The sequence below is a fragment of the Eleutherodactylus coqui genome, chromosome 5 (genome assembly GCF_035609145.1).
Source record: "Eleutherodactylus coqui strain aEleCoq1 chromosome 5, aEleCoq1.hap1, whole genome shotgun sequence".
NCBI classification, from domain to species: domain Eukaryota; kingdom Metazoa; phylum Chordata; class Amphibia; order Anura; family Eleutherodactylidae; genus Eleutherodactylus; species Eleutherodactylus coqui.
Window position 1 is genome coordinate 198,967,208 of NC_089841.1, and position 144,179 is coordinate 199,111,386.

Here is a 144,179-nt window from a genome sequence, read left to right on the forward strand (position 1 = left end):
AAATCATTACAATATTAAAGCAAAAGGAAAATTTATTGGGGAAAACTGAACACTCAAAGGGAGGCTCCAATAACCTGTTGTACTGTCTCTAGCTTGGATACAAGATGTGATACAGGCGGGCATGGAGGCTCTAGTACCCTGTTGTACTGCCTCTAGCTTGGATACAAGATGTGATACAGGTGGGCATGGAGGCTCTAGTACCCTGTTGTACTGCCTCTAGCTTGGATACAAGATGTGATACAGGCTGGCATGGAGGCTCTAGTACAATGTTGTACCTCCTCTAGCTTATATACAAGATGTGATACAGGCAGGCATGGAGGATCTAGGACTCTGTTGTACCGCCTCTAGCTTGGATACAAGATGTGATACAGGCGGGCATGGAGGCTCTAGTACCCTGTTGTACTGTCTCTAGCTTGGATACAAGATGTGATACAGTGGGCATGGAGGCTCTAGTACCCTGTTGTACCGCCTCTAGCTTGGATACAAGATGTGATATGGCAGGCATGGAGGCTCTAGTACCCTGCTGTACTGTCTCTAGCTTGGATACAAGATGTGATACAGGCGGGCATGGAGGCTCTAGTACCCTGTTGTACTGTCTCTAGCTTGGATACAAGATGTGATACAGGCGGGCATGGAGGCTCTAGTACCCTGTTGTACTGTCTCTAGCTTGGATACAAGATGTGATACAGGCGGGCATGGAGGCTCTAGTACCCTGTTGTACTGCCTCTAGCTTGGATACAAGATGTGATACAGGTGGGCATGGAGGCTCTAGTACCCTGTTGTACTGCCTCTAGCTTGGATACAAGATGTGATACAGGCTGGCATGGAGGCTCTAGTACAATGTTGTACCTCCTCTAGCTTATATACAAGATGTAATACAGGTAGGCATGGAGGATCTAGGACTCTGTTGTACCGCCTCTAGCTTGGATACAAGATGTGATACAGGCGGGCATGGAGGCTCTAGTACCCTGTTGTACTGTCTCTAGCTTGGATACAAGATGTGATACAGGCGGGCATGGAGGCTCTAGTACCCTGTTGTACTGCCTCTAGCTTGGATACAAGATGTGATACAGGCGGGCATGGAGGCTCTAGTACCCTGTTGTACTGCCTCTAGCTTGGATACAAGATGTGATACGGGCGGGTATGGAGGCTCTAGTACCCTGTTGTACTGCCTCTAGCTTGGATACAATATGTGATACAGGCAGGCATAGAGGCTCTAGTGCCCTGTTGTACCGCCTCTTGCTTGGATACAAGATGTGATACAAGCGGGTATGGAGGCTCTAGTACCCTGTTGTACCACCTCTAGCTTATATACAAGATGTGATATGAGCAGGCATGGAGGCTCTAGTACCCTGTTGTACTGTCTCTAGCTTGGATATAAGATGTGATATGAGCAGGCATGGAGGCTCTAGTACCCTGTTGTACCACCTCTAGCTTGGATACAAGATGTGATGCGGGCAGACATGAAGGCTCTAGTACCCTGTTGTACTGCCTCTAGCTTGGATACAAGATATGATATGGGTGGGCATGATTGCTCTAGTACCCTGATGTACCACCTCTAGCTTGGATACAAGATGTGATACGGGCAGGCATGAAGGCTCTAGTACCCTGTTGTACTGCCTCTAGCTTAGATACAAGATGTTATGTGGGTAGTCATGGAGGCATACAGGGCCCGTATGGTATCCTGCAGCATATCGGTTCACATTTGCTGTAACTAAGCCTCTAGATCATGCAAACACATAGGCTGTCAAACTTGATGTCCAATACATGTTCTAGCATTTCTGTGACCCCCTTGCTGTCTGCGGCCGAGCATTATCTTGCTGGAAAATGCCTCTTGGAAGCCGCCATGAGAAGAACACATGTGGTGCAGGATGTCCTGAACATATCGCTGAGCTGTCATTGTCCCTCGTACCACTACTAGGGGTGACCGACTGTTTTATGCCCTAGGTCTCCAGACATAAACACAGTGTCATCAGTACCCAAACTAAACCTGGATTTGTCACTGAAGATAACCCGGTTGCACTCTGCAGCAGTCCAGTTTTGTCATTCACAACACCACTGCAAACGAGGGATGATGGTTGGTGGGTGTCAAAAGCAGTACATGTAATGGGCGCCATGAGACCAACTGTCCTTCAGCCAAGCACCTAGAAATGGTTTCAACAGACACAGGGGGCTGTAATGATGGTACCACCTGTCTCTGGATTCTGCTCTTACTTGTTAGGCATTCAGACAATCCTCTCTACTGGTGGTTGGTCAAGGATATCTCAAGCCCAGTCGCCTTGTGTGCATTCTCTCACACATCCACTGGTCCCAACACCTCCAAACAGTCTGGTGGGCAATTCGTCGATACGACATTCTAGCTTCTCACATTCCAATAATGCGCCTCAGGTGGCAAGACTGTTCATCTAATCACACTACGACTTTAACATTTTCATATCAGCCTGAGATGTAACTACATGCCAAATTTTGCAGCAAAACAGCAACAACTTCTAGGTGCTTAATTTTTTTTGACAAAGGATCTATTTTGGAGACTGATCTGCTCTATAACTGGGCCTATGGGATACCTAGAAAAAAGGATATAGACAGATAGTAACTCTCCAGGATTGCTGGTTCAATTCCTCGGTCCTCTTGGGCTGTTGATCCTTATGTAGGCCTTACAGATTTTTATGTATTCTTTTTATAAATTTTGTAAATGTAATTAAATGTTACAAAGTAATTACTACAAAAATGTGACAGTACTTATTATATCTCCACAATAATATTTGTGATTTGTGCCATACATCTGTTTAGAATTCCTTCATAGGTTCCATCATGACAGCTGAAGTGGATCAGTCAAACGGATAACAGCAAATACATTAAGGCTCTTCTATGAAAAGTAGAATGGAAATTAAAATTACAATGTAATGTAATTAAACTCACTTATGATTAGTTGGGTCACAATGTTATTGTTAATTTGGTCCTATACCAGTGTGTAGGTATACCAGACATGGTTTGCAGCAAAAAAAACAAAAACATTTTATACTTCTAGAAAGCCTTGTGACTATAGGGCAAGGATATTTCATTGTACCCTATAGACGGTTCATAAAATAAAAATAATCCAACAGACAGTTTGTGTGTTAATGTATTTTTATCCCAGCATGCGGAACTTGGGTTGACAAGTGACAGTTAAGTCGTTTAATATATATCACTTATATTAAAGTCCTCCAAATATCCTATATTTAGGAGTAACAGGTGTTGAGGTCCCAACACTTGCGTGCCGCAAGAATGAATGCTAACTGACCCCCACTTCTGTGTTCTTACAGAAATAGGATGGCTAGCCTCAGGTTCTCTAATTTGTACAATATCCACTTAATATGGAAACATAAGGGATGATATCAGCTCAAACATGCAATGCTTTTTTAACCAGACCTGTAGAGCCATCCTTGGTTGTGGCTTCAATAACCAGTAGAGTGCGGACAGCTGAGATGAGAGTTGACTCCCACAAAGAAGGACCTGTTTCCGGCAGATGTCCCAGATACCAGGCCTTGAGATCCCACCACAAAGAAAAAAAAAGTTGCGTAAAATATATGTCTATTTTTTTCTAACAAGACAAAGCCTATATGACTATGTTGACTTCTTTAACTGTGTTTTATGATCATTTTTTGACAAGGCTGATATATTTAGTAACCCTTAATAGATTTTAGTTCTCTAATTCTACAATCCGAATTTTTTAGAACAGGCAAGGCACACAATTTGCAATGAAATAACTTTTTGTCTAGAAGAATGTAGAGTAACATGTAATAATTTATAATTTTACCATATAATAAAGTTGTCAAAATCATATAACGCATATAAACCCTAAAGTGCTTTACCACAGTGCCGCTGTACAGCCTTACAGATGCTTTTTTTTTTTAGGATTAATACAGTATAATTTATTTATAACTATAAGGTTACAAAGGCCGTGCTACAATGATATTATACATGACATAAGGATATACAGTACATGTTCGTATCAAACAGAGGCTTGGAAACACAAAGATATTGAATTATTGCAGTCACATTGTGACCGGTTTTAAAAGTTAAATCTATAATGAAAGTTAAGCAGTTTTTAACAATCATTGTTTCTGTATTACATCCTTTAGAAATAGTTTAGTAGTAATTTAGTATCTTGTTTTAGTAAATCAATGGCCGTCATCAACACCAGGCAAACCTGGGCAGATGCCAGGGTCCATTGGGATTGGGAGCCCATTACAACATAACATAGTATGTTAGGCTGAAAGATGACAATGTCCATCTTGTTCAGCCTGTTTCCACCCCTACTGGTTGATCCAGAAGAAGGCAAAAAAAACAATAAGGCAAAAGCCAATTTAGCCCAATTTTTTTGGGAAAAAAATCCTTCCCAACTCCATAATGGCAGCCAAAATAATCCCTGCTTCTGGCTAAATATGATCAAGCAGGGGGTAAGATAGGGAACTTAGTGTGACTCTGCCATGACCAAATAGGTATCAAATATGAAGAGATAAACAGATGCTACCAGTCCAGAGGATAGCTCCCATCTAAGACAATACTAATGGAAGTGAATGTTTTATTATTTGAGGTGAAACAAACCACTATTTCCTTATCTTAAATTATTTCATTATCTTAAATACTACATAACATACTAATGTGTAGAGCATTATGCTTGGTATTGTTGTAGTACTACAAATTAGTAGCCATTAGTTAACAATATGCAAGATATACACACCCAAATTGGTAACATGTCAAGAGTTAAAAACTGGATGAATTTAATATGGCATAACCCAATACATAACTAGTCATCCTGCAACTAGTTGATCCAACCTGCTGTTGAGAAGAAGTGAGCTTCCACATAACGCTAGTATAGATTTCTTCCCACACTATACTGTACAGCTTTCTTTTCATATACAGAATTGGCACCATCAAAGGAGTCTCTTATAGCCTGACATCCACTGTTTCTTGCACATTTGCAAAAACAGCCATAGACACTTCGATAGATTGACCTGACATAGGCTGCATCGTTGTTTTTTGTGTGTTACTTTTATCATTTTACTTGGTCCATGTGGACCATATCTCTTGTACCTCTTACCACACTTGAGACCTTGTTATGAATCTTATTTGGATTTCATTGTTTGAAGCCTAGCTTATACTGTGCACTGCTTTGTGGACAGTGGTGTCTGGAGGATCATAAATCATAAAATGGTAGAGTTGGAACGGACTTTCAGGGTCATCGAATCCAGCCCCCTGCTCAATTCGGGATTCACTAAGTCATCCTAGACAGATGTCTGTGCTGCCTCTGTTTGAAGACTTCCATTGAAAGAGAACTCACCACCTCCCATGGCAACCTGTTCCATTCAAACTTGATTATACATAGTTTTAAAAAAAATTCCCATTTTCATTGAGCAATTGGAACATTTTGAAAACGAGGAACATTATAAAGTACCTATACTTGTACCTTTAAAGCACTTCTGCTCCAACAGCCATTTTTAGCTCCTTACAATAGCATTATGTAAGTGCTTTATGGGGCTATATATGGGCATCTTCAGCTACTGGAAGGAGCCAAAAATCCCTGATGGAGCAAACTCTGTGATTCAGCCAGCCAATCACGAAGAAACTAGAAAGCCATCAGCAGATATCCGATAGTCTTCTTGCATATCTCACCATACACAAAAACAATGTTCACATTAAAAACTTGTGGTTTGATTAATAGGACCAGTTTCAGTATATATTTTGACTCCTTTTTATAATAACTTCAGTGATGAACAGATGCTATTTTACTCATTCATTGGATGAAGTCATCGACTTTCAAATTGGTTGAGTTTATTAATAGCGCTTGATTAGGTTTTCTTCTCAGAGTGATTCAGGCAACATTTCTTCATTAATGCAGACTTTAGGGAAGCAAGATGAAGATGCGGCATGGAAATAAAGCAGCTCATTCTTATTTATTCTGATTGGTTTACAATATTTAATCAAATGCTTGTTTTTATGTAATATGCATTAATTGCAACAATTTGTCGTATCAGAACAGTGAAAAGGGCAATTACATGATCAACAGCTGCATCAATGTCTTGTGGTTAATTTTTTAATGTGTGAAAATGCCAAAAGAGCCATATAGAATGTAGATTACTTCTCTGGAGCAGATGTTAAATCTATAAATTTCTGCACCATATAACCAAATTCTTCCTGCTGAAGGTCGTATAGGAATAAATATCTGTAGTAAGCGCCCTACACAAGGGCAAAAAGAAGAAGAATGTCTTAAATGAATAGGGAGATATCACAAGTATTCCATGCTTGTTAAAAAGGGATGTTCATTCAATGAAAATTATCCAACTGTTCATTTTAAGAGAATGCGATGCAAGCCATAGCCCACCTCTGTGATGGCTCTCCAGAAAAAGGATAGGGTTCAGTATAGCCCCTTCAGCATTATACAGGCCAAGTACTTATTATGTGTACATGATCTATGCAAAAATATCACCCTAGAACTAAGTATAATGCAAACCATATTAGTGACCTTTTCCAAACAAAGAGATATCTTTCAAATACATCGCCACATTATCACACCAGTATATTGCCCTGAAATATATATTTTTGGAGTGTGAAGTTAGTTATTCTCATTGTGTTGATGACGAAGAATAGCCATAATCCAGCATCTATAAATATGTAAAAAGAAATTACTTTATTGAGAAATCTCATTAAAATAATAGGCTTTAAAATAATGCTTACGTGTTTCAAGCACTGCCATGCATTACGAGCCTGGCATGAAACATGTATTCTCACAGTTAGTATTTCCGTCCACTTTCAATGGCAATACCTTATTTGTGATTAATGATGAGTGATCAGTAGAATAATCGTCTGTGTCCGTATTGGGGCAATTTTATCCAAAACATTGTGAATCGAGATGGCCAATTTTATCTCCCAATAAAGTCAATGGGAGCAAAAACTGAGTTCACTAATTTCCTCTCCAGAGGATCCCCAATGCAGCCAAAGCCCCCAAAATTGCATGAGACACAGCAATACATCTGGGGAACCTTGTTCTCCTCCCTAGGGGCTCATTCGCATGAGTGCAGTGATTTTCGATCAGCTGTGTCGCGGCCACAACGCAACCAAAAATCACATGAACAGGCGCACAAATCTGCCAGCACTAGCAGTTGCACCACCACCAGCAACACCTTGAGAGCATAGTATGGTCTTTGATATAAATCTATGCTCAGTCATATAAAATTTATGAGTGTGCTAACTAATCAGTGGGATCTGCAATGGGGTGCAGAAGTCAGGTGAAATCCATGTCTTGTTCATCTTTCTATCAAGCGATACCCATTGTCTGTTGACAGGCTGATGCATCTGTCAGTTATCACACCCCAGCTGTTCTGAACACCCTTTCCATTATCGCCACAGAGAACTGCAATATTCCGCATGCCAAAGCGATGTCTGTCTGTCTGCTTTGCTAATATACACTATATGGACAAAAGTATTTGGACACTGCAGAAAATCAGCAAATATGCAAATACTGAGTTTGCCGAATGGTATGCTGGGAAGGGCATGGGTAAAATAAAAAGCTGCTCCTTTTGTAATAACTGTTCATTCATCTGATCGAGCCCTTGTGGGACAAACTGGAGCGACGGGTACGACACCGCCACCCATGCCCATCTTCACAATAATCTCTATAGACCACATTTTCTATATGCATATAAATGTGATGCAGCTTCTTTGTCCTGTGCTCAGCTGTAAAATAGCCACTGGTTACATTGTGCCAATGTTATATATGGCCAGGTCATGTGATGCAGACATCCAAGAACTTGCTTCTCATTTGCAAGATGGAGGACACATTTGGTGACATAAAGGCACCCTGGCTGCCGATTGCCTGCACTCTAACCTCTGTAGCAGGCATTCTGGGAATTTCAATTTTCACCAAAAATCAGGTTGGACAATTTTTCTGCCCAGTCAATCAAGACAAGCAACACTATTTGTGATCAATTTCTACGTTTGGAAATATTTTCATTTTTATCTAAAATTATACACTCTGTAAAAAAAAAGCAAGCACCCAGAAGGAGTTGTTGTATTGCTGCAAAACTCGACACGCAGTAACATTTCGGGCAGATATGCAAATGATTAGAGTTGTGGCATGCTTTGAACAGTCTTGCCACCGGAGGCGCTAAAAGTGGTTCTCTTGGCCTATAAAAGGTTCTAAGTGGCTCCTTGTGTGTAGTGATCTCTTATTCCGCTTGTGTAGAGCTGGTTGACCACTAGATGCATGAGGCCACATAAGGCCACCAGGCTCAGGAGATCCTCAACAGATCACCAGCAGGGAGGATCATCTGATCGTCTGAGAAGCACGAGCAGCTCCAACTGTTTCATTGTCCTTCATCTCCTGTGTCATTCAGAACCATTTCTAAGCATTTGGCTGAAGGACATTTGCACCCATTATGTGTACTGCTTTTGACGCCCACCCATCATTACCTCCATTTGCAGTAGTGTCGTGTATGACGAAACTGGGCTGCTATGGAGGGGAACTAGTCTTAAGCAATGAATCCAGGTTTAGTTTAGGCAGTGATGATGGCCTATTCATGTCCGGAGACCTAGGGATGAGCGCATCAATCCTATTTTTGCTGTGGATCAGCACACTGCCCCCACTGCTGGTGGGATGGTCTGGGGGACATCGCATACAACAGTCGGTCACCCCTAGTAGTGGTACGAGGGACAATGACAGCTCAGCGATATGTTCAGGACATCCTGCAGCCACATGTGCTCCTCTCATGGCGGCTTCCAAGAGGTATTTTCTAGCAGGATAATGTTTAGCCGCACACAACCAGGTTGTCCCAGAAAAGCTTCCACAACATTGCGACACTTCAGTGGCTGCCCAGTTGTCAGATTTATCACCTGTATGGGAACATCTGAGACGCGAACTTTGACAGCCTACGGGTTTGCATGATCTAGAAACTTAGTTATAGCAAATGTGATATGCCACAGAATACCATACAGAACCTGTAGCTCCATGCCCGCTTGTATCACATCTTGCCTCCAAGCTAGAGGTGGCACAATAGGGTACTAGAACCTCCATGCCCGCCCGTATCACATCTTGTATCCAAGCTAGAGACGGTACAACAGGGTACTAGAACCTCCATGCCCGCTCGTATCACATCTTGTATCCAAGCTAGAGGCGGTACAACAGGGTACTAGAGCCTCCATGCCCTCCGTATCACATCTTATATCCAAGCTAGAGGCAGTACAACAGGGTATTAGAGCCTCCTTCAAGTGTTCAGTGTTCTGCAATAAATCATCCTTTTGCTTTTATATTGTAATCACTTATGTCAATGTTAAAATCACACATAGAAAGTTCATTTGATTCCAACAACTCCTTCTAGGTGTTTGATTCTTTTATGATAATAAGTGTAATACACTTTGCCCCACAAATAACTTAAACCACACTGTGCTCCCATAAATAAATTATAATACACTATGCACCTAGAAACTTAATATACTGTACCCGCCGTAATACATTATACTACACTTTGTGACCAGAAATAAATTACCATAGAATCATAGAGTTGGAAGGGACCTCCAGGGTCATCGGGCCCAACCCCCCTGCTCAGTGCAGGATCACTAAATCATCCCAGACAGATATTTGTCCAGCCTTTGTTTGAACACTTCCACTGAAGGAGAACTCACCAACTCCTGTGGTAACCTGTCTAATATCTAATTTGTGTGTCCTCCCTTTCAGTTTCATCCCATTGTCCCATAATAGTGTCCCCTTTGTGGCCCCTATAGTAGTTACAGTCCCCTTTTTTTATTCACCCATGGTAGTTATCCTTCTGTTTTTTGCCCCCAATGGTTGTTAGGTTCCCCTCTTTTTTTGTTCCTCATGGTTGTTAGGTTCCCACTTTTTTTTACCCTCGTGGTAGTAAGGTTCTCGCTTTATTACTCCACACAGCACTTAGGCTCCCCTTTTTCTGCTTCCACTGTAGTTAAGTTCCCCATTTTAACCCCCCCCCCCCACAGTAGTTAATCTCCCTTTTTTTGCACCCCACACTAGTTAATCTCCCCTTTTTTGCCCCCCACTGTAGTTTGACCCACCATTTTTGCCCCCCACAGTAGTTAATCTCCCCTTTTTTGCCCCCCACAGTAGTTAAACTCCACCTTTTTGCCCTCCATGGTAGTTAGGTCCCTTCAGTAATAATATTTCCCCTTTTTTAGCCCCAGTGCAGTAAACTAGAAAGAAAAAAATAAGATACTCACCTCTTGGCTCATCTTCTTTGCTGCTCCTTTCAGTGTCCCCAGTTTCTACAGTCCTCCCAACAGCTGGTCATATGATCTTGACCATGAGACCACAGTAGCCAATCAGCAGCAGTCACATTAACAGATCATGTGACCACACCAGGAAGGGAAAGAAGGACCAAGAACCCAAGGGACAGTGAGTGAAGTAGCCAGCATGGGAGAAAGAGGTGAGCATAGAACTTTTTAAACATCTTTCTGACAGCTGACCAGGAAATAGTGTAGAAAATCGAGTGACCGGGTACCATGGAGCTTGATTGGCCTTCACCAGAGAACACCAGGATTGGCAAATTATCCATTAGCACCCTGTTGTCATTGCAGATGAGCGCAGGCTCACACTGAACACGTGTGACAGACATAAAAGAGTCTGGAGACAATAGAGATCATTGAGATCCGAGGTGCTAAAAAGCGTCTCCTAGAACTGTATGACAAGCCGACAGCTGGAACTACACTAAACTCTTGAAGATGCGAAAAATTATCCCAAATGTGAAGCTTTATCTTTATTCACTCAAAGCGCTAATTAAAACGCATATACTGAATAGCCACTCTATTAAAGACACCCATTTAGTACCATGTTGGACTTCCTTTCACCTTGAGAACTGCAGCAATTTTTCATGGTATACTATAATGTTGAGATCGTTTACAAGAATATGGTTGTTGTGGAAAGGATTGCATCTTGCAGTTGCTGCAAATTAGATTGAAGTCTTACATGCTCTGAACAGCTGACAGGCAGGGTTCATCTATTCATGCTGCTGTAAGGGACTCACTCTAAAGGTTGCGATGATGATACATAGTAACATAGTATGCTAGGCTGAATGAAGACAATGTCCATCTAGTTCAGCCTGTTTCTACCCCCCCCTTGTTGATCCAGAGGAAGGCAAAAAAAAACCCAACAAACCAATTTAGCCCATTAGAAGGAAAAAAAATACTTCCAGATTCCATAATGGCAGTCAGAATAATCCTTGGATCAACGTTTGATTTCCTACCTAACTCCAAGACCCAGATCAAGAGCCCCGCTGGTCACCTAATGTCTATATTCTGTAATATCATAACGCTCTAGAAAGACGTCTAGTCCCCTCTTAAACTCCTCTATAGATTTTTCCATCACCACGTCCTCAGGCAAAGGGTTCCACAGTCTAACTGCTTCTTACAGTAAAGAACCCCATTCTGTGTTGGTGATGAAACCTGCTTTCTTCTAGACGTAGAGGATGCCCTCTTGTTACCGTCGTAGTCCTGTGTATAAACAGATCCTGGGAGGGATCCTTGTATCGTCCCCTCATGTATTTATATATAGTTATTTGGTCGCCCCTAAAACTTTTTTTTCCATGGTGAATAATCCCAATTTTGGTAGCCTCTCTGGGTATTCCAGTCCCGTCATTCCATGTATTAGTTTAGTTGCCCTATTTTGAACCCCCTCCAGTACTGTAACATCTTTCCTGAGCACCGGTGACCAGAACTGTGCGCAATATTCCATGTGAGGCCTGACAAGTGCCTTATAGTGGGAGAATAATGTTCTCGTCCCTCGCCCCTATACCTCTTTTAATAAACCCCAAGACTTTATTTGCCTTTGCAGTAGCTGACTGGGATTGATTGCTCCAGTTAAGTCTACAGTCAACTAGTACCCCCAGTTCTTTTTCCATATCCCTAGTAGTACCCCTTTTATTGTATATTGGTGACATCCGTTTCTCCTGCCCATGTGCATAACTTTACATTTATCAACATTGAAGTTAATTTGCCATTTTCCTGCCCAAGCCCCCAGCTTATCCAGGTCCGTTTGTAGCCGCACATTGTCCTCCATTGCATTAATTACCTTGTATAATTTTGTATCATCTACAAATATTGCTATTTTGCTGTGCAGCCCCTCTATCAGGTCGCTGATAAATATATTGAACAGAATGGGGCCCAATACTGAACCCTGTGGCACCCCACTAGTGACGGAGGCCCAATCAGAGTACGAACCATTTATTACCACCCTCTGCTTTCTATCTCTGAGCCAATTCATTACCCAGATACACACGTTTTCGCCCAGTCCGAGCTGTCTCATTTTGTATATTAGCCTATTATGTGGCACGGTGTTAAATGCTTTACAGAAATCCAGATATACGAGATCAATAGATTCTCCCTGGTCCAGCTTAGAGCCTACTTCATTGTAGAAGCTGATCGGATTCGTCTGACATGATCGACCCTTCATGAACCCATGCTGATGAGGGGTTATACTGTTGTTCTCCCTGAGGTATTCTAGGATGGCGTCTCTCTGAAATCCCTCGAATATTTTTCCAGTTATTGTACTGGGACTTACCGGCCTGTAGTTACCAGGCTAACTTTTAGACCCCTTTTTGTATATTGGAACCACATTGGCAATGCTCCAATCCAGTGGTACAACCCTGGTCTCAATAGTGTCCATAAATATAAGAAATAGCAGTCTAGCTATCACATCACTTAGTTCCCTTAGAATCCTTGGCTGTATTCCATCTGGGCCCGGTGATTTATCGATTTTAATCCTTCTTAACCGGTTCTGTACTCCCTCCTGTGTTAGGCATGCAATATAGACTGGGAAATGCACCAAAAATTGCACCAAAATTACAATGTGTGCCACATGATGGTAGAGCAGAACTGAATATGCTCCCTGGACTTCGTGTGATTGGAGACATTTTTTACTGTGTAGTGAGCTGAAGAGGGACAAGCTGCCGGCTGTGCTGTACCAGGACTCTAAGGAAGCCTGGGGGTCTGCAGCTCGAGGAAAAGAGGGAGAACCACTTGGTACCTATGAATAACCTGAGGAAGGAGTGAAGAGTTGTGCTCCTGACCCTGTATAATGCTGCAGATTTACTTTTGCCGCGTCCTGCGGACTCAAGAGGTGATGGTCAATCCAGCTTATCAGCCCACTATTCAAAAGCCTGCATCTCTGATGGTATAGGGTTGCAGTAGTGCCTAGGGCAGTGATGGAGAACCTTTTAGAGACCGAGTGCCCAAACTGCAACCCAAAACCCACTTATTTATTGTAAAGTGCCAATATGTCAGGGGGCGGGGCTTATCATGACGTATGATTTTTACCCCCGTCGTTCTTAAAAGGACAAGGCTGTTTCAAAATAGACTTCGTGCAGATTTTGACTTCTTTTGGATGCATAAATGCTGTGGAATTTGCAACGGAAATTTCCGCTGAGGACATTCTGCAGCATTTCCACCTCATGTAAACATATCCCAGCAGTGATACTGACCCCCCCAGAGCGTCCCCAGCAGTAAGGGTGACCCCTCCCAGAGCAGCCCCAGCGCTAATAGTGACCCCCCAGAGCGGCTTTAGTGGTTATAGTGACCCCGCACAGCGGCCCCAGCGGTAATAGTGGCCCCAGTTGTAATAGTGACATCCCACAGTGGCCCCCCAGTAGTAATACTGACACCACACAGTGGTCTCAGTGATAATAGTGACATCCCACAGTGGCCCCAGCAGTAATAGTGACATCCCACAGTAGCTAGTAGTAATAGTGACATCCCACAGTAGCCCCCAGTAGTAATAGCGACATCCCATAGTGGGCCCTGTAGTAATAGCGCCCCCCTCTGAGACCCAAGTTTCCCCCCCCCCCACCTCCTCTGCTTGGTGCTGTTGCTGCCACTGATCCAAGGAGCACAATGTGACGTGCTGCCGGACACCTTCTCCCCTCCCCTGCTCTCGCGGAACCAAGTAGGAGATGTCAGAGGAGCCGGAAAGAGAATCCTGGCTGCACACTGACATCACAGTGTGCGCCGGGATCAGCGCCTCTAGCAGCGCTGCTGAGTGTATACCGGCATACTAATATGGTGAGCGGCCGACGGCGGCGAGTGCCAGCTGGGAAGGCTCTGAGTGCTGCCTCTGGCACCTGTGCCATAGGTTCGCCACCACTGGCCTCGGGCATGGGCAGCTTACACATCTTGAAAGGCACTGTCAATACTGAGCAGTATATAGAGGTTTTAGAACAACATCCAGACAATATCTCTTTCAGCGAAGTCCTTGCATATTTCAGCAAGACAATGCTTAAACTACATACTTCCAGCACTCACAATGGGGAAGGTAGGTATAACATTTATATCCCCGGACTCAGCGGGTCACCTACTATTAGCCCATAAAGCACAGTCTCTTTAAATCTTTTCCAATTAAACATAAAATGATAGGTCCAAAGGTTTAATTAAAGAAGTTGTCCCATCAAAGACAACCCATTTTAGTATGCGGTGTCCAGGACAAACAGCTGATCACCCGGAGTCTTGTCCCAGCAGGTGATTTTGTCAAGGAGACCCCACGGCCAATCAGGCATTTCCTCTACAGAGACCACTGCAGGGGAAATGTAGTAATGCATAGCAGCCATTCAGATGAATGAGCGACCTGCAATACAGGGAATGACTCAAAGTACAGCAGAATGGAAGCCCCTCTTATAAATCCTGCTCTAATAGGGTATATGAACAGAAGTTGTGTTTTCAGCAGAACCTCTATAAGAACTAGGAAGTTTTCTAATAAGCTACAATTTCTAATAATAATTAGTCTACGGCAGAAAACTTCTTAAAAGAAAGTGAGGACAGAGCTGCAGAATTGTTATTTATGTCATGGATTTCACAAATTTCAAAAATTTTGAATTAGGATTTAACAGAATCTGTATTTTACACCCAAAGTGTATGACTTCATATTATTAGTTAAATGAATCAAGTATACATTATATACAATGTTATATCATAAGCATTCAAGTAGAAAAAGTGAGTGCACAGTTCCATCAATGTACTAGCGGGAAGTTTATAAAGTTATCAAAAGAGCTTTTGCGCCATCTAGTGTCCATATTGTTTATGGCATTTGTAGTAAATTTTACTATTATTATTGTGATATTTTAGCTATAAAAACAAGGTGATTTTGTTACCAGCATTTTTTTAACCCTTGCCTTTTGAAGCATGATTCCTATAGTCTAGTTCAGGATATTTCTACAAAGAGAAGTCACATGTATATTTAATGTACGTCTGCAGTATCACTGTCAGGAAATATAAACTGTGGATATGAATTAGTTAAGATCCAATTCAAAACTGTCTTCCCAAAGGTCCTATACTCCCAAATGATAATAACTGTATATTGCTGGTGCCATATAAACACATTGCAAACCCAAGTGCACAAGTATAATTGAATCCTGAACTTTCTCATTAGAGGCTACATGTGAAAATGTAAAAGAGCCACAGCCAGCCCTCCACCCGGATATGTGCCTATCTCAGCCTCAAATGCTCCTGAGCTAGACCAGGCTTCTCTACTGTGGCTAATACTGCAGGAAGCCCAATGCAGATGTATTAGTATGAATTAAGTAAGTATACTTCGGTAATGATGTATCTTGTCTCCACCACAAGTATGGGTGGAGACCTAGTGATGGGCTGTATCCGCCTAATGTAGGTCCACAAGCTGCTGATTGGCTGGCTGGTGCAAAGTCCTAGCAGCGTGGGGAGTGAGTTTTGCCTTGGAGGCTTAGGGTTTGTTTCAGTGTTAGGCTTACATTATTAGCTGTTAATGGTTCCATATGAGAGTGGCAGGGGAGCATTAACATGGAAGCATTGACAGCTATTAATGTAAGCCTAACACTGAAATGAACCTTAACCCTCCCCTCCTGTTATGTTGCTGCTGTGTTATTGTGGACGCTGCTGTGCCATCTCCCCTGCTGCTCCGCCACTCTCCATTCCCCTCTGTCAATGTCACCGGCACTGCTGCTAACAGCTTCGGTCTGGAGCCACTGCTGTGCCTTTCCCCTGCCGCTCCAGCGGTCACCGCCCCCTCTCTGTCAATCTCCTTGGCGCCGCTGCTAGCAGCTTCTGTCTGGAGCTGCTGCTGTGCCTTCTCCCCTGCTGTTCTGGCAGTCTCTGTTCTCAGCTGTCAATCGCCCACGGCTAACAGCTTCTGTCCGGAGACGACGCCACTGCTGTGCCTTCTCCCCTGCTGCTCTGACGCTCTCTGTACCCCGCTGTCAATCTCCACGATCCCGCTGCTAACAGCCAATCAGGAAGTAGGGGCGTCACCTGGCTGTCAAGGAGCCTAATCCTAGTGTACACCCACCACTTCCGGTGTCGACAAGGTACAACAGTACCGTATACTTCTACTGCAGTATTTCAACCATGTTTAATAGAGGTTCCAGCACTCCTTGGATTAAAGGCTCTCAATGTCTTCAATAAAAAGAGTGTTCAATCCAAGGAGTGCTGTAAACTCTATTAGGCCTGGTTTATATTCAAGTCCCCATGGCTGGCATAGTATGCAGGTGCGGATTGGGGGGCAGTACAGTGATTGGTGGAGCAGCAGACTGACAGCTATTCTACTATTCAATAAGGCCACTGGTTCTGGAGGACAGAGAGGGAGAAGAAGGAGACTGCTGCTCTTCCTCTGCTTTGCACTTCTTCCTTCCTCCGGTGGTAGCTGATGGCGGTAACTCATCGGAACCTGCTGACGGCTGGAGGCCACTGCACTTCATAACACACAGGGACATTCACCTCTATTCTACTAGAGGTCTACTGGTCAGAAACAGCGGCCAGCCCTGTGTATGATGAATCCCAACGGTATGCACTCACAAGGGTTGCCGGCCCACTGGAACAATTCCCAGAGGAATACATTGTCAATCCTCCCTGGTGGTATGTGTTTCCTTGCACCTGACCTGAATGGATCCTTACCATATTTTTGCTGATGAACTGAAGTACCTAAACGTATTTTTGTATTCTACTTCTAGTGTAACTAAGTGGTTGTCCATGTCTACTACAGGCTTGGAGCTGGCAGATGAGTCCAATTCAGGATAGGCAAATCTGGTCATAATCATTGGAAGAGAAGGTTTGTCCTGAATTCGGTGCTGCAGTTTGCTGGTTCCTTTCTCCATCTCATCTTGTTCTAGAGAGCAAGAGTGCTCAAAAAAGAGGAGGCAGCTTGTTACGTGAGGTGTCTTCAAGCTCTGTGATGAGAGGCTACAGTAGACCACTCATTGTGATTAATACGGCAGGTTTCAAGGGACTTCTTCAGAGAGTCCTCATACCTCTTCTTGGGTGTCCCTCTGTTTTGGTGACCAGTTCTGAGTTGTCCATGCAGCACTGTCTTGAGTAGATGGTGATTCTTCATCCTTGATATATGTCCTGCCCAGCGTAATTGTGTCTTCAACAGCATGGCTTCAATACTGGTGATTTCTGCTTGTTTGAAGACTTCAATGTTGGTAGTGAAGTTGCACCAATGAATTAGCAATGGTGCGGAGACAGCGCTGATGGAAGCGCTTGAGGAGTTGTAAGTGGAGGGATAAATTACTAAATACTTTAATTGATTGGGTCGTTACAAGTGTGGCAATACCTATTATATGTATTTTTTATTTTGTTTTGTTTGGGGAATTTTCTTTTTTTTAATTTTGCAGTGTTTTTTTTACTAAACTTTATAGAACATTTTTGGACACCATTTTGGAGTTCCACAAGGGGACTTAAAGATGCGGTTATTTGATTGCTACATAGTACACTGTAATACTTCTGTAATGCAGTATACTATGTATATGACAACAGCCTATTAGACTCTGCTGGAGGCACGGTATGATAGGCTGAGATACACGGTAGACACAGAAACCTTTGTCAGGGATTGGAAGCAGGAAATAGAAATAGCGAGCATCCAAAAATAGTAATCCAAAAAATTAAATGTTTTATTGTGTAACTCCAGAAAATGCAATGCTTCAGGTCAGTAACCCTTTTTCAAGCAGGGGTATATGTCATAGGGACCTCTAGCATCTACTATTTGTGGGTGCTTGCTTTTTATTAAGCAATATAAAGCCATTGACAGTGTGACTTTCAGCTGAGCACCACTTTCACACTTTATCTGGGGTTGTGCTATTTTACTTTTTACTGCCATGGAAGCAGGTGGCCCGACAAAGCCTCCTGCTTCCATGGCATGGAAGGGATTAAACAATTGGGAGGGGTAGTTTCTCCTCTACTGGTCATTACATTTAGATACCAGGACCAGGCACTTTAAACCTGCACCATAAATTTAAAGCCACCCCCCCCAACCAAGTGTTTGATCACCAAAAGGCCAAATGAAGCTGAACGTCACGTAGTGCCTCTCAGCTGAATCTGTCACTTACACAGAATGTGTGCTTATCTGATAGTATGGAACTAAAAGGAAGTCCAATGTGGAATAGTAGACACGTTTTACTTCCTCTTACATAGAGTCCTCTCATATAACAGCCCTACATTATAATGTAAAGTCTATGGAAGTGTGTATTCTATCTATAATCATACCGCTGGATGTTGTCCTAGAGGTACATTTCCTATATAGACCTTAAGTGAATAGAATAGTTTCTGGGGTTCCTTTTCCAGGATGAAGTACAAGCCAAGTTTTACGGACAGCGAGTGTGGACCCACTGTGCTAACCAACCGGCTTTACTTTGGGATAATCCTAAGGGCGTTATCCTGGCGTTTCCCCAGTATTCACCATTTAGCCCCTGTACAGGGAGGGATCTGTCCTCCGCTGTAGGGAACCGACCAGGCCGCTACCTCCTGGAGAAGTCTCGGTGTAGTTGGCATCTGAACCCCGAGAGGCAGAAGCACTGGTGCAAGGCACCGTGAAACACGCCAGACTGCAAACAGGATCAAGAGCCGACAGCAAAGTCAGAGATGGGAAAGCTATGCTGAATGATAGAGAAAACAAAAAAAGGTGTGGGGGGGTTGGTACCATGTTAGCCAGTAGATCAAAGTTTGATTGTCCTCAGTGAAAGAAATCAAGTAATCTTGTAGGTATGATACCTTTTAATGACTAACAAAAATACATGATATTATAGCGAGCTTTCGGGTCTTCTGATGGAGACAAACGCATAAACAGGAACTTATGCAAAGTCAGGAAGGCAGCAAACATCAAGGATATACAGATACAAGTACAAGATCAAGCGGACAATAAAGTCACACACAGTGGGAAGGAGCCACAGCTCAGCCAAATAGGCAGGTAATAGCCATTTACCTTGCAGCTGGGCTGAGGGCACTGAGGAGGGTTAACTCCTGCACTGATGATAGAAAGTAGAAGCAAAGAGCCTATTCATACAGGAGGAGCAGAGCTACACCCTCGTCTGACCTGAATAGCAAGAGGGCAGCAGACACGGGTAGCTGACCTAACACCAAGTGTGTCTAAACAAGGGATTGAGGGTCTGGCTCCACTTCTCAGATTTATAATGTAGTGAACTGTTTGTTTTGCGGCCATAATATGATGCGCTTCGAGGCTGTCTTAACCTCCTTAATAAGTAAAATCACCTATCACAAACCATGGCCTTAGAGCCAAACTTAACTGAAAGAATGATGAAAATTGAATTACATGCAGGGTTTCCATTCAATTAAATAGGTACTGAACCTTAAACAAAAATGCTGATTATTGTACTTACCTAAAATGAGATATTTGTGCTATAAAAAAAACAATTGCTCAAAAGTTCTGGTCACTAGGGATCTGACTTCCCCCTAATTTGCTGCCTATTGTCATGCAAAGTCTGTCTCTAGTAGCAGAACACCAATAAGGATTCTAGGAAGTGTGTATGTATGTGTACAGTATGTGTGTGTAGCAACTTACTGCTGTCGTATGCTGCTCATAGAAATCTATGGAGAGGAGAGGGGGAGCTGCAAGATGAAGACAGAGGCCAAGAGATTCACAGAGATGTGGAGACAGTTTCTAGTAAGTGTTTTATCCCACCTCAGTGCAGGATTTACATCTACACTGCTCATTAATTGTCTATCATATCCTCCATGATGCTGTTACTTATGAGAGTGTACTTCAGAGAGATAGAGAAAAAGAGATACTGCTCTCCTATGTGTGTTGTGCGTGGAGCCATCATAGCAGCTAGTTTCCACCTGCCAGCTCAGTGACAACTAAAAGTTAGACATACAGCCTAGAGAGGTTAAAATGGTGATCAATGCCATATGCAGGTCACATAATGGCCAGAAATAATGTTATTCCTCATGTACACACGCTCGCTTATTCTGAAAAGTCACCAACTATGGCAGAACATATATGAAAAGCTTGCAGTCAGGAAAAAGTGAACTACAGTGTATGTTGAGAAAGATGGCACTTACCCCTAATAACATATGTTACAAAAAACTCCATGTAGTCATATATATACGACAGACTTATTATATTAGAATAGGCAAAAGAAGCTGATTTTGGAGGTTCCCCAGAATGGGATTGCTCAAAATCAACTTGGGGGCATGCTATATGCAAGGGGGTTGCCCATAGTAGACAAATCCTTTAACTCTTAACTGCCAAAGAATAAACATATTACACACAAAAGCACAAATGTAACTCAGTTCAATGAGTTCTTCACAAAACATGCTGGAAAACCACCAGTCTGCTTCCAGATTCTGGTTAATTATGAAATGAGAAGCGCAGTAGATACAGGCTTAATTGCAATCAGACAATTTCAGCACGAACGTGGAAGGTTCTGTAATGTTTTGCGTATAAATGTTAATTGCCGCAGTTATTAAAGTCAAACTCCTGACTCAAATGTTTTACAGAATAATCACTGAGATACAGCAGCGGCATAAAACATAAAGAGGCTCTTCATATGTAAATGTTTCCACATCTGCTAGCAAATTATGTAATAAAGACACCAAAATCACTGAAAGCAAGAAGTCTATAAATACAGTATATAGCTTATAGCTCCAGCCAATGGTCATGAAATATGGTGAATATATATATAGATATAGTCTCTATATAGCCTATAATGAACCGCTTAACATATTTCAAAAATGCAGCATTTTCTGTCTTTTTGTCTTCATATTTGTATTCTTTTCTATTGGGCAAATACAGATCAGGACCCCCGCTTTCATCCAATGGAATGGAAATTTGTTGTTTTCGTGGTACAACAGCCATATGTGACATGCCAGAAATTTGCAATAAATGGAAATCCACAGCCATATATAAGGAATTGTCGTCTACATCTCTATCAATGTAATATGTACACCAAGCAGCAGCAAATCCACAGTATGTGCATGTGTCACATTCAGATTTTGCTATGAATTCACCTTGGACCACTGGCGTAACGATAGAGGGTGCAGGGGATGCGGTTGCACCCGGGCCCAGGAGTCTTGGGGGGCCCATAAGGTCTCTCTTCTCCATATAGGGAGCCCAGTACTATGAATAAAGCAATATAGTTGTGGGCCCTGTTACAGGTTTTGCATTGGGGCCCAGGAGCTTCAAGTTACGCCTCTGCCTTGGATTTCATCCTTGCTGTATTGGAAGGGATAAAATCCACAGGAAAAGAGAAATGAACTTTGTGAGGATTTTAAAATCCGCATCACAAATATTCCATGTAGAAAAATACTGCTGCATGTGGATGTGATTTCCCTGCAGGTCGGTGGAGCCCCTTCCTGTGATACCCTGGAGAACTGTAGTGATAGCAGAAGGGTGGGCTCATTGGAGGATACCTGCTAGTCTGATGCGGACTACAGGCTGTGCGCCTGCTTCTCTCTCTTCCAGATAGGCACCATGTGTGCCAGGATGCCCTCCTGTGCTTTGGGCTCCGCTATGGCTGCTATAGTGGTAAATCCGCCACTGACACAAAGTTTACCAATAATGATAGAAAAAAAAGCATTGTTACTGCTTAGTTAGCTGAAGAAGTTTATTATGCGCCTTCTGTAAGTATGGTACTTTTCCTTGCAAAGAAAGATTTTCCTGACGCAATTACTTACACTTTGGTGGATTTTCTTGCTGCCAACAAATCCCATAGCGCTGTGTGCTGCACTCTGAGACAATCCGCTGTCTACTGAATTCACCCTACAAGTAGAATTAGCCTGGGTTCTCACAGGGCGGAATCCCACCGGAAATCTCGCAGTTTTGCCGCAGTGAAAAACTGCAAGATTTCCTCTGGGCAAGCGCAGCTTCAAAAACCCATGGCACTTTGCTGCGGGTTTTGGAGCACATGCTTTTCCATTGCGGCCGGCGCTCCCATAGAGAGCAGCGTGGCCGCAACGGAAAAAACAAAAGAAAAATAGACATGCTACAGCCGGGGAATCCGCGCCGCAGCCCTGGCTTCTGCCGGCTTTGCCGCAACGGATTGGCCGTCCCGTGTGGATGAGATATTTGACAAATCTTGTTCACATGGCTGGCCAATCCTGGGATTAGTGGCCGCAGGCGGATTCGCCGCAGTGACATTCCGGACAGAATTTCCACGGCAAATCCGCCCTGTGTGACCCCAGCCTAAAAGTAACAGAGCAGCATCTGATACCGCTTTCCTGCTTACTATTTAAAGGGCTTGCACCAGGATCTAAAGTTGACTTTTAATCATAGGATAGGGCATATTATTAGGATGGGTGAGGATTGTGGACAGGGGATAACTTTATGATTTGTGGAAGTCCAACCACTGAGACCCCAACTGAACCTGAGAATGGGAGTCTCAACAGATTCCACATGAACTGAGCAGAGGTTGTAGATGTGTTCCGTCGCTCTATTTACTTCAATGACAGTGCCTGAAATTGCGAAGTAGGAGCGCTTGGCAATCTGTGACGCTGTCATTGAAATGAATGGAATCAATGAAATGAATGGAAATGAAGACCATACTCCGAATCGGTGGGAGTCCAGGCAGTCGGACCCCCACAGATGATAAAGTTATCCTCTATACTGTGGAGAGGGATGCATTTAAATCCTGGTACAACCCCTTTAATATATTACTTGGGACTAATGAGTTTTGTGAACAGCTAGAAGTTAAACATAGCCCATTTTTCCTGCTTAGGTTGGCTTCACATGGACGTAAGCATATTTATGTACGCATTTACACGATGGGCATGGTGTTTTTGCTGATTCTGTGTGTATTTTACTGTTATTTTTGCGCGTGCATACCCTGTGTATTTGGGCACGCAAAAAAGCACACTAGCAAGCTCCCATTGATTTCAATGGGCAATTAAGTTTAATTAGTGTAATATGTGCTATTGTTGTGCACAATATGCATGACAAAAGCACATGCTGCATTCTTTTTTTAAGTGACCAAAATAAGCGCACAAAAAAAATGTACATTTCACCAAACCAATGGCTTTTACTCACTATGTATTGTGCAAGCAAATTTTACACGCATAATACGAGAATAAGCCCCAAGATGTACAACAAAGTTTCATACATCCACATGTACTACTGAAATGAATATATTCATGATCATGTGTATGCTTTAAAGGATTTGTCAACCTTCCTAATCATTTATTTTCTCAGTGCCTCTAAAGGCCCATTTACATGGAGTGATGATAGCTCAAAAATTGCTAAAAAGCGATCGTTTGAGCGATCATCGTTGCATCTAAACGCACGCCCATCGTGCACTTTTTGTGCACTGCTAGGTGATCGTTAAATTTAGTCCAACCTAAAAATCGTCCTTCAGCCTTATCAGCAGTTCTCCACGGGTAGTGCTGATAGCATTGTTTCACATTGGAGAACAAAGGAGCTGAATGGAGATAAGAGCCTTCGGGCTATTAACTGCTTTCAGCTAAGGCTTCATTTGCACACTTAATTACTATTAAGTAGCTAAACAGCTACTTAATAGTGTATGCAAAATGATCGCTCAAAGCTGTCACTCAAACTGTTGTTTGAGCGATCATCGGCCCGTGTAAATGGGTCTTAATGCAGTGGGTTTTAATTTAATATTAATTACCTTTATTTATATCGCAGCACTTTACATCAGTTGATATTATGGATTCTGTCCCCATTGGGACTCACAATTTTTAAATTCACCTATCAACATGTTTGGGAGGAAACCCATGCAAACATGGGAAGAACATACAACCTCCATGCAGATGTTGTCCTCAGATTTGAATCTAGGACCCCAACGCTGTAAGACAACAGTGCTAAAGACCGAGCCTCTTGTTTTGTGCCTGCAACCCCTATACACATAGTCTAATCCTGAAGGTAGATTTCCTCCTATTTGTTTCCTACTTTACGCTAACATACTTTTGGCAGGTTAGCGAGAGACATAAGATGCACGAAGGCAAAAGACTACAAAATGGTCAAACCTCTCAAGGAACTCTGTAGTAGGAAGATTAATTTGGCCAGTAAATAAATATTTCATCCAGAAACCATTTTTGGATCATTTTATTGTGTCATTTATAATAAAAAAAGCTAAATAAAACAGCAGGTAAATAGTCCGTAAAATGTAAAAACTCAACTACTTGGTCCATTACATATGAATTCCCATTGCTTTTAGTCTCTTCTAGAGTAACAGTATATAGCGACTGTCAATTGAGTAATACAGCATAGTTTGGTTTCTAAAACTCAAGGTTTATACAGAAAGCAATGTCTGTAAATAAAACTGACAGTTTGTACACTTTTCTTGGTTCCAGGGAAGCAAATATGAGGCATAAACCATTTCCAGGAGATTTATTAAAGAGCTTACTGGGCGATATCATAGTAGTAATTCCGAAGTTTAAGCTCAACATTGACAAAAGAAGGACGATCTTCAACTCTGTAAAACAAAATCTGAGATATCAAAAACTCATACAGGCCGATTTATAAAATTGCCTAAAAGAAAAGAAACTGTCTTAGTTGCCCATAACAACCAATCACAGCGCAACTTTTCTTTTGTATTCTGGTAAAAAGAAAGTTGAGCGCTGATTGATTCTATGGGCAACTTAGGCTAACTTCACATGGGGGAGTGCAATATGGGGCCGTGAATCCCGCCCCCATATCGCGCTCCCCACCATGGGAAATCCTCGAGGTTGCAAGGCATTTTTATGTGAAAGCAACCTTGCGGCAGAGGTTCGCACAGTTTCTCCCATTATTTTCAATGGGAGACCTCACATTGCATGGACTTTGCACATGGTGTGATGCTGCCGCTGGCCCCATTAAAAACAATGGGTGCTGCGATGTGAGAGCACGCAGAAGATAGAACATGCCGCGATTTGTTTACCGCATCGCGGTGCCATGGGGTTCATATTTGTGCGGCACCAGTGCGATCGAGTGAGCAGTAACGTCACTCAGTAACGAAAATCGGCTAGTCTAAAAGGACTCGAACTACAAAGTGCTCGGTGCTAACTAACTGCTAATGCTTTATTGCTGATGCTGCCTCATTACTGTGCTGGATGACCCGCCTCGATACATAATTCATGTCCTCTTGGTATGAAGAATACATTATTTTAATAGATTGGTCCAAATACATTTAATTTTTTTTTCATTCTGATTGTTTAAAATTACTACTAAATATGAAAAAATTGTCATTTTAAAACTTTTTATATGTATTTTGTGCAAAAAAACAAACAACTTTTTTCACTTATTTTTCTAGTTCCCTAATCGGATTTGAACTTCTATTTGTTTTAATCGCTTATACAGTATACGGTAATGCTATAATAAACTTAGATCGTGGCTGGGTATCAGCTATCAATGACAGCCAACACTCACCGTTTATGGCTTGGCTTTTGAGCCAGCTCCATACAAACCCCACGCACATCCAACATACATGTACATTGGATGTTGCCAGGGGGTTAAAGCGCTGTTAATTTCATGGTGCTGTATATATAATTGTAATATTATTATATACATGTGTGAAAAACTAACATGTGCCCACAACAAAGGACTGGTGGGACCATAAGCCTGGAAATGAAGCTGTAAAAATACTTTAGGATTTCCACATTAATATGCAAACGAAGCCTTGGCTAATAAGACACCTGATTTAACCATCATTGAAAAGAGAAGGGTGTAGCTTGTCGACATTGCTATACCCGGTGATCGCAGGGTCGATGAGGAATAGAAAATGGCCAAATATGAAGATTTGAAGATTGAAATACCATGTCTCTGCCACAAGCCGGCAGTGGTGGTCCCAGCGGTTCAGCAAAAAGGGTTTATAGATGATGGAATATAAATTGGACAAGGGTTGTTTGCTGTATGCCTGAATATATAGATATCATAAAGAGGATCCCCCACTTGGGATTCACACCCAACAAACCATAGAGTAGTTCTCCCTCTGAAGGACCTATCTGTGCATTATGTTGATGGTTTATAGACCCCCTACCGAATGTGTCTTGTATTCTGTTTCATCTGTTTGTATCAAACTATCTCTTGTAATTGTTACAATGCTAGCCCATTGTTGTCCTATGCAGAGCTGGAGAAGTTGGGGAGGTATTTACATAAATACTTATATTTGAATAGTTCCAATATTTTGTAATGCCGGTCTCTGTTTAGTGCATACTCACTTGTAGGTCCAGCACAATTTCATTAGGTCATAAAGTTCTGGTGGGCACCTGGGTGGGCTCTCCATTCGATTTCCGCTTTCAATCATCTGGGACACGTCTGCACCTTTCATTCCCTATATGAAATATGAAAAAGGAATATATGGAGAGAACTCACTGCAGGTGCTGTATTTCTATTGATCCCAGTCACATAACACGGTATATAGATGGACTGGTATTCTCGAAACTTCAGCCTGTCATGTTACCGAGATCCTCACATAGCTGATGACAACCCCGAGGAAAGGGATGGCAGGCTGAATATCAATGGATGCTATTTCTGACGGCTGAACATCTGAATGTGATGTTCTTCAAGGGATGGGGATACTTACCTGGGATTCTGTAAGTACACTGGAAAGTGTTTATTCATAATATAAAATGCTATGCATAACACTAGAGTAATACGGATAGTTTACGTATGGCCAGGGGATGTTCCAAGTGCCTAGAAAACTCTAAGCAGTTCATGGAAAAATAGCCAGATAGTGGCTGGACTTCTGAATATGAACTGATTAATGATTCAATGAGAGCTTTAAACTGTGCTCCCCCTGGTGGCAACTGAAGGGATACATTGTTTTATCATGTCATGCTATAGCTAACTTAATACGGACGAGTATCCTGGCCCAACCGTGGGTCTAGCGACCCAAAGTCGGAAAATTATAGATCCTTGTGATCCTTTGAGTTCTGTCAGTAGACCCACAGTTGGGCCAGGACATGTGTCCACAACACGTATGCATAAATGCGCCAGTAAAATGGTCACGTGAAACTAGTCTAAGACTAAATATTCAGGATTCCTTCACCAAAGGGATTCGACATGCAATATGCTCTCTCCTGCGCCAAACATGAGTGAACGAGTGTATTTTGCGCTCATACCTGCACAGGCACCGCTCATTCACATGGGCGGGGGAGTCATCCCACCCTGATTTAAATAGCTAATTAGCCTAACACATTGCCTGTGATCGCGGGCATGAGAAATGTTTAGCGCATACCCGCTTGTGCAACTCACATTCACCTCTATGGGGCTTTTTGGGGTGCAAACACAAACAAGATAGAGCAGGTCCTATTTTCATGGGTGCAAAAAAAAAAGTTCTGTACTCCGCTTTATGCTCACACGAGAAATCACACGCACAAATACAAGCAAAAACAAGCCAGTCACTATGAGGGCTTAAACACATGAACGTATTTTAGTCCCGCGGCCGCATAACGGGACAAAACGAAGCCATTGATTTCAATGGTTTAATTTTTACTATCGGGATTCTCGCCCGCTAATTGTACAGTGCGAGAAAGATAGGACTTGCCGTATCCTTCCTGCACATAGTTAATACTACATGCGGAAAAGATAGGGTAGGACTTATCTTCCCTATTTTTCCCAAACTCCAGCGCTATGATGCAGAGTTTGAACGACAGCCGAAAAAAAAAAGATGGTAATGCGCAACTACGCTACAAAGCGTAGTTGAGCATACGTCCATCTGAACCCACCCTAAATGTAGAGACAACCGCTTTCATATTAAAGCAGCAACAGAGATCAGCTCATCTGGCTTCCGCCGCAAACAATAAACAGAGAACTTTGGAAAGACTTTCCCTTGCAGACATTTCCCTCTATTGCCTCCATAGAGGGAAAGGGTAATAGGTATATGTTAGGTAATTGCACATAATACTATATTTTCATATATGAAGTGGTTGCAAAGGCTAAGCTTTATGTAAAAAATGGGTTGTCCACTATTAGAAAAACATAGCTGCTTCCATCCAGAAACAGCGCCACACTTGTCTATGGGTTGTGTTTGGCATTGCAGCTCTGATTCCTTGAAGTAAATGGGGCTGAAGTGCAGCACTACACAAACCTATGAGCCGGCGTGGCAGTGCTTACTGAAGCAACAGACACATTCTTTCTTCATTTCCAACCAGTTTAAACTGCTGCGACAAAGTAACCACTCCAATTATTGTGTAATTATGTAAATGTTTTGGTACAAAATCTGACTATACATGTGTAAACTTACTTTATATGGTTTTTGTCCGTACGAATACGCCTCCCACATAAGAACACCAAAACTCCATACATCACTTTTGCTTGAAAATTTATAGAAGTTAATGCATTCTGGTGCGTACCACTTCACCGGCCACTTCCCACAACTCTTCGCCTTTAAGACAAAAATATAAGCAATTAAATGCGTTCTTACTGTAGTGGCCAGGCTTGGTATTGCAGGCCAAGTTCTCATTCATTTCAATGCGAGCTTGCAATATTAAGACTGACCACTGCAGTAAGAACGGAGCTGTCTGCTTTCTGCAGCTCAGTGCATGAGCTTGCTGGCTTTGGAGGACTGTTGATCAGTGAGACTTCTGGGTGATTGAACCCACCAATCTACTATTGAATACTTGTCCTAAGGATAGGCCACCAATAATTTAGACCTGGACAACCCCTTTAATTTGACTAATGTAAAGTCTTATTATCATAAATACTATTAGGATACATTCAATTTGCATTCAAAACTTACTTTATAGTAGTTTTCATCAGAGCCAATTGCTTTAGAAAGTCCAAAATCACTAATTTTGGCATAATGTTGAGTTACCAAAAGCACATTTCTTGCAGCTAAATCCCTATGGACAAAATTTTTTTCTTCCAAGTACTTCATCCCCATGGAAACTTGATGGACGAGTTCTGTTACATTTTTTTCTGAAATATTCCTAAATACCAAAATAAAAATACATATTAATTGAAACATAGCACATATAACAAAAAGCATAAAGACTGTTTGCATTAATACTGCCTGCCAGCATTGTATATAGAGGAGGACAGATAAATGTATAGAGCAAGATCTTAGGATGGACAGACTGTGATCTGCATGAAATATGGAGCCTGCAGTGTGACGGAGGGAGTAGGGAAGCAGCAATGCACCAGGATGATACATACACAGGCTCAGGGCTTCTTCACACGGGTGTAGGTTCTTGATACACGAGTTTGAAACAAAAAAGTCCTATTAACTACGTACAGGAAAGATAGGGCAAGTCCGGCCTAAGGTTTAACCCTTTCCAATCCAATTTGCATTCTGATTTTCCTAGGGGGCTTACTCTTTTTCTGCCATTATACAACAGCGCTATCTGCTGGCTAAAGCCAGTACTGCATGAGGTGACAGGTTGGATAGGCTCCGACAGCAGAGAGGCTGGCAATATACAATAAGAGAACCCCGACGGACGTCTTCCAACATCGGAGCTGAACAGTCTTAAATCAAAATGTCTTGAGACGTCAGACAGTGGATTGGAAAGGGTTAAGTTCACACTACATAGGTAGCGTATGTTCAATGGATGTGCAATGCATATGCCGAACGTATTCATAAGGTCCAACTGACCTGACAAATGCAGAGTATCTGATTGGTATCTATTGGGTCTTTTTGGCATCCACTGGACCGGCTACCATTTTTTTGTTACCATATAGAATATCGTAGACGACTATGTACAGATACGACCAGTAAAAAACCGATACCTATATCTTTTTCTACAATGGGACCCTGTGAACATTTACCTGAGATGGTATGCTCTACAGAGTGTAATATGAGAGGGAAAGACCATTGCCGTTTGGATCAGTGTGTGAATGAGGATGAGAATACAGATGTAGTCAAGTTTGTTTATTTGCCCTTTTAAAGGGGTTGTCTCACGCCGAAACGTTTTTTTTTTTTATTCAATAGGCCCCCCGTTCGGCGCGAGACAAACCCGATGCATGTGTTAAAAAAAAAAAAACGGGTAGTACTTACCCGAATCCCCGCGCTGCGGCGACTTCTTCCTTCTTCTTACTTACCTTAGTAAGATGGCCGCCGGGATCTTCACTGTGAGGTCCATTGCCGATTCCAGCCTCCTGATTGGCTGGAATCGGCACACGTGATGGGGCGGAGCTACAAGGAGCAGCTCTCCGGCACGAGCAGCCCCATTCAGAAGGCAGAAGACCGCACAGCGCAAGCGCGTCTAAAATCGCCAGAAGAGGCGATTTTAGACGGATCCATGGAGACGAGGACGCTAGCAACGGAACAGGTAAGTGAATAACTTCTGTATGGCTCATAATTAATGCACGATGTATATTACAAAGTGCATTAATATGGCCATAGAGAAGTGCATAACCCCACATGCTTTCATGAGACAACCCCTTTAATAGCTTTTGTCGTGTGGAGATAATATAACAATGGCTTTTCAATAGCTTTCAGATCAGATAATTTCTCACTGAACGTTATTACAGTCCGGTTGAACTGAGTCACATCCGTAACATCCCGATTGTTTTTTTTATCATACCTGTTTTTAGTTAAAAATTTATTGAGGGGTCCAAGTTCTGCCAACTCCATGACCAACATCCAAAACTCAGCTTCACAAATGCCGATCATCCTGACGATGTACGGGTTATCCAGCTGCTGCATCACCGTCGCTTCTCTCAGAAGTTCTTCTTGGATAGAAGGGTCATTGCCTTCATTTTTAAGAATTTTAATTGCCACTTTTCTTTCAGTTCTGTAGATATTTACAGCATTTTGTTAAATTGGGTTGAACCTGCAGCTGACAATGTAATATCGCATTTATGACCTAGGTCTTCAACTTTAGGATTTTTTTTTCAAATGATATATCTTAACTAGAGATGAGCGAGCGTACTCGGCCACGCCCCTTTTTCGCCCGAGCGCCGCGATTTTCGAGTACTTCCGTACTCGGGCGAAAAGATTCGGGGGGCGCCGTGGGTGAGTGGGGGTTGCAGCTGGGAGTGGGGGGGAGAGGGAGAGAGAGAGGGCTCCCCCCTGTTCCCCGCTCCGCCACACCTCCCCCCGCCCCCCGGCTTTTCCCTCCGAATCTTTTCACCCGAGTACGGAAGTACTCGAAAATCGCGGTGCTTGATCGAGTAATTACTCGAAACGAGTAGGTTCGCTAATCTCTAATCTTAACCCTTTCACAACCAGAGGTGTCTTCAGTCTTTATGTTCTGACGTATGTTTCGGCTGGGGTAGCCTCAGACAAAGGCTACGTCAGCTAAAACGTGTGTTGGACACTATCCCAGGCTTTTCCAAGCCGTACATAGGTTTAATGGTTTTTCCAGGGATCATGTATCCTTAGGATAGGTCAGCAATAGCTGATCAGCTCGGGGGCCGTCGCTCAGGACCCCAACCGATCAGTTGATCGGGCACAAGCTGTCAACACCGCAACACACAGGGGTATGGAGTGGAAGCTGCTGTTCCGACCTCTGTGTAGTGACCAATGCTTGTAATTACAAGTGCTGATCTTAGTAAAATGAGTAGAAGCTGCAGCTGCATTTACAAGCACTGGCCACTACATAGGAGTCGAAGCAGTAGTGTCCGCTCTGTGCCCCAGTATGCTGTGTTGCTGATAGTGGGCCCAGTGATCAGCTGACTGGCAGGGAACACAAATGAAGAACCTTAGCCAATCTACTACTGATATAGGTCATCAATAGTTATTCCATGGAGAACCCCTCTCAGTATTCCTAAGCCTAAAAAAAAAATACAATGGGAATGACCCCCAGAGGTCTTATATGATGTCATGGGGACACAGATGTTAAAAATAATACCGTATATACCGGCGTATAAGACGACTTTTGTACCCCCAAAAATACGCTCTGAAGTCGGGGGTCGTCTTATACGCGGTAATACAAAAAAAAAAAAAACTGTCCAAAAAAAAAATCAGTACTCACCTCCCCCGGCGTTCTGCGGCGTTGCTGCAGGCTGTCGCTCCCTCCTGGTCCCCGGCAGAGCATTGCTTTCTGAATGCGGGGCTTGAAATCCCCGCCTCCAGAAAGCTAATACTGTGATTGGCTAACACACACCGTCAGCCAATCACAGCCATTCAATGACATCATTGAATGGCTGTGATTGGCTAAAACACACGGGCCTTCAGCGTCCAGAAAGCAGTGCTCTGCCGGAGACCAGGAGGGAGCGACATCCTGCAGCAGCGCTGCAGAACGCCGGGGAAGGTGAGTAATGAATTTTTTTTTTGCTCCGCTGTATTCCCGGCGTATAAGGTGAAAGTTGGGGGGTCGTCTTATACGCCCTGTCGCCTTATACGCCGGAATGTACGGTAGTTACAAAAATGCCAAAAAATAAAATATACGGAAATAGGCCACCGCCAACGAAAACCATCGCCATATGCGCCCTGTAATCCGAGACTATGCAAGTTATATATAAAAACATCCAAAACAAAATAAGAAACCCATTCCTGTACTTTATTTGAGTGTAAATATACTCATTTTAAAAGTAAACAACTATAGATTAAAAAACATTTTTTTTGCTTTCTAGCCCCAACAAAGCTGAAGAGTGGGAAAAAAGTCAGTGAAAAAAGATATAAAAAATAGCCCTATATGTCATGGGGAAAAAAAAGCTGCAAAAATAATTTTGGTAGCTGAAGTCAAGAATATGGCACTAAAACCACCTCATGGGTAAAATCCCTAAAAAGTATCTAGTCCTTTAGAACCAAAACACGCTGGTTAATGGCAGCATACTATGTAGTGCCGTAAAACATATTTGTAGTGGCCACAAGGAGGGTATAATACACCTACTTTGTCATCTTTAAAGTCCCTTTTTTCACAGTTCCAAAGTTTCCAGAACCCAGTTCAACATCGTCCAAAGAAAGTTGTTCTCTTTGTATTTTGACAGTTTGAGCCCTTAGCTCATCAGGATCCTCATATATTCCACGATATACATCAGTGTCCATAGGCATTGAATATAGGGATGCCTCTATAGCTGTTGGTATAAAGTTATAGGCAAATATTTTATTTCAGGCATCTGATAACCACATAATCTCAACAACTCTCTCACATCCCACTACTGTAGTGCCACCAGCCCTATGCCTCAGTGATTAGATTCTCTACTGACATCCCAGCTGTGGCCAGTGACTGACTACAGAGGTTAGGGGACAGAGAATGCCTTGCTAGTGGAGGACCTGGCATGTCTTTACATTGTATGGAGAGCCCACAGGTGTAATTTGCAGCTCTTGGACCCTAGTGCCAAATCTGTAACAAGGCTAAAACTAAAGCTAATGAATTCTGAGTTAGCAAAGGGATCTTAGAAACTTTCAGGCAGCATGGTGTGTAAGAGTGTGGAAGGAGTTTCGGCCCTTCCACTGAATATTATATATGGCCGTTGTAGGGCACTTGTAGCAGTGGGGCTAAGCCCAAGTACTCTAAGTTCTGGGGCAAAACTCCCATCCCCTCCAGTGAGAGAGGGGCTCCAAATGCCGAGGAAGGGAGGAAGCCTCATAGTAGGCATTAGGCCCATGGAATCTTTAAGACTTTAATGTTTCAGACTGTATTACAAAACGTTCTGTAATATTTAAGAAAGAGAACCCTCCGTGGAGTGATAAACCGTAATTCACATTTTCTGCAATAAAAATTTAATTTGCTGTATTAAACTGCCTCTACCTCCGTCTGTCAGTGTTGCACCATCACACACCATTCCACCTACATCTTAAATTTTTGGCAGGATTGTGCAACCAGTGGCAGTGGAGTACAGCAGCAAACCCTCTCAAGGACTTTGCCGGGTTGCTGAGGATGGCAATTGAAATATGAGAGGAAATATAAGAGGGTGGAAAGAAGGTCCTGCTTCTACCATTGAAGATAAGCACAGATGCTGGTACAACAGGGGAGAAGAACTGTAGGCAGTGCAATGAGAGGAGCTTGAGGCATCAAAGGAGGGAAGCCCTGCCTTCCTGATTACAGAGATAGTGATGCCACCAGCACATCACAACCCTGAAGATTTCGCCTCAGGTTAGGGATATGTGTGGGGGTTAAGCCCCACCCCAAGGAGATATGGGGAGTGCAACATGACTTAAGAGTGGTCAGAGAATAGTGTCAGATGGCACCATTACAGTGAGTGGTGGTGACTTAAAAAAAGTGATGCAGCCAGAAAAAAAGCATTTACAGTGGTGGAAGCCATTATAAAGGACTGAGAAGTGGTGTGGGCCGTGTGTACGATAGTATTACTATGCTGGAGAGCGGGCAGAATTCCTGCAGTGAACTTGAGGGACTGAGTGGCCAGAGACCTCAGAGTTGAGAGGGATCATGTAATGGTCTGTGAAGATGAAAAGAAAGTCATGGCAAGAACAAACCAAGGACACTTACATGTCTTAGAGGAAGAGAGAGATTGAGAGTAAGTGAAGAGGAGTCAGAGATTCCCTGCAATTTGAGAGATATTCCGAGGGCCAGCATGTGAAGTTGGTGAATACTCTGGGAAAAGAGGGTTGTTACAGCTGGAGGTTGATGTGTGCATGCAGATGTAGGCAATGGAGAATGACTAAGTGACGTCCCTCATGGAGAAAGAGTTGGCAAGTGGAAAGAGACTGAGATAATGAGAGAACCAGCGAGCTGGAGTCAGGAAAGAGAGAGACCGATATGAGTGCTGAGAAATAAAGTGAAACCAAAGTGAGACCTTGGTGATCCAATAAAATATGTTTGTGCTATAAAAAAAGCTGATGATTATTATTATTAAGATTATTATTCTACCCAAATTATAAGTGCTCCTAAGCGCAAGATTAGAAGCAAGTCAGAGTCTACGACTGCAAGTTGAGAAGAGCCGATAGGCAATGAAAAAGGAAGGAGCTGAGAAATAGCCAAGTTGAACCAAAAATAGAGAAGAATGGGCCAACATGGAGAAAGTCAGTGGAGGGAACTTGGGTCATTGATCCTCTTATGCCTGAGAGCCTTACTTCAGGGAGAGACTGTAAGTCTTATTCTGTGTACTGTTGGTGTGAGTTTGAAGCTATGCTGGGTCCGCCAGAGACTGAATCGGTCTCTCATAAGCATTGGGACCACTCTAATTAAAGACTGCGATACCAGGTTCTAAAGTCAGCTGTGCTCCAGTTAAATAGGCATCCTTTTGGGCGATTAGCCTAGTGTACAAGATTTTGCCAAAGTGGGCATCAGACCTATGTATTGTTTAAGCCTCAAGGGTTCACTCATACAAGCATATGGGAGATGCGTACTATGCGCATATTGTTGATGTACATTGAGCCTTTCAGACATGCATTTATTCACACACATTACATGGGGGGGGGGTCATGGCCATCTGTTGCCCTATGGATTTACAACAATTTCACCCAAAAACTTGGTGAAATTATAGCAGAACTGTACTTCAGCTCAAAGTTTGTGTAGATTTTGGATTGTGGCACACGGACGGCATACGATGCTGAAGTGTATTAAGAGCTTGCTCCTCTTATTAGATTAGGCACAACTTTCTCCATCAGGCTTCAGATTAAGACTGGCGTATGATATATTTTGTTGGACAGAATATAGAAATGGTAACTTACCTCTATCTGCTTGTCTTTCTTTGTATACATTAGGGTTTGCTTTAGAAAGACTTCTAGTTCGTTCAATATTAGTAGTCTGGTAGAATAAGTACAAATAATGAACATAGAATACCTTTAAGAAAATCAACTTACGTAACGCAATAATCACTGCAAAATAAGTTAAAGGAAAATTACTAAATATTGTTATTACTAAATAAGGTTGTCACATTAGGATTCCCAGGTCCAGCAAAGTTCAGAAACTACCAACAATCAGCTCGAGAAAAGTTGAGGCTGGTCCTATAATTCTCTTTGCAGCAGTGCTGCCAGGAAACTGCGGTATTACATGTTGGCCTTTCAAACGAACAGTCATCTATGTAGTTCCCGGTTAGGTGAGGTCTGCCAGTGCAAGAGCCATACTTTGTCAGTTGCTCCGGCTTATAGAGACCCTCTTATATGACATCGAAATGTGAGGAATTAGTACTATTAGGCCTTAGTCAGACGGGCGTTTTTTCGCGCGATTTGCGCATGCGCATGCGTCTAGCGATTTTTTAAAACCATTGCTTTGCAATGGTATCGGACACATGAGCGCTTTTTATGTGCTTGTCTGATAAATTATAGAACAGAAATCACAGATCACACCTATCTGCGATCTGCGATTCCTGTTCTCTTCTCTATATGCGCTCAATGGGGCCGGCGGCAGCAGCGCCGACCCCATTGAGAACATATAGAAGACAAATCATTCTTCTCTGCCACAGCTGTAACAGCTGTGGCAGAGAAGAACGATGTTTGCCCATTGAATTCAATGGAGCCAGCAATACAGCCGGCTCCATTGAAAGCAATGGGCTGCCGGCGTGCGTGGGATGAATTGTCGGGAAGGGGTTAAATATATAAGCCCTTCCCTGCAATTCATCCAGAAAAGTGTTAAAATAAAAAATATATATATACTCACCTGGTCCCGGCAGACGGCCTGCAGTGGGTGTGAAGGGGGTGTGAGTCAGACCTGCCCCCTGATTGGCTCAGCGCTGAGCTGAGCATGTATCCTTCGATCCTTGCCCACAGCCGTTTTTCCAATCAAAACACAGTGACCTGCTTTGAGCTGCCACTTTGGCACTACCTCTTTTCCAGCTACCACCTGCTGCTGGCCTCCATCCTCCTGAGCCCTGACCTGGAGGTAGGTTGATTCAGGCTGTAGTGTCAATACAGGTATGTAGAAATATTTATGTGTTTGTGCCCCTGTATGTGTATAGATGTGCCTGTGTATGCCTCTGTGCTTGTATGTATATGTAGAAGCCTTCAGCACAGATCCTGCACAAAATAGCGCAGCATAAAGTGCTATTTTGTTCAGGAAAATGGCAGAGAGCTGGAAGGAAGCCAGATGGACCCCATTATAGCCAGTGGAGTCTGTCTGGTGACGTTTGTTTCCGTAATAGAACAGATCTGGTAATGCATTTTACTGCTCCCATGACAGCAAAGAAATGGCATGCTGACTGCTAGTATTACCTTGCCTAACTTGTACTAGATTCACACTCCTATATTACACTTTGGCAATATTAGCACCCATCAAAACCAATTGGATACTTTAGGTACAGATATAGCAATCTTTAACATGACAGCCTGCTATGTTAACAACATAGTGGGACATCTGTCACGTACATGACCATTATAACTGTATACATTTGAATCCATTTTTTTGGTCAAAAAAGAGTTCCCAAAAGTATCAAAACAGCTGGTTTGCAAGGGGCCTCTATTTAACTTTAGTGTAGCATTCTCAGAACCATGTCCATGTAGCAAGCTTGGTTCTGGCATCTATGTACTAAACTTGGTTCTGTTACTGTATCTATGTAATAAGCTTCATTTTGTTACCATATCTATGTAGTAATCTTGGACTGTATAGAATTATAGAATCCTAGACTGGTAGAGTTGGAAGGGACCTTCAGGGTCATCGGGTCCAACCCCCTGCTCAGTGCAGGACTCACTAAATCATCCCAAACAGATATTTGTCCAGCCTTTGTTTGAACACTTCCATTGAAGGAGAACTCACCACCTCCCATGGTAACTGTTCCACTCATTGATCACCCTCACTGTCAGAAAGTTTTTTCTTATATCTAATCTGTGTCACCTCCCTTTCAGTTTCATCCCATTGCTTCTAGTTTTTCCTTGTACAGATGAGAATCCCTCTGCACTGTGACAGCCCTTTAAATATTTGTAGACAGTTATTAAAGGGGTTGTCCCGCGAAAGCAAGTGGGGTTAAGCACTTCTGTATGGCCATATTAATGCACTTTGTAATATACATTGTGCATTAAATATTGGCCATACAGAAGTTATACACTTACCCCCTCCGGTGCTGGCGTCCCCGTCTCCATGGCACCGGCCAAAGCCGCCTTCTGCCTGGATTAGACGCGCTTGCGCTGAAGGGGCCGCTCTGGCGTGCTCGCGCGGCACAGGTCTTCTGCGCATGCGCTTTCGCAAACAATCCCTTTAAGTCTCCTCTCAGCCTTCTTTTATGCAAGCTAAACATTCCCAGATCCTTTAACCGTTCCTCATAGGACATGATTTGCAGACCGCTCACCATCTTGGTAACCCTTCTCTGAACTTGCTCTAGTTTGTCTATGTCTTTTTTAAAGTGGGGTGCCCAGAACTGGACACAGCATTCCCGATGAGGTCTGACTAAGGAAGAGTAGAGGGGGATAATGACCTCACGTGATCTAGACTCTATGCTTCTCTTAATACATCCCAGAATTGTGTTTGCCTTTTTGGCTGCTGCATCACATTGTTGACTCATGTTCAGTCTATGATCTATTAGTATACTCAAGTCTTTTTCACATGCGCTGCTGATTAGCTCAATTCCTCCCATTCTGTATCTGCTTTTTTCATTTTTCTTGCCCAGATGTAGGACTTTGCATTTCTCCTTGTTAAATACCATTCTGTTAGTCACTGCCCACAGTGCAAGCTTTTCTAGATCTTTTTGAATACTCTCTCTCTCTTTCCCAGTGTTAGCTATCCCTCCTAGCTTTGTGTCGTCTGCAAATTTGAGCAGTTTCCCATCAATTCCCTCCTCTAGATCATTTATAAAAATGTTGTATCTATGTAGTGCACTTGGTTCTGTTACCATATCTATGTAGTAATCTTGGACCGTATCCATGTAGTGCACTTGGTTCTGTTACCATATCTATGTAGTGAACTTAGTTTTGTTACTGTATCTATGTAGTAAACTCAGTTCTGGAATCATGTCTATGCAGTAAATTCATATCTATTTAGTAAACTCAGTCCTGATATTGTATCTATTTAGTAAACTCAGTCCTGATATTGTATCTATGTTGTAAACTTGGTTCTAGTACCTATTCATTAAGTTTGGCTCTGGTAAAGCATATATATAGTAAGCTTGGTTATGTGTACTATAACTATGTAGTAAGTATCAGATGATTTTAAAACTTTAGACTGGTGGGGGACCCACAATCTTCATACCGCCCAAGGCCTATTGTGGACTTAATCCATCTTTGATCCTTGCCTTCTCTCCAAAAGAGCAGACTAGGAACCTTTGTGCCCCCCAGTAGTCAGATCCTCTACTCTGCTAGCTGTAGTAGGAGGTATGAAAATGAAAGGAAGTGCAGAGTGCACAATACACCATGTGCAGCAGATGCTTCATAATGATTTTTTTAACACGTCCCTGACTCTGAGGAAATCTTTGGATGCCCCTGTTTTGAAATATAAGGATATATTAACATGGGCACACTGGAAATTGAATGTACCAAATTAGTGTATGTACAATACTACAGAATATGATGACGCTATTTGAAATATTTTTCCCAACTAAGGGTGCATTCACACTGCACTTAAGGCTGTCGGTTATAATTGCATCTTTTTTCTGTTGGGAAATGGAATTAAAATAAAAACTGAACAGTTTTTTTCTTATTGATTTCAATGTGTTTACCGTCAATTTCCGTTATTTTAACTGAACAAACCGCGCTGCAGACTGCACTATTTGTTCAGGTAAAAAAATGGAAAACCTTATCAAGGAGATTGTATATCAAAAATGGTCCAGACCGTCTACAGAACTTAAATGTAGTGAAAATGATGTACAGTAACTGCAAAATGCAGATGATAGCATTCTACTGTAGCAAATATGGTTCTACACAATAGCAGGACATAACCTTCAGGAGTCCAAGTGCATTCTTAGTGCTTGTTCACATGGGTGTCAAAAGCACGGAGAAGCTAGCTGCGCAAAAAAGAAAGAAAAAATCTCAGCTGGCGCTGCAAAAAATCTTTTGGACAGATGATTTTCTGCAGTGGTAGTTGCGAGCGCCAGGGCTATTCAGACGGCTGGCACTGACCGAAAAGATGTACAGTTGAAGAGAGAGATGTAGAGAGTCCCCAGGGGAACCCCCTTCATCTCTGCAGAGGGGCTTCCCTTCATCTCTATCTCTCCAGGGAAGGGAAGTCCCATTGCGGAGGTGAAGGGACTCCTCCAGGGCTTCCCTTCATTGCCGAGGACTCCCTTTATCTCAATGGGGATTGAGGCGTTCTCCTGCAGGGTAGATGAAGGGATTCCCCAGCAGTGTGGATGGAGGGTTTCTCCCACTGCGGGGGAATCCCTCCATCCCTGTTGCTGGGGAATTCCTTCATCTCCCTTTGCCGGCTGGCTCGCATAGTCTCCCATTTGAGTCTATGGAGGCTTCTGCGCTTTGTGCACCAGAAATATGTCAGGTTTATCTTTTCACGCAGCAGGGAATTTCAGTGGCTGAATTTCAGTCGCTAATGTCCTATCTTTTTACGTGCGATTTTTTTTTTGCACAGCTAAAATTCCTTTGTCTGAATGTTTCCATAGGAAATAATTGGTTCTAATAATCATGTTTTTTGTGCATGTATGTTAGCTGCGCAAATTTACAATGTGAAAGAGCCCTTATGAGAACTTAGTCTGCCAGAAATTGTTAAGTAGTGTTTATGTAACAACCTTAACCAAATGTATGTACTGCTAGCATTGCTGAGTTGGTGTTTTACTACACATGTATTAATGAATGAAATATGCTGAGAAAGTGTCAAGTGATATAATTACAGCTTACGATATAACTGATCAGACACAGAGCAAATAATTTACCACTCAAGACTAAATACATTACCATTATACGCTGATGTACTTACATACCTGTTTACATGAATTCACTATTAGTATTATTGTAGTAGTAATAAATCCTACTAATTCTGATGGGTCTAGAAAAAAATATTCACATCCCATGGATGTTTTTCATGTTTTATTGTGTGATAATATTTAATTGGCTGTGAGCGCTCAGCCAATCAGATACAGTCCTTTCAGCAGGTGGGGATTTTAAATCCCCGCCTGCTGAAAGAACTTCACTACAGTGACGAGACCCAAGCGGCTAGATGCGCCTGAGCCCCAACAGCGTCAGAGAGGTGAGTATATTTTTTACACAAACCAGGGATGATTTTCAGGGAAGGGCTTATATTTAAAGCCCTTCCCCGAAAATCATTGCTGGGGTTGCCGGCAGCCCATTGCTTTCAATGGGGCTTCTGGCAGCAGCGGTGACCCCATTGAAGACAATGGGCAAGGACCTGTGTTCACACGTGTTTTTGCATGTACGTGGGTGCGCAGTTTCGTGTGCACCCATGTACACACATAAACACGCTCATGTGAAGGAGGCCTAAAGGTTCTCAAACCTGCAATAAGAACTATGCTCTTGTACATTCCTTATGGAATTGCATTGATTTTTTCTTACAAATCCCATTAGGATGTAGAGTATATGACAGTCACAGAAGTTTCTGAAAAAATACTGCCACATGTGAATATATCCTTACTGCGAATTTTGTACTGCAAATCCATCACATGTGAATGCGGCCTAAAATATTATTAAGCAGGGTGTTAGGGAGTCACAAACTTAAAGCTGAGAAGATTTAGTAGTTAACCACACGGTTAGTAGGATTAAAGCAGCACTGCTGGTTTCTCCAAGCCTAAAAATATTACAGTGATCCTTGAAATGTTCAAAATGTCCAGAATTAAAGAAGGTTAATGCCTTTATAATCCATTGGAAGACTCCCAGTGCTCTTAGCTTGAAGAAGAGCCTCAAAGATGGCAGCCTATTGAGTTATCTTCATCTTATGTTCATAGAGGATCCATGTTTACATATTGACTTCTAAACAGTAGCTTGAGTCACTTATCATTTTCATTGCCAGCTGAAAGAACTTACTTTAGTAGAGTCATTAAATTGGTGCTATTTTACCCTTTCCAATCCACTGTCTGATGTCTTCCTACATTGTGATTGAAACTTGCACAGCTCCAATGTCAGAAGCCATCCAACAAGGTATTCTTACCATCTATTGCCAGCCACTCCTCTGTCAGAGCCTCTCTGGCGCACACACACTGGCTTTTGCCAGCAGATAGCACTGTTGTATAACAGCAAAAAGAGAAAGCCTTTTAGGAAACCTTGAATCCAAAATAGGATTGGAAAGGGTTAATGGAAAGGCGTATATATTTACCAAAGTGGCTCATGAGGCTTTAGAGTATACTAAAAAAGTGTATACTATTAAAAGTTAAAGGACTTGTCTGAGATATAGTAAAACTTGGCAGAGGGCAGGAAATAGTAAAAAAAATAACAAATGAAAGTGTACTCATTGCTCCTATTCCCCGCTAGTCCAGTGTCACCATTTCCATCCCCCAATGGTCTTTGTTTACGAACCCACATGACCACTGAAGCCAATCCCTGGTCTTGTGAGCCATATACCACTGAGACAAGTAATAGGCTGCAGTGGCCACATGTGTAAACAAAGATCGAGGAGAACGGGGGAGGTGACAGTAAACTAACGAGGGATCCAAACAGTGAGTAGTTTGTAATTCTTTTTAACTATTCCCTGTCAAATTTTACTATATCACAGATCACAGAGAACTAGAGATGAGCGAGTATACTTGTTTCGAGTAATTACTCGATCGAGCACCGCGATTTTCGAGAACTTCAGTACTCGGGTGAAAAGATTCGGGGGGCGCCGGGGGGGGGGGCTGGGGGAGGCGTGGCGGCACAGGGGGTAGCAGTGGGGAACAGGGGGGGAGCCCTCTCTCCCCCCCACTCCCCGCTGCAACCCCCACTCACCCACGGCGCCCCCCGAATCTTTTCGCCCTAGTACGGAAGTACTCGAAAATCGCAGTGCTCGGGCAAAAAAGGGGCGTGGCTGAGTATGCTCGCTTATCTCTACAGAGAACCCCTTTAATAGGCCCGTTAAATTATAGGAGTCAAAGGGAATGTATTCTGTATTTTATATTACTTTTATTCAAAAAATATTAGTATGTGGGGCAGACATACTTTTATAATTGTTTTACATGTTGTTGTCATTTATTTAATTTTTGACAGCTTTCCTGGGGTACCCATATAGGACTATGAAGTAGCGTGGTTGGGTTTGGCAGCTTGAGTAAATGGGAGTTAATGGACAAAAAAGTGTCATAGACTGTTACGGTCTCCAGGAAGTGCTGGTGTATAGTTCCCCCCCGCCCCAGATACCAGGAAGTGATGGCATATAGTCCCGTCCCCTAGATACCAGGAAGTGATGGCGTATAGTCCCCTCCCCTAGATACCAGGAAGTGATGGCGTATAGTCCCGTCCCCTAAATACCAGGAAGTGATGGCGTATATTCCTCTCCCCCAGATACCAGGAAGTGATGGCGTATAGTCCCCTCCCCTAGATACCAGGAAGTGATGGCATATAGTCCCCTCCCCTAGATACCAGGAAGTGATGGCATATAGTCCCGTCCCCTAAATACCAGGAAGTGATGGCGTATAGTCCCGTACCCTAGATACCAGGAAGTGACCGAGCTGATGCATTTTTTGTTTCTAATAAAGGTGATTTCCTCGTGATACATTCCCTTTTAGTCTGTTTAAGAACACAATAAGGAATCTAACACACCTTTTCTAAAAAAAAAAAAAAATAGCAATATATAAAATTCCATATATGAATTTTGATGCAAAGGGTGCATGAATCCTGCAATGCTGCTTTAATGTGAGCTGTATAAGCAAAGCAGCCAAACCTGCTAGCAATTTAGAAAGCTTTGAAAGAGCAAGTACTATGCACCTTTTTGCAGCCAGCCTTGGGAAAGGAGTAGGATTTGATTCTTGAGATTATTCCATTTGCTGACCAATTCTAGAAACCATAATGTCAGAGAGGAAAAGTAAATGTGCCATTAAAACCCTTTTACAAAATGAAATGTCATGCCATTACTAGTCTAATAGCCATGTACTTAGAATCAAAGGTCTTTTCTGGGATTAAACTATTGACGGCCTATCCTCAGGATAGGCCTTCAATAGAAGATAGATAGGGGTCTAACACCCGGCTCCCCTGTCAATCAGCTGATTGCCGAAGCTGTTGTGCTAGTGCCAGGATCCTCTGGGTGATGATTTATACTGAGGACTGCTGATCAATAGTTTAATCCTGTAAAAGCCCTTTAACTGATGTGCATGTATTAAATGGTCTAGGACAGTGTCTTTAAACTGTTTTCCAAGGAACCTCGTTGTTCCATCGAGTCATCCATCAACATGCCAAAAGTGGGTAGTAAAGGGCAAAGGGGAGAACCTATGACCTCTTAATATTTATATAGAGAGAGGATCCAGTGCTGGAGCAAACTAATTCTTCACTATTCAGGTACTGTAGACAACAAGTCACCATTGTCAATTGTGGGCTCCTGAGACACATGAAAGGAGAAGTGAAAGAGCCTCATGTTGAGTAGAACAGATTGTAATCCTTGAAGCAAGGAATAGTACTTGATATTCTTGTGTCCTGCACTTTAAACTCCAAGGCCCCAATATAAAATCTGTAACAAAGTCCAGATCTATGATTTGTGATACTAGTACCTTCTCATACGACTTTTGGGCTTCCTCACGCACTAGGGCCTGGGTGTGACTGCTACATCAGCACTATCTTTAGCTATATGTCCCTGGGATTACACATTTTAAACCCTTAAGCACCAAGCACAATAAGTTTACAGCTCTTGGTCCTGGGCTTTAATCCCGGCCAATACAAAAAATACAGCGCGGGATTAAAGCACCTGCTCCTCATCTAGCATGAGCAGGAGCATGAGCAGGATGGGTTCTCGGCTGTGAGTGACAGCCAAGGACCCTGAGGAAAAGGCAGAACCATTTTTTAATCGCTTTGGCCATCTCCTTTTCAGTCTACACAGCACTAGTGCAGAGAGAAAACGGAAGTGTTGCTATTGCTAATCAACCCAGTGGTCACATGATTGCCGGGTGCCCCCTGGCACCGCAGAGCTGCAGGATTCCAGCTGATGTAGATCAGCTCTGTTAGTGACTACTGTCACTACAAAGGGATGTTTTCCCCTATAGCTGGGGCTCCTATGGATGCCGCAGCTGCAGCGGAACAGTATTAAATTAAAAAAAAAAAAGAAAACAACAATGCGAATGACCCCATGAGGTCTTATATAAATAGTAAAAAAATTAGTTACAAAAATAAGTGAAAAACAACTAAAAGCACTGCCATATGCGCCCTGTAATCCGAGACTATGTAAGTTATATATCAAAACATCTGAAACAAAATGAGGAACCCATCCCTCTACTTTATTTTGGCATAAATATACAAATTTCGAAAGTAAACAACTATGTGTTTAAAAAATATTACTCTTTGTTTTTTACATTTTTACCTCTAAAAATAAAAACAAAAAAAAAAATCTGTAAAAAAAGATATAAAAAATAGCCAACTGAAAAAAAAAGTGGCAAAAATTATTTTGGTAGCTGAATAAAAAAGAAATAGAAGACTCCTCCAGTGCTACCTAAACCTCCAATGTCTTCAATGTATAATTCTAGTTCCTCAATAAGCGCTGTGGCATATGCTAACATATTGTGTCAACTACTGGGAATGTGTCTAGCGTAGATACTAACCACAGGATAATGAGTCTAATGGTTAATAGCAGCTAATTGTTACATTTATTTCTTACACCAACTGCAACAATTGGTAATAAGAATTAATCACGAAGCCCAAAGGGTCAGATACATGACTTACTGGAACATGTTGTATAGTATCTCTAGTGCGGATACAGTGTGTTTGACCTTGGATTTACCAGATACCCACCAGATGGCTCAGTGACTCAACTTATCAAACTAACAAACGCCAAACTGCTCGTCTTCACTTACGCACATTAATACGTAAATAGGATTTTAATCGGTGGAAACAATGAGCAAAAGGTAAATTATGTCATGTAGTTTTCATCATGAATACACAAGCAAGTAAGAAAATACAGTATAAATATAACGACAGCATCCGATGCAGCGGGGTGGAACCCGTCATATAACACTTTGGATCATTTATGCGTTGGGATAACACATTGCACTGCATTGTGAGATCTAAATCTCTACTTTCATCTTTGTGTCTGGCATAAGCACATGACTCGAATTATGAGCTGAGTGAATAAAGCAGCATCGGAAGAAGAGATCTGCATGGTTTTTAGACTTCAGCACAATGTACGGATTGATAAATCCATGAATTATAATCAATGGGTTCTTAGAGAAGGAAGTTTACCTACAAAAATAGATGGAACTTTATCAACCGGCTGTTGGCATTTAAGCCAATGTACTATACTTTGCATATAAAGATATTGGGTGACTCACTTATTCCGATTGCTTACAAGGTAAAGGTGAAGGATGCAAGGTGAACGCTTTACTATTAAGACCAGAAGAAAAGATGTTTTGCAGCTTAATATAATCATGTGTATGGAATGCATTCAACTGCTCTGAACCTTGATGCTAATTCGTTAACGTAGCTTACCACTGTAGGCGGTGAAGGAAGCCCAAAGTCACGGAAAGAAGTGGCTCCTTGAAAATAAATAAAAAATAATTACTTTACGTGACTGCGCATGAATTAGAATATCATACTTAAAAACATAAGGCATGCTTGGAATAAACTATTATATTATATATTGCACTACGTATTTACTAAGTCATAATTATACACATGATCAGCAATAATCTTAAAACTACCTAACTAATGTTCTGTAGGTTGCCTTCTGCCATAAAAACAACCTTGAAAGATGGAGGACTTTGCAAGACCTTTGAAGGTGTCTTGTGGTAGGTAAAAGTAGGTAAAGTCCTCTGGTGCAAAAACCGAGTCATGACTGACTCCTAGGGTGGCAGACTGTGTTTGCGGGGTGGTTTGCCATTGCCATCCCCAGTCATCTTTTACACCCTCATTTAACTGACCTCAGAAGGATGGAAGCCTGAGTCAACCCTGAGCCGGTTACCTGAACCAAGCAGGGATTGAACCCGCAACCTTCTGGTCGTGAGCAAGAGCTTAGGACTGCATTTCTACTGCCTTAACACTGTGCGCCACCAAACATCAGCAGTAGATTCTTTGTTTCCTGTAAGTTGTGAGGTCACCATGAATCAGACTTGTTTTTTCCAGCATATCCTATAGATGCTCGATTGGCTTGAGATTTGAGGAATTTGGAGGTCACGTTAACACCTTGAACCCGTGGTTATGTTTATCAAACCATTCCTGAACATATTTTGCAGTGTGGTAAGGGGCATTATTCTGTTGAAAGAGACCAGTGACATTAGGTACTATTGTTTCCATGAAGAGATGGACTTGGTATGCAAAAAAGTTTAGGTAGGCAGTAGAGATGAGCGAGCACCAAAATGCTCGGGTGCTCGTTACTCGGGACAAATTTATCGCGATGCTCGAGGGTTCGTTTCGAGTAACGAACCCCATTGAAGTCAATGGGCGACCGGAGCATTTTTGTATTTCGCCGATGCTCGCTAAGGTTTTCATGTGTGAAAATCTAGGCAATTCAAGAAAGTGATGGGAACGACACAGAAACGGATAGGGCAGGCGAGGGGCTACATGTTGGGCTGCATCTCAAGTTCACAGGTCCCACTATTAAGCCACAATACCGGCAAGAGTGGGCCCCCCCCTCCCAACAACTTTTACTTCTGAAAAGCCCTCATTAGCATGGCATACCTTAGCTAAGCACCACACTAGCTACAACAAAACACAATCACTGCCTGCATGACACTCCGCTGCCACTTCTCCTGGGTTACATGCTGCCCAACCCCCCTCCCCCCTGCACGACCCAGTGTCCACAGCGCACACCAAACTGTCCCTGCGCAGCCTTCAGCTGCCCTCATGCCACACCACCCTCATGTCTATTTATAAGTGCATCTGCCATGAGGAGGAACTGCAGGCACACACTGCAGAGGGTTGGCACGGCTAGGCAGCGACCCTCTTTAAAAGTGGTGGGGCGATAGCCCACAATGCTGTACAGAAGCAATGAGAAATCCAATCCTGTGCACCTCCATCAGGAGCTGCACACGTGGGCATAGCAATGGGGAACCTATGTGCCACACACTATTCATTCTGTCAAGGTGTCTGTATGCCCCAGTCAGACTGGTAATATGTACCTTAACAGTAACCGCGTTGGTGGTAATGTGGGTAATGTGGTGGTGACTGCGGACCTAGTAGCACAGTTGTATTTTGTTGGTTTTCGGAATGTGGCCAGGATTAAGTGGGCCGTGGCGGGGGGATGGTGGGGGGGCTCTCTTGTTTTGTCGGTAAAGGTGAAATTCTTGGACTGCCACCAGACGAACCAATGCAAAGGCATTTGCCAAGAATGTTTTCATTGTTGGAGGAGGAGGGGGATGTTTTTGAGGCACTACGTGTCCTCTCCACGTGTCCGTGGTTATATGCACCTTAACAGTAACCGCGTTGGTGGGAAATGGCCTCGCCGCCATCATGTCTTTGGGAAGCCTCTGTTTCCACACCCCAGAGACATACCATTAGCAGCGGTATAGGCAGAGCCCAGAATTCGTAACATTTCAGCCGTAGACTTAGGACAGGCCCCACTAACATATCACTAGCAGCATTATAGGGGGAGCACAGTATTAGTTCCATTTCAGTAATAGTAGCACTCAAGACAGGCCCCAGTAACAATTCCGAAGCAGCAGTATAGGAGGAGCATAGTCTAAGTTCCATTTAAGTAATAGTAGCAGCCTACACAGGCCCCAGGAACAATTCCGAAGCAGCAGTATAGTGGGAGCGCAGTCTTAGTTCCATTTCAGTAGCTGCAGTATAGCCAAGGCCCAAGTTACATTTGTGTAGCTAAAGTGTAGGCCAACCCCACACACCTTTCTGTACCATGAGTGCAGGCGAAGAACATAGAAATTGCTATGATTACACTGTAGGTGAGGGCCCAAAAAAATTGGTGTACCAACAGTACTAATGTACCTCAGTAAAAATTGGCCATGCCCAACCAAGAGGGCAGGTGAAACCCATTAATCGCTTTGGTTAATGTGGCTTAAGTGGTAACTAGGCCTGGAGGCAGCCCAGTTTAACGAAAAATTGGTTCAAGTTAAAGTTCCAACGCTTTTAAGAGCATTGAAACGTATAAAAAATTTTTAGAAAAATTATATGAGTGAGCCTTGTGGCCCTAAGAAAAATTGCCCCGTTCAGCGTGATTACGTGAGGTTTCAGGAGGAGGAGCAGGAGGAGGAGGAGGAATATTATACACAGATTGATGAAGCAGAAATGTCCCCGTTTTGGATGGTGAGAGAGAACTATGCTTCCATCCGCGGGTGCAGCCTACGTATTGCTTAGGTATCGCTGCTGTCCGCTGGTGGAGAAGAGAAGTCTGGGGAAATCCAGGCTTTGTTCATCTTGATGAGTGTTAGCCTGTCGGCACTGTGGGTTGACAGGTGGGTACGCTTATCTGTGATGATTCCCCCAGCCGCACTAAACACCCTCTCCGACAAGACGCTAGCCGCAGGACAAGCAAGCATCTCCAGGGCATACAGCGCTAGTTCAGGCCACGTGTCCAGCTTCGACACCCAGTAGTTGTAGGTGGCAGAGGCGTCACGGAGGACGGTCGTGCGATCGGCTACGTACTCCCTCACCATCCTTTTACAGTGCTCCCGCCGACTCAGCCTTGACTGGGGAGCGGTGACACAGTCTTGCTGGGGAGCCATAAAGCTGTCCAGGCCCTTAAAGACTGTTGCACTGCCTGGGCTGTACATGCTGCTCGATCTCCGCACCTCCCCTGCTACCTGGCGCTCGGAACTGCGCCTTCTGCCACTAGCGCTGTCGGATGGGAATTTTACCATCAGCTTGTCCGCCAGGGTCCTGTGGTATAGCAACACTCTCGAACCCCTTTCCTCTTCGGGAATGAGAGTGGGAAGGTTCTCCTTATAGCGTGGGTCGAGCAGTGTGTACACCCAGTAATCCGTAGTGGCCAGAATGCGTGTAACGCGAGGGTCACGAGAAAGGCATCCTAACATGAAGTCAGCCATGTGTGCCAGGGTACCTGTACGCAACACATGGCTGTCTGCACTAGGAAGATCACTTTCAGGATCCTCTTCCTCCTCAGGCCATACACGCTGAAATGATGACAGGCAAGCAGCATGGGTACCGTCAGCAGTGGGCCAAGCTGTCTCTTCCCCCTCCTCCTCATCCTCCTCATGCTCCTCCTCCTCCTCCTGAACGCGCTGAGATATAGACAGGAGGGTGCTCTGACTATCCAGCGACATACTGTCTTCCCCCGGCTCTGTTTCCGAGCGCAAAGCGGCTGCCTTTATGGTTTGCAGGGAACTTCTCAAGAGGCAAAGCAGAGGAATGGTGACGCTAATGATTGCAGCATCGCCGCTCACCACCTGGGTAGACTGCTCAAAGTTTCGAAGGACCTGGCAGATGTCTGCCAACCAGGCCCACTCTTCTGAAAAGAATTGAGGAGGCTGACTCCCACTGCGCCGCCCATGTTGGAGTTGGTATTCCACTATAGCTCTACGCTGCTCATAGAGCCTAGCCAACATGTGGAGCGTAGAGTTCCACCGTGTGGGCACGTTGCACAGCAGTCGGTGCACTGGCAGATTAAACCGATGTTGCAGGGTGCGCAGGGTGGCAGCGTCCGTGTGGGACTTGCGGAAATGTGCGCAGAGCCGGCGCACCTTTACGAGCAGGTCTGACAAGCGTGGGTAGCTTTTCAAAAAGCGCTGAACCACCAAATTAAAGACGTGGGCCAGGCATGGCACGTGCGTGAGGCTGCCGAGCTGCAGAGCCACCACCAGGTTACGGCCGTTGTCACACACGACCATGCCCGGTTGGAGGCTCAGCGGCGCAAGCCAACGGTCGGTCTGCTCTGTCAGACCCTGCAGCAGTTCGTGGGCCGTGTGCCTCCTATCTCCTAAGCTGAGTAGTTTCAGCACGGCCTGCTGACGCTTGCCCACCGCTGTGCTGCCACGCCGCGCGACACCGACTGCTGGCGACGTCCTGCTGCTGCTGACACATCTAGATTGCGAGACAGAGGTTGAGGAGGAGGAGGAGGAGGGTGCTTTAGTGGAGGAAGCATACACCGCCGAACATACCACCACCGAGCTGGGGCCCGCAATTCTGGGGGTGGGTAGGACGTGAGCGGTCCCAGGCTCTGACTCTGTCCCAGCCTCCACTAAATTCACCCAATGTGCCGTCAGGGAGATGTAGTGGCCCTGCCCGCCTGTGCTTGTCCACGTGTCCGTAGTTAAGTGGACCTTGGCAGTAACCGCATTGGTGAGGGCGCGTACAATGTTGCGGGAGACGTGGTCGTGCAGGGCTGGGACGGCACATCGGGAAAAGTAGTGGCGACTGGGAACTGAGTAGCGCGGGGCCGCCGCCGCCATCATAGCTTTGAAAGCCTCCGTTTCCACAACCCTATACGGCAGCATCTCAAGGCTGATAAATTTGGCTATGTGGACAGTTAACGATTGAGCGTGCGGGTGCGTGGCGGCGTACTTGCGCTTGCGCTCCAACACTTGCGCTAGCGACGGCTGGACTGTGCGGTGCGAGACATTAGTGGATGGGGCCGAGGACAGCGGAGGTGAGGGTGTGGGTGCAGGCCAGGAGACGGTAGTGCCTGTGTCCTCAGAGGGGGGTTGGATCTCAGTGGCAGGTTGGGGCACAGGGGGAGAGGCAGCGGTGCAAACCGGAGCGGTGAGGATTCGGATTTGCAGCACTGGACGGCGCAGAACTCTGGGTGGATGATAGCTTGCTCGAAGCACTTTCTGCCATCCACGACAGGACCTGCTCACACTGCTCATTTTCTAATAAAGGTCTCCCGCGTGGACCCATTAATTGGGCGATGAATGTGGGGACGCCAGAAACGTGCCTCTCTCCTAATCGCGCAGCAGTTGGCTGCGACACACCTGGATCAGGAGCTCGGCCTGTGCCCACACCCTCACTTGGGCCTACGCGTCCTCGGCCGCGTCCACGTCCTCTAGGCCTACCCCTACCCCTCAGCATGCTGTATTACCAGTGATTTCCAAGCCAGGAAAGAAATTGGCGCAAGCCTGCAGCCAAAATAGAATTTTTTCCCTTGTTTTTCAAAGGACAAGCCACACTGCGTGTATTCAATTAATACTACTAAGTTTAATAACTGTGTTGTGGCCCTGCAAATGTGTCACAGAACTGCAGTAATGCAAAGTTATTCGCTACAGCAGATCAGGGATTTCCCATGCAGGAAAAAAATTGGCGCAAGCCTGCAGCCAAAATAGAATTTTTTCCCTTGTTTTTTAAAGGACAAGCCACACTGCGTGTATTCAATGAATACTACTAAGTTTAATAACTGTGTTGTGGCCCTCCAAATGTGTCACAGAACTGCAGTGATGCAAAGTTATTCGCTACAGCAGATCAGGGATTTCCCATGCAGGAAAAAAATTGGCGCAAGCCTGCAGCCAAAATAGAATTTTTTCCCTTGTTTTTCAAAGGACAAGCCACACTGCGTGTATTCAATGAATACTACTAAGTTTAATAACTGTGTTGTGGCCCTGCAAATGTGTCACAGAACTGCAGTGATGCAAAGTTATTCGCTACAGCAGATCAGGGATTTCCCATGCAGGAAAAAAATTGGCGCAAGCCTGCAGCCAAAATAGAATTTTTTCCCTTGTTTTTCAAAGGACAAGCCACACTGCGTGTATTCAATGAATACTACTAAGTTTAATAACTGTGTTGTGGCCCTGCAAATGTGTCATAGAACAGCAGTGATGCAAAGTTATTCGCTACAGCAGATCAGGGATTTCCCATGCAGGAAAAAAATTGGCGCAAGCCTGCAGCCAAAATAGAATTTTTTCCCTTGTTTTTCAAAGGACAAGCCACACTGCGTGTATTCAATGAATACTACTAAGTTTAATAACTGTGTTGTGGCCCTGCAAATGTGTCACAGAACTGCAGTGATGCAAAGTTATTCGCTACAGCAGATCAGGGATTTCCCATGCAGGAAAAAAATTGGCGCAAGCCTGCAGCCAAAATAGAATTTTTTCCCTTGTTTTTCAAAGGACAAGCCACACTGCGTGTATTCAATGAATACTACTAAGTTTAATAACTGTGTTGTGGCCCTGCAAATGTGTCACAGAACTGCAGTGATGCAAAGTTATTCGCTACAGCAGATCAGGGATTTTCCATGCAGGAAAAAAATTGGCGCAAGCCTGCAGTAAAACGTAGCTGGCTGCGTCTGATTTTTTTTAACGTTCTGCACGCAGCACACACGTGCCCAGAGCCCTGAGGACTGTCAGAGGCAGGCGAAATAGAATTTTTTCCCTTGTTTTTCAGAGGAAACGCCACACTGCGTCTATTCAATGAATAATGTATGTCTTCTGGCCCTGCCTACACAATTCTATCCCTGTAGTATTAATGCCGGGTGCAATGGTCTGCACAGCCGGTTTTGAGAAAAAAAAAAAATATGCAACACTGCTAACAGCAGCCTGGACAGTACTGCACACGGATAGATGTGGCCCTAGAAAGGACCGTTGGGGTTCTTGAAGCCTACACTCACTGCTAACACTCTCCCTGCCTAACCACCACTTCTGTCCCTATTGCAGGGCGCAATGCTCTGCAGATCCAATTTTGAAAAAAAATAAATAAATACAGTGCTAACACAGTACTGCACACTATTAGATGTGGCCCTGAGAAGGACCGTTGGGGTTCTTGAAGCCTACACTAACTCCTAACGCTCTCCCTACAGCAGCTCCAGCACGATAGTACTTTCCCTCAGCTAACTCACAAGGCATCTGAGGCGAGCCGCGGGAGGGGCCGATTTTTATACTCGGGTGACATCAGATCTCCCCAGCCACTCACAGCAGGGGGTGGTATAGGGCTTGAACGTCACAGGGGGAAGTTGTAATGCCTTCCCTGTCTTTCAATTGGCCAGAAAAGCGCGCTAACGTCTCAGAGAGGAAACTGAAAGTAACCAGAACATCGCGTGGTACTCGTTACGAGTACCGAGCATCCCGAACACGCTAATATTCGCCTGAGTATCAAGCTCGGACGAGTACGTTCGCTCATCTCTAGTAGGCAGTAAATGTCAGAGTAAGGGTTCTTACCCACTGGCGATATGACTTTCCTGCAACTCGAGAGTGAGTGAAAACACATGATAATGAAACCAATGATTTTCAATGGTTTAATTCTCATTAGTGATGTTTTCACTCTAACCTCGCATCGTAAAGAAGAATGTGCGATATCACCCATTGTTTTCAGCGTAAGTTCCATTGAAATCAATAGGAGAAGATTGCAAAGCAGACTAGGAATGCCCCCTGAGAGAGGAGTGAGAGGGGGGGTGGAGCTGCAGCAGATCTCTGACATATCTCCCCACGATTGAAGAGATAGGGGGCAGGGCTAGTGGGTTATCCTGAGAGCAGAGGGCGGGTCTTGAGAGGGGGCATGGCTAGAGGGCTTATTATAGTAATCTCTCTCTAGCCAATTGAGGGGGTGGGACTAGCGGACGGAACCAGCTAGCCCCGCCCTCTTACATTAGCTCAGAATTTTGCCAATGATTGGAATTTACAAAGAATATTCTTGAACCAACGAGTAGAAATGTCAAATAAAATGGTTGAGAGAGAACATTATACTCTGTAGATTATAAAATTATATTATGTAGTACATTTTGTTTTCCGTATGCTCATTTTGACAAATGTCAAATTTTTTAGTTCCTGCCATTAAATACTGTTGCTATTTTCCTATACTGGTGAAAAAAACAAACCTACTACATATTTAAGTAATCTAGTATATTTTTGGTATAGGTAGGCTGGATTCACACAGCTGTTTGTGCGTTGTGCCCAAGAATCTCGGACGCAACTCACATCGAATGGCACAAGGACACCCATCCATGTGCTGTCCATTCTGTATGAGCGTGTCCTATTCTAATCCGTGATATGGACGAAAATAGGACATGCAATTTTTTTCACACAGACCATCAGTTCTGTAAAAAAGTTCTTGTGTGTATAGCCCCATAGTCTATAAAAGGTCCATGTGCTGTCCGTGAAATACACAGACAGCTCCAGGACTAAATATACAGCTGTCTGAATAAGGCCTTACTATACTATATACCATTCCCGCATTGAATCACCTACCTGCAGCACTGCTGTTCGCACTTGATCGTGGACACGGATTTGTCAGCACCCTCAAAAGTCCATCAGGTTTGTAGGAATAATGTTCAACTAACTAAAAAAGTGATACAATACATATGCAATTCATAATGATTCCAAAAAGAAAACAGTAAAATGGGTATGCTACTAGCTATACTATAGAAATATTGCTACAATCAAAAATTCAATAAAAATGTTCAATTCAGTGCAGGGGATGTACAGTGCCGTGCCCACGTTTTAGGCCGCTGTGAAAAAAATTCTGCAACGTAAGAATGCTTTCAAAAATAATGGTGTTAATAGTTTTTTTTGGCAATTAACAAAATGCAAAGTGAATGAACAAAAGTGTGGCGGTGAGTGGTGCAGGTTTCAGGATACGATGCAGCCAACGGAATTGCCAAAAATGTGCAAAGTTTATTTAAGAACATGGAGGTGTAACAAATACCAGTAAAGGAGTGAATAAGCAACTTGACTTTTACTTTACCGTGGCCAAATACCGCTTGCACTAACTCACACAAGCAGTAAGAGAGCAAGGGAGTTTAAAAAATAATATTAACATTACTTTGGCAAAGGTTTTTTTCTATGACCCAGAAATGTATAGTTCACAGGTTATAATATACAGTCTTCCTGAGAGAGGTTAGCACCTCCCTATTATAATGAACCAACCATACTCAGCATCTTTATTCCTAGAGCTTGCGTTACTGTACAGAGTTTGGCCTCTGTCTGTGACCTGCAACTGATGTCCTTTTAAGTGATAATTGCATTGATACATAAAAGGCCTGTTACACTCAGTCCCTGTAAGTATGCACACTCTCTACTAAGATGGAGGTCGACCTCACTCACTATTATTACCTTGCACTGATCACCTCTGTAGATGATCTTTGGGAGCCTTATCCAGTACCACAGTGGCTTCCCTGGTAAAGCATTCACAGCTGCTATTTCTCCTGAAACTTGGAGCCTCCTAACAGCATAATCCCACAGTTTACCCTGGACCGTGTCCAAGGTACCTCTCTCTCTTCCTGTTGCTAGGCTCTTTCCTCTCTTGGAGCTGCATCCTGCTATCTACCTTTTGGTGGCGACCAGACTCTGCAGGCCTCAGTGTCCTGATCTCTCCACAGGCAGCACCTCTCTCTAAAGTTTGCTCTTTCTGGACTCACCTGTGTCACAGTAAACAATTCTTTTACAGTTCACTCAGCAGCCACTCAGTCTAGGCTCTCCGATGAGGTTGTGGAAGACAGTTTCATGTCACAGGTCAAACACCATGGCAAGACTGTGCACAGGACAAGATGTGACACATGGAAGTTATACTGCATCAGCAAGGTCTCTCCCAGGCAAAGATTTCAAAGCTGACTGAGGTTTCAAGATGTGCTGTTCAAGCTCTTTTGAAGAAGTATAAAGAAATGGACAATGTTGAGGACCGTAAAGGCAGTTGTTTGCCAAGGAAACCTAGTGTAGCAGATGAAAGACACATCATGCTTTCTTCACTTCGAAATCAAAAAATGTCCACCAGTGCCATCAACTGAGAACTGGCAGAAATCAGTGAAACCCAGGTACACCCACCCACAGTTTGGAGAAGTCTGGTCAGAAGTGGTCTCCATGGAAGAATTGCAGCAAAAAGCCAAACCTTTAACATAGAAACGAGGCCAAGTGACTCAACTATGCATGAAAACAAAGGAATTGGAGTGCAGAAAAATTATGCCCTCAGTGCTGAGAAATACAGGCACTACTATCATGGAGATGTCCGATTGTTTTGAAATTTATTCTGCAGCAGGACAACAACCCAAATGTCACGGCTTGTCGGTCACAACAGCGTCGTGGCATGGTGGCCGCGATGATGGGTCAGACCTGTCACCCTGTTGCTATGCAGTATGAGGGTTAATGCATGTTGTGCAGGGATTTCTTTGCTACCCCCCTGTATGCTGCATAATTGCTTGCTGACTTTTAGTCATACCTGGGAGTGGGTTGGGGACATGGTTCTCTAGTTGCTCTTCCTATTGGCAGGTGTGGAGAGCTTTAAGTTCATACTCCGCCCTTTCCGCCTTGCTCCTTGCTGGTTATTCAGTTCACTAGAGGAGAGGTTGGAGTTGGTGATCCTTTAGCCTGAGTGATAAGCTCCCATTTCAGTTAAGTACTGCATTATCCTTTCTATTGTTTTTGGTTACCTTTATTGTTTGTGGCAGTCCATCTCTCCAGGGGTTCCTATAGGAATAGTCAGGGCCCAGAGGAAGACAGCAGGGCTTATCAGGACAAAAGCTCTACTTGCAGGCAGGGACTCCTCACTTCTCTGTTTGGTAGGGACAGGTTTTACATCTACCTGGAGTGGTGCTCACCATCCTGCATTGCGTGGTGTACTATACTTGCGTTCCGTGTGAATGTCACCGTGAGTCCATGCTGAGCATGGGGCTCTTGTGCCGCACAGACGTGACATAATAACCAGCCCGACGTTTCCTCAGTGGGTTTCTGTTTTTGCCTTGCAGGTTCATGGATCCCATTGAGGCCTTGTCCAACCAGCTTAGGTTTCTGGTTATTGAGGTTGCTGAGGTTAAGCAACAACGCTTCGCAGAATGGGTTTAATAAGGAACCTAAGCTGGACCTGCCAGATAGGTTTTCTGGTAAAAGGCAGGAGTTTTTTGCGTTTAAAGAATCCTGCAAATTATACTTTAAACTGCGCCTTTTGTCCTCAGGTGATGAATCTCAGAAGGCAGGGATGGTGATTTCAAGGTTGCAGGGAGACTCTCAGGCGTGGGCCTTTTCATTACCCTCCCACCTCTGAGGCATTATTGTGGGTAGAAATGTTTTTTCAGGCTTTGAGTCTGATCTACAATGACTCTGATTGGGTATCTCTGGTGGGAGGTAAGGATATTGCACCACGTTTCGCTGTTGGGCAAATAATCTACAGTGCAATGATCCCGCTTTGCGCTTAGTGACAAAATTAAAGATCCCATGGTCTCAATGAGGCCACATCACTAGCCATACGGATTGGTAGGCGAGTTAGAGAGTGGGCAAATGAGCTATCTTTTGCATTGTTCGTAGAATCAGCGGAGCCTAATGAACCCATGAAAGTGGGCTCTTTATCTGGTGGAGCTGTGAGAAAGGAGCAGCAGGGGGGCAGAGGTTGCTGTTTTTTCTGTGGTTGTAAAGGACACTTCCTCCAGGTGTGTTCTTTTCGGGGGTCTCAGTCAGAAAACTAGCTCGCCTGGAGGTTAAGGGGAAGTTCCCTTTGGGCCCGCAAATCGCCTGGATATCATCCTCCAGGTTGGTCCTTCCTGCAGAGATTCTTATTTTTGAGCATAGTTATCCGATGACAATTTTTTTGGATAGTGGAGACAGAGTTAATTTAGTTCATTATGAGGTGGTCAGATGTCTAAGACTTGATATTAGGCCCTTGGACTGCCCAATAACCGTGTCAGCCATTGATTCCGCCCCACTGTCTCAGAAGTGTTTCTGGTGTTTGTTTAAAGATTGGATTATTCCATAGAGGGAAAATAGTGTTGTTTGTCATGGAGTCTCTCTCTACATAGGTGGTGTTGGGATTGCTATGGCTGAAGTTGTACAACCCAGTGGTAGACTGGGAAAAGGGAGACGTTGTTCAGTGAAATCTTTCCTGTAGACAGAACTGCATGTCAGTTAATGTCTCTGCGGTACAAACTGAGGAATTACCTGAGTGCATCAAGGATTTCGCTGACGTCTTTCCTAAGGGGGAAGCGGATAAGTTACCAGTTACCACCTTATAGGCAGGGGGATTTCACTATTGACCTCATTCCAGGTTGCAAACTACCTAAGATTTGCATGTATAATGTGTCAGGTCCAGAGAGGCAGGCCCTCAAAGAGTATATTGCTGACAGCTTGAGAAAGCGACATATACATCCATCCAATTCACCAATAGCTGCTGGTTTCTTCTTTGTCAAGAAGAAAGATGGGGTCTGCGACCATGTCTGGACTTCAGGGAACTTAATAAGATTACTAAGCACAACCCTTATCCATTACTGTTCATTCCCGACTTGTTTAGCCAGTTAAAGCCTGCTGGTTTTCTAAATTGGACTTGCGGGGGGCAACTTAATACAGATCAGAGAAGGTGATGAATGGAAAACAGCCTTCAACACTCACGAAGGTCATTTTGAAAAATCTTGTTATGCCTTTCGGTTTGACCAACGCCCCCACAGTGTTCCAGGCTTTCATAAATTAGGTACTTCAGAAATTCATTGGATGTTTTGTGTTGGTTTATTTGGATGACATTCTTATTTTTCCCCTGATTGTGATTGTCATATTTTGCATGTTCATCAAGTGTTGCAAGCTCTCTATGAAAAAAAATCTATTTTGAAGTGTTTTTTCACCGTACAGATTACCTTTCTGAGGCATGTTATAACCCCACAGGGATTTAAGATGGACCCCGGGAAGGTCCGAGCTCTTTTGGACTGGGTTCAGCCAGAAAATTTAAAGGCACTTCAAAGATTCTTGGTGTTCACAAATGATTATCGTAAGTTCATACACGGGTTTTCGGAGAAGGTCAAACTTCTGATTGATATGACGAAAAAAGGGTCCTTTTCTTCTGAATGGTCTCCGAAAGCAATTCACGCATTTGAGACTTTGAAGAAGTGTTTTGCATCTGCTCCTATTCTGGTACAGCCAGATTCATCCACACCATTTGCTGTTGAGGTGGATGCTTCAGAGGTTGGGGTGGGGGCTGTTCTGTCTCAAGGCACTAATTCATTTTTCTCATGGAAGTTTACCTCTACCAAACAGAATTATGACATTCGTGACAGAGAGTTGTTGACCATTAAATGGGCTTTCAAAGAGTGGCAGCACCTTTTGGAGGGAACTCAACATAAGGTAACAGTTATCACCAAATCACAGGAATCTCATATATTTAGAATCAGCGAAGAGACTTAACCCTAGACATGCTCGGTGGTCGTTTGTTTTTCTCCCGTCTTGACTTTGTGGTCACATACCGGCCTGGTAGTCAAAATATCAGGGTGGATGCTCTTTCTAGGAGTTTTGTCCCGGTGGTCTCTGATGAACCCCCTGCACCTATTCTGTCTGAGAAGATGGGGGTGTCTGCGGTGTCCCTGGATCTGGAGGAGTAGATTCAGAAGGCTCAAGATCTGGCAGCTGCAGGCCTGCCAGACGGAAAGCCTTTTGTTCCTCTACATTTGAGGCTTCAGGTACTCTCCGAAATGCATAGCTCTGTTCTAGCAGGTCATCCAGGCATCAACAATACTTGAAAGTTGGTTAGTAGAGTTTTTTGGTTGCTGTGTTTGAGACGTGATGTTTTTTACTTTGTTTCTGCATGCGAGGTCTGTGCTAGAGCCAAATCGCCTCGAAATCGCCCAGCTGGGAAGTTGTTACCTTTACCAGTACCAGAAAAACCGTGGACTAATTTTCCTCAGAGGAAAACACTGTTAACTAGGTGATGGTTGATTGCTTCAGCAAGATGTGTCATTTTGTTGCTTTGCCTGGTCTACCCAAAGCTAAAAAACTGTCTACGCTGTTCATAGCTCATGTTGTTAGGTTATACGGGGTACCATCTAATATTGTCTCTGATCGAGGTGTTCAGTTTGTATCTGGGTTCTGGCATTTTTGTGTGTCACCAGTTAGGTATACCGCTGTCTTTTTCATCAGCTTACCATCCTGAGACAAAGTGTTAAACAGAGAGGTGCAACCAGAGTCTCGATCAGTACCTGCGGTGCTTTTTTTCTCATAACCAAGAAGGCTGGTTGGGGTATTTACCCCAAGCAGAATTTGCTCTGAACAATAGATCTTTAGAGTCTACGGGAACATCTCTTTTTTTTTGCAATTATGGGTTCCATCCGTGTTTTGGTTCATTTGCTAAATTCATATCGGAGGTGCCCCAAGAGAATGAATTCTCATCCAGCCTCGAAGCAGTCTGGGAGGAAGTGCAGAGAACTCTTAAGAGCTCAGTAAGAAGCTATAAGAGGGTGGTGGATAACAATTGCTCAGAGGTGGTTAGTTTCCAGGTGGGTGACTTGGTCTGGTTATCGACGAGGAATATTAAGCTTAAACAACCAAATTTTAAGCTGGGTCCATGTTTTGTTGGCCCTTTTAAGATCAATGAGAGCATTAACCTGGTGTCCTTTAGATTGGAGATTCCTAGCTCATTAAAGATCACCGATGTGTTCCACAAGTCTTTACTTAAGAAGGTGGTGAATCCGGTACTTGGGTCGTCACCTTCTTCGCCAGTGTTGGTGGATGGGAATCTGTAATTTGAAGTCAGCTGTATCAGTGAATGTCATGAACTCTCGGCAGTATCCGGTGCATTGGCGAGGGTACAGTCGTAAGGAGAGGACGTGGGTTCCAGCTGCTGAGGTCAACACGGACCGCTTAATTAAAAACGATCATAAATGGAATCTTGGTAAACCAGGTCCTAAGGGTCCAGAGGCCCCTTCTTGGAAGGGAGGTACTGTCGTGGCTTGTCGGTAACAACAGCGGTGTGGCATGGTGGCAGCGGCGCAGGGTCAGACCTGTCACCCTGTTGCTATGCAGGACAAGGGTTAATGCCTGTTGTGCAGGGATTTCTTTGCTATCTCTCTGTATGCTGCATAATTGCTTGCTGACTATTAGTCATACCCGGGAGAGGGTTGAGGGTGTGGTTCTCTAGTTGCTCTTCTTATTGGCAGGTGTGGAGAGCTTTATATTCATACTCCGCCCTTTCCCCCTGGCTGTTTTTTTAAGTTCACTAGAGGAGAGGTTGAAGTTGGTGTGATCTTCTAGTCTAGGTGATAAGCTCCCATTTCAAATAAGTGCTGTGTTATCCTTTCTATTGTTTTTGATTACTGTTAGGTTGTGCTGCTGGAGTTTGTTGTTCTACAGGGTTCCAGGAGCACACCTGCACAGGTGGGGGCTAATTGAGCTGGCCGGGTATGGTTGTTCAGGTCAGCCAATCCCCTGGGTCTGGGTGTAGATATATACCCCAGCCCCTCTGCAACAGGGAATCTGTATTTCCTCAGTCTTGTCTGCTGTGCGAGTACAGATAGTCCCCTACTTGTGAACAGGTTCCGTTCCAGGAACCTGTTCGCAAGTCCATTTGTTCGCAAGTCCGAACAAATGGTTGTATGGAGCGGGATCGCGGGTGAATCCCGCTCCATACAACATCAGGTGCAGGCTGTTCCTTACAGCGGGCACCCGGCGGCAGCAGTTCCGACGAGCCACACCACTTGTCGGAACTGTTAATGCTTTAAATACCGCTCTGACAGCAGTATTTAAAGTGTTAACAGTTCTGATGAGCGGCGCGGCTCGTCGAAACTGCTGCCGCTGGGTGCCCGCTGTAAGGAACAGCCTGCACCCGACACTCAGGGGGCCCATACAATGTCCTGTGATGAGATCGCGGGGCGCTGTGCGGTTGCTAGGCTGCCGGGGACCTCCTGAAAGGCCCCAGGGCTGCCTATGCAGAGTGCCCAACAAGCGCACGGCTTGATAGGTGCTCTGCATAGACAGCCCTAGGGCCATAGCATTACATCATACTGTGCAGAACAGATTGTTTGCATCTTGCGAAATTCGTAAATCGAATGTTCGCAAGTAGGGGACTATCTGTAGTGTCTGGTCAGCTGGCAGCTTCCTGTGAGAGTAGTGTCTGGTCAGCTTGGAGTTTGCTGTGTGAGTAGTCTCTGGTCAGATTGCAGCTTGCTGTGTGAGTAGTGTCTGCTCAGTTTGCTGTGTGTGTAGTGTGCTGTGCTGCCTGTTTAGTGTCTAGAGTAGGGACTGCAGTTTAAGTTTATTGGCCAATGTACGAACTAGTCCCTCGCTTTTATATTCAGCTTTACCATCTGCTCTAGTGTGTGAGGTTGTTTGGTAAGTGAGTTTGTGCATTTAATGTGTCAGTTCCGCCTGGGTGCGAGTATCACCCATTCAGGGAGATCTACTGTTCATTCACGTTGCATTTTGCTAACTGACAAAAATAAGCTATAAACAGTTCAATTAGTGAAATAACTTTTAGGACTCGCCTACATGGCATTAGGCTCAGTTAAGCACGTCCGTTTGAAAAACAGAAATGAAACAGAACAGAATTAAACATAATTAAATATAAATATTACAGTTTTTAATGAAAATCCATTGAAATCAATGGGGAACAAAACGGACACATTTAATTCCGTTTTATTCCTGCTTCTCTCTTCCATTAAACGGAACAGAGAAGCAGAAATGCCTAACTGAGACTAACACCAGTATGGACGAGCGTGCACTTAGAAGCATTTTTTCCACGCCTGCCTAAAATTTTTGCACAGTCCTGTAGTCAGTCAGTTGGGTTACAGCTATATGCCATGAAAAGTATCAGAATTCATGAAACTCTCCATGCATTTGTATACATCAGTGAAAAGTAAAACATCCAGCCCATATCATTAAAGGGGTTGTCCCGCGGCAGCAAGTGGGTCTATACACTTCTGTATGGCCATAATAATGCACTTTGTAATGTACATTGTGCATTAATTATGAGCCATACAGAAGTTATAAAAAGTTTTATACTTACCTGCTCCGTTGCTAGCGTCCTCGTCTCCATGGTGCCGACTAATTTTCGGCCTCCGATGGCCAAATTAGCCGCGCTTGCGCAGTCCAGGTCTTCTCTGTTCTCTATGGGGCTCCGTGTAGCTCCGCCCCGTCACATGCCGATTCCAGCCAATCAGGAGGCTGGAATCGGCAATGGACCGCACAGAAGAGCTGCGGTCCACGGAGGTAGAGGATCCCGGCGGCCATCTTCACCGGTAAGTATTGAAGTCACCGGAGCGCGGGGATTAAGGTAAGCGCTCCGGTAAGCTTTCCTTAGGTCCCTGCATCGGGGTTGTCTCGCGCCGAACGGGGGGGGGGGTTGAAAAAAAAAAACCCGTTTCGGCGCGGGACAACCCCTTTAAGGGATCACCGGACAAGACAGCATTTTGGAAAATAACTTCTGCAGTCTGGGGTATGCTAAAAAAATCTGATCCAGACATGCAGGAGCAAAATATTGGTGACCTATCTTCATAATATGGCGTTTGGGATCCCCACCAATCAGCTGACTGAAGAGGCCTGTCACACTCGCAAATATGGTTGTCTGAAGAAGCCCCCAGACTGTCTGATCATAGATCAACAGCAGCGAGGCTTCACAATCACAGCTAGAAATGCAGAAGCCGTTTTTGACTATGGTGTCTTGGGCTCAAGAGCGTTGAGTGCTGAGCTCAGAGTCAAGTTTCTAAATAAGTTATTTCGGCAACGTAGCAGGGTTTCAGTATAAAACATATATGGGCCAAATGAGCATATCTGTCCCGGGTTCATGCTGGTGTGGTTTGGGCGGCACGAACCTGGTGATGGGTTTACCTTAATCTTCTAACACTGACCAACTATCATTATGGTTGTTTATAAACAAATCATAATGATGGACGCATATTCAGGCTCAGTGCCTAGGACAGCCCGAGCTGTAAATACATCCCTGCATGTGAGTGGGATGCGAGTGCAATGAGATTTTTAATGGCCTATAAAAAATACTGGGTCAGTTTTTCAACCTTTCCATCTAGTAGCATCACTGCAAGAGAAAAGTTGGTCAGGAACGCTATCTTTTCTTCTTAGGGAGAGCACCTACCTAAAAGGTGAGTGAGGAAACTTCTAAGGCCATTCATGCTCCTCTGGGTAATATGCAAATAAGGGAGATGTAACAATATTTCTGCAGCGCCCCCTGTTGGAAGGCAGCATTCCTGCAAGTCAATGTTAGACTCTTTATTCAAGCCTTGTAACAATGACTGGGAATTAAAAGCCAAGTCAGAATCCATACACAGACAGCTGTTTCGGGGTATTTGCCCCTTATTACTGTGCAGTAGGTTTCTGGCTTTGTGAGGAAGGAGACTTAAAAGGCTATTCATGCTCCTCTGGTAATATACAAATAAAGGAGATGGAGCATTACCTTTACAGTGCCACCTATTGGAGGGCAGCATTCCTGCAAGTCAATGTTAGACTCTTTGTACAAGCCTGGGAACTAAAAGCCATGGCGGGAGAAAAATCGCACATATAACTAGACCCATTTAAAATTGTTCATTTTTTCATGCAAATTTTGTGCATCTCACAGCGCATAAACCTTGCATAGGAATTTGCTTGTGTAAATCTGGTGTTAGGGCTTGTGTCCCCATCTTTCAACACCATAGCACCTGGGTTAAAGACATTTTACTGCTTGCAATAATGCTTAAAAGTGTAGTCATACCTGCCACAAAGTGTCAAATTTCTTTCCTTCTGGTATTGACAGTTTTCCAGTTTTATCTCGATCAATGCGATAATGTGAAACCTTCCGATCGTGAAGCAGACACAAAGCATAGGATCCATTGTTGTCCCGTTCTCGTATTCTAGAACATACAATGTTAATGAAGGTTTACAATAGGAACAATTGATATTAAATAATCAATATTATATGGATTCTGCCATCTGCCTGCATGTGTAATATGAAACGGGAAGAATTAGCCGCTGCTTAGTGCAAACTACATTCCAGCAGTTCATCCAAACTTACAAAGCGCCTCTCTGAAAACTGATACAAATTAATAAACCTTGCACTACATAATGCGATTGTTTGCACAGACACAAAGGAGAGTTCTACAGTGTATCCTGTGCATAAAGAACGGAAATTCCAGTCCACATTGGCTGTAAATGTGAACACTGATACAGATATTCTTGTCAATAGGCAGGCAGGGTTTGAATCCTTCTTTTTAACTTTGTATCAGCTCTGTCTTCACTCTTTGGGTAAGGCCGGCTTCACACGGGCGGACCAGATTCCGCATGTAAAAGGCCCACAGTGGTATCGGCTGTGAGCCCAGCCAGTGACCAAACATACCTGGATTTTCTATATTGCGGATGACAGCGGTGGCTTGCCATTGGTCATGCGCAGTACAGGTTTTTTTTATTGTTTGTATGTCCCGCGCCATCGCTAAGCGATGACGTGGGTACCTGGTTCAGACGGCCTCCATTAACTTTGGTGAAGGACGTCCGCATTGAATCCATGGCAAAATAGAGCATGCAGCGATTTTTTTCTCCGCTTGCGGAATATACAATTCATATTCGCGAGTGTTAGTGAAAAAGGGATTTTACAAATCATATGTTTCTAGAGCTCGTACAATCAGGGGGCCCAAAACTATATAAAAATGCATTGCGGAATCTGGAGCGGGCATTCGCCTCCGGATTCCACAGCAAATACTGCTCATAACATACTATGGAAAAAATTGCTTTTCCATGACCACAAGCAGAAACCAATTGCGCTTTTTCGCTCGCTGATAGAAAATCGCAGTATGGTCTATTTGAGCACGGATGTGTTCCATTGAAGTCAATGGAAGACGTCCGATCCGCGTCCCTTCTGCAACCGTCATTGCGGAAAGGTTGCAGAATTCGCGTCTTCGCCTAGCGATGACGGGGCATAAACTGTACTACGCATGTGCGGCCGGCACATTCGCAGCACAGAAGATCATCCGGACAGGTACTTCCCAGAACACAAAGCTGGCACTGTGCATGTATCCACCAGCAAGACATAGTGAGTGACTTTGCTGTAATGATTATTTTGGAAGTACAGAGACAGTTTCACTCTTAGACAAACAGCTTGTTGCTAACCACTGGTCAGTACAGGATGTGATAAAAATACACCCTACCAGGTCGGAAACCACAAACAAATTTGGGGCATTCACAGATCATGCAATTTCTGGTAATCGAATGCTTACAAACGCTACCAGTCTCTGAGGCAGAACTTGAAGGCTATTTTGCCCTCAAAATTGCCCACCTACCTGGGACCGAGAGGCAATTGTTACCCTTGCATACCAAGCTACGTTCCTGGTTAGTCTGTATAAATCTTACATCTAGCCAAAAGCAGAAGAGCAGTAGGGCAGCATAGCTTCTAAAAGAGAATGTACGGGCAATGCAAGTCAATGTTGTACGGACAGGGAGTAGTCAATGGGGCAAAGTCTTTGCACTTATACTGCAGATGAAACAGACATGTAATGATACACACTGATACATTGAGATATACCGTAATGTATGTAGTTAAGGTGATTTTACATGGAATGATTGGAAACGTATGAACGACTGCCTGCTTACTGTGAATGGAGAGGGGCAAGAATGATCCGGGTCCCGCTCCACCTCCATTTACTACTGCGCCTTCATAGAGTCAGCGATGCTCGCTGGGATGACCTGTCGGGCATCTGTTGCCCAACAGATCGTCCCATGTAAAAGCACCTTTAGTCTCACAATCAGCAATCATTGGTTGCTCTGTGTCTATTATACCAATGGAGGCTCTAGTGCTCATACATCATCTACTGATTTCACATGACTGCTAACTGCCATCTAGTGTGCTGTCACTTTTTGCTTCCCTTTGGTTATTTTAAGCACCTAGAATCCCCAGCACTTCCATGAGCGAATGATCATTAGCAGACACTATGTTTATATGTGTTAGATTATCTATAATGTGAACCTAACAGTTAATACAGTAACACATTTTAATCTACATCTGTAGCAGGAAGTGCACAGAGATATCTTTGCATATATACTGATATAACAAAGCTCATGTTTGTCAGATGTGGCTAGGTTTGCCATTTGGTATACCACAATATGATATCACTGGCTACAGGGGCTTTACATAGGACTTTATCAAGTGAAGCTGTTGCAGACCATTATCAGTTATTGTCAAATATATTTAAGGGCCACTCCAGTGAAAACACATTTTTCCATGCCTCCCTCCCCCCCTCAATTGCTTGCCTCTCACACTCTATAGGCCTGCAGTGCAGCCTCCTCTTCTTTCAGTTGCACATCTACCCCATGATGCATTAGCATAGCATTAGCTAGAGGCTATACCATTTTTTGCCTGCTAGGGGACAGTTTAATTATCATTACCTTCTATATTTACCAATATAAGCTACAGACCGTAAGTATACAGTCAGATGGATGAGCTGTGATCTCCTCTATTATAACTGTGTGACAGGAGCAATGTGATCGTCATCAGTAACTGTGATATGAGTGTCTGCATCCCCCTCTAGGCAGTTTCTGTGGTAGATCAATGTAATAGCATCGCACAAACTGAGAATTTGACTAGGAGTTGACTACATAACCCCAAGTAGATCTGATCTGGTCAGAACTGAGATCACATGACCATTTGAGAAAAAAAAGAGACTGGGAAATTCTGACAGAAAGAAATAACTAATAGAGATGAGCGAACGTACTCGTCCGAGCTTCATACTCGTTCGAGTATTAGCGTGTTCGAGATGCTCGTTACTCGAGACGAGGACCACGCGATGTTCGAGTTACTTTCACATTCATCTCTGAGACGTTAGCGCGCTTTTCTGGCCAATAGAAAGACAGGGAAGGCATTACAACTTCCCCCTGCGACGTTCAAGCCCTATACCACCCCCCTGCAGTGAGTGGCTGGCGAGATCAGGTGTCACCCGAGTATAAAAATCGGCCCCTCCTGCGGCTCGCCACAGATTTGTTCTGACATAGTTTAGGGAAAGTGCTGTTGGTGCCGGAGCTGCTATAGGGAGAGCGTTAGGAGTATTTTAGGCTTCAAGAACCCCAACGGTCCTTCTTAGGGCCACATCTAACCGTGTGCAGTACTGTGGAGGCTGCTTTTTGCAGTGTTGCACATTTTTTTTTTTGTATATCGGCCGTGCAGAGCATTGCGCCCTGCAGTAATTAGACATAGTGCAGGGCCAGTAGTGGTGAGGCAGGGACAGAAGACATATATTGTGAGGCAGGGACAGAACACATATATTGTGAGGCAGGGACAGAAGACATATTGATTGAATTTAGGCAGTGGGTCTTTGCAAAAACATTTGGGGAAAAAAATCTATTTGGGCTGCCTGTGACTGTCCTCAGTGTTCTGGGTCTGTGCTGGGTGTAGTAGTCCTCCTAATTCATACGCAGCCAGCTAAGTGTAACAGCAGGCTTGCGCAAAATTATTTCCTGGCGTTCCGTAAGCGAAGTCAGCCTCCAACCACAGGCCAATAAGCGGCACATTTAATTACAGCGTTCTGTTTCTGCATCACTGGTAATACAGCATGCTGAGGGGTAGGGGTAGGCCTAGAGGACGTGGACGCCAGCGAGGACGCGGAGGCCCAAGTCAGGGTGTGGGCACAGGCCCAGCTCTTGATCCAGGTGTATCGCAGCAGACTGCTGCGGGATTAGGAGAGAGGCACGTTTCTGGCATCCCCACATTCATCTCACAATTAATGGGTCCACGCGGTAGACCTTTATTAGAAAATGAGCAGTGTGAGCAGGTCCTGTCCGGGATGGCAGAAAGTGCATCCAGCAATCTATCGTCCACCCAGAGTTCTGCGCTGTCTACTGCTGCAACTCTGAATCCTCTGGCTGCTGCTCCTCCTTCCTCCCAGCCTCCTCACTCCATTACAATGACACATTCTGAGGAGCGGGCAGACTCCCAAGAACTGTTCTCGGGCCCCTGCTCAGATTGGGCAGCAATGGTTCCTCTCCCACCAGAGGAGTTTATTGTGACTGATGCCCAACCTTTGGAAAGTTCCCGGGGTCCGGGGGATGAGGCTGGGGACTTCCGGCAACTGTCTCAAGACCTTTCAGTGGGTGAGGAGGCCGATGACGATGAGACACAGTTGTCTATCAGTGAGGTAGTAGTAAGGGCAGTAAGTCCGAGGGAGGAGCGCACAGAGGATTCGGAGGAAGAGCAGCAGGACGATGAGGTGACTGACCCCACCTGGTTTGCTACGCCTACTGAGGACAGGTCTTCAGAGGGGGAGGCAAGGGCAGCAGCAGGGCAGGTTACAGGAGGCAGTGCGGTGTCCAGGGGTAGAGGCAGGGCCAGACCGAAGAATCCACCAATTGTTTCCCAAAGCGCCCCCTAGCGCCATGCCACCCTGCAGAGGCCGAGGTGCTCAAAGGTCTGGCAGTTTTTCACTGAGAGTGCAGACGACCGACGAACAGTGGTGTGCAACCTTTGTCGCGCCAAGATCAGCCGGGGAGCCACCACCACCAGCCTCACCACCACCAGCATGCGCAGACATATGATGGCCAAGCACCCCACAAGGTGGGACGAAGGCCATTCACCGCCTCCGGTTTGCACCGCTGCCTCTCCCCCTTTGCCCCAACCTGCCACTGAGATCCAACCCCCCCCTGAGGACACAGGCACTACCGTCTCCTGGCCTGCACCCACACCCTCACCTCCGCTGTCCTCGGCCCCATCCACCAATGTCTGTCAGCGCACCGTCCAGCCGTCGCTAGCGCAAGTGTTGGAGCGCAAGCGCAAGTATGCTGCCACGCACCCGCACGCTCAAGCGTTAAACGTGCACATAGCCAAATTTATCAGCCTGGAGATGCTGCCATATAGGGTTGTGGAAACGGAGTCTTTCAAAAGTATGTGGCGGCGGCCCCCGCGCTACTCAGTTCCCAGTCGCCACTACTTTTCCCGATGTGCTGTCCCAGCCCTGCACGACCACGTCTCCCGCAACATTGTACGCGCCCTCACCAACGCGGTTACTGCCAAGGTCCACTTAACAACGGACACGTGGACAAGCACAGGCGGGCAGGGCCACTATATCTCCCTGACGGCACATTGGGTGAATTTAGTGGAGGCTGGGACAGAGTCAGAGCCTGGGACCGCTCACGTCCTACCCACCCCCAGAATTGCGGGCCCCAGCTCGGTGGGGGTATCTGCGGCGGTGTATGCTTCCTCCACTAAACCACCCTCCTCCTCCGCAACCTCTGTCTCGCAATCAAGATGTGTCAGCAGCAGCAAGTTGCCAGCAGTCGGTGTCGCGCGGCATGGCAGCACAGCGGTGGGCAAGCGTCAGCAGGCCGTGCTGAAACTACTCAGCTTAGGAGAGAAGAGGCACACGGCCCACGAACTGCTGCAGGGTCTGACAGAGCAGACCGACCGCTGGCTTGCGCCGCTGAGCCTCCAACCGGGCATGGTCGTGTGTGACAACGGCCGTAACCTGGTGGCGGCTCTGCAGCTCGGCAGCCTCACGCACGTGCCATGCCTGGCCCACGTCTTTAATTTGGTGGTTCAGCGCTTTCTGAAAAGCTACCCACGCTTGTCAGACCTGCTCGGAAAGGTGCGCCGGCTCTGCGCACATTTCCGCATGTCCCACACGGACGCTGCCACCCTGCGTACCCTGCAACATCGGTTTCATCTGCCAGTGCACCGACTGCTGTGCGACGTGCCCACACGGTAGAACTCTACGCTCCATATGTTGGCCAGGCTCTATGAGCAGCGTAGAGCTATAGTGGAATACCAACTCCAACATGGGCGGCGTAGTGGGAGTCAGCCTCCTCAATTCTTTACAGAAGAGTGGGCCTGGTTGGCAGACATCTGCCAGGTCCTTGGAAACTTTGAGGAGTCTACCCAGATGGTGAGCGGCGATGCTGCAACCATTAGCGTCACCATTCCTCTGCTATGCCTCTTGAGAAGTTCCCTGCAAACCATAAAGGCAGACGCTTTGCGCTCTGAAACAGAGGCGGGGGAAGACAGTATGTCGCTGGATAGTCAGAGCACCCTCCTGTCTATATCTCAGCGTGTTGAGGAGAAGGAGGAGCATGAGGAGGATGAGGAGGAGGGGGAAGAGACAGCTTGGCCCACTGCTGAGGGTACACATGCTGCTTGCCTGTCATCCTTTCAGCGTGTATGGCCTGAGGAGGAGGAGGAGGAGGAGGATCCTGAAAGTGATCTTCCTAGTGAGGACAGCCATGTGTTGCGTACAGGTACCCTGGCACACATGGCTGACTTCATGTTAGGATGCCTTTCTCGTGACCCTCGCGTTACACGCATTCTGGCCACTACGGATTACTGGGTGTACACACTGCTCGATCCACGGTATAAGGAGAGCCTTTGCACTCTCATACCCGAAGAGGAAAGGGGTTCGAGAGTGATGCTATACCACAGGACCCTGGCGGACAAACTGATGGTAAAATTCCCATCCGACAGCGCTAGTGGCCGAAGGCGCAGTTCCGAGGGCCAGGTAGCAGGGGAGGCGCAGAGATCAGGCAGCATGTACAGCACAGGCAGGGGAACAATCTCTAAGGCCTTTGACAGCTTTCTGGCTCCCCAGCAAGACTGTGTCACCGCTCCCCAGTCAAGGCTGAGTCGGCGGGAGCAATGTAAAAGGATGGTGAGGGAGTACGTAGCCGATCGCACGACCGTCCTCGGTGACGCCTCTGCCCCCTACAACTACTGGGTGTCGAAGCTGGACATGTGGCCTGAACTCGCGCTGTATGCCCTGGAGGTGCTTGCTTGTCCTGCGGCTAGCGTCTTGTCGGAGAGGGTGTTTAGTGCGGCTGGGGGAATCATCACAGATAAGCGTACCCGCCTGTCAACCGACAGTGCCGACAGGCTAACACTCATCAAGATGAACAAAGCCTGGATTTCCCCAGACTTCTCTTCTCCACCAGCGGACAGCAGCGATACCTAAGCAATACGTAGGCTGCACCCGCGGATGGAAGCATCGTTCTCTCTCACCATCCAAAACGGGGACATTTTTGCTTCATCAATCTGTGTATAATATTCCTCCTCCTGCTCCTCCTCCTGAAACCTGACGTAATCACGCCGAACAGGCAATTTTTCTTAGGCCCACAAGGCTCAGTCATATAATTTTTGTAAACAATTTTTATACGTTTCAATGCTCATTAAAGCGTTGAAACTTTCACCTGAACCAATTTTTTTTTTAACTGGGCTGCCTCCAGGCCTAGTTACCAATTAAGCCACATTAACCAAAGCGATTAATGGGTTTCACCTGCCCTCTTGGTTGGGCATGGGCAATTTTTCTGAGGTACATTAGTACTGTTGGTACACCAATTTTTGGGGGCCCTTGCCTACAGTGTAATCAAATTAATTTTTAGCCCACCTGCATTACAGCTGACGTTACATCAGCTGTGTTGGGCACTGCAATGGGATATATTTATGTACCGCCGGTGGCTTCCTGGCACCCACCCATGCTGTGGGTCCACACGGAGTTGTAACTGCATGTGTCCACTTCTAAAGAACCCCAGTCAGACTGGGGCATGCAGTGTGGGCCGAAGCCCACCTGCATTAAGCACGACATTACCTCATCTGTGATGGGCAATGCAATGGGATATATTTATGTACCGCCGGTGGGTTCCAGGGAGCCACCCATACTGTGGGTGCACACGGAATTCCCATTGCGGAGTTGTACCTGCCTGTGACTATTTATAAAAAAACGCGGTCTGACTGGGGCATGCAGACACCTTGACAGAATGAATAGTGTGTGGCACATAGGTTCCCCATTGCTATGCCCACGTGTGCAGCTCCTGATGGCGGTGGCATAGGATTATATTTCTCATTGCTTCTGTACAGCATTGTGGGCTATCGCCCCGCCCCTTTTAAAGAGGGTCGCTGCCTAGCCGTGCCAACCCTCTGCAGTGTGTGCCTGCGGCTCCTCCTCATGGCAGACGCACTTTTAAATAGACATGAGTGTGGCGTGGCATGAGGGCAGCTGAAGGCTGGGCAGGGACAGTTTGGTGTGCGCTGTGGACACTGGGTCGTGCGGGGGGGGGGGGGGGTTGGGCAGCATGTAACCCAGGAGAAGTGGCAGCGGAGTGTCATGCAGGCAGTGATTGTGCTTTGTTGGAGGTAGTGTGGTGGTTAGCTAAGGTATGCATTGCTAATGAGGGCTTTTCAGAAGTAAAAATTGTTGGGAGGGGGGGGGGCCCACTCTTGCCGCTATTATGGCTTAATAGTGGGACCTGGGAACTTGAGATGCAGCCCAACATGTAGCCCCTCGCCTGTCCTGTCCGTTGCTGTGTCGTTCCCATCACTTTCTTGAATTGCCCAGATTTTCACAAGTGAAAACCTTAGCGAGCATCGGCGATATACAAAAATGCTCGGGTCGTCCATTGACTTCAATGGGGTTCGTTACTCGAAACGAACCCTCGAGCATCGCGAAAAGTTCGTCTCGAGTAACGAGCACCCGAGCATTTTGGTGCTCGCTCATCTCTAATAACTAACCAAGGCAAAGCTAGCTCACTTATATTTACTGGAGGATAGCTACATAATGAATGAATGAAGAAAAAATCACCGTAATAGCCCTTTAACACCCTTGTCTCCTAGAGGGGTTGTCCGGTTACTAGACAACACTCATCTGTGTATCACCAGCTGTGATAAGAAATAAAATCAGCTGTACTTCTCCCTCCTCTGCCACCTCAATCCAGCATTGTAGCCCTGCTGTCCTCCAGGGGTTTGTTGTTGGAGATGATGTTACCGGATATCACATGATCGTTGCAGCCAATCAGAAGCTGCAGAATTATTGCCCATTCTTCTGGCATCAGTGCTCGCATCCTGGCTGCCATGATGCCAGAAATTCAGAATGGTGATGCTGCGGCCTTTGATTGGCTGCAGCTGTCACCATGATGTCACCATGACATCATCTTCAATAACAAACACCAGGAGGACGGCAGGGCTACAATTTTGTAGAAGATGCGCAAGTACAGTTGATTTTCTTATTTTAGCACAGTATAGGGGAAATGTTGTCCGGTAACCAGACAACCCCTTTAACCAGAGCAGAATGGATGTATCTGTATGCTTGAGAAAGGCGTGTATTACGCCGAAACGCGTTGCATAGGATCCCGCAAGTATTTTTTTATACGATTGTATGAGGTTGAGACCTCACTCTTTTATGTGCATGAAATAAAAATTTCTTTTTGCCTCTATCCAAATATTGGCTATTGAGACATTCAATATTGTTTTTTACATATGAAAGCAGCGCAGGTCCACAGCTTTTTCTTGTAGTTCTATTTAACCAGAGCAGATAATGGTTACAAAGAGCGGTTCTTCCACTGCAGGCCCCGTTACAGCCATGTATTACATGGACAGCCCATTGATTTCAAAGGACACACTGCATGAAGTGACACGTTGGATAGGCTCCGACAGCAGAGAGACTGGCAATATACAGTAAGAGAACCCCGACGGATGTCCTCCAACATCTGAGCTGTACAGTCTTAAATCATAATGTCTTCAGAGGTCAGACAGTGGATTGGAAAGGATTAATGGAGACCTCCCGCGGCGTAAATCCGCGGTAAATAGAACATGCCACGATTTATTTCCCACTGTGGAAATCCGCTGTAGAATTCTGCATGTGAGCATTGGCAGGCAGAAAGCTTCGGTTCAATAGAACATAATAGCTGCAGATTTCCGCCGTGGGAAATGCGGTAGAAATCCGTTTTTTTGTCGGCATTCACCCATAGTTGGCAAGAAATTGCCAAAGATATGACTGTTGAGGCTAAGGTCTGACAGGGAGGTTTTATTGCATGTATTATAGAACATCAGTTGTAATCCTTGAGGTGGCGCTGTTGTGCCTGGGGAGAGTTGTTATGAGGCTTGGTGCCCCGTTACAAAGACCTATCTGTTTGTTTTATATTGAGAGGGAACAGTGATGATACAGTAAATTTAATAGTTTTATTATTGCTTTTACTGTTTCGTATAAAGGAGCGGGGGTTCTGTTACTTTTGTGAAAGTTTTGTAAAGTTGGTATTCAATTTATAAATCGCCTGCTGTGACCTTTGTAATCCAGTCGCATGCAGACTTTTGTCTTTCTTCATATAGGTGGGTGTAGTACTGGGTATATGAAGTGGAGCAGAAAACCCCTCTTTCCTGGTCAAGGCTGGGTTAAATTTTCAGTGCCATTGAAAGGTGTCCTGGCAGTGTGGTTGAGAACGGCTCCATGCATTATTTACAGGCACTCGTCTAACACAGCATCTTTATAAATAACCGACTGCTGACTGATTCGTATTGTCAACTACAAGTAGGAGAAAGCTTTATAAAATATGCCAAAGTTTAATCAGCCTGAAAACTCTGTATTATATAACTCATTAAGTATATTGTACATTCGTAGAACTTCTCTACGGCATATAAACAGTCTATTATCTATTTTCAGATGAATTTTGGTATGCAGTAAATGGACAATATATCACACACAACGTACCTGTTAAGGCCGCCTTCACCTCTGTGCTGCAACCTTTGGTACAGATCTGGCACAAAATACCGGAAGAATTAGCGCTGCATGCAGCGTTTTTCCTTCCGGGAAAAAACGGCGGGCAGCTGAGCAGAAGCCGAACGGACACCAACATAGTCAATGGGGTTTGTTCGGCGCTGTACGGTTCCGTCATAAGACTGACCTGTTGGCAAGGGGATTCACCTTTCCTGCTCCCTGAACAGAGCAGGGAAACTGGCGCAGATGTGAAAGCAGCCTGTTATATTTGGTGGGAATGGGTTGAACTGGTAATATTTGTTCTGTTGGTATCTTACAGCATTTGCTACTTTAGAAAGAAAATTATATTGAAAAACCACTTTATGTGCCAAAACAGGCCGGTCCGTAAGGGATTAAAGATAATCATAAAAGACCAACATATTTTTTAACTTCGTCCACTATGTGTTGCAATAAAGCATTATTATTGCCATTTAATATCTGTTGCTTGTAATGGTCAAGATTCCCCGATTACCCTCTGTAATGGTTACTCACAGGAAGGTGCCGTTGCTCTTTACACCATTCAGCAGTAGTTGCTCAGATTCCTCTCTAAGAATGCTGCCGTGGAACCAAGGCATTTTTTCATGAGCGGTGGTGGCAATCAACTTCTCTAGCTGAGGTTTTTGGCTGATAAAGGCTTGTTCGAGAGCTTCGCCCTGTAAATTCCAAAATACACAGAAATATTAATGGATATTTAGTGAGTGGCCTATTTTGAGCTTTACATGGGTATTGCCATCTGACACACAGCATATGCCATGACAGTCCATTACATGCAGGTCCCATGTCTGGGATGCACACTTAGCTTATGTTTGGGCCCCCAGCACCTCCAACTCAGTTGAATGCAGCAGCAGTGGGTGGTCAGAATTTACAGAAAATGATGTGAAAAAAACTGGAATGGAGGCGCAACCCTCTAAGCTACTAGAAAATGTAGATCAAGGTCCAATGTGTGATGGTGAAAGCACTTCTTTCACCATCACACATTGGACCTTGATCTACATCTTCTAGTAGCTTAGAGGGTTGCGCCTCCATTCCAGTTTTTTGCACATCCTTTTCACTAGACTCACACCCACACTGGTGGAGTGTCATCTGATTGGCAGCACCTCCACCATTCGAAATACTCCATCATTGGAAACACTTTGTACTCCATAAATATTCCACTACCCTCACTTGCTCCCCCTTCCTTTTTCGTTTCTTTTACTCACAGAATTTACAGAAAAGAGTGGCCATCACTACATTTTTCTATAACTTGTAATTTTTCTTAATCCAAGGACAGAAAGTGCACCAAAAAAATTTTCTTTTCACTTTTTAAAATTTTATATCTATGTAGGGGACTTGAACATGAAATGCTATGATTGCACTGACTACTACTGACTATGAATACATTGCAGTACTTCTGTATTGCAATTACGGTAATTATTGCTAATCATAGCGATCACAGGCCATGGCAGATCTGGATGCCTCTGTCTAGCGTGCACTTGCCATCGACCTTCCTTGATTGCATGGTGAAGAGTCGATGATGCCACAGAGAATTCGTCATATAAAGGTTAAAGAGTAGGGATTGCAGTTCTCACCAACCCCCAATGTTGCAATGGAAGGTAGGCCGTTAGGCTCATCTGGTTGCCACTGGGGAAAAAACGGTCCCGGATTCTGAGCCCTCGTCATCCATCGGGCATAGATTTATGCCCATTCACAGGAACTACTCCCATCTAGGGTATACATTTACACCTCGTGGCAGGAAAGGGTTAACGTAAATGGTCGGGGGTCTGAATTAAGCTAGGGGTTTGAGGTCTGATATAAATATAAATCTAATTTAGAAGTCTAAGCTGGGGTTTGACAGTAATATACTGGGTCTGAATATATTTGGCCCGACCCTTTTATATTTTACAGCAACCTCTCCAATGCCTTTCCATAGGCCCCTTTTACAAACACATAAATGAACCTGTAATACACTTGTATGGAAGCGGCTTAAAATAGCTACAATGAGAACTGTATATTTGCTTGATGAGTAAAGACAGGAAATTTTGATGACAAGATTATTGGAGAGATGATGATTAAGATAGGAAGAGGTCATCAAAGCAGATCCTGCCTCGATCTGAGGAACTAGGAATCGGCGGAAACTTTAGGTGGCCATAGCTAATTTTAAGCTGTAGCACCCTAAGTATGTAGAGCACAGTAGATTAAATCTGACCTTACCCGTAAATTCCATGTTTGCTGTACATACTCTCTAATAAGATTTTCCTTGAGGTCTTCAAAAGGTCCTATTTTCGGTTGAACACCAGATGGGCGACTGAAAGACTTCTTCAACAAACAGACAAGTCCACTACTTTCATAAGTGTGGTAATTGCAGAGCTCAACTGGGGAGTTATGTGATATTCCACCAGCTATTGCATATGTTCCACTCAACTCTCTTTCAATTGTATAATGGTAAGGTTTTCGGCCATGAGATACTGATAGGGCATAACCTCCGAGGTAACTTCTGCTCTGCCGCAACAAATATAGGCCATCACTGGAACCTCCTTGTTTAAGATAGTCCTCAGCTTCTTCACGTGTTATGTTGCCAAAAAAGTATGGCAACTGGTTTGTGTTGTCTGCCATGCTCTCTATAAATACTTAAGACTGGATATCCACAACAGAAGTTGCAGCCTGAGACCTGTGAAAACAAAAGCAGACATTTTAATCATTACTTTTATTTGCTTTTAAAAACAGTATAGTTTAGTACAGTTTTTCTGCAATGGGTGACAAGCGGGAAGAGGCCTGCACTCCTACCGGAACTGAAATTTACTTACAACAACACACCACACTGTTCTACTGGGTACACTATGTACTACTTAATGTTTGGCCGGCCAGGCAAGTTACCCACAGATCTAGCCCTTGGAATACAAACCACAGATGAAGTCAACCCGTTGCCATCCACTGATTGGGTACAAGAGTATCAAAGAAGACTTCAAGACTCCCAGGAAATTGTTAATGCTCACATGAAGGAAGTTCATCAGAAACAGGAAAGTGACTTTGCCAAAAATACTATAGCTTCCTCATTAAACATTCATGATAAAGACTGGCTTAAGAAACTTCCACGGACCGTAAAATTGGACTCTATCTGGGAGCGACAGCCTTACACCATTTTGTCCAAACCCCACGCTGATAGAGAACCGTATTATATTGCACAGAAGAATCAGTCATGGAAGATCGTACATTGGAACAGACTTAAACTGTGTTCTTTACAACCACCACCTTCAGAATCTGACAGTGAACCCGATGTGGCCAGTGGAGAATTGGACCTTACTTCGGATACTGACAATTCAGTCCCTTCAGTCTTTGACCATAGTAACCCAAGTACCTGGTTTCTGATGCCCCACTTGATGGTACCATATTACCAGCCAAGTCCGCAACCTGTTCCTACTCGTCCTACATCTACACCTCGGAGAAGACTCCCAGCAACTCCAGTGATGCCAACCAGATGGTCCACCAGGAGCACCAGAGGACAACTACCAGTTCGTTATTGCGAGTAACTGTTTCTGTTTTCATTTTTCCTAGTGGAGTTTGTTTTTGTTCTGGGTTTTTTATATTTGTTTGGTGTGTTTTTTCAGTTTCTTCCTTTGGATTACAATTTGTTCCTTCCTTGGATTTATAAGTGTTGAGACTTTTATCTTGAGAGACTACTCATAGACTATGCTCTAAAGGTTGCACCCCAAGAGATTACTTGGAGAACTTTTTCAATTTAGTTGTTGATCTTTTTTGCTTGCTTGTTGCCTTAACTAATCATCTCTTTCAGACTACCTCATCACCGGCATTAATCGGCACTCTAATTTCAGTTGTGATTCTTGACTTGACTAATTTTACCTCCTTTCCAGGTTGCACAGCGGACAGTGTGTTTTATATGTGTACTGTATTTTATGCTAAAAATGTAAATGCATAATGTAGTATTTGGGGAGAAGTAGAATGTATAGACCCCATAGCAACTTGAGACCTAGGGTTCCGCCTTAGCTCAATCTATTCTCCCGGGTAAAACGAACAAATTTGTTCTTTGATATCAAGCTGCCAGGTCAAGCTGTCAACCCAAACCAACCTTTGGACACACAGAAGAAATGCCGAGGATGTCTGTTGTATTAGCAAGGGAACATCTGTAGTGACCTGGACTGGTACTGCAGAATAAAGGTACTTTACCTGCAAGTAAACAGCAACTGTTCTAACTACCAGTTCAAAGTATAGTTAGGCTGGACTTTAGTTAATAAGAAGAGCGAGTCAGGAAACTAAAGAGTTAAAGTTGTTTAGGCATCGTCGTAAATCAGTTAGCTAGCAGAGCTGTGACAGGCTCCCTCAGTTGAGAACAGGTGGGAGTTCAGGTTCATTTTGTATTGCCGCATATAGAAGTTGATAACAGTGTTAGAATATGCAGTAAAGAAGAGAAGTGCAGTACATAGGGAGTATGGAGTGAGACAGTGAAGAGGTCACTCAGAGGGGAGAGGAGCCGAGATGGACACAGAGGAAGCGGATAGCCATGTAAAGACCCAGTTTCTTCCTTCTCCTCTGCCCTGCTGTAATTAGAAACACATTATATAAACTGTCAAGAAATCCTGTGTGTAGCTGCTCATAAATTACCCCGATGCTGAGAGACACTGTTTGTTTTTTCCAAACTTGATGTCCGTTCAAGCCAGTGCTGCTTTCTTCATAGAAGTTTGTGAGTACCAAAGAAAACTTGAGCACAGTGTTTCAGGAATGGCAAAACTGTTAGTGGGATTTATAAGGGGTATTTCGTGGCAGTTCTCTCTTTACAGCTCTTCCTTAGCTCAGATGCTGCCTCCTCAAAGTTTGTTTATCTGTGTGTAAAATGTTAAACAGTATATATACAGGTTGTATATGCAATTTCTGGAGCATAATATTATTGCAGACAACCACGGTTCTGAAAGTAAATGGTGTGTCTGTCATTTACCTATATACGTGTGTTAGTCTTATTTCGCTACAAAGTGCTCTTAATCTAGGCACTGGCGTCACGATCACCAAATTCCAAGAGTCGTCCAGATCCCGTTATATACCTTCAACGGTGCACAAGATTACAAAGAGCATGCTGCACTCATTGCCACCGTGACATGGCTCCTCAGCCACATCTTAGAAACCACTTAGAGAGTGCAGGCCTCTTACCACTTGTCGACCGTTGCAAGATATATTTCTCTTGTGTTTATTCACTTAGCATTTTGCTAGTTGATAGAGATGAGCGAGCACCAAAATGCTCGGGTGCTCGTTACTCGGGACGAAATTATCGCGATGCTCGAGGGTTCATTTCGAGTAACGAACCCCATTGAAGTCAATGGGCGACCCGAGCATTTTTGTATATCGCCGATGCTCGCTAAGGTTTCCATTTGTGAAAATCGGGGCAATTCAAGAAAGTGATGGGAACGACACAGCAACGGATAGGGCAGGCGAGGGGCTACATGTTGGGCTGCATCTCAAGTTCCCAGGTCCCACTGTTAAGCCACAATAGCGGCAAGAGTGGGCCCCCCCCAACAACTTTTACTTCTGAAAAGCCCTCATTAGCAATGCATACCTTAGCTAAGCACCACACTACCTCCAACAAAGCACAATCACTGCCAGCATGACACTCCGCTGCCACTTCTCCTGGGTTACATGCTGCCCAACCCCCCCCCCCCCCGGCACGACGCAGTGTCCACAGCGCACACCAAAGTGTCCCTGCGCAGCCTTCAGCTGCACTCATGCCACGCCACCCTCATGTCTATTTATAAGTGCGTCTGCCATGAGGAGGAACCGCAGGCACACACTGCAGAGGGTTGGCACGGCTAGGCAGCGACCCTCTTTAAAAGGGGCGGGGTGATAGCCCACAATGCTGTACAGAAGCAATGAGAAATATAATCCTGTGCCACCGCCATCAGGAGCTGCACACGTGGGCATAGCAATGGGGAACCCATGTGCCACACACTATTCATTCTGTCAAGGTGTCTGCATGCCCCAGTCAGACCGCGTTTTTTTATAAATAGTCACAGGCAGGTACAACTCCGCAATGGGAATTCCGTGTGCACCCACAGCATGGGTGGCTCCCTGGAACCCACCGGCTGTACATTAATGTATCCCATTGCAGTGCCCATCACAGCTGAGGTAACGTCCGATTAAATGCAGGTGGGCTTCGGCCCACACTGCATGCCCCAACCTGACCGGGCTTTTTAATTCATAGACACAGGCAGATACAACTCCCTATTGTGAAGTCCCTGTGGACCGACAGCATGGGTGGGTGCCAGGAAGCCACCGGCGGCACATAAATATATCCCATAGCATTGCCCATCACAGCTGAGGTAATGTCATGTTAAATGCAGGTGGGCTTCGGCCCACACTGCATGCCCCAATAAGACTGGGTTTCTTTAGAAGCTTACACATGTAGTTACAACTCCGTGTGGACCCACAGCATGGGTAGCTCCCTGGAACCCACCGGCGGTACATAAATATATCCCATTGCAGGGCCCAGCACAGCTGATGTAACGTCAGCTGTAATGCAGGTGGGCAAAAAATTAATTGGATTACACTGAAGGCGAGGGCCCCCAAAAATTGGTGAATTGGTTAATGTGGCTTAATTGGTAACTAGGCCTGGAGGCAGCCCAGTTAAAATAAAAATTGGTTCAGGTGCAAGTTTCAACGCTTTAATGAGCATTGAAACGTATAAAAATTGTTTAGAAAAATTATATGACTGAGCCTTCTGGGCCTAAGAAAAATTGCCCGTTCGGCGTGATTATGTGAGGTTTCAGGAGGAGGAGCAGGAGGAGGAGGAGGAATATTATACACAGATTGATGAAGCAAAAATGTCCCCGTTTTTGATGGTGATAGAGAACGATGCTTCCATCCGCGGGTGCAGCCTACGTATTGCTTAGGTATCGCTGCTGTCCGCTGGTGAAGAAGAGAAGTCTGGGGAAATCCAGGCTTTGTTCATCTTGATGAGTGTAAGCCTGTCGGCACTGTCGGTTGAAAGGTGGGTACGCTTATCCGTGATGATTCCCCCAGCCGCACTAAACACCCTCTCTGACAAGACGCTAGCCGCAGGACAAGCAAGCACCTCCAGGGCATACAGCGCGAGTTCAGGCCACGTGTCCAGCTTCGACACCCAGTAGTTGTAGGGGGCAGAGGCGTCACCGAGGACGGTCGTGCGATCGGCTACGTACTCCCTCACCATCCTTTTACAGTGCTCCCGCCAACTCAGCCTTGACTGGGGAGCGGTGACACAGTCTTGCTGGGGAGCCATAAAGCTGTCAAAGGCCTTGGAGAATGTTCCCCTGCCTGCGCTGTACATGCTGCCTGATCTCTGCGCCTCCCCTGCTACCTGGCCCTCGGAACTGCGCCTTCTGCCACTAGCGCTGTCGGATGGGAAGTTTACCATCAGTTTGTCCACCAGCGCCCTGTGGTATAGCATCATTCTCGAACCCCTTTCCTCTTCGGGAATGAGAGTGGAAAGGTTCTCCTTATACCGTGGGTCGAGCAGTGTGTACACCCAGTAATCCGTAGTGGCTAGAATGCGTGTAACGCGAGGGTCACGAGAAAGGCATCCTAACATGAAGTCAGCCATGTGTGCCAGGGTACCTGTACGCAACACATGGCTGTCCTCACTAGGAAGATCACTTTCAGGATCCTCCTCCTCCTCCGGCCATACACGCTGAAAGGATGACAGGCAAGCAGCATGTGTACCCTCAGCAGTGGGCCAAGCTGTCTCTTCCCCCTCCTCCTCCTCAACGCGCTGAGATATAGACATGAGGGTGCTCTGACTATCCAGCGACATACTGTCTTCCCACGCCTCCGTTTCCGAGTGCAAAGCGTCTGCCTTTATGCTTTGCAGGGAACTTCTCAAGAGGCATAGCAGAGGAATGGTGACGCTAATGATTGCAGCATCCCCGCTCACCATCTGGGTAGACTCCTCAAAGTTTTCAAGGACCTGGCAGATGTCTGCCAACCAGGCCCACTCTTCTGTAAAGAATTGAGGAGGCTGACTCCCACTACGCTGCCCAGTTGGTATTCCACTATAGCTCTACGCTGCTCATAGAGCCTGGCCAACATGTGGAGCGTAGAGTTCCACCGTGTGGGCACGTTGCACAGCAGTCGGTGCACTGGCAGATTAAACCGATGTTGCAGGGTCCGCAGGGTGGCAGCGTCCGTCTTGGAGTTGCGGAAATGTGCGCTGACCTGGCGCACCTTTCCGAGCAGGTATGACAAGCGTGGGTAGCTTTTCAGAAAGCGCTGAACCACCAAATTAAAGACATGGGCCAGGCATGGCACGTGCGTGAGGCTGCCGAGCTGCAGAGCCGTCACCAGGTTACGGCCGTTGTCACACACGACCATGCCCGGTTGGAGGCTCAGCGGCGCAAGCCAGTGGTTGGTCTGCTCTGTCAGACCCTGCAGCAGTTCGTGGGCCGTGTGCCTCTTCTCTCCTAAGCTGAGTAGTTTCAGCACGGCCTGCTGGCGCTTGCCCACCGCTGTGCTGCCACGCCGCGCGACACCGACTGCTGGCGATGTGCTGCTGCTGACACATCTTGATTGCGAGACAGAGGTTGCATTGGAGGAGGAGGAGGAGGAGGGTGGTTTAGTGGAGGAAGCATACACTGCCGCAGATACCAGCACCGAGCTGGGGCCCGCAATTCTGGGGGTGGGTAGGACGTGAGCGGTCCCAGGCTCTGACTCTGTCCCAGCCTCCACTAAATTCACACAATGTGCCATCAGGAGATATAGTGGCCCTGCCCGCCTGTGCTTGTCCACGTGTCCGTTGTTAAGTGGACCTTGGCAGTAACCGCGTTGGTGAGGGCGCGTACAATGTTCCGGGAGACGTGGTCGTGCAGGGCTGGGACGGCACATCGGGAAAAGTAGTGGCAACTGGGAACTGAGTAGCGCGGGGCCGCCGCCGCCATCATGCTTTTGAAAGCCTCCGTTTCCACAAGCCTATACGGCAGCATCTCCAGGCTGATCAATTTGGCAATGTGCACGTTTAACGCTTGAGCGTGCGGGTGCGTGGTGGCGTACTTGCGCTTGCGCTCAAACAGTGGCGCTAGCGACGTCTGGACGCTGCGCTGAGAGACATTGCTGGATGGGGCCGAGGACAGCGGAGGTGAGGGTGTGGGTGCAGGCCAGGAGACGGTAGTGCCTGTGTCCTCAGAGGGGGGTTGGATCTCAGTGGCAGGTTGGGGCACAGGGGGAGAGGCAGTGGTGCAAACCGGAGGCGGTGAACGGCCTTCGTCCCACCTTGTGGGGTGCTTGGCCATCATATGCCTGCGCATGCTGGTGGTGGTGGCTCCCCAGCTGATCTTGGCGCGACAAAGGTTGCACACCACTGTTCGTTGGTCGTCAGGCGTCTCTGTGAAAAACTGCCACACCGTAGAGCACCTCGACCTCTGCAGGGTGGCATGGCGCGAGGGGGCGCTTTGGGAAACAGTTGGTGGATTATTCGGTCTGGCCCTGCCTCTACCCCTGGCCACCGCACTGGCTCGGCCTGTGCCCACACCCTGACTTGGGCCTCCGCGTCCTCGTCCGCGTCCACGTCCTATAGGCCTACCCCTACCCCTCAGCATGGTGTATTACCAGTAGTGCAGAAACAGAACGCTGTAATTAAATGTGCCGCTTACTGGCCTGTGGTTGGAGGCTCACTTCGCTTACCGAACGCACAGCAGAGCCAGGAAATAATTTTGCGCAAGCCTGCTGTAATACTTAGCTGGCTGCGTATGAATTAGAAGGACAACTACACCCAGCACAGACCCAGTACACTGAGGACAGTCACAGGCAGCCCAAATAGATTTTTTTTCCCAAATGTTTTTGCAAAGGCCCACTGCCTATATTCAATAAATATATGTCTTCTGTCCCTGCCTCACCGCTACTGGCCCTGGAGTATGTATAATTACTGCAGGGCGCAATGCTCTGCACGGCCGATATACAAAAAAAAAAAAAGTGCAACACTGCAAAAAGCAGCCTCCACACGACTGCACACGGTTAGATGTGGCCCTAAGAAGGACCGTTGAGGTTCTTGAAACCTAAAATACTCCTAACACTCTCCCTATAGCAGCTCCGGCACCAACAGCACTTTTCCTCCTCTATGTCAGAACGCATCTGTGGCGAGCCGCGGGAGGGGCCTATTTTTATACTCGGGTGACACCTGATCTCGCCAGCCACTCACTGCAGGGGGGTGGTATAGGGCTTGAACGTCGCAGGGGGAAGTTGTAATGCCTTCCCTGTCTTTCTATTGGCCAGAAAAGCGCGCTAACGTCTCAGAGATGAAAGTGAAAGTAACTCGAACATCGCGTGCTGCTCGTCTCGAGTAACGAGCATCTCGAACACGCTAATACTCGAACGAGTATCAAGCTCGGACGAGTACGTTTTCTCATCTCTACTAGTTGACCAAAAAACTATTAACAATTCTATTTTTGAAAGCATTCCTACTTTGCTGCACTTTTTCCACGCCTGCCTAAAACCTTTGAACAGTAATATATATTGTTTATATATTAACAATATACAATGTATATATATTATTGCAAACAATTATGACTATTGATATACAAAAGCCTACATATCATTCACAGGAACAAATATGCAAATCAGTGATTATTTGATATTGTACTCGGTATGTTTAATCCGCATGGGATATTACAAAAACAGCTATGAAAAAGAATTATTGTGCAATTCTCATTATTTTCAGCATTGCTAAATCTACCCCAGCCATCACTACTATAGCAGTCTTTCATTAACAGGCACCTCCATTACTATACACATTATACTATATGCAGTATTTGTTTTAGCAATACACTGTTTAATAACATTTATTATTTATTGCTGTCTTCGTTCTGAAACCCCATCCCCCCATAAACTCCAAACTACTGAAATCTCTTGGAGGACTTTTTGAGATTATTAGACAATAAATGAGGCTGGTGACTATGGCTTTAAACCACCATGGAACAAGAAGCTGTGACAAATGACAACTAAACAATAAAAAACAGACCAGGATAGGTCATCGATAGTTGATCAGCTGGAGTGCACTGCTAGGGAGCCCGGATGATCAGCTGATCCGGCATCCGTGGTCTGTGGCAGGATATACAGGGCTCGAAGCAGAAGCTGCGGCTCCAATCTCTGTTTAGTGGCCGGTATTTGTAACTACAGGCTGAAATCAATAACAGCTGCGCCTGCAGGTGCACACGCTGGCCACTACACATGGCATGAAGATGAGATGAAGGTCTTTCTTCTCACTAGCCAAGACCTAGTGCATCTGCAGGTTGTGCAGAAGATATTTAAGTGCAATGTTTTTCAGGTTTAATATGTAATCTCCTGAAATGAACTAAAAGGTCTTATTTTTGGAATCTCTCATACTGAAGACACTTCTTGCAATTATTGCAGACCTTGCAGAGAACATTGCTTGCTGTACAGACTAGCTATGAAAACTTCCTCCTGTCCTATATGCTTGTTTTCCAGTCCCGGAGGCGCTACTAGGACAGAAAAGGGGGCAAGCTGTTGCAACATGTCTGTAATGCTCAGCGCATTAACCCCTTAAGGATCAGGGTGTTTTGGGCCTAAACGACCAGACACTATTTAGAGATTTTACCCATGTTGTGGCTTTATTGCCCTATTTTTTCCTTCAGCTACCAAAATGATTTTTACTGCATTTTTTGTCAGTGACGTATAGGGCTACTTTTTTATATCTTTTTTTCTTACAGCTGACACCCGCCCGTAACAACTCCAATAAGCTGTGCAGCTGTTAACCTTTTAAATGCCGTCATCAATTCTGACAGCAGCATTTAAATCCCCCAGCTGATGTTCCGTGGTCCCGTATGGCCCCCCGCAATGAGATCGCAAGTGTCATGGCAGCCGGGGGCCTTCTGAAAAGCCCTAGAGCTGTCATAGTAGAGTGCCTATCAAGCCATGTCTTTGGGGTGACTTGATGTAACGCCATAGCATTACATTATACTGCGACCGGACAGGCATTGTATCATACTGTAGCAGTGATCAAGACATCACAAGTTCTTGTTCCCTATGGGGACTAAAAAATAAAAGTTAAAATTAAGTTTAAAAAAGTTTTATTAATTATTAAAAAAAGGTAATAACAGTTTAAAAAACAAACAAACCCATTTGCCATAGTTATAATAATAGAATCTAAATAATGAAACAAAAATGCATATTTGGTATCGCCAGGTACGTGAAAGTCCGATCTATCAAGATAATGCATTATTAACCCCGCATGGTGAACGCCATCAAAAAATAAATAAAGAATGCCGGAATTGCGCTTTTCTGGTCACCCAGTCTCCAAGAAAAAAAATGTAATAAAAGCAATCAAAAAGTCATATGTACTCTAGAATGGTACCAAGGAAACTACAGAACGTCCCGCAAAAACTGAGCTCTTGCACAGCTATGTTGATGAAAAAATAAAACAGTTATAGCGGTCAGAAGATGATGGCAGAAAGTAATTTTTAAAAATTAAATATCGTCGAAAATAAATAAAAGTAGTACAGCAAAAAATGACTATATAAATTTGGTTTGTAGCAATCGTACTGACCCATAGATTAAAGTTATCATGTCATTTTTGTTGCAGTGTGTACGCCATGGAAACAAGACGCACCCAAAGGTGGCAGAAGTTCATTTTTTTACCATTTAACTCTATTTAGAATTTTTAAACGTTTTTCAGTACTTTATATGGTACATCATATAGTATCCTTGAAAAATGTAACTTGTCCCCTAAAAAAACAAGCCCTCATACAGGTATTTCGATGAATAAATAAAAGAGTTATGATTTTTAAAAAAGGAGGGAGGAAAAACTGAAAATGGACAAAAAAAAAGGGCCACGTCCTTAAGGGGTTAATAGGTTAATAAAGAACAATCCAGCAGAGGCTGTATGAGACATTTTTTTTTGGTTTCTCTTTTGTTTTCTTCTACTCGGTGTAATATATTTGATTTGTGTTTATTTACCTGAGTGCTCATCTGCCAAAATATACAATGAGAGATTTATGAAACTGTCTAAAACAAAAACTATCTTTGTTACCCACAGCAGCTTTCAGAAAATGAAAGCGGTTTTGTAATTGGTTGCTACTGGCAATAAAGACGGTTTTATTTTTCAGAACTCTCCCCATAGTGTGACTATATTCAGAATGAAGACTCGCTTGCCTTTCCACTTCCCCTTTCCAGAATGTCACAATATCTGTATCTCATTAAATATGCAGTTGCTACTGGACATATTCCATATTTTTCAAAGGGGTTTTCTGGGACTTTTATACTGATTGCCTGTGCTTATTATAGGTTTCCAATATCCAATCAGTGGGGGTCCGACTCACTGCACTGTCAGCAATCAGCTGATTGATGGTGACTGATCAGCAATAACAGGTACAGCCACTAAAAAATGTACAAAGCTGCAGCCGCTTTTATCCGCTGATCGGTGGGAGTCAGATGGCCCACTCATCTGATATTAATGGCCTATTCTAAAGAACATCAATATTGCAGTCCTGGAAAACCCCTGTAGGCTATTCTCATACAGCACTATTGGGTTAGTATTTAGCACCAGGATTCATATGTAAGTATAAGTCAAACAGCGTCAGACTGGAATGCCTGGGGCCCACCAGTAAAATTCATTCTAGGGGTACATTGTACAGTACATTCAAATATTACTCAATCCCCATGTTAGTGGAAAAAGAAGGGGGGCCTATGGAGGGAGGATAATGCAGGACTCCCAATGCACCTAGATGTCATCTCAGCACTAGCCTGTGTGTCTATATAAATAAACTAGTCATGCTGCCTATCTGTATGTACTGATCAATGAGTGGAACAGGTTGCCACGGGAGGTGGGGAGTTCTCCTTCAATTGAAGTCTTCAAACAGAAACCGGACAAATATCTGTCTGGGATGATTTTGTGATCCTGCACTGAGCAGGGGGTTGGAGCCGATGACCCTGGAGGTTCCTCCCAACTCTACCATTCTATGATTCTACTGCAATGAGTGTACTACAAGATACAGCATATTTGTGTATGGAGGCTGGGGGCCCACTTTTGGCTCAGTGCCCATCGGGTCATTCACCTGTTCAAGCCAGAAGCCAAAGACAAGTATGAAAGGGTTTGCATCTCTTTATTTTTTGGACCCATTTCTGGTTCTAGTTTACATATACTGATGCAAAATACTGCCATGTGAAAGTGGCCTTAATCTGCATTTTTTCACTGTGTATCTCCTCTTCTGAGAAATGCATAATGATATAATACAGAACATAGCACATATGCTGCAGTCTTGCCTTTCTGTTTCTTTTAGGCCTGTGTCATACGGACATATTTGCACTCCAAAATTTTGTACGCACAATACGCAGAAAACTATTGGTTACACAAGCATATATTTTGCACTCTTGTGTTGCACAAAAAAACCCTCTATTTTCCTCGACATTTGCGCAGGAAAAGAACACATCTTGAACTCATTACATTAGTTGGCCATCTCAAAGTCTGGAAGCATCATTGCGTGTTTTTTTGCACAGGTGCAAAAAGTGCAAAAAATGACCATTCTAGAAAAACTCAGCGCAAATGCGCACACAAATATGCATGCATTCGTGTGACACAGGCCTTAGACGGTAATGGCATTCGAAGCAGTTGCCTGCTGTTTTTGCCCATTCATGCTAAGGAATAATATTGAGTTCTACATTTGAATATGTTAGTTGGAACAGCATTGTATTTGGCTACCATTTGCTTCACAGTGCACCCAAATGACAGAAAGGGGAATCCCATCTACTCAAAACCCTACCCTACAAAATCATACCCTACACAAGGATAACCGTCTGAAAACCTTATCCCTGGACCCTCCCTTTCTGTGTCACAGGAAACCTCTAAATTTGAGGGACTTTATAATTAGGAGCGCATTGCCCTCTGACACACAAAAAGGAACTTATCCCTGTAATGTAAGGAGCTGTAAGACCTGTTCACATGTACTGACTGCGGACAGGATACGCATCCCCAACACACAGCAGGACTATAAGATCCCAGGGACATTCACATGTTCCACGTCCAATGTTGTGTACCTGATCATGTGCAGTAAATGTCCGGTTTGGGGGCTTTATGTTGGAGAAACGGGACAAAAACTGAAAGTGAGAATAAGGTCTTATCGCCACACAATTAAACAGAGAAAGACAGAATTACCGGTGGCGGAGCACTTTTCTAGTCATGGACACAACATAGAACACACGCTGTCTTGGGGTTATATTTGACTCTGATCTTTCCTTTACCCCCTACATCCAATCTCTGGCCTGAACATGCCACCTGCACCCCAAGAGCATTGTAAGAATCCCCCCCCCCGGCGTGGTGCTGGTGGCATGCGGTGCCGCGCGCGCACTTTTGAGTGCAGCTGCCATGCACAAGTTCCCTTTCATTATGATCATTTGGGAGTGGGCTGTCTCCCTCTCTCTGCCCCTGGACGGAGGCTTTTGTTTAAAGGTCTGGCAGGGACTTGCAGTCACTGCCAGTTATTGGTTTCCTTAAAGTGCTAGCTAGTCAGCCTCTGTAGGACTCCTGCCTCTATCAGCTTGTTTGCTATAGTTGCTACCATCTGCCAGGTCTTTCCATCTGCCTCGGTTCTGATTAGTTTGTTCATATTGGTTGCTTTTCATCTGCTTTTTCTGTCAGTATTCTACCCTTCCATCAGTTACGCCAGTGTCCGTTCTCGGTCACTAGTGAGAGTAGGGACCGCCGTCCAGTTGCCTGCCTGGGGTTAGCCAGGAGTGGAGGCAAGCAGGCAGGGATAGAGGTTGTGGGTGAGATCCAGGGCAACCCGGGCTGGCATATCAAGGGCAGTATACCGTAACATCTGGGCAATCCAAAAAGAGAAACAGATAACTCAAATTCCAGTGAAGTAGTTTCTTGTTTTATTTAGATTCTTGTGCCATAAAAATACAGGAGCTAACAAAGACTGAGTACGTGCTTTGAGACCACAGATGGTCTCTTGATCTGCGCAATCCCTGACACACAAAGCTTCAGGCATGCTTTCTTCAGGGAGGCATACCATATCTCCTAAACCAAACCCCTCTTTACTCCACCTGATAACATGCGTCTTGTCCTACTAATTGCGATCCCTGCTGCAGTCAGAACGATTCAGCCACTATATGGCTCAATTTGAGCACTGTATGTGTATAGCATCCCTCACTCTCCACCTCACCATGCCTTGCACAGCTCCACCCCATTTACCTTCTGTATCACCCCATTATTTTTAGCAGATAAGCTCGTTGGAGCAGGACCCGCACTCCTACTGTTTCCATCAATTGATTACTACATGTAACTATGGTTTTGTTTCTATTCCCCCTGTCTTGTTAGTGCTGCGGAAAATGTTGGCGTTATATAAATAAAATTATTATTATTAAAGTCACCATATTAAAAGGCAATTTCAAGTCACAAAGACATAGAAGAATTTGGGAGTACAAACTTATAATAACTTTTGACACTTTCAACAGAGGCCTAAATTCTTCAAGAGGATTCATGCGTGGCTGGGAAGTATGGGAAATCTATAGCATAGATAACACTCTGGCTTGGTGACCCTTCAACACTAATTCAGAGACCATAATAATTTAATTATCAGTGGACTATTTAAGTATTTATTTCTCTAGTCATCCTGTTCTGGTGAAAATTTCTTTTTTTAAGTGCAAATTAATCACATCATGTCTCTTCCTTGTCATATGTATATACAGTATATATGTATATGAATCTTCAGATCTATGTCATTATGTCTGAGGAAGAACCCTGAGTAGGTTTGAAAGCTCGCTATAACATTATGTATTTTTGTTAGCTATTAAAAGGTATTATATCCACAAGATTACTTGGTTTCTCCTGCTGAGAACATTCACATCCACTCAGAGTTCATAGGAAGAAATCTGTGATTGTTCTCAGTAAGAGAAACCAAGTCATCTTGTAGATAAGATACCTTTTAATGGCTAACAAAATCTATGATGTGACAGCGAGCTTTCAGATCTACTCGGGGTTCTTCCTCAGGCTTAATTGGAATACATCAGAAGAGGTATATATATATATATATATATATATATATACGCACACACATATACATAGAAAAAGGCACAGACATGATGTGATTAATTTGCACTTAAAACAATACCAGAGCAGGATGAGTAGAAGAGTAAATACTTAATTAGTCCACTGATAAGGGATGTGAAAGTTTTATGGTCTCTAAATCAGTGTTAGGGGGTCACCAGGCCAGAGTATTGTCTCTGCTCCAAATTTCCCATATTCTGCACTGATGCAAGAAGCCCCCTCTGAGGTTCATTCTGGTCTTGACAGTGTAAAAGATGGTTATAAACGTGTACTCCCAAAATCTTCAGTGACCCTGAGATTTGAAATTGCCTTTTCATATAGTGACTTTCATATGTTTTATGTTGTGTCCATGACTAGAAAAATACTCCGTCGCAGATAAATCTGTGACTCTCATATGTGTATTTGAAATCAATGGGTTCTATTTTGTGCGAATTGCACAAATTCGTCCGTGTGAATCCGGCCTATAAAATTGCAGAAAATGGGATTAAAACTATTCATACTTGACTGTGCACTTCCTATTCGTCAGAATGATTTTTGACATCCCTCTCTGACCCATCTTGTTGTTTATTTCCACAAGATCCCTTTTTGCTGGATCTTCATCTTTCATCACATCATTTTCGGTATTCTCTTGACAACGCTGCACGAGAAAACCCCACAAGGTCAAGAGTTTTTGAAATACTGGCCTTGACTAGTCTAGCACCGATGAACATACCTTGTTTGAAGTCGCTCACATTGCACGATTTCCCCATTCTAGTGCTGATTTACACAATAACTAATCCAAAGAAAACATGCTCATGTGATTTTAGGCTGCGCTCCGAGGTCTAATTTTCAAGGCAAAAACTACATAGCGGCAAGCGTAGTTGCGCATACGGCCGCCTTAAACCGCCCTAACATATACATCTCAAACCAAGTTGCATTTTGCTTAAAGATGAACTAAATAAAATCATATAATAAGGTTATTTTGCATAAATTTAAGCACAGTGAATTTTCTTCCAAAGGAAGATCCATAAATTCCCGGCTGTGAAATAATACTAAAAAAGGAAAAAATAAGCTCTAAAAGAGAATTTATATTGAAGTTCACTTGCAAATGAGTTTCCATAAATTCAGTTATCAATGTTGACAGGACATAATAGCCTCATTCACATATGAAAAAAGCCTCTACATGAAAGTAAAGTAATTAATACTAAATACCACAAATTCCGGCCTGAAGACGCCGTGCAGTAAATCTTCAAGGGAATGTATTGTAATGATGATGAGGATGAGAGGATTACTCACAGTAACACCATTCTGAACGTGATCATTCACGCCAGCGCTAATAGCGGCTCTCAACTGTAAGGCCGGATTCACACAAGCGTAAGTGTATTTGTGCACGCTTCTGCCGAAAGGGACGCTTGTGTACGCAAAAACAGATGGACTAATGCTCTCAGCCATTGAAATGGCCAATAGTTTCATGATTTTAAACTGTTCTCTTTCCCTGCTCAGATGCAAAATAGAACCCGCTACGTATTTTTTGCCCATTCAGCAAAACTACGGTGTAAATGCGCACGTAAATGCATGAACGCTCGTGTCAATCTGGCTTAATTCGTTGATTAATAAATAGTTCAAATGTAATATTGTATTTAATATCTTTACCTTCTCGTTTAAAATCTCCATTCTGTTTCTCTACTGACGGTAACCAGGTCAGTGTCTAGTTGAATAACAGAAGATTTCAGAAGAGTAACACCAAAAGTAGAGCAGAAATAACCAGAAGCAAACTTGAAAGTACAGCCACAGGACCCGTTGACTTTCAAAACATCAAACTCGGACAAGGCAAGGACATTAATTCTACTCTCTATTAAGTAGTTACTGATTCTGGACTTGCAACAAACCTTCCTTCCAGCATTGATCGTATCTAGCTTTGTTTACAACACCAAACATTTCATCATGAAAGATCATTCCATAGAGCCTATTCATGTATCTGGGGCAAATTGTTTGCAGTAATTAAATAACATACTGAAAAAAGGAAAATACTAGCATGGACATAATCCCCTATCTGTTCTATATTTTTCCAATCCAAGGATTTACCTTCACTTCTTGGCTCTTCAGCTTTCCTGTACTGTATTTGACTGGGTTAATTTGGCCCACTAGAAGAAGTCATTCTGAGGGTCCACCTTCCACCTATGCAAGATATGTGCGCACCTATTGAATAGTAAACGTTTTTGCTAGTATTGCAGATATTGAATAAATTATCTATGAGGTCAATAGGGTATTTGTTATCAACGTTTAAGAAATTTACCCTACTGGCAAATGATTGGCTTTAATGTCTGTTTCAGATCAGGTTGTCTTGTACCGATAGTTTGAGTGCAATTATTGTGGCACAAACTGGGCTCACCAGATTAGTCTAGTGGACTAGTTCAATTCTGTCAATACCAACCATCTCTAAAAATATCTCAAGCGTAATATTATGCATCTTCTCTTTTTACTCAGGGGTGTAGTTAGAGGGGGCAGCTGGGGCATGCTGCAATTTTGTGCAGATTACGCATGGCCGGATTCCATTGAAGTTTGGTAAGCTGTCCATCCCGCCGCATTTCTGCAGTTACCATTGCGGAAGTATGCGGGATACGCGTCAACCCCCCAGCACCTTTGGCTACTGTGCATGCACGACGAAGTGCTAGTTGAAGATGCAGGGGTCACCGAACGGGCACCAGGTCGAACTCTGCTGTGGGAATCCTGCATACAGGCCTAAGGCATAGCTAGCAGCTTGCCGTGCCTCGGTTTATTTTATGTGCTGCTCCTCGCTGGGCTCATGTGCCCCCAGAGGCTGCTGTTTTTCCTTGGGTTACCCTGTTATTGCTGGAAGTAAGAAAGAGAAAAAGCAACTTAAACTTTTATCTGAACTAAGTGAGAGCCTCTGTGACTTTGTTACCCCCCCCCCCCCCCCATACAGACATTGCTAACATTTATATGGGTTTTTGCATACTCCATACTCCAGTACCTTGCTATGTGACCTATTATCTACATCTAGACCTGGATGCATATGGAAGTATGGCTTTAGGGCATGCATCCTCTATTTGAATTGTTCGGTTACAACATAGCTTATACCACATGTATTAGTGTGTCTGAAACCAGGATGCTGGAAATACCACATGTGCGACCTGTAGCTACACAAGAGCCCAGTAGGCAGATAATATTTAGCAGACTGTTTCCTGTTTATCTGACCATGTACCTTACAGTGTCCAATTTTGTACAGAGTTTTATTGTAATGTCTAAAAAATTAATGGATTGCATTATACATTGGAGTCCTCATAGATTCACACTAGAAATACATAAAGTACTACATACTTTCCAAAACAGAGTGTAAGTAAGAAGCAAAATATTCCATAATGGGGTTGCTTTAAATATGACCAATTGGTTTGCAGCTGCTGGGGCATCCATTGACCACCTCATTATAACATTTCAGACTGAAGTGATCACATGCATAGTAAAGTTTAAAAGACAAAGACTTCTTCATAAAAACCCCTGCAGCATATTTTCCAAAGTACCAATTAAAGATATTCCTGTAACTAGGACAACAATGAACCACCCAGATACATTACAGGAAGTGATGCCAAGGGAATACTAGAGAAACTCTTTTACTGATAGCCTATTCAGTCTCCGATAACCTGTCAAAAATATGGTATTTTAAGGTCCACTAAACAATGTCTACTCCTGAAAAAACTAGCTGATAACACATGCATGCAAATACTTCTAGAAACTCGCAGAGATGGATACACAAAAATATGCAAAGAAGTTAGCTGGACACTGTGCAAATGAAACGATAAAGGAAATTTAGACAATGTAAACATAACACTTGTGTTGAATGAACTTTTGAAAAGTTCAGTCTGTTTGGTGAACTTTTGTAAAAAGTTCAGTTCGGTCCAAATTAGTTTGAACTGAACCAGAGGTTCACCAAAGCCCCTAGAACTGGTGTATAACACTGTTTAAGACCTATATAAGCCCTATATAACACTCTGAGAGACAGTGCTATACACCAGTGTTCAGGACTAGCGAACCGAACCAGTAGAACCATGTTTCAGGTAGAACTTTGCCATGCTGAGCACGAATGGCATCAATGCCTGACCATAGCCCTAGTAGCAGGTGAGTGAGGTGAGCAGCGGCAATGCGCTGTGCCAGCAACCCCTCATTTAGGCCCCCTCCTTCTTGCAGAATAACACTTTTTGATTAAATCAAGTGCATTGATATTCTCTAGAGGTTCCCATGACCGTATCCCTTCCAAACCACCGAATAGAAAAGTCTCTCTTTGACATTATATTTCTCTTCAGTAACAGCAGAGGGTGCCTAAGATTGTGCATATCTGTTAAGAATCAATGGCTTCAGGAGGGATACGTGAAACTAGTTCGGAATTCTCCAGGTGGATGACAGATGGAGCTTGTACATCACTGGGTTGACTTTACTTGGAAGCGGAGTGCAAATTTAAAAGAAGGCGTCATGAGGCGTATGTTACTGGAAGATAACCAGACTCAATTCCCTAAGAGTATTTTGGAGGTGATCTTTTTTTTATCAGCAGCCTACTTCATGAGGACAGTAGCATGTAATAGAGAGCACTTAGTCTGCTCCCAAATTTTCTAAAATTTCTGGTTACAGTGGTTCTCAGCAAGCACATCCATGGAAGAAGAGACGGATATAGGCCCACAACGATGCTGAACATAGAATATGAAGAACGACATAAACTTAGAGGATTGGTAAACATGGTTATTATGAGAGAACTCGGCCCAAGAGAGAAGAGATGCCCATAAACATGGTTATTATGAGAGAACTCGGCCCAAGAGAGAAGAGATGCCCAATCGTTCTGCTGGGAGGACACAAAATGACAAAGATATGGTTCTAAAAATTGGTCCACTCTACCTGGCCATTGGGCTGAGGATGGTAAGTGGAGGAGAAGTGTAACTTGACATATCTTAGGTGACAACATTCTACAGAACTTGGAAATGAACTGTACTCCACGATTAGAGACAATATGGAGGGGGAGTCCATGTAACCTGAAAATGTGTGCTACAAATAGATGTGCCAGGTGAGATGCAGAGGGCAGAGCAGGCCATTTTAGAGAATCTATCTGCAACTACCTGTATTAGCCAAGGAATTAGGCAGATTGGTAATAAAATCTATTGCAGTATGTGACCAAGGTGACTGCAGAATGTAGAGTAGACCAGCAGGACGTAGAAGTGATGGCTTCTTTCTGGCACAGACTGGGCAAGCAGAGACAAGTTCTCTTATGTCTTTATCCATAGTAAGCCATAAAGAGTGATGAGAAAAAAGTAGAGATGAGCGAGCACACAAATGCTCGGGTCCGCATTATTCGAGTCTAGCTTTTCGTAAAATTCGAGAGCTGTACTTGAGTAACGAACCCCATTGGCTACAATGGGAGACTCGAGCATTTTTGTATGTGGGACGCCGGTCCCGAGACTTTTTTTTTTCTTGTTTCGTGTGTTTCTCTCTCAGCGACAATCTGCGTGTTTGTTCTGCCCATGCTTTCCAATGGGTTAATCACAGTTAGTGCTGGATGAACCAATAACAGCCATTCATCGAACTCTGGCTCTGATGGGCTAAGCATCAGCCAATCACAGCCAGCGCTTCCAGGAGGCGGAGATTTTTCAATCCTCAGCCAAAAGAGCTGAAGAAGAACAGTACCGATGACCGGGAAGAGGCTGCAGCGAAGCCACAGACAGCGCTTCTAGGTGATGTGTACTGTTTTTTTTTTTTTAATTCTGCACCTAAGGCTTATTTTCGAGGTAGGGCTTATATTTTAAGCCCCCCCCCCAAACAAAATCCTCGCATGTGGTGCTACAAAATAACAGCATCACCAAGAGAAACAGCGATATTGATCCAGTGATGCGATATCGCTGCGATTTTCCAGTGGCGACGCACTGTCGCACATGTGAACAAGGCCTTAGTGTTCTGCTCTGCAGGATGGAAATGTAGAAGGACGTTTAAACTGGTAAAAAAAACTGTGACTGACGGGCCTGACAAGAATTTAGGCACTGAGCAGACTGAAGTCAAATTTTTATGATCTGTATATATGTGGAATAGATGAATAGATCCTTACAATAGGGGTCTTTATTCTTCTAGTCCAAGCTTGATTCCTGGTGTCTCAGAATCACCAATGGGGTAATTTTTTTTTAACACAGGTAAACAGTTTGGAGTAGAAACCACAGCTAATGTTTTTTTCTTTGGACTTCTTTTGATATAAAAGGGCTCTAGCCCCCAGGGAGGAAGCACGACCCTACAGTTAGAATGGTTTTGAGGTGTCGGGATAATGAAGAACATCTTATTAAGTTGGGCAAAATCTTCTGCAGCCTCAGATGACTGACAGTAATAATTTGCAAGTCCCAAAAATCGCTGGATGGCCTACCGACCCTGAGGTTTAGGCAAATTGAGAATGGCAGACACCTTTATCTATACTGAGACCCTGAGCTGAAATCAAATACCCCAGGAAGACTAAACTGGACTGTTCAAATAGACATAGACACTTTTGACATAAACTCTGTAAGTCTGTTTTGACATGCTTGCGATGCAAGGTAATATGAGAAAATATCAAATATCACCCAAGTGAATGATCACACAGGAATACAGGAGGTCTCAGAACACATCATTCTCAAATTATTGAAAAACAGCAGAGGAGAGGGAAGAATAATTGGAGCATGCACTGGCTCTTTAAGAATCTGGGCAGGAGTGTGCACGAACCCTATGGGCAGAAGCCTGGAGCGAACAGAGGAGAGGTGTGCAGAGGGCGAATGGTAGAGATGCAAATCTGATGAGAATCGTTCAGTGTAAACACGGCCAACAATTAAATGATGAACAATAATTTCTTCACTGATCGTTCATTTTACCCAAGCTGACAAAACTGTAACCAATTATCTGCGTTTGTAAACGGACGTAGGTTGAAAGCAAATGACTATCATCGTTCTCTTGTTGCTTGTTCCAACTTGCTCCGTGTAAAAGGACCGTTTATACACATGGCATTCTGACCAAGGAGATCGGTTTTACAGATGATGAAATTGGTCCGAGTTGGCCGTTTATAGTTATGTTTCGTTAAATTAAAACTCTCATCTTCCTCATCTGTTAGAATCGTCCTAAAATGAACTTTCTATTCCCTATTGTTGAGTTGTCTTTTACGTTATGTTTACACGTTACAATCATTGTAACTGGAAGACAAACATTTATAGACAGCAGATCAGTTTTCTGGCAGATGAGACATTTCTATCCGAACAATTGGCCATTTACACACATCAATTTAGATTGGACTGATTTCACAGAAATTGGTCAATTGTCTCTACATGGTAAATTAAATATCCAATGCTAAGTTAAGCCCCATTAATACGCAACGATTATCACTAAAAATTCGTTCAGACAAGGGCATATAAGCAATCATTGTTGCGTGTAAACACTACCATCGTTTACTTTTCGGCTGAATGATGATTTGAAGGTGAGCTTAAAATCCATTGTTCAGCTGGAGAATAGATAACAGGGACCGGACGCTGTGTTTTGCACGGGAGTCCGAGATTACATTGTATTCAGCCGACAGCCCATGCGAGAACAAAGAAGCTGTGTGCAGAGCTCAGACCAGATGCTGGGCTCTGCAAGCAGCTCCCGGAAGCTCATTTACACGCAAATGAAGATTATAAAGTGTTAATGGACATTACTGTCCCTTAGCACTTTATGCAAAATGACCGCTAAGACTGTCAATCTTTCAACTGTTTGAAAGATTGTCTTTGCATGTAAATGGGCCTTTATGGAGCAAACCTACTTTATTGGTCACTGGCCATAAAAAAGCCTTTAAAAATATAGATTTAATAGAAAATAATTCCTGTAACTGTATATTTTAGTCGACCTCATAAAGTGAGTTTTATGTACTTCGTATGCTGGCTTATGAGAGCTTCCAGCTGATCTTTCTAACTTTTATATGTCGACTTGCATAATGTTTCTTTTTGTATTACTTTTGATTGATATTTGGAGGCTTCAGAGTCAATTAGAAGTTTTCTATAGAGTTATGGTTTCACCATACAACACTTTTAACATACTATGGTCACCCTGGAGCCAAGTAATATTGTATTTCTGAGAGACCACTGTATACAGTCTGCAAAGTGTCTGTGTGTAACTGTTATCCACCACTATATAGTCACTGTACGGTGCTGTTATACATGACCATGTCATTTATTTTCATGTGCATGCCAACAAATATTATACTATACTGGCAACTTCACTTTCACTGCTAGTGCCATATAAGCTGCCAACCCTGCCTCAGACCCTAGAGGCCTGGCACTTTTCTTTTCTTAGAGGTGTGGGGGGGGGGGGGGGGGGTCAATAGACTCCTTGGTGCCCTGTAGGCAAACTTAGCTGTATTAGTCAGAACCCTTATAAGACCGTGCTCCACCACAGCTTGTTAGGAAGTCATTAGAGGAAATAATCCACCCATTGTGTGTTGCAAAAGTTTATGTATGTAAAAGGGAACTCTATGCGCCAACAATCTATGTATGCAAATACTACAATACTGTTTGCATATTCTATGATATACCAGGAGTATGCCTGACACAATCATTTACATTAGCCATAATATAATTATGAGATGGACATGCTTCCATGGACTCAATTCAGAAAAAACATTGCAACCTCCATGATTGCCGGCTGTTTAGGTCCCTCCAGTTATATAATGTTGATAAGCACCAAGATCTAAAATTCCTATAAATTCCCCAGAAGTCACTTATAATGTAAAGGTGTTCCATTTGGAGCCTATGAAGAAGGCAAATCACAACTCAAATTGGTCCCCTCTGGGCAAAATGAAACATGTTTCCCACTTTTCAGGGGTGTGACCACATTCAAACTGCGTTGCCTTACAGCATATGTGGTTGAATGTGTTGTGGATTCATTTTTTGTATGTATTCCCTATGTAGTTGCATTGGTCAAGAAAGGGCAACTTCATGCTGCTGGACACCGTATGCTTCAACAGAACTTTGCAGGACTCATATATATGAATACTAGGTTCAGGCATAATGTAAAGGCCCATTTACATGCAAAGACAATCTTTAAAACAATTGAAACATGGAGAGTTTTAGCGATCATTTTGCATAATAGACACTAATTTTCATTAACACTTTATAATATTCATTTGCGTGTAAATGAGCCTCCGGAAGTTGTTTGCAGAGCTCAGCAGGTGGTGTAAGCTCTGCACACAGCTTCATTGTTCTCGCATGGGCTGCTGGCTGAATGCAAAGTAATCTCCAACTCCCATGCAGAACACAGTGTGCGGTCCCTGTTATCTCCTCTCTGGCTGAATAATAGATTTTAAGCTCGCCTTAAAATCATCGTTCAGCCAAAAAGTAAACGATGGTAGCGTTTAGCTGCAACGATTATCGCTCATATGCCATCATTTGAACGAATTTTGAGCGATCATTGCATGTAAATGGGGCTTTTCTGTCTGGCAGTTAATGTATCTGTTAGCCATTTCCTGCGCCGCCATAGAATCATACACAGCCAATGGGCCACTAGATACAGCTGCACTGAGTCTATGCTCCCTACCTGTCTCCCTTCCTGATGCTTTCCTGCTCTATATTTTTTTCTTATTCGGCATCAATAAATCCCACAAAATGTATTTATTGTAATAAAAATTGGCAATAAACATAGGTTCTCAGGATTCGTGCCGATCATCTGATCCTCCAGCCCATCAGTGCAGCTGTGCGGGACGTCATCATTGGTGGTCAGGGCCAGAAGTGTAATGGACAGCCTCACTATCATTGAAATCAATGGGAGCAATACCTTTTATTACACAACCAACTTCTCATTGCAGTCATGGAAATGAATGGAAGTGAAGCTGTCTATTAAACTTCTGGCCCTGACCAACATCAACTACAGACAGCTGATCAGTGGGGATCCCAAGCTGCAGACCCCTGTCAATAAGCTATTGACGGAATACTCCTTTAAGTTGTACCTTGTCCACTTTTATAGCTCTGTAGTCACTGTTGTGCACATACGTAGCATCTGTGGTGGAGAGTGTTAAGGCAGCAGAAATGCAGTCCTAAGCTCTCGCTCATGACCTGATGGTTGAGAGTTCAATCCCCGTATGGCTCAGATAACCGACTCAAGGTTGACTCATCCTTCCGGTAAAATGAGTACCCAGCTTGGTGGGGGGTAATAAATAAATTACCTGAAAGCACTGTGGAATAAGTTGGGGCAATACAAATAGATACAATAACCATTTGTTGATGCAGCCTTTTTTTTTAATTCATTTTTTATTTTTCATACCCCCTTTTAAAAAAATTATATCTTTTATTTTTCCACTAATATAGCTGTCTGAGGACTTGTTTTTTGCAGGACAGGCTGTATTTTTCAATGATATTATTTAATATACCATATAATATACTAGAAAACTTTTTAAAAAATTCAACGTGGAGAGTGAAATGGAAAAAAATGCAATTCCAACATTTTTTCGGGAGGTCTTGTTTTTATGGTGTACACACTGTGGCAAAAATGACATGATAGCTTTTGTTCTGTGGGTCAGTACAATCATGACACTACCAAATTTATTCTTTCTTCTGCTATACTGCTTTGAAAAATAAAATATCTTTAACCCCTTGAGTGGCAGGTTTCCTACCACCCTGTCGTGCCCACCAGGGCAGGTTTTTTAAAATGGTCTAATCATTGAATTTCAACTAGTTTTGCAGTTGCGTCTCAAGAGCCATAACTTTTTCATTTTTCCATTGACATGACCATGTGAGGGCTTGTTTTTTGCGGGACAAGTTGTGATTTTTTAAACAGGGGGGAGGAAAAAAAGAAATGGGGAAAAAAGAACAAAAAGGGGCCATGTCATTAAGGGGTTAAATAATGTATTAACTTCCTTCTCTGGGTCATTACGACGCACACGGATACCACATGTGTGATTGTATTTTTGATTTTTTACAAAGTAAAGGGAGACAAGTGTTTTTTAAATTTTTTTAATAATTTTTTTTTTTTTTTAATTTTTTTTTTTTTGTCCCTTTAGGGGACTTTCACAGGGACCCATCAGGACCCCTGATCACATTCCGGGGGTCTGATGGTGACAGCCCTTTACATGCTGCAGTGACAGCCCTTTACATGCTGCAGTCACATAGACTGCAGCATGTAAAGGGTTAACACAGCAGAGATCGGAGGTTTTCTCTGATCTCTGCTGTAAGAGCTAGTACCTAGCTGTCCTCTGACAGCTAACAACCAGCTCTCCCTGCCACAGAGACCATCGGCTTGCTTCTGACAAGCCGATGGTCTCTATGGCAACTTGTAAACAAAGCAGGACATTGCCGACATGTCGGCAATATCTTCTGCTGGTTTTTCAAAGCCCTTGCTTTGTTCTCTGTGGGTCTGTGCAGGCAGAGCACACTGCCACAGCTTGTGGCATTGTGCTCTGCAGCTCCCATAGTGATACATAGCCCGGGAATCTTCCGGGCTTTATCGCTATGGGCAGTGGAGCTCGTCCCCGGAAAATTTCCGGGCGTGCCACTCAAGGGGTTAAAGGACAATTTATGTTGTGATCTTTTGACTACCATAACTTTTTACATTTTCCGTTGATGGGGTCGCTTGGGGGCTCTTTTTTTGCAGGATATGCTATAGCTTGTATTGGTACCATTTTGGAGTTCATATGACTTTTTGATCGCCTTTGATTAATTTTTTTTCTTGGAGACGGGGTGACCATAGAATTGGCATTCTGGCATTGGGAATTTTGTACTCTGATGACGTGATCCATATGGGATAAAAACAATATGTTACTACAATAGTTCGAACGTTTACAGACGCGGTGATACCAAATCTGTTTTTTTTTTTGCTGGTTTATTATTTATATCTTTGTCCTTTATTATTTACAAGTGTGCAAAAAAAATTCACGTTTTATGTTTTTTAGTACTCTTAAGGGACCTAAACTTGTGATTGTTTGATCACCTATACCATATACTGCAAGACTTCAGTACTGCTGTATATTGTATTTCTGCTAGCATTGTATCAAGACACGCCACAGCCCTGTCTTAGGGCTTTTACCCACTAGCGTTTTTTTTTCACTGCGATTTCACCTTTTTTCTTTTCCAAATGACAATGGGACTTTCTAATGTTAAAATCACATCGCACAAAAATCGCAAGTTTGCGTTTCTGCGATTTTTGTGTGATGCGATTTTAACATTAGAAAGTTCCATTGACATTTGGGGAAAAAAAACGCACGAAATCGCAGCGAAAAAAAAAAACGCTAGTAGGTAAAAGCCCTTAATAAGCAGAAATACATGGCAGCCCTGGAGGCCTTTAGAAACCAACTGACTGCCATGACAACTGAACGGCACCTTGCACCATTCAGTACACAGACTAAACTTTTGCAAAAACTTTGTTTCGGTCTGAATTAGTTTGAACGAGACCTGAAGTTCCCAGAAACCTAAAGCTGGCGTATAAGACTATCTGAGAGCCATAAAATCCCTGTAAAAGTACAAATACTCCGATATGTGCGCAAAAATTGCACTGAGGTGCGCAGATAGGCATATGGCTTTACAATGTTCAGGACTAGTGTTGAGTGAAACGAACCAGTAGACGTTGTTTCAGTTAGAACTTTGCTAAAAGCTCGGATCGGGTTCACGCTGACGCAACCTTGTAGCCAAGTACGATCTGAAACAGGGGTCTACTGGTTCGGTATACTCAACAGTAATGACGAGCAAAGGAAAAAATGTAGCATTTAAATGTTAAAAAATACACTATTTTCTGCATAGCTATGCAAAATTCTCTCATTTACTCCTTAGCAATAGATTACGGACTGCAGTGTTGTTAGCCACAGTACTTATAGAGCTGCAGTTTATAACATGATATGTTGCAAGTGGGGTTGGTAATGACTGTTTGGGGTATCCTTGCAAAACTGTAGCTATGCATTAAGACCTCTTCAACATGATATCTTATTCAACGGCTGATATATACTAAGATATTTATTCTAGTCACCGCCAATAGAGGGCACCATCTTTTGGAGGGAAGATAATTTATGCTAGCTAAGGAAGCGCGGGGAATGTAACACTGTCTATATAGGCAGATTTGCTTTTCAAGCCCTTAGGAAAGCTGGATGACAAGCCCGATGTCAATGTAATGGTGACCATATTGGTTGTCATCCAGCATAGCAGATGTAGCTGATATGACAGAAGAGGAAACTTATGAACTTACTTGGAAGACATTTTACTTGTTAGGAGACATGCTCTTTGGGAGTGGACAAGTGAACAATGAGTGATATGGGCAATGTCTACCATATTATTCTTATCCGATGCCCTTACCTTGTAATTATAATGGGTTTTACATGGTCCTTGTAAGTTTATATGATACATTTGTTCAGTTGGGTTACATTAGTAAGTTGGACACTATGATTCCAGTTCTATCACACTTGCCACAACACTATTACTACATAGTCAACTGCCTTGACAATGCCATGCCTAAGAAGACCTACTGTAACACCATGTTTATTCTTTCTCCAGCCCTACTCACAGACAACGATAACTCTTGAGTCCTACCCACAGGCAATGCAATAAAATACCAACATCTCATTAAGTTGCCGCCCAACCTTAAGGTCCATACAGTTCATTCTGCACACTCACCTGATGCTTAGATATTTTCTCGTCTTGAGGGGTAGACTCCTAAGACAACTTTTCAATTCCAACTTTATGAATATCCATCTCTCCAAAGAAATCTATTTTTTTTTCTAGAAAAACAAATAAAACAAGTGCCCCCTGTGTGGTAGCGGAGTGTTCTTAATAAGTGAGAAGAAGGAGGCTGTGTGTGTAAGTACGAAGCCTACACTAAAAGTCTATCAACTGGAACTGAGCGGCTTCTTCCTCATTTTCTCATTTTGTTCTGTTTGCACCGACTTCCTTAACGGCTGTTTGCCACATTACTTCCTTTTACAGTAGGTTCTCTGTATACTCTATTATCACAGAGGGATTACATTGCATAACGAAGCATGCCAGTAAAGCCATGTTGACACAAGAAGCATTTACTTTCTCATAAGCTGCTGTAACATAAGGTGTATAGACCCAGGTACTGCATGTGCTTTCAGACGAATGCTAGGCTTTCCCGAAATTTTTATTTTGTTTTATGGTGATACATTGTTATTTAATAATGGAATCCTTTTTCAAAATTGTTGGACCATTAACCCTTTCGCTGCCAGGAGTTTTTTTTTTTTAGACATTTTGCATGTCTGGAACACTTTTGAAATGTACATATAAAGTTTAAATTAGAACATACCAAAAAAATTAAACCCCTTCCCACCCATAGGCTTATATTTTCTTAATATATATTCCTGGCACACCAGGAAATACCACTCAGAAATGTATACATGCAGGCACCTTCCTGTGATTTTGTATCAGAGCAATTTTTCATAAAAAGTGCATTAAAATTGATAGTAGTGCTTAAAAGTTCAACCCAAGCAGAAAATTATACGTAACATGTTTCTTAAACATTAAAGTCCAAGATGTGTAGATTTCATGGGTTTCATTGAGGCTACATGCACACGAGTGTGAATTCTGTGCGAGTTTTGGGGGTTGAGAGATGCATAAAACTTGCGCAAATATTAATTTGGTTCTTTTGACATGCAGCAAGGTAAAACATCACGTCCTATTTTTTCGCATTCCTGTGAACGCATCGCCCATTGTTTTCGACGGGACAGTCAAACACATTGCATTTCAATGCATTGAAACAAATGAAACACTTGCCGATCCTGCTTCGCACGTGAAACAAGTGCTGGAGGATCGGAACTTTGCAGGAGTCATGCATGAAAAACGCCTCGAATCTGTGGATAAAACGCACGTTAATAAGCACAATATTGGGTCAGGTTTTTCCACCAAATATCGCGCTTGCCCATGTGAAGGTAGCCTCAGGCCTATTTTGTCTGCATGCGCATATATTCATAGCATTTCTCAGACTGGAGAGTGCTAAAATCATTTTTTTTAAGTTAGGCATCTTAAAAAAGTGTAAACCTACAAGAGACCGAACACTCTGGAAGGAATTGTTCGCAGGACGCAGCGCAGATGCAGATCTCGCCAATTAATGCAGATTTTGTGAAGTTTCTAACTACAGAATGTGTTCTTCAGAACGTCTTGCTGAATTTCTTGTGTTTTTTTTAATGCAGACTTTAATTGCAGAATTACATCTCTTCTGTGCTAGAAAACTGCAGCAGAAATTCTGCAAGACATCCGCAGCAGAAAAGTTTTCCACTGCGAAATTTAATCTTGCGGTTTTGAAGTAAAGGCGGCTCCCACATTTTCAACGCATTTGCGCACATACACAGAGAATGTCAGTGGGTAGATTTTATTGCATGCATTTCGTGCACGCTCGAAAAAAATAGGACCAGGTCTTTTTTCCTGCGTATTTATGCACATATGGGAGTTGCACAAAACTCAAGGGCATGTGCAATACACTGCATGGGAAAGAACACAACTGGACCTCATTAGCATATATGGCAGTTTAGATCAGTGTGAGGGGGTGTCACGTGTGCATATGAACAGACCCTGTGTGCGCAAAAAAAGTGCAAAAAACAATGCAGACACATGCGCAAGTCAACCGCATTCAAATATGTTTTAATAGGTGCAGAATTCGAGCTGTATATGGATAGCATTGTGACACAGACATGTCCGTGTGGACTAATTCTGTATTGATGGGCTTTTATCAAACAGGAATTTTATTTTTTTAATGCTTTAAAACATACATTTATGCCTAATACTCACATCCAAGTAGAGTTTGCTCACAAAAATAACATAAAAATAATACATCAGGGTGTGCAGAGTTCATTTATATCACCAACATCTACACCAACCAGAGCGTGTGTCCTCAAAAATGCTAAGGGGAAGATAGAACAATACCTCTACAGCGCCACGTATTGAAAGGCAGCATTCCTGCAAGTCAGTGTCAGACTTTTTAACAAGCCTTGTAACAATGACTGCAAATTGTGAGCCAAAGCCAGAATAACCATACACAGACAGCTGTTTCGGGGGAATTGTCCTTCATCAGTGTGCAGTAGGTTTCTGGCTTGCCTAGTGAGAGGCCTATAGCTGTGGTCAGGAAGGGTATTGTTTCTCCTTAGGGGGAGAACACCTAGAAGGTGCAAGCAGACTTACAAGGCCATGCATGCTCTTTAGGAAATATGCAAATGGTAAGATGGAAAAATACCAGTACAGTGCCAACTATGCTGCTTTCCAATAGGTGCCACTGTAGAGGTATTGTTCCACCCTCAATTTGCATATTTCCCAGAGGAGCATGAATGGGTTTTTATTGCAAAAAAGTGGAAAAACCTAAAAAAATAAGAATTTTGGTATCGTTGTAATCGTACCGACCCGCAGAAAAAATGTATTATGTCATTTATGCTGCATGATTAACGCTGTAAAAAAAACAACCCAAAAATCTATGGCAGAATTGATGCGTTTTCTCTCCTGTTATCATAAAAATAAATAATAAAAGTTTTACAATATAGTCAATGTACCCAAAAATGGCACCATCAAAAACTACAGATCGCCACACAAAAAACAAGCCCTTATACGGCCGCGTCGACAGAAAAGTAAAAAGGTTATGGATTTGAAAAATGGAGATGAAAATCCGCCAAAAATTGTTGCGTCCCTAAGCCCAAAATAGGCCATGTCCTTAAGAGGTTAATAAACATGACCTAAAAAATGCTGCAAGAACCCCAGATGCCAAAACACTGTGTATTTTCCCATTTTTATTCATTATAGACTTTTAGGCCACCTGTAAACGGGCAGCCTTGCATTACCGAATCCGGAGTGGATGTCTGCCTCCGGATTCCGCAGCAAATACCGCCCATAGCATGTAATGGAAAAGCGTTTTTTTTTTGTCCTGCACACAAGTGGAAATCAACTGCGATTTTCCGCTCACGGAGGAAAAAGAATCGCATAATGCTCTATTATTAGGCGGATTCCGACCAGTGGCTCATCTGCAATCATCATTGTGGAAAGGTCACAGGATCTGTGTCATCGCTTCGCAACAGTGCGGCAAAATCTGGCTGGCACCGCACCATCCGCGGTACAGATTAGGAAGATTCTGATGGGTCACCAGCTGGGCACAAGATCAAAGTCCTCTGCTGGATCCCACATGCGGAAACTGACCTGGTTGTGTGCGGGCGGCCATGAGCTACTTTCACACGGGTGGGGGTCAGTTATTTGCATCTGTATTTGCAGGCCATAATCAGGAGTTGGTCCAAAACATGGAGGAAATACAAATATTTGCATTATCACTTTTCTCTCCGTAAGTTTCACTTCTGGTTTTGTCTTGCAAATATTAATGCAAAATACTAACCAAAATGCGCGTGTGAAAGTGACCCTGAAGTCATATTTGGCTGCAGCTTTATGTACCCAATATGTTAAATAGAAGCACGTTATAACCAAGTACCGCTAGCAAGTCCACCAACAAGACATTAATAAAGTAAAAGCAAAACGAAAACTCTATTGCAATTGTGGAGGTTAATGAGGATTTACTACAAATATGGTAGATGATGCATTTGCTGAGTATGATGGCGCTGCAACGCATTTGTTCAGATGGCCGTATTTCCAGAGTAAAAAAAAACAAAAACGAACATCTGGAAGAGATAACACATGCGCTGCAGATTCTGGCCAACCGCTTTTACGCATGGCTGGAAAGATAGGTCTTGTCCTATCTTTTGGCCACGATCGGCCTGCAGCTGCCATAGAAGCCTATGGGAGCTGCTGGGAAAGGGAGGGACTTTAGCAGCAGCTAGCGCTGCTAAACTTCCTCCCTCCCCCTTCCTCTCCCTTTTTTTGCTGGCAGCTCCCATAGACTTCTATGGGAGCTTGTATTGCCATGATCAGCTGGCAAAAGGAGGGAAAGTGAGGAGAAGACAGATTAGCATCGCTAAATTCCCTGCTCCCCAGGTTGATGGAATTCTGGGCTGTGGCGTATATACACCACACCTGGCCATCTGAATGGGCAAGAAAACGCGAGATTTAGCCGCCACTTGGTCATGGCGTTCTCTTATTCATACGATTTTCAACCACGATGCAGGCAGCCGAAAAATTGCAACACCTATGAGAATGAGGCCTAGGGTAGAGCGTACCTTGGACTCCTGACTATGCTTTTACCCCTTCTTATCAATCAGAGAGCATACCCGATTGTGACACCTGCAGTTCTTTTTCCTTCCAGAAAAGGAGTGATTAGATGTGGACTTGCTCATCCACTCAATCTCCTGTGCCTAATTATGCTTCTTATTGACTCTACAACCCAACTGTCTAACTCCTCAGATGCCACTGTCAACACTGACCACAGAACCTAAGTGGTTTTATACCACTACACTTTTTTTCTGCCACACTATGTTTTATTAATAAAAAATATAAATAAAAGAACGCACAACATCGTTATCTCTGCAATACATATATATAGAGATGAGCGAGCACCAAAATGCTCGGGTGCTCGTTACTCGAGACAAACTTTTCGCGATGCTCGAGGGTTCGTTTCGAATAACGAACCCCATTGAAGTCAATGGGCGACCCGAGCATTTTTGTATATCGCCGATGCTCGCTAAGGTTTTCATTTGTGAAAATCTGGGCAATTCAAGAAAGTGATGGGAACGACACAGCAACGGATAGGGCAGGCGAGGGGCTACATGTTGGGCTGCATCTCAAGTTCCCAGGTCCCACTATTAAGCAACAATAGCGGCAAGAGTGGGCCGCCCCCCCTCTTAACAACTTTTACTTCTGAAAAGCCCTCATTAGCAATGCATACCTTAGCCAAGCACCACACTACCTCCAACAAAGCACAATCACTGCCTGCATGACACTCCGCTGCCACTTCTCCTGGGTTACATGCTGCTGACCAACCCCCCCCCCACGACCCAGTGTCCACAGCGCACACCAAACTGTCCCTGCCCAGCCTTCAGCTGCCCTCATGCCACGCCACCCTCATGTCTATTTATAAGTGCGTCTGCCAGAGGAACCGCAGGCACACACTGCAGAGGGTTGGCAGGGCTAGGCAGCGACCCTCTTTAAAAGGGGCGGGGCGATAGTCCACAATGCTGTACATAAGCAATGAGAAATCCAATCCTGTGCCACCTCCATCTGGAGCTGCACACGTGGGCATAGCAATGGGGAACCTATGTGCCACACACTATTCATTCTGTCAAGGTGTCTGCATGCCCCAGTCAGACCGCGGTTTTTTATAAATAGTCACAGGCAGGTACAACTCAGCAATGGGAATTCCGTGTGCACCCACAGCATGGGTGGCTCCCTGGAACCCACCGGCTGTACATAAATGTATCCCATTGCAGTGCCCTGGACAGCAGAGCTAACGTCAGATTAAATGCAGGTGGGCTTCGGCCCACACTGCATGCCCCAACCTGACCGGGCTTTTTAATTCATAGACACAGGCAGGTACAACTCCCTATTGTGAAGTCCCTGTGGACCGACAGCATGGGTGGGTGCCAGGAAGCCACCGGCGGTACATAAATATATCCCATTGCATTGCCCATCACAGCTGAGGTAATAATGTCATGTTTAATGCAGGTGGGCTTCGGCCCACACTGCATGCCCCAGTCAGACTGGGGTTCTTTAGAAGTGGACAGATGCAGTTACAACTCCCTGTGGACCCACAGCATGGGTGGCTCCCTGGAACCCACCGGCGGTACATAAATATATCCCATTGCATTGCCCATCACAGTTGAGGTAATAATGTCATGTTTAATGCAGGTGGGCTTCGGCCCACACTGCATGCCCCAGTCAGACTGGGGTTCTTTAGAAGTGGACAGATGCAGTTACAACTCCCTGTGGACCCACAGCATGGGTGGCTCCCTGGAACCCACCGGCGGTACATAAATATATCCCATTGCATTGCCCATCACAGCTGAGGTAATAATGTCATGTTTAATGCAGGTGGGCTTCGGCCCACACTGCATGCCCCAGTCAGACTGGGGTTCTTTAGAAGTGGACACATGCAGTTACAACTCCCTGTGGACCCACAGCATGGGTGGGTGCCAGGAACCCACCGGCTGTACATAAATATATCCCATTGCATTGCCCATCACAGCTGAGGTAATAATGTCATGTTTAATGCAGGTGGGCTTCGGCACACACTGCATGCCCCAGTCAGACTGGGGTTCTTTAGAAGTGGACAGATGCAGTTACAACTCCCTGTGGACCCACAGCATGGGTGGCTCCCTGGAACCCACCGGCGGTACATAAATATATCCCATTGCAGTGCCCAACACAGCTGATGTAACGTCAGCTGTAATGCAGGTGGGCTAAAAATTAATTGGATTACACTGTAGGCGAGGGCGCCCAAAAATTGGTGTACCAACACTACTAATGTACCTGAGAAAAATTGCCCATGCCCAACCAAGAGGGCAGGTGAAACCCATTAATCGCTTTGGTTAATGTGGCTTTATTGGTAACTAGGCCTGGAGGCAGCCCAGTAAAAGTAAAAATTGGTTGAGGTGAAAGTTTCAACGCTTTAATGAGCATTGAAACGTATAAAAATTGTTTAGAAAAATTATATGACTGAGCCTTGTGGGCCTAAGAAAAATTGCCCGTTCGGTGTGATTATGTGAGGTTTCAGGAGGAGGAGCAGGAGGAGGAGGAGGAATATCATACACAGATTGATGAAGCAAAAAGGTCCCCGTTTTGGATGGTGATAGAGAACGATGCTTCCATCCGCGGGTGCAGCCTACGTATTGCTTAGGTCTTGCTGCTGTCCGCTGGTGGAGAAGAGAAGTCTGGGGAAATCCAGGCTTTGTTCATCTTGATGAGTGTAAGCCTGTCGGCACTGTCGGTTGACAGGTGGGTACGCTTATCCGTGATGATTCCCCCAGCCACACTAAACACAGTCTCTGACAAGACGCTAGCCGCAGGACAAGCAAGCACCTCCAGGGCATACAGAGCGAATTCAGGCCACGTGTCCAGCTTCGACACCCAGTAGTTGTAGGGGGCAGAGGCGTCACGGAGAACGTTCGTGCGATCGGCTACGTACTCCCTCACCATCCTTTTACAGTGCTCCCGCCAACTCAGCCTTGACTGGGGACCGGAGACACAGTCTTGCTGGGGAGCCATAAAGCTGGCAAAGGCCTTGGATAATGTTCCCCTGCCTTCGCTGTACATGCTGCCTGATCTCTGCGCCTCCCCTGCTACCTGGGCCGCGGAAATGCGCCTTCGGCCACTAGCGCTGTCAGATGGGAAGTTTACCATCAGTTTGTCCACCAGCGCCCTGTGGTATAGCATCATTCTTGAACCCCTTTCCTCTTCGGGAATGAGAGTGGAAAGGCTCTCCTTATACTGTGGGTCGAGCAGTGTGTACACCCAGTAATCCGTAGTGGCCAGAATGCGTGTAACGCGGGGGTCACGAGAAAGGCATCCTAACATGAAGTCAGCCATGTGTGCCAGGGTACCTGTACGCAACACATGGCTGTCCTCACTCGGAAGATCACTTTCAGGATCCTCCTCCTCCTCCTCCTCCTCTGGCCATACACGCTGAAAGGATGACAGGCAAGCAGCATCTGTACCCTCAGCAGTGGGCCAAGCTGTCTTTTCCCCCTCCTCCTCATGCTCCTCCCCTCCTCCTCCTTCTCCTCCTCCTCTGGCCATACACGCTGAAAGGATGACAGGCAAGCAGCATCTGTACCCTCAGCATTGGGCCAAGCTGTCTCTTCCCCCTCCTCCTCATGCTCCTTCCCCTCCTCCTCAACGCGCTAAGATATAGACATGAGGGTGCTCTGACTATCCAGCGACATACTGTCTTCCCCCGCCTCCGTTTCCGATTGCAAAGCGTCTGCCTTTATGCTTTGCAGGGAACTTCTCAAGAGGCATAGCAGAGGAATGGTGACGCTAATGATTGCAGCATCCCCGCTCAGCATCTGGGTAGACTCCTCAAAGTTTCCAAGGACCTGGCAGATGGCTGCCAACCAGGCCCACTCTTCTGTAAATAATTGAGGAGGCTGACTCCCACTACGCCGCCCATGTTGGAGTTGGTATTCCGCAATAGCTCTACGCTGCTCATAGAGCCTGGCCAACATGTGGAGCGTAGAGTTCCACTGTGTGGGCACGTCGCACAGCAATTGGTGCACTGGCAGATGAAACCGATGTTGCAGGGTGGCAGCGTCCGTCTTGGAGTTGCGGAAATGTGCGCAGAGCTGGCGCACCTTTCCGAACAGATATGACAAGTGTGGGTAGCTTTTCAGAAAGCGCTGAACCACCAAATTAAAGACATGGGCCAGGCATGGCACGTGCGTGAGGCTGCCGAACTGCAGAGCCGCCACAAGGTTACGGCCGTTGTCACACATGACCATGCCCGGTTGGAGGCTCATCGGCGCAAGCCAGCGGTCGGTCTGCTCTGTCAGACCCTGCAGCAGTTTGTGGGCTGTCTGACTCTTCTCTCCTAAGCTGAGTAGTTTCAGCACGGCCTGCTGACGCTTGCCCACCGCTGTGCTGCCATGCCGCGCGACACCGACTGCTGGCGACGCGCTGCTGCTGACACATCTTGATTGCGAGACAGAGGTTGCGTAGGAGGAGGAGGAGGAGGGTGGTTTAGTGGAGGAAGCATACACCGCCGCAGATACCACCACCGAGCTGGGGCACGCAATTCGGGGGGTGGGTAGGACGTGAGCAGTCCCAGGCTCTGACTCTGTCCCAGCCTGCACTAAATTCACCAAATGTGCCGTCAGGGAGATATAGTGGCCCTGCCCGCCTGTGCTTGTCCACGTGTCTGTTGTTAAGTGGACCTTGGCAGTAACCGCGTTGGTGAGGGCGCGTACAATGTTGCGGGAGACGTGGTCGTGCAGGCCTGGGACGGCACATCGGGAAAAGTAGTGGCGACTGGGAACCGAGTAGCGCGGGGCCACCGCCGCCGCCATCATGCTTTTGAAAGCCTCCATTTCTACAAGCCTATACGGCAGCATCTCCAGGCTGATCAATTTGGCAATGTGCACGTTTAACGCTTGAGCGTGCGGGTGCGTGGCGGCGTACTTGCGCTCGCACTCAAACAGTGGCGCTAGCGACGTCTGGACGCTGCGCTGAGAGACATTGCTGGATGGAGCCGAGGACAGCGGAGGTGAGGGTGTGGGTGCAGACCAGGAGACGGTAGTGCCTGTGTCCTCAGAGGGGGGTTGGATCTCAGTGGCAGGTTGGGGCACAGGGGGAGAGGCTGTGGTGCAAACCGGAGGCGGTGAACGGCCTTCGTCCCACCTTGTGGGGTGCTTGGCCATCATATGCCTGCGCATGCTGGTGGTGGTGCCTCCCCAGCTGATCTTGGCACGACAAAGGTTGCACACCACTGTTCGTCGGTCGTCAGGCGTCTTTGTGAAAAACTGCCACACCGTAGAGCACCTTGACCTCTGCACGGTGGCATGGCGCGAAGGGGCGCTTTGGGAAACAGTTGGTGGATTATTCGGTCTGGCCCTGCCTCTACCCCTGGCCACCGCACTGGCTCGGCCTGTGCCCACACCCTGACTTGGCCCTCCGCATTCTCGCCCACGTCCATGTCCTCTAGGCCTACCCCTACCCCTCAGCATGGTGTATTACCAGTAGTGCAGAAACAGAACGCTGTAATTAAATGTGCCTCTTATTGGCCTGTGGTTGGAGGCTGACTTCGCTTACGGAACGCCAGGAAATAATTTTGCGCAAGCCTGCTGTAACACTTAGCTGGCTGCGTATGAATTTGGAGAACTACTACACCTAGCACAGACCCAGAACACTGAGGACAGTCACAGGCAGCCCAGATAGATTTTTTTCCCCAAATTTTTTTGCAAAGGCCCACTGCCTATATTCAATCAATATGCCTTCTGTCCCTGCCTAAGCGCTTCTGGCCCTGGAGTATGTCAAAGAACTGCGGAGTGTTGCACTGTGGACTGCAATACAGCGGTGATTTCACAGCCCAGACAGAGCCAGGAAATAATTTTGCGCAAGCCTGCTGTAACACTTAGCTGGCTGCGTATGAATTTGGAGAACTACTACACCCAGCACAGACCCAGAACACTGAGGACACTCACAGGCAGCCCAAATAGATTTTTTTCCCCAAATTTTTTTGCAAAGGCCCACTGCCTATATTCAATCAATATGTCTTCTGTCCCTGCCTAAGCGCTTCTGGCCCTGGAGTATTACTGCAGGGCGCAATGCTCTGCACGGCCGATATACCAAAAAAAACAAATGTGCAACACTGCAAAAAGCAGCCTCCACAGTACTGCACACGGTTAGATGTGGCCCTAAGAAGGACCGTTGGGGTTCTTGAAGCCTAAAATACTCCTAACACTCTCCCTATAGCAGCTCCACCAAGATAGCACTTTCCCTGAACTATGTCAGAACGCATCTGAGGCGAGCCGCGGGAGGGGCCGATTTTTATACTCGGGTGACACCTGATCTCGCCAGCCACTCACTGCAGGGGGGTGGTATAGGGCTTGAACGTCGCAGGGGGAAGTTGTAATGCCTTCCCTGTCTTTCAATTGGCCAGAAAAGCGCACTAACGTCTCAGAGATGAAAGTGAAAGTAACCCGAACATTGCGTGGTACTCGTTACGAGTAACGAGCATCTCGAACACGCTAATACTCGAACGAGTATCAAGCTTGGACGAGTACGTTCGCTTATCTCTACATATATAGAATTAATGGTAAATACCCTAAAATAAATTTGCCAGAAAAGTCATTGTCTGTTCATCTCACCTCCCAAGGTCTCACAGGGCTACATTGAATGAAATATAGAAAGGTTATGACTATTAGAATATATTTACTTGAGAAGTTAAAGATCTGCAAAAAAAAGTGTAATTTTTAGGAGGGTTTTTCCAATTTTAATGTGATTGAGGGCTTATTCACACGAGCGTATATAGGCCGGCGTTTTAAACAGCTGTCCGATATATGCTACCATGTAATGCACGGACTCAGTGTATATGCCGTCTGGTGGGGGAAGACAGCTTAGCTCTGCTAAGCTGTCTCCCACTTCCCTCCCTCTCGCTGGTTCACCTCCTCTCTCCTCCCCTCTGGCTGTTTGCAATGGGAGGGGGCAGGAGAAGGGTGGAGCTAACCTCCTGCTCCTCCCAGTCCACTGTCCACAGCCAGCAATGGGAAGGGGCAGGATCGCCCCTGTCACCCCCTGTCCCACTACAAAAAGCAGCAAGAGGCAGAGAGGAGAAGAGAAGAGGGAGGGAGTTTAGCAGTCATGCTGCTTAACTTCCTCCCACCTCCCTTCTCCGGCTGCTGTCATTGGTACCCATAGGAGTCTATGGCAGCAGCCGTAGTCCGGCCAGGAAGATAGTTCCAGGACTATCCTTCCTGCCGGGTGCTTTTACACCTTGGGAATACGCCTGTGTGATCTGATGCATTGGATTCCAATGCATGAGATGGTAGCGTATATTGGCCGGCCGTGAAAATGCCCGCCGATATATGGTCGTGTAAAAGAGCCCTAATAGGCGATTAAGCTAATAAAATATATCCTTTAATCAAGTGGAATGCCAATTTTTCACATTTGAACTTTGGAATCTCTAGATCTGAGATACGTATGCAAGATGGCCCAATTTGTTTTCCCTCCTTTATTTTGCCCATCTTAGTATCTGTGTTCTAAACTACTAACATAATAATAAGCAATACAATTTCTTAGAAATTACGCATGAATGAAATTCTCTGTTAACTGGTTACTTCATTTGGCCACTGTTTTCGGGGGAATAAGCAAAATCTGCTTTTTGAAGCAGATTAGGAGTTAGCATGTGATTCACACATACTCATAAAAGGCAGCTCTCCAATGTTCTATATTTTTAGCTGTGGCGTAGGGAGAATTTCTTGACTCAGGGTAATTTCCTGCCTGTCCACTACAACATGACAGCTGTCACATTTAGGCTGTTTTGCGGAAGACATTTCCATAAGCTTATGGTAGGAATAAGAACTAGAGAACTTCTCAGCAGTTTAGAGCCGCCATCACTTCTGTCATTGTTTTTTTCCAAAATGACAGTTGGATTTATCAATGTTCCACATCATTTTGGATGTGGATTTTCACTTCATTATCACCACATTTCTAAAATAAACTTTTAGTCCTTCATTCCTCCTGGACATTGTAGATATAAACTAAGGTATAAGTTTTTTGTGCAGCACAATATTTTCACATTTAGTGAATTGTTCACTCAGCTGCTTTACATGTTTGCTTGATCTTGAGGGCTCCTTCACATGGCTGTAGGCATTTTTACGTGCGCTTGCTGGCACCATTGCAAACAGCCGGAGGGGAGGAGAATGGAGGGGAGAAGGGGGGGGGGGGAGTTTAGCAGTCACACTGCTAAACTCCCTCCCATCTCTGGCCACTGTCATTGGCTTCCATTGGAGCCCATGTAGCGGCCGACGTATTCTGGACGGAAAGATAGTTCTTTCCGGCCTGGCATAAAAGTGCCTGGTGCTATATTGGCCCGGCTGGGCAATTTTAAGCCGCGGGAATACGGCCATGTGATCTGATACACTGGAATCTAATGCATCAGATCGTAGCGTATATCGCCGGCTGTGAAAATGGTGGCCGATATACGCTTGTTTGAAACAGCCCTGAGACACAAGGGCTAAAGTAGTGCAATGTGGCCAGTTGGGCATGTCATTGCCAGTAATGGATAAACTGCTGCTTTTTTTTACCTATTCAGGACTTACTGTATTTTTCGCTCTATAAGGGCTTATTCAGCGGCCATATATTGGCCTGGTATTCACGATATACGGCGTCCCTCTCTGCAGGGGGAGTAGTCTGGAAGAGTCGGGAGCAGTGCTCTGAGCTCCCGCTCCCTCTCTGCCTCCTCTCCACCCCTCTGCACTATTTGCAATGAGAGGAGGTGGGGCATGGGTGGAGCTAAGTTCTGGGACTTAGCTCCGCCCCCACCTCCTCTCATTGCAAATAGAGGCGAGGGGCGGAGAGGGGGCAGGAGCTCAGTGTACTGCTCCTGGCTCTTCCAGCCTCCTCCCCTTGCAGAGAGGGACGCAGTATATCGACCGGGCGTGAATACTCGGCCAATATACGGTTGTCTGAATAAGCCCTGAGGCCGCCTTCGCAGTTTTTATGTTCAGTTTTTTGTGAGCCAAAACCAGCAGTGGAGACAAAGTATAATGGAAAGATTTGCAGTTCTTCCGTATTTTGGACCCACTCCTAGTTTTGGCTCACAAAAAACTGAACATAAAAACTGTTGTGTGAAAGCGCCCTAACACGCACCAGATGATAAGACGCGCCTAGGTTTTAGGGCTCACACCCACTTGTGTTTTTTTAACACTGCGTTATCGCTGCTTTTTTTTTACGCAAATGTCAATGGGACCTTCTAATGTCAAAAATGCATTGCAAGTTTGTGCTTTACGTTTTTTGTGTGATGCGTTTTTAACATTAGAAAGTCCCATTGACAATCGCGTTAAAAAAACGCAAGTGGGTAGGAGGAAAATAGAAAAACAATATTTTGAACTCCCCCAGACCAGGCAGGGAGGTATTACAGGAGGAATAAAGAGCAGTAGTACTGCCTCCGAATGAAGTATATACCACTTGTCAACCTGCCATTCAGGATCCAGGGACAGCTGAGTGTAAATGTAATGTGATCTTATTACTTGTCACCAAGCTTTCCAGGATTCCTGAATGTCATGTTTGACTAGTTATAGAAATGCATGTGGTATACATGCTTGCACAACTCTACAGTTGGCATTCAGGATTCTGAGTGACTGACAATGTAATGAAGATTCCATTAGTTGTCACCCAGCTTTCCAGGAACCCTGAATGGCATGTCTCATTATGGTTATGTATACATTTGTGCATAACGAGGCACAAATTCTCTCCCCTGTCTGCTAACTTTAACACACTGTCAGCTCCATAGCAAGAGCCACAGGCCGCTGGTCCAACAGCTGATTACTGAGCTCCCTGCCGCTCCGCTCCCCCACCCCCAGCAATCAGCTGTTGTGTGGCTGCTCTGCTCTCCTGCTGTGCCGGCTTTGTATGCGAATGGCTGGCAGTTGTGAGAAGGATTTTCAATTTGTGAGAAGGATTTTCAATTTTTTCAGCTGTAGGTCGGGTCCAATTTTGGCATGTTCGCTCTTTAGGACGCACTGATGTTTTCCCCCCACATTGCAGGGAAAAAAAGTGCATCTTAGGGCTTATTCACATGGGTGTTGGGGTTTTTACATTCGCCTGCCAGCGATGTAAAAATGTGTGAAAGGGCGCATAAATCTAACATTTGTGCACCCCTTCAGAAGACCCTGGCCCGGCGCATATACGCTGAACCCTAGGGGCGTTCCTTAAGGCTCAGGGGCCCGGTTGCAAAAGTTTAGCTCGGGGTTGCCCTCGGGCCTCCTACCACACACCTTCCTGTACCCGTGTCTAAATCTTGCACTACATGAAAACTTGTTTGTAGTCCCTTAGGCCACTCTCACTTATCGCTTTTTACTGATATTAGCGCTGCGCCTCGTGTGCCGTACCAATTGCGGTACATTGTTCCCATTGATTTTAATGGAGTAACGCAGACTTGTGCTCGAACGCAGTATTCCTAACGCTGTGATTTTCGAGAGCTGTCTGTTCTATTTTTGTCTTTTCACGTTTTTTTTAACACACCTCCTCACCCATCACAATGATTGGGTGCATTAAAAAGCACTGTCAAACGCTGTACCATGCGTTCAAAAGCACCCCTCAAAATTGGTGTAAAAATGCCACTATTTTGAGCTGCGTTTCCTGAACGCATGTGTGAGAGTGGCCTTAGGGTGTGTTCATGTTTTTTGCTATACTTTTGAACCTAAATTAAGAAAAACACATTATTTAAAGACCACATACGTTATTAAGAAGCTGCAAACACTATTAATAACCGCATTTGTTTCTGTTAGATAGATAGATAGATAGATAGACAGATATGAGATAGATAGACAGATGGATTAGATAGATGAGAGAGACATGTAGATACATGCCCTGGACCACTTCTCTGTGTGAGGAGATCAGCAGGCAAGGAGACACTGAAAACTGTGCAGGAGCGCAGGGGGATGACATCAGCAGTGGCTTCCTCTGTCCTGGGCTGTGTCGTGTGTGTCTGCCTGCCTGTCTCTCTCCTCCTACCCCTGTTCTTCTCTGCTGCTCTCCGGCTGGCACTGTCTGCCGCAGCACAGCAATCACGCGGCTGGCAGTGCGACAAGCCGGTAATGCACTGCATGTGCAATTGTAATATGGCGGAGGGCGGTCTTTGGGCCCCCTCAGTGCAGGGGCCGGGTCGCCATTGCAACCCCTGTGACTACAGAAGGTACACTAGGGCCAAACCTGCAATGCCGTTGAGCAGGGGGAGACAGTTTAGCAAGAAACGAGGCGGGACAGGGTGAAAGCTAGTGTGCTAAGCTCCCTCCCCCTCTCTACCCCTTGTCACAGCCAGCAATGGGTGAGGCAGGAGCTTAGCAACTAGCTCCGTCTCCTGCCATTGCAAACATCCTGCAAGAAGCGGAGAGAACGGGATGGGAGTTTGGCAGTCCCGCTGTTAAACTCCCTCCCACCTCTAGGAGTCTATGCAGCGGCCCTCGAAGTAAAAGCACCCCGCCGAAATGCACTATCTTTGCTGACCGGGTGCTTTTACACCACAGAAATACGCCCATGTGAACTGATGCATTCTAGACCAATGCATCAGAGTGGCAGTGTATATCGTCCCGGGTGTGAATACCTGGCTCATACATTCTAGTGTGAATCCAGCCTTATAGAGCAAAAAATACGGTATCTAAAGATTTTTTTGGACACCTACTATTCTTAAGCCACCCATCCATAGGCTATTAGTCTGCCTGTTTTCTAAATGGGAAAATGAAACAATACCTCTGCAGTGCCACCTATTGGAAGGCAGCATTCCTGCAAGTCAATGATTGACTTTTTAAACCAGTCTTGTAAAAATGACTGGGAATTGTAAGGCAAAGCCAGAAAAACCATATGCAAACAGCTGTTTTGGGGTGATTGCCCCTCATCAGTGTGCAGTAGGTTTCTGGCTTGGCTAGTGAGAGGAGATTCAATACTCTTCCTCATTAACACTAGACAATGCATGGGTTTAGGTCCTGTTCACATTTCTTTTCTTTCCAGATTTCATAGCCTTTTGCACTATTCTGTTGATAAAAAAAACTGGAAACCTGGAAGTTATTCTTATTTCATTCCCTTCTAACCTTCCTTCTTCTACTTCTCCAAAGTTGCATTTTTCTCTAATGGCTTGGAAAACATGCTGTTCACCCAGGGTCACAAAATCTCTGGTCACCTAACTAAATATTCCTTTTTCTTCTCTTCCAAACCACATCCCCAATGTATCTCTAAATTCATGGGCAAAACGGGGAATTAGGAACTCATCACATGTTCATTTCAGAAAACTCCCCCTATCCATTCCACAGCTCAAAGAAAAATACTCTTATCTTACAGAGTGACTCAAACATATCTACAAATTAAAACCTTCAAGTAAACTGCCTAATTTCTCATCTATGACAAATGCCTTTTTAAAAAGTGAAACCTCCAGGAGTGGAAACTTGTTCTGTTATGGGCCTGCAAATCAATGTCATGTGTTTTCCACTGTGAACATTATCAACAATTGCTTCTAAGAGTTTCATACATTTACCCCAACTCCTCTCCAAATTGTTGGAGAGGCTGTGGAGACATAGGCACTCTACATATGTTTTGTAGCTGTCCCTGCATCTATGCTAATTAGCCAAATAGCGTCTACCAATTCCATTCTACAGCCAGGCCTTGCTTCTATGGGCCATAGACTTAATTCCATCTCACCACAGAGCTATAGCTTGCCATATTCTACATACAACCTGCCTCTTTTTACCCAGAAATGGAAGTCCACTTTCATCCTCCCCATGATAAAATTAATATCGGTTTGCTTCAACTGTCTACATAAAATGCTAGCTTATGCAGACGGGTAAAATGAAGGTCTTCTCTACCAGATGAGCTCTACTGCTTTCATTTTTTCCAATTCCTAAATCAGCGATACCTGTTAATTTTCTAATGTACAATATGTTCTCCACATCATGGTATTATCCATGTGATTGAGGAAGGCCTATAGTATTCATCACACATATAATCCGAAGACTTTGCAGCAATCAAAATTTCATTAGGCAAAGCAGCTCATCTAAGCATCAACCAAGAAGACATGAAATATGGATGCTAGTAAAGCCAAATGTTAGCATCAAACATTTCAGTCTATCAGATCTTCATCAGCAAAGACGCTGCAATATAACAGTGAGTGGCCACAAGCCTGAAGCAGTTCAATGGCCGATATAAGGACCTTACTACCTATCTCATCATTTCCACTTTCTAACAAGCACCTAGGCGACATAACAAAAGATATCCATAGATTGGTGTATATGATTTTTTTCCTTTAACGGAGCATCATCCCATGTTGTTTATCCACCAGTTTGTAATTTGTCCTGAGTTTTCCCCTTCCACTCTCAACAAACACATAATAGTCATGCCAATGGATAAAGGCTTATTTAGACGTCACGAATGTCAGGCAAATGATGCCAAACACTCGTCCCTGCTTGTACTTGCTCATGGGCTTTTGCACAGGAACGAGTTTTGTTGCTTCACAGCGGGGCAGCTTCAGAAGATTTCTCACCTCGTGCTCCCCCGCCCTCTCCATTCACTTAACATAGCAGCTGTTCATTTCTGAACGGCTGCTATTTACACTCATCGCTCATCGTTTAGGATTTTATGCAGCTTAACTATTTACCTGGAATAAAACTTTGATGCCTTAATTCCACAGGATGTAAGTTTTCACCATGTCTGGGAGGTACTTAACACAACATGATGTAAATGTATATCATGTGGATGGCATGGGCTCACTAACAACCAGCCTCCCGCAGCAACAGCGGGGATCAGTGTTCTCATGATTAAGGCAGGGCTCACATGGATTCCGCATGCGGCAGGCCCAAAAAGTTTTATTTTGCTGTAGTCACTAAGGAAATGTGAGACAAAATGGCTACCAATGAAGAGTGGAAAACATTGTGTCCTTGATTTTCACGTCTACTATTCTGTGGGTGGGCAACCTCATTCTCTAACAAAGTTTCATGAAGATCCACCCAGTGGGCACAACAATTCATAAGTGTTACTCCGATTTTAAGGATAAGGGTTGCATCTGAAAGTGAAAATCATCCGTCCGTCCACCAGTAAGCGTGAAACAGTGGAGCGTCAGAGCAAGCTTCACACGAAGTCCTCAGAAATCCACCGTCAGAGTAAGCAGAGAGTTGGACATCCTACAGTCGACTGAGTGGAAGATTCTGATGACAGAGCGAGCCGACGGTCTTTCTGTGAGAGGATGGAAACCGATGGCTTTATGGAATCTTTAGTGTTTAGTGATGAAGCCGCCTTCCACCTTTTTGGTACCTTTCACAAACTTAATGTCATAATCTGGGGAAGAAAAACCCACAGGCCTATGTGGAGCGTATGCGTGACTCTTCCAAGATGAATGTGTTTTGCCCTAAATCCTGTGTATGGACCCTTCTTTTTCCATGAAGAAACAATCATGGGGATTTCATACCTGTACATGCTACAGACCCGGCTTCTGCCACAGCTGGAACAAGAATGAAGTCAGAAATGAACTAAGTAGGTGACTACCAAACAAGTGGATTGGCTGTGCAGGTTGTGACAATAGTGATCATCTTCCTTGGCCTCCACGTTCCCCCGATTTCACGTCTTGTTACTTTTTTTTTCTTTGGGGGAGTGATAGAGTCTAGATGCCACCCTTACCACCCACCATGCATAATCTGTGAGTGCGCCTCACAAAGGCCATTACATCAGTCAATCATGTATGGCAGGAACTTGACTACAGGCTCGATGTGTATCGAGTGACAAGGGAGCTTACATTGAACACCTCTGATGGGGAAAATAGTTTTAATGTGCTGCACCAATTTTTTTAGTTCCTGTTTCCATTGACATGAAATTTATGTGCCTAAGTGTCAATAAATGTGAGTTATGAGTGTCTTAAATTGGCAACACCATTGGTAATAACCTTGTAATAGTAATAATTCTTTGCCAAATAGATGCTCATATTTCACAAAAAAATAATTGCTCTATTTAAAAGCATTTTTTTCCCCTTTTGGAAGCAGATTTTCAATGGATTTCAAAGCTTACATTCTGGCCACATAATTGCCTCTACTTCATACTTAACTAACATTTATTTTATGCTGACTTTTCAATGAAAGTAAACACAATAATGGACAGCAATAAGTTATAGAAAAGCAATTCTTCAAAAAAACCCCCAAAAAACGTGAAACCAGCTCACCCACACCGGACACTATCCTGGAATCTAAGGAGCATGGTGCAGGGAAGGAAGCCACCTCGGCCACGGATGGATCCAATTCCAAAACACAAGATTTCTCCAAGCACTCATATGAAGTTAAAAAAAACTTTCATTATAGCGTCCTTAAAAACATCCTCATGGAAGCCGGCAGGAAAAAATGGGGAACAATTTACATGTTTCAAGCCTCACAAACCCGGCTCTTCCTCACACTATCATTCCCAACCTCATACCTCTGGTTAAAAACAAACTACTTCTACCTTTAACCAGAGGTATAAGGTTGGGAATGACATTATGAGGAAGAGCCCGGTTTGTGAGGCTTGTAAATTGTTCCCTTTTTCCCGTTTCTATGAGGATGTTTTTAAGGATGCTATAATAAAAGTTTTGTTTTCAATTTCATATGAGTGCTGGAAGAAATCTTGTGTTTTGGAATTAAATCATTTAATGTGCCTGTTTAGGTTTAATTAGATTTTGATTATCTTGCTACAGTGCTGTAAGTAGTAAAGTCTTTTTGTAGCCATTAAAAATAATTAGAAAATTTGAGAAAACCTGGTTTCCCCCCAAATTAGACCTACCCTGATTTTTCAAGATTTTCAGGGAGGCTTGAAATATAAACCCTAACCCGAAAATAAGCCCTGGCCTCATTACATTAAAAAAAGGAATACTTACCTTGCAGGCTTGGTCCAGGTCCCTCCCGCTGCTCTCTGGAGCTCTTCTCTTCGTCCTGCATTCCTTGTTCACCAACACAGAAGATCATTTCCTGGTTATGGGATTCATAAATCCTACCACCAGGAAGCAATGGCTCTGATTGGTTCTTCGACCGCTGCTCAGCCAATCAATGCAGCACTTAAGAACCAATCATAGCCATTGCACTGTGGAGGCGGGATTTATGAATTGGCCAATCAATGACATGGCTCAGTGCATCGGAGCTCCGGAGAGCAGCAAGAGGGACCTGGACCGAGCCTGCTAGGTAAGTATAATAAGATATTCCCCCAAAATAAGACCTAGCGCTTCTTTTGGGGGGCAAACTAATAGAAGCCGGGGTATAATTTGGAGGGAGACGCGGTATATATAATTTCTATAAAATAGGAGTACGTAGTAGTAGAAGGAGGAAACTACTGTAATTCTCACACAAAATGAGAAATCCTAAACAGCAGGTGTGTCACTGAGAGAAGTCCGGGCATGGTTCACTGGCACTACGCTAGTAAGCAAATTTTAAGCAAATAAGTTGGCTTCTGTTGAAAGAAGAAGTTTAAGGTTCAAAGTTGTGTATGAGCCTTAACTACACTATGCTAGTTCCATGCTCATATATACAGCAGCATACCTTTTTTACACCGTACCAAACTTTTTTCATTTTACCTTTTTTATTTCACTCTACAGCTGTGTCCCCTCCATACACAAAGCATATCCTGCTTCCAGCATTAAACATGGCTGGCTATTTTTTCTTTGTCATTCCCAAGTCAATAAGTATGTTCCAGCAAGACGGAAACATGATTGTATCATACAATTGGATCCTATTGGATTACTTTCTGACTCAATGTAAATGAGCTAGGCAAAGACAGTCTGTAAACAAAAAGTTTCATTATAGTTTAAAAGTAGCTGAATTAACCCTTTCCAATCCACTGTCTGACGTCTAAAGACATTCTGATTGAAGGCTGTACAGCGCCGATGTCAGAAGACGTCCGGCAGGGTATTCTTACTGTATATTACTGGCTGCTCTGTTGTCAGGGGCCTCTTCAGCATGTCCCATACCGCAGTACTGGCTCTAGCCAGCAGATGGCACCATTGTATAACGGCAGAAAGAGAGAGCCCCTAGGAAACCCTGAATCCAAAATTGGATTGCAAAGGGTTAAGAGCAAAAGTGAATAGTCAACGGCATACTGTAAAGATATTAGTGATGCACAATATAAATGGTGTTCACATCTCAATCAGGGTGATGTTATCTCTAGTCATTATTAATTGCTAGTGTGAGCCAATAATCATCAAGTATTGTAAATGTCATCATCTTCAAGGTAAGAATCAGAAGTGAAACAATATGTGAACTGGAACCATTTTTTCGATTTGCCTGAATGTGGAGCAGAAACTGCAACATAGGATTAGGGAAGTTAAAAAGGATTCAGCGCTCACGGGGTAGACAATCCAATAGTCCAGAATGGTATGAACCATACCAACTTTTATTACAACGTGTTTCGGCTTGCGCCTTTCCCAAGCAATACACTTATAATCTTAAAAATCATTACCATGTGGGTTCTAACAGGAGGAGCTTGTCAATTGGCTTCAGAACGTGCAAGGCGTACTGTCTTGGAGCACAACGTACAAGACGTACTATCGAGTAGATGCAGGGCTAGCAGTAAGTAGATGCAGCGCCAGCAGTAAGTAGACGCAGGGCTAGCAGTAAGTAGATGCAGCGCCAGCAGTAAGTAGACGCAGGGCTAGCAGCAAGTAGATGCAGCGCCAGCAGTAAGTAGACACAGGGCTAGCAGCAAGTTGACGTAGCACTAGCAGCAAGTAGACGCAGGACTAGCAGTAAGTAGATACAGGGCTAGCAGTAAGTAGACGCAGCGGTAGCAGTAAGTAGACGCAGGGCTAGCAGCAAGTTGACACAGCACTAGCAGCAAGTAGACGCAGGACTAGCAGTAAGTAGACGCAGGACTAGCAGTACGTAGATGCAGCGGTAGCAGTAAGTAGACGCAGGGCTAGCGGTAAGTATATGTGGGGCTAGCAGTAAGTAGACATAGGGCTAGCAGTAAGTAGACGCAGGGGTAGCAGTAAGTGTATGTGGGGCTAGCAGTAAGTAGACATAGGGCTAGGAGTAAGTAGACACAGGGGTAGCAGTAAGCAGATGCAGGGCTAGCAGTAATTGGATGCAGGGCTAGCAGTACGTAAATGCATGGCTAACAGTAAGTATATGCGGGGCTAGCAGTAAGTAGATGCAGGGCTAGCAATAATTGGATGCAGAGCTAGCAGTAAGTAGACGCAGGGGTAGCAGTAAGTAGATGCAGCGCTAGCAGTAATTGGATGCAGGGCTAGCAGTACGTAAATGCATGGCTAACAGTAAGTATATGTGGGGCTAGCAGTAAGTAGATGCAGGGCTAGCAGTAAGTAGACGCAGGGCTAGCAGTAAGTAGACGCAGGGCTAGCAGTTAGCAGATGCAGGGCTAGCAGTAAGTAGACGCAGGGCTAGCAGTAAGTAGACGCAGGGATAGCAGTTAGCAGATGCAGGGCTAGCAGTAAGTAGATGTAGGGCTAGCAGCAAGTAGATGCAGCACTAGAAGTAATTGGATGCAGGGCTAGCAGTACGTAGATGCAGGGCTAACAGTAAGTAGATGCAGGGCTAGCAGTAAGTAGACGCAGGGCTAGCAGTAAGTAGACGCAGGGCTGGCAGTAAGTAGACACAGGGATAGCAGTTAGCAGATGCAGGGCTAGCAGTAAGTAGACGTAGTGGTAGCAGTAAGTAGACGCAGGGCTAACAGTAAGTAGATGCAGCGCTAACAGTAAGTAGATGCAGTGCTAGCAGTAAGTAGATGCAGCGCTAACAGTAAGAAATCGCAGGACTAACAGCTAGTAGGCAGGGCACACACCAAGGGCCATCTTTAATACTACGGTGTAAGTGGTACATGCACATTGAGCCGCTCTGGGGCTGCTCTGTTTGCTCTGATGCCTGTAATTGTTTGTTAGAGAGTGATCTTACTACTCCCAGCAATAAATGTGTTCTCATTACTGACAGCGAGGCACTGAACATCTGTCGTGGAGCCAGGCAAAAGCTAAAAATTGCAATTTTTTTCATTAGTAATGGAGCTCTACTTGCCGCCAACTAAATATTTGAATGATGGCATTACGGAGATTCTCTGATGCCCTCTACTAAGCCATCACTGAAGCTGTATTGCCTATGGCAGCATGATGTTATCGGCGGTGTCCTGAGCCACCCAGGAGCATACACTGACATTAATACTACAGCTACTGGTGACATCACATATTGTGGTACATTTATTAATGCCCTACATTAATGTGATGGCTGGTGCAAAACTTTCACAAATCATTGACACGAAGTGCAGTTTTTACATCTACTAAAATATGTAAGTGTCAGAAAAGGTGGTATGGGGGCGTAATAAATATGGTGTTAAAGGGAATGTGTCAGCTCCTATGAGCCTGTAACTTTAGAAACACGGAATCCAGGGATGTGACTCTTAGGGGAGCTTCACCTGGCCGTATCTGCAATGGTACCTGCCTCAACACAACGTATTTGCGCTCGTATTGACATATTTAACTGTACTTTTTTGGATAGTATATACGATGCATTGGAAAAAAATACAGCATGAAACCGACAAGCGTCATTTCCACCTTTCAAGCCCTTTATTGAGTAAAAAGTATATACTGTATAGAAAACCCCATAGCTCAAGCTGATCATGAGCGGACACTGCCTGTCATCCAATCATCATATGACAGAGGGGCTAGGCTCCCCCAACTCAGCAATAATCATTAAATTATTCTAAAACTTACAATTAACGTGGCAGTTACATTACTTCAGGTTTACATGTGAACATGTACTTTTGCTAAAGCTGACAGTTATCTTACCTCAAGTTTACCTGAACACATACTTTTGCTGCAGCCTCCCCCACTGAACTGGTAATTTCTGTTTTTGACTGCCTTTATGAGTCAGTTATGAACCATAATCACCCTTAAATAAAATAATGTGTAAAGCACTATTACAGGCTACTCTTACATTACTGATCATGTTCAGTTGTCTGCAGCTTGTAGCACCCCGGGTACTATTAACTACAACCCTGAATTCCAGCATGCACTCACATACTGGAATGATCAGTACCTGTAGACCTCATTTCACATCCAGCTGCAGCAATCATTTTTAAGTACTACGACAGTATAGGGGATTCTGCTATCCTCTTTAACCCCTTAATGACATGGCCTATTTTGGGCTTAAGGACGCAACGATTTTTGGCTGATTTTCATCTCCATTTTTCAAAAGTCATAACTTTTTTATTTTTCCGTCGACACGCCCGTATAAGGGCTTGTTTTTTGCGTGGCGAACTGTAGTTTTTATTGTTTCCTTTTTTGGGTATATTAACTATATTGTAAAACTTTTATTATTTTTTTATGATAGAAGGGAGAGAAAACGCATCAATTCTGCCATAGATTTTTTTTTTCTTTTTACAGCGTTAATCATGCAGCATAAATGACACAATGCATTTTTTCTGTGGACCGGTACAGTTACAACGATACCAAAATTCTTACATTTTTTTTAGGTTTTTCCACTTTTCTGCAATAAAAACCCTTTTTTTGGAAATCTTTTTTTTTTCTATATCGCTGCATTCAAAGTCCTGTAACTTTTTTATTTTTTATGTACGGAGCTCTATGAGGGCTTATTTTTTGTAAGACAAGCGTTAGGTTTTTTGTTACCATTTTGGGGAACATACAGCTTTTTTGATCACTTTTATTGCATTTTTAGGGAGACAAAATGCTAAAAATTAGCATTTTGCCTCAGTTCTTTAGCGTTTTTTTAAACACTTTTTTCCGTACACAGTTAAAAGCATGTGCATCTTCTTGTACACGTTGTTACGGACGGGAAAATACCAAATATGTGGGGTTTAAATTTTTTTTTTACCTTTTTTATGCTAATATGAGAAAAAGCATAAAAAAGGATTTTTTAAAACTTTTTTTACATTTTTCTTTTTAATTAAATTTTTTATCTTTTTTTTACACTATTTGAGTCCCTCTGAGGGACTTGCAGCACAGCACTGAAGATCGCTGTGATAAGGCATGGCAGGGCTACCGCTTATTTTTTGTCAGACAGTCTCCAAGAAAGAATGTAATAAGAAGTGACCAAAAAGTACTCCAAAACAGTACCAATAGAAACTACAGGACATCACACAAAAAATGAGCCCTTGCACTATGCCGACAGGAAAAAAAAAGTTATGGCTGTCAGAAAATATTGGCAGAAAATAATTTAAAAAAATTAAATGTCTTTGGAAAAAAATAAAAGCAGCACAGCAAAAAAAAAGGTTGGTATTGTAGTAATCGTACTGAGCCATAGAATAAAGTCATCATGTCATTTTTGTTGCAGTGTGTACGAAATGGAAACAAGACCCCCCCCCCCCCCTCCCCTCAAAGATGGTGGAATGTCATTTTTTTTCCATTTTACTCTTAGAATTTTTTTACGTTTTCAGTACATTATATGGTACATTAAATAGTATTACTGCAAAAAACAAGCCCTCAGACAGCTAGGTCGATGGATAAATAAAAAGATAGGATTTTTTAAATGGAGGGAGGAAAAACACGAAAATGGGGAAAAAAAGGGGGTCCGAGTCCTTAAGGGGTTAATGTCACCGATTATTTTTATTGATATACAGTATATCATTTGTACCCTTCGCTATAGCAGATATACTGTTGTATCAGTGAACCATGTTATTCAAAGTATCTGTGGAAGCAAAAAGCAGCACAAATACATTTGTTGCAGTAGTCACTGTCCCAGAGCACTGGGAGGATTTACAGATCAGTGAAGCAAAGGTCCTTTCAGGCTAACATTACATTCAGACCACTAGATGGCAGGAAAGAGCAAATCAAATGGCTTTCAGATATTAGTCATTGCAAAAGTGTTTTAAGGAACACAGGGTCTCCTAAAAAATGTTTGCACAATTCAATAATGGTTATTTATGCCCTTTTTAGAAATCTGAATTGAATTAGGGTGGTAACATGTTGTCTATAAAGATGTCAGTAGTTGCACGATTGCTAAAGCCACCATGTGGCCGCAGGAGAGGCAAATAGTCAAATACAATGGCGGAGGCACACTTGACTTTTGAGCACCAATGTTGTTCATGCAGTAGTTTGCCAAAATCGGAAGTGCCTTGTTGGTAATGGTGACCACTTTGAGTACCTAATGTGACTGCAGAAGCTGAACATAGCTTACAGCTGCCCTATGATGTCTACTAGAGATGAGCGAGCACGCTCGTTTAAGGCTGATGCTCGAGCGAGTATCGGTCTTCTCGAGTAACTGATTGCTGGTCCGAGCAAATGCGAGGGGGTGGGGGGTGAGTGGGTGAGGGGGTGAGGGGGGGGGGTGCTGCTCGGACGAGTAATCAGTTACTCGAGCATCAGTCTTAAACGAGCATTTTTTTATGTTGAAGTGCATATACATTTTTGGGTCACCATTATAGTATATACAAGCATGGGTTTCTACATAGGCTTATTTACAATGTAGCAGAGGTGAATTTATTTAACCCTTACAAGCAGTAAGTAAGATATTGTAGTACACAGGAGAGGACTGAACATTTAAAAAAGTATCAGACTTTTCAGAGAAAGCTGTCATGTGTTCATAATAATAGCACTATTTGAGCCATTATATGACTTGTATATGCCATTTATCATTTGTCCACCCCCCCCCCCCCCCCATTTGCATGCTGCATATTTAATTGTCAGTTCTCTCTGAGCTGGTTGGAGGAGACTTGCTATAATGCTGTATTCCACACACTGCGCATGGAGTAAACAGGATTTCTTTTTCTCTAACTCTATATAGCACACGTAGAGACAGTATGAGAACATCAGTATGTAGGACAGTTTACAGCAGTACTCAAAAGAGTAGAGGTGATTTCAGAAATGTAACACATTAATTAACTTACTTTTCTCTGTAACATTTTTTATGTGCAGCAAGAGTCATCACCTTCCTTGGCTTACCGATCTCCTTCTTATCTCTGTTACTAGAGACAGGCTTCACTTGACAACAGAAATTGGACAGCAAACTTAGTGGCCGATACTTTAGAGGAATTTTTCAGCACAAAAATGTCATTTTAGGTAAAAAGATTTCACTTTTGCTAGTTATCACATTGGCTATGACATAAGCACAGGTTGTTTGAAAAATCAGTGACCATGTAACATGATCCTAGAAAAAAATCTAAACTTGGATTCACTTTTAGGTGAGCCCAGATTGGTGAAAGCAGGGCAAAAACATGTAGATGGAGTCAGGAAAATATTAGCCAAAGCCACACGCTCTTATGGTGTATGAGCCACAAGTTTGCACAATGTAGGTGATACAAGAATAGCATAAGTTGACGGCTCTTCCTTTCCACACGCAGGCACCATCTATAACGGCAGCAGGCACACATCGGGCCATACATCTTGGGTACTAACCTGAATATTCCCTTACTAAAAACACATTTACACTCAATTATCATCATGATTTAAGGTGCATTTAGACACAAAGATGATCGCTCAAAAGATGCCATTTGAGCAATCATTTTTGCATAAACTACTACCGTACTTGGTACTAATGCCTATTAGTACCAATTAGCAGCGTGTGAGCCCCGGGAGCTGTATTCAGGGAACAGACCACCCGCTGTACTCTGAATAAATTCCCTTTGCTCTGCGGGGCTGACAGCTGGTCAGCTCTCCCCGGGCAGAACACAGCGTACGGTCCGTGTTATCAGCTGTTCTGCCGAACGATAGATTTTATGCCGAAAAGTGAAAGATGGGCACATTTACATGCAACGATTATTGCTCAAAAGATGGCTTTTGAGCAAATTTAGAGAGATAATCGTTGTGTCTAAATGGGCCTTTGCTTGTTTACGATTAATTTGGATGATAATTCGTCAGCCCCAGGGTGCTTTTACATGGGACGACCTGTCAGATGCAGGTGCCCAACAGGTTATTCCAGTGATGATTGTTCTTGTGCTTTTACATGGGAACAGTCAGCACTTGTGAATTGAGGCAGATCTTTGTTCAGGCTGATCTTTGTTCAGTTTTTAGGCATGCAAAAATGAAACGACTGAAGAATTTATCGTTTGTCGTTCAGTTGTACATGCATTTACACTTAGCGGTAATCGTTGAGATTCTCACTGATCACGGGAATCTAAACGATATCTTTGCTCATATAAAAAGGCCCTTAAGAAAGGAGCTAAAGCTATATTAACTTTATCGTTGATCATCAATTGTGATGCAGAAAAAATATTTGTGGTACAATGCCCCTCATAGTGACACTGCTGCACAGCAGACAGCCAGGTCCTGTTTTCTAGTGGTGTGAACTTTGTTCCCCATGTGATTTCTCAGTAAGAGAAACCAAGTCATCTTGTAGATATGATACCTTTTAATGGCTAACAAAAATACATGATGTTATAGCAAGCTTTCCAACCTAATGCGGTTGTTAGGTTGTGCTGTTTGGGATCTGTTGTACCACATAGGTTTCTAGCAGCACAGCCCCACAGGTGTGGAATGATTGAGCTGGCTGGGTGTGGTGATCTCCTGTTAGCTAATCCCCTGGGTCTTTGCTCACATATATACCCAGCTCCTGTCACTGTCTGTTTGGTGTCCAGGATGAGCATGTATCCTTGTCTGTTGCAGCTTGTTGTGTGTTTGGTGTCTTGTTGGTCCGTTCTTACGTTTATATTCTGTCAGTTTGTCTCTGTTTTGTCCTGCTGAGTTGTTTACCATATCTGGGCTACGGTTGCCCTTAGGGTCCTCTGGTATATGTTGTCTTGTTAGTGTAGAGACCCGCAAGACAATGTGGACCCTTGATTGTGGCTTGCGGGCTTAAGTATTTTGGCCAATATACGAACCAATACCAATACTTTTATAGCTATTGCATCAGCTTATGTGTGCAAGTATTCAAGGTGAGTGTTTTGGTTATTTGTCAGTCCCTATGTTACGTCTGTCCATCTGTCCAGTCTGCAGTATGCAGTGTTCTGTCCAGTTGTGTCTTCTGCCAGTATGTCCAGTCTGAATTCTCTTTTAGGTCCCTATGTTTGTGATATGCTTGCCTTTTTTGGCACTTTAGTGTGGGCCCTGTGCGTATTTGCCCTCACGAATGTAACAGCAGTCCGTCAAAGTAATCAATTGATGGTTTAAAAGCCAATTGATTACTTCAGCCGTTTTGTCTTTTTTCACAAAGCAGTGGGTCAGCAGTAGTTAAATATAATTTCTAATAGTATTCCTTGTGATATATGTCCTTGCAGTGTGCCTTCATATCACAAGGCACAAGGTGCAATGAGTCGTTCTTTGTCTTTAAACAAAGGATAACTCATACGCCATACAACAATACACTGGCATTGTTTCCAGACAGTGTCCTCAGATTAGTGGGTTTAAGACGATACATTGTAATTCTTTAACTGTTACATTTCTGGTGAGAAATTCTTTATGAAATGCTTTACACACAATAACCTTACTATTATTCACTGTACTTATTGCAATTTGATTGGGTGCTGAGGGAGCGAGGCGAGCCTGTGATTGGCTTACACAAGATTGACTATATAAGATGTATGAATATTCAATAAAAATGTTTCAGAAGAGCGCCTGAGACACTGCAATGTGTCACGTGTTTCCTTCTCTGATGCATCGTAATACCCGTTGAGTATAACCTAAATTAAGTGATTACTCTAACAACTCCATTGGGAAATACAGGGCTCACTACGATGTAGCAGAATTTGTGTATACAGACGAGCTCCAGCACCAAATAATAATTAATTCTTTTTTTTATGATCACATATTCACATTACAAAATCTTATAGGATTTCCAAATATATAATTTTTTTATTTAAAATGTAGTATTTGCAAGAACTAGAAAAAGCAAAGCAAATGGAATTACCCTAAAATGAGCAGTGTTACCGTACCAACTTAATCTACTGTATGTTGAGATTAACACTTGTGAATTGTCAGTTTGGATTCCTTGAAAAACAATACAATCTTAGTGAAATGTGTTTTTTTTTTTCATATCAGATGGAAAAGAATCGGTGTGGATTTCCTGTCACATGGTGGATTTTTAAACCGCCAGCATACCCTATTTATGTCGGAATTGCAGATATTTTTAGTGGAATGACCGGCCTGTAAATATTAACTGAAAGATCCAGTAAGGTGATGAGATTTTCCCAGGGTCAAAGCGGGACAACGGGGTGTGGTCAGGGCGGGGCTTATCATGACATGTGATTTTACCTCGATAGTTATAAAAAGCACAGCGCTGGTTCAAAAAAACTGAGAAAATTCTGCAGAATTTCTGCATCCAAAAAACAGTCAAAACACGTACCATTGCTGCAGATTTTGACTGGAAATCGGCCGCATATCCACAGGTGATTTCATACTATTCAGCGCTCCCCCTCATTTTCTCCAAAGGCTTCCCGCTGTCAGCGCTCTCCGGCTTCCAGTTCCCAGCTGCGCCGCACCTGACCAGGCGGATGGGAACAGGAAGTCAGGGAGCGCTGACAGCAGGATGCCTTCAGAGGAGGTTAGGGGGAGCCTACACCAGCCCAGAAATAATAGTGACCCCAACAGTAGCCGCATAGTATTAGCACTCCCCTATACCAGCCCAGCAATAATAGTGCCCCCCACAGTAGCACCATAATATTAGCACTCCCCTATACTAGCCCCAGCAATAATACAATAATAATGCCCCCCCCCCCACAGTAGCCCCATAGTATTAGTGCTCCCCTATACCGGCCCAGCAATAATAGTGACCCCCACAGTAACCCCATAGTATTAACGCTCCCCTATACTAGCCCCAGCAATAATAGTGCCCCCCCCCCCCCCCACAGTAGCCCCATTGTATTAGTACTGCCTTCTACCAGCCTAACAATAATACTAGAAAAACAAGAGGTCTCAACAGCACACCTTCAGCCACACAGGCTTACAGATAGGGAGATATAGCAAAATGGTAGAAGACAGCGTCAAGCTGATAGATGCCCGCTCACCGTGGGATCCGTACTTAAGGGGTCCTGGTCAGGCTCAGAGGAAGTATCGAGGAAAGCAGCATCAATTGAAGCTATTTCAAAAAGACATCCTGGACTCTTCAGGGAATGCAATTCCAATTTTCATCTTTATTTAGCAAAAGAACTCCAAAGGCAAAGACAAAACTTGCAACGTTTCGTCCTACGCAGCATGTCCACATAGAGACATAGATAGGCATATATATGAGCCCCCACCAATCACAAGATACTCAAAAGACACCCCCCACAAAGGTGTCAACACAGGATTGGACAAGAAGAAGGAGGTTCCTACCGCATCAGGTGTAGCAAGTTGGAGCCGAATGAAGCTATAATTATCTAAATCCTGGACCACACTGGCTATTTTGGATTAAGATAATTATAGCTTCATTCGGCTCCAACTTGCTACACCTGATGCGGTAGGAACCTCCTTCTTCTTGTTCAATCCTGTGTTGACACCTTTGTGGGGGGGGGGGGATGTCTTTTGAGTATCCTGTGATTGGTGGGGGCTCATATATATGCCTGTCTATGTCTCTATGTGAACATGCTTTACAAAGTCCTCTGCGTAGGACGAAACGTTGCAAGTTTTGTCTTTGCCTATGGAGTCCTTTTGCTAAATAAAGATGAAAATTGGAATTGCATTCCCTGAAGAGTCTAGGATGTCTTTTTGAAATAGCTTCAATTGATGCTGCTTTTCTCGATACTTCCTCTGAGCCTAACAATAATAGTGATCCCCATAGTGACCCATATACTTACCCTCCTACTGTTTTTCACAGCGCCGACGCTCCTCTCAGCACTGTTGCCGGAAGTGTGGATGCACCTGCAGCAGTGCCTCCTCTCCTCTCTTGCGGAACCAAGGAAGTGAGGGGAAGAGGATCACTCATGCACACACTGCTGTCAGTGTGTACATCTGGCCCGCAGCGCTGCAGAATGATTACCTGCCAGTAATCACTATAATTGTGACCAGATGTCACCAGAAAGCGAGATAAATAGCTGTCCCGCCTAAATCGGGATGTCTGGTCACCTTAGATTCAAAGATCTAAAAACTACTGTTTAACACAAAGATGTAGGAGGCTTGGAAGACTTGTTGGCACTCTATTATATATCACATTTTATAAATTAGAGCTTTATATGTACTTCTTTGGATCATTTTAATAACTAAGCCAGCCCCCTAAGATGACGTCATGGACAACAGAATAGCCATATCATTTGACCCAGTGTCAAAACAGGGCCAAAAGAAGAGTTTTTGACACAGCTGAACCAAGTATTTCCTTTCTTTTTTAAAGCCATAAACAACTTAGGCCCTGGCTATGTGCTTGATCAATTGTGAAAAAGAGGGGCACTGGTTTAGTTGCTGAAATTAGTTAAACAGCCAGCCCCTCCAATGATGTCACGGGTACTGGAAGGGCCATGCCACGTGTCCCTGTGTTGGAAGTGTGCTGAAAGTGGAGCTTCTCACACCACTGAACTGGTATTTCACCTCCTGGGACAACCCTTTTAAAAGGAACCTGTCACAAAGTTATGATGCTGTTAGAGGACATGACAGGGAACCAAGGAAGGTAGTTTTTATACTCAACTGGTCCCTAGTTCCTACGGTGCCTGAGGTTCATGCACGGCACTAAAAATCGGACTCTTTTCACAGTGCCATGCGGGCTGAAACCTGTGAAGAGAGTCAAATTTTCAGTGCCGTGCTCACTGTCAAGTCCCCTAACAGCACTGTAAGTTAGTTTATAGTGCCTATGGGGACACGACAGATTCCCTTTAAAGGATACCAAGCAAGTTTTAAAGGCTATCCTCAATTTTATGGGCAACTAGGGCAGTGAAAAAGTAATTGGTGTTATGTGCTGCATTTTGGACTGTGTATTGCTTTGTCTGGGAGGCCTATGTATAGGGCATTACAGTAGTCCAGTCGTGAGATTATGAAGGTCTTACCAGTGTTGGTAAAGTTTCTAGTGAAATGAGGTGTTTAATTTTTGCAATGATCTTCAGGCGAAAATATGAATATTTAATAATGGCAAAAATCAGCTTCTTAAGAGACAATTCTGTATCTATAACTCCCCCCAATGACATGACCTGAAGTTGTGTTTCCCTGGGATAAAGGTGTTGGATATTGAAGTTGCCATTTTGCTGTTAGGTGCTGACCACTGACCACTTTGGTCTGTATACACTTTTAACTCAGTGGGCTTAGATGCAGCAGTTCAGCTCTAGTACACTTCTGATTAATGCAGTCACCAAATAATGGTCAGATATCAGTTCTGCTCAGAAAAAAAGTGATTACAGTGCAGTTATATCGGGTATTGTCTACTCTAATTAGAATAATGTTTTTGTTTTTCATTTCTACATGGGCCCAGATTGCTAAAAAGATTTGTTTCAGACATGACCCATCTCTGCACAAATACTCTATCCTGCTGCTAAACCAATGCACCTCTCAGTGTCTCCCCTTGGTCTGGTGCCCTCTCTGTGGCCCCACAAAGTAACAATGTGCCCTCTGTGGCCACACAAATAACAGTGTGCTCTTTGTGCCTCCTAAAGTAATAGTATTCTCTTTCTGGCCCATACAAAGTATTAATGCCCCTCTATTCCCCCCAAAATTAAAGTTCCCCCTTAGTTTGTCCTCTGTGCCCATCAAAATTATAGTGCCCTCTCTGTGCCCCCCTTCCCTCGAAAGTCTGGCTGCAGACCATTGTTTTGTACTCACAGTCTTGCCAGATGCCACATAGCTCCATGCAGTGCATAGTCGAACTTCTCTCCTGTCTCCTGCTCTCAGCACAATAAGTTCCAGACAGCGAGAGGCTGGGGGCGGGGTCAGGACCTGCTCTGCTCGGCATCTGATAGGGCAGTGAGTCAGGAAGAAAGTTCTGCTGCTGGCCTGACTTTCAGGGAGCGTTGAGTCAGCAGTAGGATAGTGGTGGGTCATTCAGCTCCACTGCCCCATGGGCACACCACAGCAGCCATGTAGTCTGCTGCCATTGGTAGTACACTACTACCGTAGTAGCATATCCTCCTCAGCTACTGGAAGGCATTAGCTGTTGAAGTTGAGACTTTATTTTTGGCAGATCTACTATATGAGGCATAGTGTTCTTTAGAATCAATGCTTCTAGGACAGAATATCTCCCCAACTAAGCATACAATGACAATGGAGCATATCATGATTTTTTTTTATCATGCCCATTCTCACAGACTCCATGTCCTTATTATAAAATCAGCAACATATGGGATTGCAGTGTGGTCCTACAGCAGGTGATGTATTAGGGAGCTATTACATGAGCGCTAGTGTTCCTCAATAATTGCTGGGCTGAACCTGCAAGCGCAGAAGCAGCCCAGCAATTAGCGCTATTACCTGAGCATACAGCACTCGTGTAATAACGCCCTCAAGGATTTGCACCACATGGAGCCTAATGTGGCCATGCGCCATTGGATATGAAGCTAGTTTTCAGATTTGCGGTTTAGTAGCACAATACAGTTGCACACTATGGCACCAGGCAGTACGCCCAAAAAGAGTTTGAAATATGATGGTACAGAGTTTGCTGAGCAACAGCCGTTCATAAATGACCCCCATTATATAACTAAACTAGTGGTTTCAAGGAATCTCTGCCAGTTTTCATCATCTGGCGTCTGGTAGTTACAATTTTCATATCAAAGGACCTATTTCCCCAAGTGCCTTTGCATGCTCGGAGCCAGCTTCCTTCACATGTTCATTGATATGCAATAGCTATTATCAGGAGCAGTATAATTTAAGAGGCTTACAATGAACTGTGCTTTTTCAGCTACCACACATTTTTATTCTTTTTATCACAATTTGGCACACATTCTGCTTGCTGTGCATTCATTAACAGAGTCAAATATAATTACAAAATATATCCTTTTTTGGCTAGCTCTAGGAAACATGCTGACAGTATTGATTATGTCTTCCTATTGCTCTATAACGGCATCTTTTGCTTCTGCGTTAATTCCTTTTCTATAATATGTTAATTACTAAAGACCGTGAATCTTTATGATACTAGGCATATTCTAAATGACATCAATGCGTTTTGTTTGCACACTTTTTATTGGGATTGGTTCAGCTTAAAGTGTGTGATAATTAAAAATCATTATAGTAATACCGTGATGATAAAGATGGTAATGCAGGATAATGTGCTATGAACTGTAAAGATATTTTAGAACTCTGTGTTTGATGGTCTTAAAGGGGTGATAAAGGAAAAACACAACTGCTGTATTGTTTATTGTACATAATGTATATGCTTTTATTGTACAGGCTGGTCCAAAGGTATGGAGACACCTGAATAAATGTCCAACACAACGGCCATTTTGAATGCCGCTATCTTGGAACCAAGTCAATATTTTTTAATGGGAAGGGGTGCATGTGAACTTACCTCAAAGAATTTGATCTAAGACCATGTTTAAATACCATGCGCCTTTCCTAACAAAGCTATTAACGATTTTTCTGTGACATGGAATACGACGACGATCTACTGCACGATATTCTCGATGTTCTCCGGGTTATTTCGAAACATCAAGGCTATGCTCTTATCCCATTCACTATGCACTGATAGCAACACCTCAGCAAAAATGCTTGCACAAGTGTCCAGGATCCGCTGTTGTGTGTGCGCCACACTCTGAATCTTCCACTGGACTTGACATCATCCCCCAAGTAGAAGTCCAAGGGAATGAGATCAGGCGAGCGTCAGGGCTACTTCACCAGGCCACAATGCCCGATTCACTTCCCCAGCAACTGCGATGTGGGTTGTTGCAGTTGTTGCTTCATCTGTGGAAGAGTTTTTAAATCCACTTTTTGGCAGGTCCAACACAGATTATGTTTAGCGACGTTTGGTAGTCTGTTAGGATGTCAATAGAGATGAGCGAACGTACTCGTCCGAGCTTGATACTCGTTCGAGTATTAGCGTGTTTGAGATGCTCGTTACTCGTAACGAGTACCACGCGATGTTCGGGTTACTTTCACTTTCATCTCTGAGACGTTAGCGCTCTTTTCTGGCCAATAGAAAGACAGGGAAGGCATTACAACTTCCTCCTGCGACGTTCAAGCCCTATACCACCCCCCTGCAGTGAGTGGCTGGCGAGATCAGGTGTCACCCGAGTCTAAAAATCGGCCCCTCCCGCGGCTCGCCACAGATGCGTTCTGACATAGAGGAGGGAAAGTGGTATCTTGGTGGAGCTGCTATAGGGAGAGTGTTAGGAGTATTTTAGGCTTCAAGAACCCCAACGGTCCTTCTTAGGGCCACATCTAACCGTGTGCAGTACTGTGGAGGCTGCTTTTTGCAGTGTTGCACATTTTTTTTTTTTTGGTATATCGGCCATGCAGAGCATTGCGCCCTGCAGTAATACTCCAGGGCCAGAAGCGCTTAGGCAGGGACAGAAGACATATTGATTGAATATAGGCAGTGGGCCTTTGCAAAAAAAATTGGGGAAAAAAATCTATTTGGGCTGCCTGTGAGTGTCCTCAGTGTTCTGGGTCTGTGCTGGATGTAGTAGTTCTCCAAATTCATACGCAGCCAGCTAAGTGTTACAGCAGGCTTGCGCAAAATTATTTCCTGGCTCTGTCTGGGCTGTGAAATCACCGCTGTATTGCAGTTCACAGTGCAGCACTCTGCAGTTCTTTGACATACTCCAGGGCCAGAAGCGCTTAGGCAGGGACAGAAGACATATTGATTATTGATTGAATAAGGGCAGTGGGCCTTTGCAAAAAAATTTTGGGAAAAAAATCTATTTGGGCTGCCTGTGACTGTCCTCAGTGTTCTGGGTCTGTGCTGGGTGTAGTAGTTCTCCAAATTCATACGCAGCCAGCTAAGTGTTACAGCAGGCTTGCGCAAAATTATTTCCTGGCTCTGTCTGGGCTGTAAAATCACCGCTGTATTGCAGTTCACAGTGCAGCACTCTGCAGTTCTGTGACATACTCCAGGGCCAGAAGCGCTTAGGCAGGGACAGAAGACATATAGATTATTGATTGAATATAGGCAGTGGGCCTTTGCAAAAAAATTTGGGGAAAAAAATCTATTTGGGTTGCCTGTGACTGTCCTCAGTGTTCTGGGTCTGTGCTAGGTGTAGTAGTTCTCCAAATTCATACGCAGCCAGCTAAGTGTTACAGCAGGCTTGCGCAAAATTATTTCCTGGCGTTCCGTAAGCGAAGTCAGCCTCCAACCACAGGCCGATAAGCGGCACATTTAATTACAGCATTCTGTTTCTGCATTACTGGTAATACAGCATGCGGAGGGGTAGGGGTAGGCCTAGAGGACGTGGAC

General features: G+C 44.2%; 1 protein-coding gene across 2 annotated transcripts; it reads right to left on the bottom strand.

Moving 5' to 3' along the window:
- Positions 1-24,298: 24,298 nt before the first annotated feature.
- On the bottom strand, positions 24,299-106,817 carry SYK (spleen associated tyrosine kinase). 2 transcript variants are annotated; one of them, XM_066604050.1, is made up of 14 exons: positions 106,612-106,817; positions 78,187-78,643; positions 76,489-76,649; positions 65,229-65,367; positions 55,043-55,133; positions 46,452-46,498; positions 43,752-43,820; positions 35,703-35,778; positions 32,959-33,142; positions 30,706-30,915; positions 28,923-29,112; positions 28,428-28,568; positions 26,401-26,513; positions 24,299-24,677 (listed from the first exon to the last, which is right to left on the bottom strand). In XM_066604050.1, the coding sequence occupies exons 2-14, from the start codon at positions 78,586-78,588 to the stop codon at positions 24,605-24,607; spliced, it is 1,896 nt and encodes a 631-aa protein (XP_066460147.1). In that variant the 5' UTR covers positions 78,589-78,643; positions 106,612-106,817; the 3' UTR covers positions 24,299-24,604. The 2 variants fall into 2 exon arrangements, with proteins under 2 accessions (XP_066460147.1, XP_066460149.1); XM_066604052.1 differs by lacking the exon at positions 43,752-43,820.
- Positions 106,818-144,179: the final 37,362 nt, after the last annotated feature.

Coding starts and splice junctions, on each gene's coding strand:
- SYK (XM_066604050.1), bottom strand. CDS start 78,588: ATGGCAGACAACACAAACCAGTTGCCATACTTTTTTGGCAACATAACA. Junction 55,134..65,228: donor AATTTGACACTTTGTGGCAG/GTATGACTACAC, acceptor TCACTTTTTTAG/TTAGTTGAACATTATTCCTA. Junction 33,143..35,702: donor AGAAAGACAAGCAGATAGAG/GTAAGTTACCAT, acceptor TTATACCAACAG/CTATAGAGGCATCCCTATAT.